Consider the following 138,279-nt stretch of genomic DNA (forward strand, 5'->3'; position numbering starts at 1 on the left):
CTGATTGTCCTGCCACACTATCTATCCTCCATTGTGACTGGAGCTGCCCATATCTCTGGCCACCCTGGGAGCAGGTGCTGCCACATTTAACCTCGTAGGCAGGACAGGCTCCTTTAGATTTTGCAGCCTGCCCTGCGTCGGTCCAGTCTGGGGTTTCTAAGAGGAATAAGGAGGAAGGAGCAGTGCTAGTGCAACGTCCGTGTGTGTTGTGTGTGCCGCTCTGTGCCCAGGCCACGGCGGATATGAGTTTGTTACAGCCCCGCCTAGAGTCTGGCTCTTTAGCTCATGCTGTAGCAACTCATGCGTTTTGCTGTGGAGGTCCCCAGTTCAATCCCTGCTGGGAACCAAGAGTGGCTGTTGTACACACATCGACACATCATCTCTAGAGACCTGGGTTCAAATTCAAACGGGGAAAAACCCCTCAGTAAAGTGAGTTGGGCAGCTTCCAGTCTAGTCTCAGTGACCATTTATCTGCAGCATAAAACCACTGTATAATCTGGCACCACTGAGCATGAGAGGCCAAGGACTGGGTGAGTCAGCACCCTGCTGTGGGAACCTAGAATTAGGACCGTTTCAGGTGCTGTAGGTCAAGGATGAGGAACATTGCAAGGGTTTCAGTGTGGGGCTCAGGGCTATCACAGCATGGGTGGTCTGTAGGTCCAGCTTTAATGTGTGGGCAAGAGTTCATCTGCCTGACTGTTTGGGAACAGAGCTCGGCTGCACTTCCCTCCCACACCATATTCACATTCAGCCATGGTGTTTGCTCTTTGTTGTTCTCCTGTTTCAAAAGTTTCACCCATCCAATCAGGGAGCAGAGACAACACCATGTGACTTAGGTGACCGCTCACCACAAGTTGTGAAGAGTCGGAAAGGATGGCTCGCAATTGACCCGCAGGCTGAAAGCTGTTAGCTCAAACTACTCGGTGCCCCAGGAACCAGGCTAACTGCATCTCTGATCCCTCCTGATCTCTCCAGGGGCACCCTCTCCAGACCTCTGGCCATCAGTCTCGAGCCAGAATCACCCAGCGTTGAAGTCCTCTGTGTAACAACCAGAGCAAGTGTGATAGGTCCTGCAAGTCTGTTCCCTCTGGGGCAATGACAGTGCTGATCAGTGGCCAAACAGCTTCCTCCAAGCAAACATTTATTTAGAACAGAAGTATTTGAGAGAAAACAGACCTTAAAACCAACAAAACAGGCTGTGTGCACAGCTAGCTCTTCCAAAGCGTTCCCATTCCCTGGCTTTGGGAGGGGCCCACTGCTTAGACTCCCTCCGCAAGTCCCCATACCCCTCTATTCCCTCCCTCCCTCTCTTTGTGTCAGCCTGTCTCTCTAGACAGCTTCTGACAGTGACTCCCTTCTCTCCCTGAGAAGGACTTTTAAACTCTGACGGGTTCTTTTGATCACGAGGCTCCTCTTAAGGAGGCTTGAGAGATGAGATGGGATCCTGGAAGCTAACCATTTGCCCCACTCTCTTTCAAGGATGTGCTGGGGTCTATTGTATTGCTTTCCAGTTTGCTCTTCCCACAGCCCCCTGTTGCGTTAGATCAATACAGTCATACAGGAAATCCACTCTATATGCATCCGTAGAAGTGGGCTGTAGCCCACGAAAGCTTATGCTCTAATAAATTTGTTAGTCTCTAAGGTGCCACAAGTACTCCTGTTCTTTTTGCGGATACAGACTAACACGGCTGCTACTCTGAAACAGGAAATCCTAGTAATCTGCCATAGTCCTACACTAACCTTACTGTAGGGGCCAGGCTATTCACAATAGTCAGACTCTTAATACACATCTGTATTAATGGGCTAATATGCAGCAGTCCCACAACTGCCCCACTCAGTGAAAGTGTCTGGATGAGGAATGATAAGGACTGGATCACAGATGAACAGCAAACAAGGGTGGGGAATTTGTGTTAAATAAATAATTGGGCATGCCGATCTGCAGCCTTTCCCTTCGGCAGGGGCTGTGTCCTGAGAGCCTTGTTCCCAGCGAGCTCGGCGGCATGGCTCTACTATGGCTCCAGGGTAGCGTGAACTGGGCCCATCTTCATGGTCCACTTGCCTGTCAAAGCGCTGACCTGAAAGGGAGCTGGCAGTGGCACCCAATCCATGGCACTGTAGTCCCTACACTTTCGCAGCCTGGAAGCCCCAGGGCCAGAGTGACTCAGCAGGTCAGAAACTAGCTGGGACTGTGAGGCTCAGATCCCCGGATTATCCAGCTATAACAAGAGGATCCCAGAACAGCCACGCTTTTGGAGGCAGGATATCCGGAATCTTTGCAAGCCCAGCTCTCTCGCTCTCTAACGAGGCAAACCTTTTCTGCACGTTGTGATCTTTGGCACAAGCCAACAATCCCCGATTTTTCCAGTGAACCCAATGGAGATCTTCTCCTGGCTTTACTTTGAAAGTGAATTTGTATGCTGGTGAGCTGGGAGCCCTGCAAACTGAATCCTCTAATTATAGCCCCAGACAGGCAGCTCCAGTGCAAACGTCACGTGCACGCTGCTCGGCTAACTAGCTTCCCTCACCAATGAGCCTCAACTCTGACTTCTAAGGGAATGGGGGGAGCTCATTCTCCATGGCTTGTTCCGTCTTTGGCCTCCCTGCTGAGGCTGCCGACAAGTCATCCAGCTGCCACAGTGTTTTCTGTGACGTGGGCCACCTCCACAATAGGAAATGGACTGAGCTCTATTTATCCACAGATCACCGGTCACCCTACTGTCTAGACCTGTGATCACCAGTCACCCTACTGTCTAGGCCTGTGATCACCAGCTCATTCCAGGCCACTGGGCCACCACCAGCCACCGCCATCTGGGCTTGATTTTAGCCAGTGATCTAGAAGTGATAGGTCCCCACAGCCTGCTAGCAGTCCCCTGAGCAACCCAGTCCCTTCCACTGACTTTTTATGAACTGCTGCCTGGGGTTTGTCTGGGGGAATGTACGTGTCTTCTGTTGGACAAATGGAGCTCTCTTGAATGTGCGAGCTGCAGGGGAGCGAGTGCTCAGCAGAATACGTAACGAATTAATACCATTATTTGGATTGTGGTAGCACCTAGCAGCCACAGTCCTAGACCAGCGCTAGGTGCTGTGCGAACGCAGAACAAAGAGACAGGCCCTGCCCTCAGGAGCGAACAAGCTACAGCGGGGGAGGCGGGTGGGGACAGATCCTCAACTGGTGGAAATGACCCGGCTCCAAACCCCTGGGCTGATTTACACCAGTGGAGGCTCTGGCTGCGTGTGTTAACCATTAGCAATGCAGCCCTTCCCCTGCTGTCTTGAGAGGGAAACGTGCTACTGCATCCAAGCAGCCCTGAGTCTGTTGCCCCAGCTGGGGTAGGATTACACAGCCGTGAGCAGAAGTGAAAGATGAGAAAGCGAAAAGGCTCAGTGTGTTTGAAGCCATTTCCCTCCGACGGCACTTGCACAGGTGTTGGGATCGACTGTCCGGCGCCTCTCACTTCTTCCCAAAGCATCCCGGAAAGGTAAGCCTTGTGCAGCCAAGGGCTAGGTGAGGGGTGGGGTGGGTGTGCTTGGGGTCACAGCCCTTCTCTTCTCTGTTTCCCCACTCCCTGTGTTGGGTGGAATCCTGTTAGTTGGAGCAGTCCGACCAGTTGCACCTGTTTTGACCTTTACATCTCCATACCCAGCGCCATCAAACAGTGAGCTTCCCACCCAGAAATGAGTGCAGAAGGCAGGATTGCCATTTTGCAAGTGCAGAACAAACACCGCTAGGCATTTTAAGTCATGTGGAGTCTGTCATTTCCACCAGCTGCTATGTTCTTTACCTGCAGCTCCAGGAGGGGTGAATGGCTTTTTTAGCTGGAGGGGGAATCCAAGAAATCTCTTCAAATCCAGGAGCCCTGACTCCGACTGGCTTTAGGAAGAGCAGTGTTTGATCCGGAGCTGGATGCTCACTGATTGCTCAGACCTGATTCCACTATATAAACAATCTCCAGGCTCCCATAGTCTTTGACTTCAGAGTCCCAGAGGTTCAGGGGGAGTTTGTTTTTCCCCAGGTTGGTTTGGAAGGGGAAAGCAGCTGCTAAGCAGTCGACGTTCAGTGTAGGGGTATATACGTTGGTGTGGGAAAATGTGCATGCATGTATCTGTACTCCGCATGTCTATGCCTAAGAGAAAAGAGGCATATCTGTTTGTGTAGCTCTGCGTGTGTTTGTGCAGTTGCGTGTGTGTGTGTGTGTGTGTGTGTGTGCATGCGCAGAGAGGGTTGCATGTGTCTATGAGTGCGTTTGCATGTGGGTTTATATGACTCGGTGTATCTGAGCCTGGGGGATGTGTGGGTGCAGGACAACGACTGGCTGTTGGGGTATACGTGTGACTCCCTGTGTCGGGGGTGACGTATGTTTGGATATCGGTGTGTTTGTGGGGCGACGTGTTTATGTGTGTGTACATGTGGCTTTGCGTATGCGGATGTATGGTTGTATCTACAAATGAACAAAACTAGGTTGTGTGTGTGTTTGTGTGGCTAGATCTGTATGGGTGCATATATGTATTTGTGGTTGTGTGTGTGTGTGGGGGGTGCTTGTGTAGCTGTGAGGTGGGGGGTTTTGTGTGGCTGGGTGTGGTTATTTCTCTACGCTGGGGTATTGAACAGCTCCATGTACACCAGGTCTATGTGACTTGGGAAATATTGTCTGTTTTTCTTTTGTTCCTGGGGGAAATCATTTCCCCCAAATCTCAGCCACTCTAGCTCTCTGTTACCTCTTAAAAAAACATCCCGAGTTCTCCTGGGTGCAGCAGCCCCATTTTGCACGACACTGGGAGAAGTGAAGGGAAAAAATGGCCCAAGATGAGTAACGATTTGTGGGCGGGTTTCTGGAGGTACTGAGCACCTGCAGCCCCTCTGGATTTCATTGGGCTTTGGGGGTGCTCAGACCCCCACCCCTCAGGTCATTGGTAAGTCAGCCTTCCTCCATGTCTGTAGCCACAAGGGTGTCTGTCTCTCTCCATTACTGGGGACACCCCGGGCTCCTCTTGCCCATTCCAGTGCACATCGTGAATATCTGCTGTAGTCAAGGGAGTTCGACTGGCGTAAATCCAGTGGGGGATCAGAATTAGGCTCTGTGTTACCTTCACAGTTGGGCTCTGGGATGTTATCGTGTCTGCTCAGATGCTCCTGGAAATTTACTCTTTAGGCTGTCATCCCCGCCCCCGCTGGCCACATGCGCTAAAAGCAAAGCCCTGTGTCAGCAGCCATCCGTGAGCCTGGAGCCTTCCCTGATGCCCGTCTGTGCTTTCCGATGGCGGGGTTGACTCAGGAAGGTCTGAGTCCAAGCCTGCTTTGCAAAGGCTGCGATAAGGACTCCAGGCACGAGCTGCCTCAACTGTTGGGTTGACATCAACAAATACTGGAGAAAAACGGCTCTGCGCCTCGTTGTTTGGCAGCTTTTGACCCCCCAGTGTCAGCAGGAATGTGATCACTGGAGACGCACAGGGCAGTTCAAGCCACACAACTCAGCTTACACCAGCCTGTCTGCATGGACACCTCACCCACAGAAAGCGTCTCTGATCCTGCAGAAATGTGTGGGCGCACAGATGCTTTCCCTTGCTCTCGCTGCATGCCCCGGCTGGCTCAGTACGTCCCACGGTGGTGCCATGCGCAGTGAGCTGACGCTGATCACAAGTGTGTGAAGCTTTTTAAAGCCAGGGTGCAGCTCCTGGATGAATGAAAATCAGTAACACTTTGCCCTTCTAGAGCACCTTCCTTCTGAGGACCTCAAAGTACTTTACAGACATGAATGAGTTCACCCTCCCGACGCCCTTCGAGGTAGGTAAGTAATTATGGCCTTCCATGGGACAGGTGGGGAAACTAAGGCACGGAGAGGGGACGGGAACTGGCACAAGCCCATGCAGTGAGTCAGTGGCAAGGCAGAGCTAAAGAAACCAGGAGCACTGACTCCAAGTGCCCCTGCTCTATCCACTAGATCCCATTGCCACAATAGCCTGCAGCATGTTGTTCAGCAGATTGTGTTTCCACCATGGCAGAGCAGGACCTTGTCGGCACAGGCATTAGTTGTAGATACCGTCTGAGCTTTTGGGGGAATTGGGCTGTCCAGTTCCCATTCATAATAATGACTGGGTTGGGTTTGTGGGTCAGTGTGAGAGAGATGGTGGGGTAAGGAGGCTGTATGACTCCATCTACACGTGCGAAGCTGTCACATTCCTTTTCCTTTCCTTTGGAATTGATGCCTTCCAGCCTGGCCTGGATACCCATCCCGAAGCCCTTGCATTTCGGGGGCCTTTGCAGAGCCCATTAATGAGTTGAGGTGGAAATTGTGCGGTGCTGAGGAGGGTGGTTCATATTGCAGGGAAAGGCGATACAGCGCATCTCAGGTATCACCTACGTCCAGATGCAAATAAATAATAGAGCTACCATGCAATTTGTATTGGCTGATGTTTGAATGAAACATACCCTCTGCTGCAGTAACTGAAACAAAACCCCAACAGGGTCAGGTGGAAGCGAGTGTGGTGGATTAACAACCTGACCTTTCACCCCTAGTTGCAGCAGAACACGGCTGGGTTTGCTCCTTCCTCATGCATAATCCTCAGCAAAATTGCCAGCTGGGTTCTGATTTCAGGGTCTGCATTGGGTGTACAAAGCTGAATCAACACAGCTTGAGGATGGAATATCAGGTTGCACCTGTGGTGCTGGCAGTGAGATTCTGTTTGGACGTGGAAACTACGCATCCACGATACGGAAGTCATTTGTGGTCTAGTGGTTAGACAAAGGGACTGGGAGTCTGGACACCTGGGCTCTGTTTCCTGTGCTGCTGCTGCCACTCCCTGAGGCTGTGTCTACACTGCATTGTAGTCCCGGGTCTGTGGGAGCTGGGATTGTGGCTCAGTGTATCCCAGCCCATGCTTGAGCGCATAGGCGCCGGCTTTCTCATTTCCACAGGGGTGCTTGACCTCCACTCCGCCCTAGGCCTCACCCCCACTCCACTCCATCCTCCATGGCCCCATCCCTGCCCCACCTCTGTCTACCTGCACGCCACCTCTTCCTGCCCTGTTCCGTCCCCTCTCCCAAGTGTGCCCTGCCCTTGCTCCGCCCTCTTACCTCCAGCGCCTCTTGCACACCTCTGAACAGCTGATCCGTAGCGGGCGGGAGGCGCTGGGAGGTAGGGGGAGAAGCTGATCGGCAGGGCCCACCTTTTTTTTCTGTGGGTGCTCCAGCCCCGGACCCCCCCACGGAGTCGGTGCCGATGCTTGAGCGTCCAAGCTGTATTGTAAACCTGGGTTTACAGTTTCTGGGCCTGGGTCTCACAGCTGTGCTAATTCATCCACACTGCACTATGCCGACCTTCTGACTTGGGTCTGCGGCTTGAGGTAAGTCTACGCTGCAAAATGACAGGACTTGGACCCACCCCCCTAGCAGGATCCTAGGACCTGGGTCCTGAGTGGTTGCTGACCCAAGTCAGACTGATTTGTGTGTGGACAGAAGAGGGGCTTGGGTGCAAACCTGAGTCAGAGCCCAGGCTTTGTGTGCACTACCCTGAGCGACTTTGGGTAAGTCACTTAAGCTGTCCATGCCTTGGTTTCCCATCTGTTAAATGGAGATAACTACTAGATTTAGATCCTATTAAATTTATATCCTGCTTGGAAATTGTGGCTTCTAAATCTAGTCTAATCGGAAACTTGAGAATCCATTTCCATTTGGCTTTGGTGGACCTCAAGCCTGGCACGTTCTATTCTCTTGGCCACCCTAGAAGCAGCAAGAAAAGAATAACTTGCAATCAAGATTCTTTATTGTTTGCATAGCTCAGGCTCCTGAGAGAGAGAGAGAGAGAGAGAGAGAGAGAAATGGGGTGAAATCCAGAAGTCAATGCGAGTTTTGCCATTGACCTCAATTGGGCCATGATTTCACCCTCAAATTTAATGTATTACTATGAATTGTATGGATGCTTGTCAAGCACCTTGAAACCCTCAGGTGAAAGGTGCTTCAGAAGTGCTAAGTGTTATTTGAGCGGGACTGGAACCAGAACCTTTGACCTGAAACGGGGGACCCCAGACCAGAACCGCTCCTGGCTTGGGGTGTGCAAGGCTAAATGCCCTGGGTTTTGGTGTGTATCTTATTGCCGAGGGAGAGTCCATGTGGCTCACTAAGACCTCAGTTTTGCAGAGCTGCCGTTGATGCCTCTGTATGTTCTAATCAGCTGTGTCAGACGGGTTTCCAGAAGAGGCGAACACGCCAAGAAGAAGTGACTGCCTGCTGCCATGCGCTGCTGCCTGAAACTGTTTCCCTGATTTGTTCTCACAGGCCAAGTCTGGTTCCTCGCCTAATGTAACGAAGGCTGCTCAGAGGCAGACTGTGTGCTGGGAGCTGAGCGAGGGATCAACGAAGAACATTGCTGCACTGCCCCAGCAGAACGAAGGCTTGAGGACAAGAACCCATCTTCATGGTCTCCTAAAAGCTGCTTTTGTTATAGAGACCCTTGGAAGGGTCGATAACCGGAGAACACAATGGCTCTGAACGGCCAGCAACCCTGGGCATGAGTGATGGAGAGCGTTGTGCCTGGAGAATGCCGTACCAGCCAGGCTGGGAAAGGCACAGGGCTTTGATTTCCGCCCCTTTGGGGAATCCCAGCACAGAGACGTCTCTGAAGTGGAACAACGCCACCAGCCTGTCTATTTCTGTGCAGCCCGGAGCATCAGACTTTGGCCTTGAAACCTCCAAGCTCCTGTGCCCCTGAGTGGCTGACCATGGGGTGTGCCGTGTGCTCCCCCTTGGTGGAGATCTGGGATGTGACAACCAAACAGTCTAGCACCAGCTGCCTGGAGCTCTCCGTCTTCCCCAAGGCCCAATCCCAGGATTACCTGCCCATCTCCGCCCTGCACTCGGTTTCTTCCTTCTCCGATGCCGAGGACGGCTGCGAAGAAGTCCCCGTGGCTAGCCTGACTCTGGACAATGGCTCTGACACAGAGTGAAGCTCTGAGAAATAGCTGTCTCTGAAGAGTCTCATGTAGGGGACCAATAGACGCAAGGGGCTTGCCAGTAAGCGGCAGTGGGACTGGCTTGCATGGACTGGGGCGGCATGCTCCAATCACAGGTCCCCCCCCGCAGAGCCAGTTGGCATACACTTCTTTCTGAGAGGGCCTGATTCTCCACTGCCTTGCACCGTGTGCTGTCATTTACGTCAGTGCAAGGTGAGGGTAAAACGCTACCAGGGCAATGAAAAGTCAGGCCCAAGTGGGGGCCTGATTCTAATCTCACACTGGTTTTACGCAGGTGTAACTCCATCGACTTCACTGGACGAATCCTGATTTGCACTGGGGTAAGTGAGAGCAGAATCAGGCCCTCGATTTCCACCAGGTCCTTGCTGTGTTTGGCGTAAAAGAATAGAAGAGTCTGGAGGCAAGTTAGAAAAATAGCAGCTGTTGTTATTGAAAGTGAAATTCAACTACAGGAGCGAGGCTGGTGCCTCCTCCCACTTGGAGAGGATGCGGCCGTTCGCTAGCAGGGCACTGAATGGAAACACACCCGAGCAATACAGTGCAAAAGAAAAAGCATTACATCATCAAGACAACCTCTCATTGGCTGATTCATGATTCTGATTTACCCTCCAACTTCTGAGAGCAGATTCACTTTTTCAGCAACCTCCCATACTCCAGTCTTCCCCTTCCATTTAAACTGAGCCCCGAGGCAACCCTGTGGCACCTTAGGCAGCTTTCCAAGTTCCTCTGAGTTGGATCAGTCCAGTTTCCAGATGCAGCTGTCCACTTTCTTTTCATTGTGACCACATCTGTGTAGGAAGAGGGCCAATGGCACCAGCACTGCTTCCCTGGAAACAAGTGATACGTATTCATTAGATAGGGGACAGAGTGAGAGATGTGGGTTTTTTCGTTCATGATGTTTTGAATACGACCTCCTCCGTTAGTCCAGTTGTTTCACTGTGTATGTAGATGAGCAGAGGGAATTAATCATAATGAATACTTTCTACTTCAACATTGCCTTTCTTTCATACAAGTATCTCAAAGTGCTTTACAAGCATCTGTTAATTACGCCTCACATCACCCTCTGCCAGCGAGGGGAGTATCGTTATCCCCATGGTGCAGATGGGTAAGAAGAGATACAGAGAGATGAAAGTGACTCACCAAGATCATGCAATGAAGAAACAGAGTCAAAGAGAACCCAGGCATTCTGACTTTCAGTCCCTTGATCTCACCATTATGCAACACTGCCTCTCTGGGCAGATGCAATTGTTCTGTCCCTCTTAAAGAGTAGAATGGGGTGGCACCCATCTCTCTTGAGCGCCCCTTCTGGTCAGGTGTGTCTGTAGTCTTTAAATAGTCCTAGCCATGGTATCGGGCCATACCCCCAGGGCTTCCTCCCTGGAGGCAATGGTTTCGCCCTCTCTGATCTGTTCTGGCACCAGCTGGGCCTCTTAGCAGTTTAGTTCCCCTTCCGGGGGTTTATCTCAGTTCAACTGCAGGCCCACTTCCCTAGTAGCGTTTGAGGGCGTGGGGGGATCTGGGCCCAGCCACTACTCTGGGTCCCAGCCCAGGGACCCTAAGAATAGCAGCCATATGCCACTGTGTCCCTTTAACGAAACCACCTTCAGTTTCCTGGGCCACTTCCCCGTGGCCCCAGCCTTCATCAAGCCTTCACCATTAGCTCAGGGCTCTTCTACATTCAGGCCCACCAGCCAGCCAGGGGCTCTTCCTCGCTCCCCCAGTCCTGAGTTGTCCATGGTTCTGCAGTTCCCTTTAGCCACCTAGGAGCACCATCTGCACTCCACTGGCTCCAGCAAGGAACTGACTTGTCTCTGGCTCTGCAGCTCCTTTTATATGGCCCTGATTGGCTACTTCTCCTGCAGCCACTCTAGGCTGTCTGGAGGACTCCTCTACTACTCCTTTCTTGGGGCGGGTGTTGCAGGACCCTGAGACCTCTAGCAAGGGGCCTCTGGGACTAGTCTACCCCGTCACAAAGAGATTGATGTGTGCAGAGTTCTGATCACCATTTATTTTTAAATGAACATTAGCGAGATGGGAATTTTGCAGCTGACAATTCTGAATGATTTAGAGGTGTAGGTGTTTACAGCTGCTCTAAAAAGAGGTTATGGGCTTGTACTCATAGCCATGGAGAAGACCTCATTCATGGGTAAGGAAAAGTTCCAAAGGAATAAAGAGAAGAAATGTTATGAGCCAGTGTGAACTATATTCAAATCTGTGGCAAAATGGCTGTGGAATTACGCTTGGGATGGGCTTCCCTTGATGAAACATAGTTTGAATTTCTTTATCTAGTGAGTAGTCTCCTGTGGAGTATTTAGACAGCTCAATGAAACATCACTGGAGACAGCTCAATGGAGACTTCTGCTCAATGTGCAGCTGCAGTCAAAAAACAAAGATATTAGGATGCATAAGGAACAGGATGGCGAACAATATGGAAAATATTATAATGCCTTTATATAACTCAGTGATCTGGAATAGCATGTGCAGTACTGATCACCCCATCTCAAAAAGGATAGTGCAGAAATAGAGGGGTTTCAGAGAAGGGTAATGAGAATGATCAATGGCCTGGAAAAACTCTTCTAGGGAGAGAGATTGAAAAGAAAAGAGCTGAATAAGAGGGGACATGATACAAGTATATTGAAGAATGTGGGGTCTGGAGAGGGTAGATGAGGAGCTTCTCTTCCCCTTGTAATACATGAACAAGGGGACATGCATTGAAATTAGAAGGTGGGAAAATCAAACCGATAAAAGGAAGTACTTTTTCACACCACGTGTAATTAGACTGTGGAACTCACTGTGACAGGAAGTCGTTGAGGCCAAGATCTTAACAAGATTCAAAAATGGTTTGGACACTTACATGGCTATCAAGAATATCCAGTGTTTTAATTCATAACAGGTTTTGTGGAAGGTACATCAAACCTCCTGCTTCAGGCTGTAGGCCAATCTCCGACTATTAGAGATCAAGATGAGATCTCGTATCCCACATCTGCTATTGTGGGGGTACTTACACCTTCCTCTGAAGCAGCTGGTCTTGGCCACTGTCAGAGACAGGATATGTGGCTAGATGGACACTGGGGGCTGAGCCAAATCTAGCAATTACTAGTTTCCTATTTAACGGATTACTCCGTAAAGCACTCTGAGATCCCTTGAGCATGAAAGGTGCTAGATAACAATGTTTGGCATTTCTTTCGTGCTTCCCACCTGAGCAGCTTAAAGTGTTTTACACACACTAAGCCTCACAACAGCCTATGTTACAGATGCGCATTATTATCCACATTTCAGAAATGGGGAAATGGAAGTACCGAGAAGCCAAGTTAATTCCATAAAGTCACCCAGTGGGTCGGTTGAAAAGTGGGTAATGGAACCCAAGAGTCCCAGCTCTGACCACTAGCCAACACTTCCTTTCCATTTATCTCTCCGTTCACGTCTTCTGACCAATGGGGCAGTATTTTCTTTTTAACTTTAGTTAACGTGGCTGCACTAACAGACGTGTGTCAGGCTGGACCAGAGGTACTCTGTTGTGTAAATGCTTGTGGTATGAATGCATTCCATCTCAGAGAAGTCGCATACCCCCAGTGCCTGGTACAAGCTCTGAAATTCTGTAATCACTCGGGAGTGAGAGATGTTTGGGCACAAGCCATGGACACAAGAGCATCTCCCGAGGAGCAGAACAGTAATCCTTGCACAGGTACCACATAGATTTCTAAGAGAAATAGCAAGGATTCTTTCTCCAGGCACATTCTCCTTGAGAAGAGACCTGGGGAGGGCTAGTCCAAGGGTTTACTACTTGCTGTAAGCATTAATGTGGGGTCTCTCCACTCAACATGGAAGCTCCCAAATCATTTTGGGCCAAATCCAGGTCCCATTCAAACCCTGGAGTTACACCAGGGGATACATTTGGCCAAGGGTTTTTGAAAATGTAGTGGTTCAATATTATTTATGCTCAGACAACGTGCATGGTGCTGCACAAGACACTGAGGCCAGGTTTGCACTACAAACGTACATCGGTACAATGACGTCGCTCAGGGGTGTGAAAAATCCACCGGCGCAGACAGCGGTCTGCCAATGGGAGAGCTTCTCCCGGCAACGTAGCTACTGCCTCTCACGGAAGTGGATTAATTATGCTGACGGGAGACGCTCTCCCACTGGCATGCTAGCGTCTTCACTAACGCGCTACAGCCGTGCAGCTGCAGTTTTCCAAGTGTAGACCTGCCCACAGACAGCCCCTGCCCTGAATAACTTAGCTTTCCGGAAGGGAAGGGAAAGCCTAGGAGGGAATAGAAGCCTTTTCATGCTCATTCTTTTCACTTAGGATATGTCTGCACTACAGCAGCTCTAGCAGTCCAGCTACGGTGCTGCAGGAGTGTTACCGAAACCCAACAGTGACCAAGGGGTTTTCCCATCAACGTAGCTCCAAGAGGGTAGCTGGGTTGATGGAAGAATCCTTCTGTTGACCTCACCACGTCTACACCAGGGGCTTGTTCAACCTAACTGTGGCCTTAGTGTAGACCAGGCCTAGCTCCTATTCTGCTGCCTTCGGGCCTGACTCTGATCTGGCTCATGCTACCTTGATGGCTGTGTAACCCCACTGGCTGCTGATTTACACCGGTGTAACTGAGCTTAGAATTAGGCCCTTTGTAACTATGTCTGTAGTTCTATCCTGGCACTGCAATTTACAATCTCTGCGCAGGAGGCAGAATTTCAGCAGCATCTCCTCTTGGGAGTTGAAGAGGTGGCACCGGTAAGCCCCAGCTTTTCAAAGAAGAAGGGTATTCATTTTCTTCTTTCCAGAATAAATAGCTTGAAGAGCAAGAGTTGTGGTAGCTATAACGAGAGCTTCCAGCAGGTGGCGCCACAAACAATGCAGCTAAAACAACCCCCATTTGCAGTGGAAGAAGAGAACAGAATCTGAAGCTGGCTCAGAGAGAAAGGTGAGGTGTAACTGTTGGTAGTGGGGATGAGGGGAGGGCACGGATTTTGAACTCCCTCCCCGCAAATAAATAAATAAATAAAACGATATAAACCGTGGCAGAAATCTGGAGGGGCACGTGACACCCTTGGCCTCGGAGTCAGGGCCTGTCTACACTTCAAAGGCTACAGCAGTGCATCTGCCGCGCTATAGTTGCGCCTCTGTAGCGCGTCAGTGTAGACGCTGCTTACGCTGACGGGAGGGGTTCTCCCTTTGGCGTAGATAGTCACCGCTCCAAGGGACGGTAGGTTTTCCTGTCTACACCGGGGGCTAGATGGTTCACACCCCTCAGATAGGCAGCTATGCCGCTGCAGACCAGCCCTTAGGGACCAAGCGCGAGGATTGAGGGCATTGAATGGGAGAGGGGAACTACTCTTATAATTAGAGCCAGGGACCAGACTTCCTCTTCCTCCAGCATGGAGCGAGTGACAACGGTCACCACAAAACCTTGCTACCAGCCAATGAAACCCTGGAATACCATCATGGCATGTTCCACTGCCGACCCATCTGAGAAGAAGCCACATGACCTATTTCCCCTTCCCCAGGGTGGGCAGAGAGGGCGAGGAAAGGGATAATGGGCTGGATCCAAAGCTGCTGAAGTTAGTGGGAAGACTCTAGTTGATTTCCTTTTGGATCAGGCTCCTTGTGTGGCTCTGGTCCCTAGCGGCTGATCTGACAGACAAAGAGAAGTGTTTCTGCCTGCTAGTGCTCCACAGCCAGTTACACAACAGGAGAGCACACCGGATCTGCCTGGGGAAGGACAGCCCAATGGTTAGGTCAATAGCCTAGGACTTGGGACACCTGAGTCTAATTCCCTGCTCTGCTACAAGTTTTCTGTGTGACCTTGGGCAAGTCACGTAGCCTCTCAGTGCCTCAGGTCCCCCACCTGTAACATGGGGGTAATAAGCGACAAAGAGTCCTGTGGCACCTTATAGACTAACAGAAGTATTGGAGCATAAGCTTTCGTGGGTGAATACCCACTTCACACTGCCCTATCTCACAAGGGTATTGTGAGGATAAATACAGTATAGATCATCACAGACTTTGAGATCTACTGCTAAGTGCTATAAAGAGCTAGGTATTCTTATAATCAACAACGTTATCAACTAAGTTCTCACTGCAGAATCTTCGGTATCAGCCATGAAGTGAGAAGCAGGAGATTTGTAGATTGTTATCGTGGCGGGGGGGTGGAGGGGATTAGTATAGCATTGTCTCAGAGTCACCAATCTATAAGGTACTTTCCCCTTGGGGACAGTTTCAGGTTGCATAAGCAGAGATGAAGAGGTTTGTTCTACCTGGTCAAAGATTAAAGATGCTTGTAAATTTCAGCAGTTTAGAAACATTGCTAGTTATATTTTTGGCTGAAAAGTCCAGTTTTCAAGGCAGCAATGTGAGATGCATTCTACGTTTGTTATAGAACTGATTTCCTGAGGTGATGTAGTTCTCTGGAACAGAACCAGATGGCAGTTGCCATATCTGAGCGAAAGTAGAGGAGGAGGCTGGCTTCCAGCAGTCCCCTGATTTCCCTCCCCGGCCCAGTGTGTAGCTCTCCCAGAATTACAGGTGTTGCTTTACTCTCAGATCCAGGTTTTAAAACCCAGCTGTGTCTACAGGAAATGCTAAAGCAAGGGGATAGATAAGACTAGACTAAACCCTGCGCTTCAGTCCCATCTTTTGCAGCTGTTCTGTGTCCCAGCACATTCATGTGATTTAGCCAAGAAATTCTTTCACCCTGAGCGAGAGGTTGTGGAGTGAGTTCATGTGAAGCTCATAACAAGAGAGATTGAAGCCCCTTCCATAGTCCCCATTTCCTCAAACTAGCAGTCTATCTGCAAGCCACACTGGAGGAGCAGAGACTTGAAAATGACATGGTTGTTTGTTTTGGCTTGTTAAAGCAGTTTTCTCCAAGTGAGGGGCATGCCACCCAGGGGGCACAAAGGACTAACTGGGGGGACATGGACAGACCTCTCCGTTGTTTTGAGGAGTCTTAGTTTTCATTTAAAAAGCCTCTAGCTTTTATGATTGCAAAGAAAAGCATGAAAACGTGACCCATGCATAACTGATGTCTGCCTGAGTTTGCAGAGAGCCTGACTGCTGACATGTGTGAACCGCACCATTCATTTCTGTAGGTGCTAACTCAGGCGCCAGTTATGATAGTTAACAACATTGATCATGAAAGTATCTCACTGTTCACCAAAACGTAAGAAAAAGACTGTATGGAGATCTATACCACCATTTCCCAGCAGAAGGGCCAGGGTGCAAACACCTAAAAAACATAGATTAAGATGAGGAGGCTGTTACTGCGTGGCTGGGTTGCAGGAGAGAGAGATGGGTTTTGTTTTCCTGGAGTGGGACTCTACTTTTCAAAAGTTGCGGAAATGCTGGTTTAAGGTGACCCTGGGTTATTAAAACTCAGCTGTCTTGCAAGCGCCTCCATGCTGCAGCTCTTAGATGTCTGATTGCAGGGCTGATCTTTGCAGCAGAGAGATTAACGCTCCACCGCGCCACTCGAATTCATACTTGCATACCTCCGTTCCCAGTCACTCCTCTCTTGTCAGCCTTGTCTACAAGGGGGGAAATTTCTGAGCATAGGTATAGCAAAGTAACTCCCCATGTGCACAATGTTCTGGAATGAAGGTGATTGTATTCCAGAATAATTCGTCCACTTCCAAAGCGCAGTCATTTATTTCGTTTTTATGTGAAACTGCCTTCCCCTCATCCTCTGGGTCATTCCAAGCCCATGAATTAATCGTGAACTCCTTCAGCGCATGCCTGGGATCGTTAGCGTTACTTCTGTAGCGTCCATCTGGCTGTGATGTAAGTGCCTTACGGGCAGGTAAATCAGACACAGCCCCATGTATTATCGTTATCTGTCCTGAGGCAGCCTTAGGAGCCCCCATCATGGACCCCATTTTGCTAGGCACTGTACACACCCCGAACAAAGAAACGGTCCCTGACCCCTTACAGTCTGCTCTGAGAAACCAGGCTTTACTCACTGAAGTAAATGGAGTTATTCCTGTGAGTAAGGGCTACTCGCGTGAGTAAGCATGGCAGGATCAGACCCGTCGTTACACCAGTGGAAATCCAAAGTCATTCCACGTAAGTCGCGGAGTTGCTCTGAAGTGATACCAGTGTTGCTGAGAGTGCGTTTGGCCCGTAGGCTGCAGCATACGTTACCCAGGTGGGAGGCAGGTGGAATAGGGGCATGCTGCAGCGGGAGTGTCCCTTTAATAGCAAGTTGTTTAAGCAAGTGTAGAGAATAAAAGGGAAGCTGGGAAGACGCCCCAGTCCCAAAGGCTCAGGTCCTCAAAAGGATTTAGGTTCTTAACCTCCATTGTTTTCAGGGGAGTTAGGAGCCTACATACCCTTTGAGGCTCTGGGCCAAAGAGCTCCCGGTCAATGCTCGATCCTGCAGAGAGCGTGATCCTGCAATGAGAGGCGCGGCTCTTTTCGGCTGTAAGTGCTTCGGGGCAGGGTCTGTCGTTTCTGAATGTTCGCACAGCGCCTAGTGCAACTGGGCCCCGACCTGCTTGGCCTCTGGGCTCTACTCCAATATAAGTGTGAAATACCGATAATGAGCCTAAGGCAGCCCTCTGCACCAGCACCAGCACAGAGCCGCATTGAAATCAACAGAGCTCCACGACTGTTGGACTGAGAGCAAATGAAGGCAAGAGACAATGTGAGAGAGCATCAAAAATGGGGTGGGAATAGGGGGTAACATTAGAGACAAAACATGCGCTTACTATAGCTTGTTATGTGTACTACCTGATGGCATTATATATATATATATATATATATACACATACACCTGCGTCTATATTTACCCCTATCTACACATGCATAAATAAACTCAGCGTGCTGTTTATTTCACTTGATTGAAATGTACGTGGATGATTTATGGGCATTGTCTGGGTTAATTGGCTCCTGGCGCCAAGGCACCTGTGGCCTCCCGGTGACCCTTTAATAATGCCAAGGAGGAAGAAATTAGCCACGCCCAGGGCGCCAAGGAGACGTGCTAGTTTGTCTGCTGGTGGGAACCTGATTCCAGGTATTGCAGCTGCTTTGTGCCACACGCCGGTTACTTTGTAAGGAAGGAAAGGGGCTGTGGGGGGAGCAGCAGAAATGGGAATACAGATTAGGAAGCTACTGTCCCTAAGAATCTCTGGTCAGATCCTTAGCTGGCGTGACTCCACAAAGTTTAACAGTGCTGCCTTGATTTACCAGCTGATGATCAGACCATCTGTGTCTAGGTTTGAAAATCCCAGGTGGGTGCTGGCTAGGAGATCCTAAGGGAATGTCTCCTGTTGCTCCCCTTCCTTTGCTTTGCTGGTGTGTTCCTCCCATCTGCCAACTGATTAGAAGTCAAGGTCGTTTAGCCCCCACTTCTCTGTAAATAGCAGAGGGGAAGTGGAGCTGATACCTAGGCTGACCTATTGCTCCTGGCCTGGATTGTTTCTCCACCTTGCGCAGGGCTAGCAGCAAAGGGAATTTTCCATCCCCTTGCTGCAGAGTTCCCGGAGAAAGAAAGTCTGGCATTTGCAGTCAGTGTAGCTGTGACATGGGGGTGGGGGCTGACAAGCTGCTGCTCCCCAACTGTGATAGTGGGGAATGATGAACCCTTCCAATGTCTGTGGCTCTGGGGCTTTGCTTCAGACATCCCCCGTTTCTGCCCACCCCCAATGGGTTGGTTGCTAAACACAGCACCACATGCTGCTGGGGCTCACTCTTCACCAGCCGCCCCTTGCTGGCTTGGGTCCCGCCTGCCCCCTTCTCTCCCAAACGAGATGGGTCAGAGCTCAATGGGCTGGGTGCTGAGCTCTGTTGAAAATCTGGCCGTAAGCAGCACAGTGGGAGGTGCTGGAAAATCTGGCTTTGAGCTCTTCTGAAAATCTACTCTGTGTGTGCAACCGGATCACTTGCCACCCTGGGATCTTCTAACTGGGGCCCATAAGCTAGTTGGGAAAAGCCCTGGTTTTCTTGCCTTCCAAATGCATCAAGTATCAGGTATTGCTTAAAAAAACCAAATCCCCCCATGGCATGGTTCCTTTGGCCCCTCCTAGAAATGACTAATCAGCCAGTAGGAGGTGATGCTGTTCTGATTGCCAGAGGAGCAGCTGCAGTTCCAATATGTAAGTAACGGACGTGAATTTCCCGCTCTCGGGCTTGATGGGCCTGTTGGTGGGTTTTATAGATCCGGGCCCTATGCTGTGAACGTGGGAGGGGACAGCAGATGGATGCACTGCACAGGACAGACACCCCCCAACAGCAGAGGCCGTGTTGGACGGGGGCAGGGAAGAGTCCGTGCTCCGCTGCGGCCTACAGAGCATAAAACTTGCGTGCGAGGCTGCAGCGTGGCCTGGAATGACAAATGGCTCAGACAGAAACGGCTTCCTCAGCTCTGTTCCCAGCCGGAAAACACTAAACAACTCATTGTTTTCAAGGTTACATTTGAGGAGCAGAACAAACATGGCCGCTTCCCCGCCTCAGTGAGACTGTGGGTCTAATAGCTCCTTGGGGATGGGAGGCTGAGAAGCAAGACATCCTGCCCTAATTCACTCTTCCCTTGTTCTCTTTAACAGGCTTGGTGATATCCTGGGGATGGGCTAGGGTCTTTGGGGCACTCTTCAGCTGTGGGAGGGAAGCTTGGATTAGCGACCCAAGCAGAGAAAAGAGTCTACCCAATTTTCTGCATCAATAAATCTCTGGTTTAAGACCAGACCTGGTTTAGCTACTTTAAATCAGTGGCTCTCAGCCTTTCCAGACTGCTGTACCCTTTCAGGGGTCTGATTTGTCTTGTGTGCCCCAAGTTACACCTCACTTAAAAACGACTTGCTTACAAAATCAGACCTAAAAATACAAAAGTGTCACCACCACACTATTACTGAAACATTGCTGACTTTCTCATTGTTACCATATAATTATAAAATCAATCAATTGGAATATAAATATTGTACTTACGATTCAGTAAGTACAGTATAAGTACAGTATAGAGCAGTATAAACCAGTCATGGTCTGTAGGAAACTGACTTCGCTAGTATTTTTTATGTAGTCTGTTGTAAAACTAAGCAAATATCTAGATGAGTTGATGTACCCACTGGAAGACCTCTGCGTACTCCCAGGGGTATGCGAACCCCTGGTTGAGAACCACTGCAGATCCATCAAGATGTGGTTTGATTCCTGCATACTGGCATGTTGGTTGCATGTTGCTCTGTCTCATTAAACCAGGGCAGTCATGCGTGTGTATTTGAAAAATGTGATGCTGTTTGGATTGGTCTGAGCCCTTTTCTTAGCCCTTTCCCACTCCCCCCTCTCCTGAGCCATCTTGCGGCCAAGTACTACGATAGACCACATCAGTACTTGCTACAGCAGGGGTGGGCAAACTTTTTGGCCCGAGGGCCACATCTGGATATGGAAATTGTATGGCAGGCCATGAATGCTCACAAAATTGGGGGTTGGGGTGCAGGAGGGGGTGCGGGCTCTGGGGTGGGACCAGAAATGAGGAGTTCAGGGTGTGGGAGGGGGCTCCGGACTGGGGCAGGAGGTTGGGGGGAGGGGGGGGGCTCCAGCTGGGGGTGCGGGCTCTGGGGTGGGATTGGGGATGAGGGGTTGGGGGTGCAGGAGGGTGCTCTGGGCTGGGACTGAGGGGCTCAGAGGGCAGGGGGGATCAGGGCTAGGGCAGGGGGTTGGGGTGCAGGAGGGGGTCACGGGTGCAGGCTCCAGGCGGCGCTTACCTCAAGCAGCTCCTGGAAGCAGCGGCATGTCCCCCTTCCAGCTCCTACGCGGAGGCACAGCCAGGCAGCACTGCGCGCTGCCCCGTCCACAGGTGCTGCCCCTGCAGCTCCCATTGGCCACAGTTCCTGGCCAATAGGAGTTACGGTGGCGGCACTTGAGGCGGGGGCAGCATATGGAGCCCCCTGCCTGCCCCTACACATAGGAGCTAGAGGGGGGGACATGCCACTGCTTTCGGGAGCCATGTGGAGTGGGGCAAAACGTCTGAAGGGCTGGATGTGGCCCCCGGGCCATAGTTTGCCCACCCTGTGCTACAGTGAGAAGACATAGCACCTGATCCTGCACCATGCACGTTAACAGGAGCTTTTTCATTGCCTCAAATAGGGGGAGGGCCGGACCCAAAATGTCAAGAAAACATTAAAGCTACAATGCTAGCCCAGGCCAGGTGTACGCTAGACGTGCTTTGCCAGGACAGCGACGCCAGTCTACCATACCGGCACACCGCTCTTATTGTGGACACAGCTTACCAGCAAAACCAGTATAGCTTATGGGAGACCCCCCCCACTTCCCTCCCCCGCCCGCCACGCCCTCCAAAAGCAAACAAGCTTGTGCCAGAGGTGAGACCTTGGAAATGTGGCGATTTAAAGAGACTATTATAGCAAGATGTGCCAGACGCCCAGGAATTGCCATGGAACCTTGTGTCTGTGTGAGTGAGGGACTGTATTCTAGCTGAGTTTCGCCCAGGCATTAATATCAAGGGGGGCTAATTACTGCAAATCCCCAGACAGGTAAATCACTCCAGAGAAGTAGCAGCCCCTGGGGGGAATTGTACAGACTGATCCGAGCAGATTCAAGAGGCCCAGGGAGACGCAGGAGTTTTTGTGGATAAAGGGTCAGCTTGAACTGGCTGAGTGACCCTCACTTAGACCCGAAGCACTGATCTGAAACTGGAAGCGAGAGGGAAAGGCCTGCTGGCAGGATTGGAAGGACTGGACCTGGAGGGCCCCTGTGGAAGAGGGCGACGCCAGATAAGCTAGCATGTGGGTAGACTGCTGTCCTGCTTTCTCAGTAGTGCTTTGGTGCTCTGGGAAGACTGGCTGGTCACTGGTGACCCTGCCATTGACCTTTGAGAGTGAGCGAGCCACGGGTGCTGGGCTAAGGTCTCTCCCGCTGCGTTAATCACAGTGAATCGTGGGGAGACTGGAAGCCTAAAGCCCCGATCTGCAGGGAGAGGGATGCAGGTTGCCTCCCACAGAGAACTAGGTGGGTTGAGACCTGACAGAACTCCCTTGAGCAGGTTCGGTTCCCTTCAGAACTGTAACAAAGCTATACCAGCAAAAGCACATTTTGGCTGGGATAACTGGGGCTACACTGGGGGCTTGTGCCAGCACAACTCTGTCGGTCGGGGATCAAACACCCCTGTTTGATGTAGCTATATTGTCAAAAATGCCCCAGTTGGAGCACTGAAGAAGGGCCAGGGCTTGCTATTATTACTATCCAGAGAGTCACCAATATGTTATGAAAATAATGTGAAATGGGTCCATTCTAGGGTTCAAAGTGTGTGTGTTTGGGAGGGAGGTGTCTGTCTTTGCTAACTGTGGATTTTTTGCATCTATAGATCTGAGGAATTAAAATATGGTTGAGCTCTTGCAATCCTGGATGTACCAAGCAAGAGGCGGTCTGTGGGTGTACAAGTTTATGTTTAGACTTGAATAAAACAGTGATCCATCCCCTTTTCTCACAGGGGACTGAGCTTGCTAGTGGCTGCAGCCTGCTTAAGGAAACACAAATCCTCTCCCACCTTTCTGGAAAATGATGGAAAATGAAGTGTTTGCATCGTTTACTTTCTACAGCACGATCTTGATTATAAAAATGTATGTTCTGGCCATCATTACAGGACAAGTGAGGCTCAGAAAGAAGGTACGTTCCAGCTTTTCTGCACTCCAGAACTGCCAGCGCTGCTTTGGGGTTTCTGTTAGCATTTCTGCAACTACAGAGTGTTGAGTTTGATCCTTTAAATAGTGGCTGACTGGTTTTATTGAGGCTTTGAAGCAAGTTGGAAACTATTTTATAGCTGCAGTAGATCAGCTTGGAGTGGTATGTGAATATTTTCCTCCCATCTGCAACATGTTTAGAGTAGGATTCAAAAAGATAAACAGTAATTTGCAAATCTGAAATGCCATGCAGGTGAGTTCCTTTTGGAAACAGCCTTTTCTCTAACTATCAGTTTGACAGTTGGTCTGTAAGAAACTAATTTTTAAAAAGTTGTTTAAGTGAATAGCAAAAAAACCAACCAACCAAACAAACAAACAAACAAAAAACAAACCTGTGGAGTCTGTTTGTGGCTTTTTAAAGGCTAAATTCCTACCTGTGTTTATTACAGGAGGACCTAACTTCTTAGGAGGTAAACAAGTCTAGAGGGAACTTGTTTTGGGGTTGGGAAGTAGAACAGAAATATTCTCCTAGTGAAGGCAGAAAAGCTAGCCTGACATGTCAACGGAAGTCAATCAAACATTAGCTCATGTTTTTTCTCCTCTTGCTAGGACATTCTGTCCTTTTTCCTTTAAAAAAAAAAAAAAGCCCAACTGAATGCCCTGCAACAAAGAGAAATCTGCTATAAAGCACTTCAAAAACATTAGTAAAAATTCTACTGGAAACTGGTCAAGAGAGGTTGTGTGTGTGTGGGGGGGGGGGGGGGTCTTGCACTGTCAATCCCAAATCATTCAACTTCCCTGCACTGTGCTACAGCACTGCTAAAATCCAAGGCTCTACAATGATTAAGGAACAGAGTCGGGTCCTTTCTGTGCTGCAAGACCAGACTGCCACTGCTGTCAATGGGTCCCAGCATAGCAATTCCTATAAGATATATGGGGACAGGGTATTTATCCAAATCTGAACTCTGTGATTAGTGAGTCGTGTAATTATCCTTTATGTACATATGACTCACTAAGTTCAAAAAGCACGTTAAAGCTACTTAACCAAATGCCAGTTCAGGAAATGGTATTATAGCTGTACTTCTAAAGGAAAAAAAAAAAACCCTTCTGATTTCATAGGACAAAGCATTCTTTGCCATTTCTGGCAATTGTTTGTTTTTTTGATCACTGCATTGCACTATTAAACAGCTGCCGTGTACCATCCCAGAGGCGGCTGCATTTCAGTGCTAGGTGAAGGGTCTCCCGTATTATATAACAGATCAATGGTGGTGAAATTGAGTTAAGCTTGCAGTGTGGCTTTGATCATAGGTGGCACACAAAGGGGGACACCAGCTAAAGGGGGGCACGTGACACCCCCCCACATGACTCCTCCATGTGACTCTCTCTGCCCTGTCCCCAGCCTGGGGGCCCTGAGCTCTCCCTGTCCCCTCCCCATTCCACGTTACCTGGAGGGGAGGGGGCTCTGTCCTCCCACTGCACTGGGTACCGATTTCAGTGGCTACCGATTTCTGAACCGCCGGGCTCTCCTGGGAACCAGAGCAGCGAAAGGAGCAGAACATGGGGTTGCTGGGTAGCCCCACGCCGGCAGCTCCTCCGGGGCAGCTGTACTGCCCCCAGCCCTGTCCTCCCGCGAGGCTGTACAGACCCAGACAGGAGACACAGCTGCGTGGAAGGGCTGGGGGCGGGGCCACCCCATGTTCTGCGGCGGTTCCCTGCTGAATGTGCCACCCCCAGGCATCTGGGGACCAGCATCTGATCATTCTTGTCTCTCCCAGGTGTCGCCTTTGGCTTTGATTACAACCCTGGTCGCTCAGACCTGTCTTGCTTTCCCATGCTTGGGCTCTGTTTGAAGGTGGTGTTAATATGATGGCACTAGAAATATGTGGGTTCCTTCTCACCCTCGCATACGGTTCAGCCTTTTGAGACAATCACTTCCTCCTCCCTGAACCGCCGAACAAATGCATGAAAAGGGTGAAATCCTGGTCCCCCTGGAGTCAGTTTTGCACTGTCTCCAACGAGGCCAGAATTTCACCCCAAGTCTGGAAAACCTCAGCCCCCGAAAGCTTCAGACTGTATTGTAAGCAAGTGGAAAAGGGGGCGAGACTGGAAACTCCGAGGAATAGCGGTCACTGCTGCTGTGTGCAATAAACACTAGGGCTGAGATTCTCCCAAGTCCCACTGACTTTTGAAGATCTGGGCCCCAGTACCCACTAAGATACTTTAACATTGCTCTGCTCAGCATTGCGGTGCCTAGGCAGCCGGAGGCCCGGTGGAATTCTCAGCCCCAAGCTAGGAGCCTCGGCTCCCCGGTCAATGCACGGGGAGCATTAGGCGCCTAATGCAACTCATCTAAGCTAGACAGGAGTGAAATGCCAAGGAGGGGGCTTAGATATCTTAAGAGCTGACCTGGTGCCCTTGGAAGGTCAGAGATAGGTGCCTCCATCTCCTGGAGCTAGGCTCCAAAGCCAAGTCAGCTACTCAGATAGTCCATGCCCTAGAAGCCAACACTGTGTGTGTGTTTCTCTCATGCTTTCCCTGTGCCCCCAGTTGTCTCGTTGTGGGGTGCTGTGCTCTCCCCCCTCCACACACACATACCTATTGGAGGCTTGTATCCAGCCCTCCTGCAATGGGGTCTGACAGGGATCGGGTCTTTGGGTAGAGCACGCCGATGGGTCCCATTGGCAGGATAGGCATTCTTGTGTTTTGGGCCCTGCGTGGCTTAGGCTTGAGCGAGGGCTCTGAGCAGCTTGCTAGCTGTGGGTCAGCATCAGGGCTTAGGCAGCATTTCAAATGCTGATTGGTTGAAACACAAGCACCACAGGGATCTTGGTACCTATGGGGCTGGGTGGCAGCTGAGGGCTGTTTTGAACATGTCAGTGGTGCCCAAAGAGGCAGATGAGGCCCCTAAATACCTTTGAGGAGCTGGGCCTGGGTCTCCATATCCCTAAGCAGCTTTGACAGTCTCAGCCAAAGAGCCGGATCCTGCAAACGCTTGTCAGAGCAACTTGCATGCTCCAGTGGCCTGAGTACGTGACTGAATTAATCACGTGCAGGGGAGTTGGCAGGACTGGGCCCCAAGACTGTGCGTAAAAGCTGCACACTTAATGAGGAACAGAAAGGGATCACCTCCTACACGCTATGTGCAGTCCAGAGGAGCTGGCCTTGCCATGGGAACATTAACTCCCCGTTTCCTGGCTCCCTTTTCAGTGAGCAACCTTCACATTGTGCAGGAAACTCGATTGCACTTAGCGTCCTAGCTCTGGAGCCCTGCAAATCCGTGGCGAGCTGCCGATCGGATGCGGATACAAATGTCGTATCTGCGCAGGGCTATACGCCTGATGCCCCCATGAGTCTTGGTGGGAAGCATCTCCTCACGCCTCTGAGACGGCAATTCTCTCTTCCAGGCTTTCGCCAATCCAGAGGACGCCCTGAGGAACGGAGGGCTGCAGTACTGTCGAGAGGACCCAGACGTGGAGCGATGCCGCAGGCAAGTGCTGTACTGTGAATTCGATTGGCCAGCACGTGGCTGGAATTCCTCTTGTGCGGCGAAACGCTCCTCAGCAGCTGCTCGGTGTCACGGGAAAGGCAAAGCGAAGGGCTCATTAATTCGGCAATTAGCTACATGGATTGATCAACAGGGGCCTGAAGCGGGATCCCATCAGCTCCTGGTGCTGGGGCTAGTTAAATATTAAATGGAGACACTGGCTCATGAAACACGGATGGATTCATGCCTGGGGTTCTAAAGCCATCAACCCCAGGGTCCCATTATAACTGGTTCCTTAGAGTCCAGATTTTCAGAGTGTCCCAGATGATTGTGGCCACGTCTTGAATTAATGCACTAAGGTTCCCCCAGCCCCCCCCACCCCCAGCTCTGCCAGACCCAAATCTCCACTAATCCCCGCACAGCTCTGACAATGGAATGCTCTGGACTCCCACACAATTCTGCCAGTGCACCTTGGTCACCGTTTCAGTCCTAGGTCTAAGAAGAGACAGTCGGTGATGTCACATTGCATGTTGGTTTTGCCTCTAATGGGAACGAATAAGGTTGAGACCCCGTGCCCCCAATCTGAGATCACGTGTGCTCCTGGCTAGATTTGAACCCAGCTCTCCAAAAGGTGCCAGGCTAGTGCATTCACCCACAGACGCTGTAGCTTCACGAGGAATTTTAAACCTGTATTAAGGAACTTGGTTTTACATGACAGTGAAACCATAGCTAAGGCTTAGTCTATGCTACAGAGTTAGGTTGCCATACGGGGGGAGGGATAGCTCAGTGGTTTGAGCATTGGCCTGCTAAACCCAGGGTTTTGAGTTCAATCCTTGAGGGGGCCACTTAGGGATCTGGGGCAAAATCAGTACTTGGTCCTGCTAGTGAAGGCAGGGGGCTGGACTCGATGACCTTTCAGGGTGTCTTCCAGTTCTCTGAGATAGGCAGCTTACAGCAACCTAACTCTGTAAGCTTCTACACTAAAATGTCACTCCCACCAATGTAATTTGCCTACTAGGCCGACTTAATAACGCCACCTCCGTGAGAGGCGTAGAGCTTAAGTCGATGTAGTTAGGTGGATGCAGTGTCAGTGTAGACTCTGCATTGCTTAGATCGACTGTGGCTGCCTTTCAGAAGCCATCCCACAATGCCCTGCACCTTAAATCGATACAAGCGCTCCCGGTGAGGACGTGCACCATGGACACAAGGAGCATAGTGTGGACGTTCAAATGTGATTTAATTGCTGTACGTCGACATAGCTTAGGTCGACTTAATTTTGTAGTGTAGACTTGCCCTAAGCGTGAGTGCGTGTGCGTGCGTGCGTGTGTGTGTGTGTGTGTGTGTGTGTGTCAGGGCCGGCTCCAGGCACCAGCGAAGGAAGCAGGTGCCTGGGGCGGCCAATACAAAGGGGCGGCACTCTGTCCATTATTGGGGCGGCACGTCCGGGTCTTCGGCGGCAATTCGGCGGCGGGTCCTTCACTCCCTCTCTTCCTCTTTGGCGGCACTTCGGCAGCAGCTCAATCTTTTTTTTTTTTTCCGCCGCTTGGGGCGGCAAAAAAGCTTGAGCCGGCCCTGGTGTGTGTGTGTGTTAGCCAGGTCACTGTAAAATGTTAATGCAGACAAGGTTCTGTAGTTATAATTGTGATGTGTCAAAGCAAGCTCCGCCATGGGGCATAGTGTTTGATTTCACCTCGCTACATTAAAAGGCTCAGTACAAACTGCCTGCACATTGCCTCCATGGGAATTTTCCATGAGATAACTGATGGGAACGCTAAAATCCCCTTTTTTTTTGGCAGTGAAGACGTAGCCCTAGTGAAGACAAGGCAGGAGTAATTTTAACCCTTGTTGGCTGGTCAAAGTAAACCCCAAGGAGAGCTTAGAGTCTACCTTGGGTTACAGAGACAACTGCTGTGTCTTAACTAACCCACGTTACAATGCTAGCGAACTCTTTTCCAAGTGAAGACAAAGCCTGACTTTCTCTCGAGCCCCAGCAGCTCGGCTCGGCTCGGGAGGAGGAGACGCCTGTGGTTAGGAGTTGTGCAAAGTGAGCCACAAAAGGATTGGAGAGAGCTCGACAGCGAGACCTGAGGGAAGACAAGCTGAGTCTGGAATCCCACAGCCTTATAAGGAGCCCCTGGTATTAAAGTTGGCCTAAAAGCTGCCTTTGTTTCTTCCCATTTCTCCTGCTGAAGTCTCTCTGGGAGGACACGATGTGCTGGCATAGCTAGTGCCTGAGAGTTTATTTTTGTTGAGCTGAGGGCTGGTTAGCGGCTGAGGCAGCTTGGACACTGTTAACCGTTCTTTCTCCGTGACTTCCAACGTGTCAGAGGAGAAACTGGTTGCATGACGCAGAAAGGGTGGCGACATGAGTTGGGTGTGGGGAGATTTATAGTTGTTTACTAATATACAGCTGGAACTGGAAAGGATTTATAGGCAAAGGATTTGGGGGCCTGCCTTTCAGGCCTGCTGCAGTAAAGTACAGAGCAGGAGGTGTGTGCTCTGGGGATGGGTTGCTTATGGAAGTGGGGAAATGCACTGTAATGGAGTGGCTTTGTGTGTGAGAATGGGTTGCCCCCTAGTGTCTGCCCACAGGGAGGATAAGAAACCTGCTACTCCTACCAGCTCAGGGAAACAGCTCACTGAGGAGTCTGTGATTTCAGTTTTGTGTGTGTGTGTGTAAGAGAGAGACTTGACCGAATAATTGTATGCATCCATGTGGAACAATGGGGCGGGACCCACACTTTTGACCTCACACGCACTGAACATGCAAGGCCATGCCACATGGAAGATGCCATTTTATACAGAAACGCACCGGGGGGCGGGTCAAGCCTCTGGGATGGAGCGACGCTGGTGTGGGTGGAGTATAGTAACTCCTCACTTAACGTTGTAGTTCTGTTCCCGAAAAATGCGACTTTAAGCGAAACGATGTTAAGTGAATCCAATTTCCCCATAAGAATTAAGTAAATAGCGGGGGGGTTAGGTTCCAGGGAATTTTTTTTTTTGCCAGACAAAAGACTACACACACACACAGTATAAGTTTTAAACAAACAATTTAATACTGTACACAGCAATGATGATTGTGAAGCTTGGTTGAGGTGGTAGAGTCAGAGGGTGGGATATTTCCCAGGGAATGCCTTACTGCTGAATGATGAACTAGCACTCGGCTGAGCCCTCAAGGGTTAACTCATTGTTGTTAATGTAGCCTCACACTCTACAAGGCAGCACGAATGGAGGGAGGGGAGACAGCATGGCAGACAGAGACACACACCCTGTGTGTGTGTGAGAGAGAGAGAGAGATTGCCTCTTTACGTATGCTGACCCCACTCAAAGTACATTGCCTTGTTAAGTTAATCAGCAAGCTGAGACGTAGCTGCTACCAGGGAGCTCCCTCCGTCCTGAGCCCTGTCGTGTGTCCCCCCTGCTCTATGGAGATGGGGTAAGAGGGGTGCAGGAGCAGAGGGAGGGGGACACCCTGACATTAGCCTCCCTCTACCCCCCCCCAGCAAGCAGGAGGCTCGGGGAGCAGCTCCAAGGCAGAGGGCAGGAGCAGCACATGGCAGTGGGGGGAGGGACTGCCGGAAATTGCTAGCCTGCTGGGTGGCTGCCGCACAGGGAATTTAGGGGAGCGGGGAGCTGATGGGGGGTTGCCAGTCCATCCTGGTTCCAAGCCCCCACCAGCTAGCTGCAACGGGCTGCTCTTCCTGCAAGCAGTGGACAAAGCAGGCGGCTGCCAAACGACGTTAGAAGGGAGCATTGCACAACTTTAAACGAGCATGTTCCCTAATTGAACAGCAACAAAACAACGTTAACCGGGACAACTTTAAGTGAGGAGTTACTATACCTGCACTTAAAAAATCAGGACTGCCCCCCGCCCCCTCATTTCTCATGGAGACCACCCAGCGTGCAACGTGGCCTGACTGGCCAGGCTACGGCGAGTTGCTCTGGATTTACGCTGGCGTAACCAAGAGAAGATGTTAGCCCACAGAGTTTAGCTACCAAGGCAGGCTCCAGGGGAATGTTACTGAGCAAAAGGCATGTAGGAAGCGAGAGCTTTTGACACACAGTCACCCAGGTGAGGGTAACTGGGGAGTAGGGTTGGGCCTGTTAGTCAGCAGATAAAAATCTTCATTAAAAATAAACAGACTCAGTGGCTGCCTTCCCACTCCTGGACAGCTCGGGGCAGGAAATGGCTTGATTGAGGTGTTGGCCACGGGCTGTGGTTGCCTTGTTTACATAAAATCTGCATTTACGGGTCTGGAGTGAGGATGGGGAAACAGGAAATGGTGACTGGGTTCCTTGGGACTTTTTGGCGCACGCTCCGTCTCCCTCGGAAATGGGGATGTGGTGATTGGAAGCAGCTGCAAGGCACTGAAGCCTGTCATCCAGCTCCCTCTTCCCAGCATCTCTGCGTCCAGGGCCTAGGGCGCGAAACTTCCACCTTGCGCTCCCCCCTCCCCCCAGTCCTGCAGCAGCTCCCCGCCCCCCCCTCCGCCCTGAGATGCCCCCCCCACGGCAGCTTCCCCCCCCCGCCCCGAGGAGCCCCCCCGTGGCAGCTCCCCCCCCGGGGAGCCGTGCGGCAGCTCCCCACCCCAGCTCACCTCTGCTCCGCCTCCTCCCCGAGCACGCCGCCCCCGCTCTAATTCTCCTCCCCTCCCAGGCTTGTGGCGCCAAACAGCTGATTGGCGCTGCAAGCCTGGGAGGCGGGAGAAGTGGAGCGGCCCAGGAATACTGTAAAAAAAAATTGGGGCACCACTTTTTGGCGCCCCCAAATCTTGGCGCCCTAGGCAACCGCCTAGTTTGCCTTAATGGTAGCACCGGCCCTGTCTGCGTCAGTGCAAATGCTCAAAGTACCGAGCTCTCGTTGTCCGTCTCACCCCACCCTTGCCGTGGAGACCTAGGCATGCCAAGTTAGCTAATAATATGGCCAGAGGGCAGCATGGTGCGGGTGAGTAGGGTGCACTCCTGCTAAGACTTGCCATGCTACGGAAAGGGCTAGCGTTGACTAGAGACTAGGATGAAACCTCTAAAATCCAGGCTTTCAAAGCCTTATTGCTTCAGGCTTATTGCTAGAGCTGGTCACAAAATTTCCAACAGAAGAGTTTTCTGTTAGGGAAAATACTAGGGCTGTTGATTAATGGCAGTTAACTCACGCGATGAACTAAAAAAAAAGTAATCGTGATTAATCGCCGTTTTAATCGCACTGTTAAACAATAGAATACCACTTGAAATTTGTTAAATATTTTGGATGTTTTTCTACATTTTCAAATATATTGATTTCAATTACAACACAGAATACAAAATATACAGTACTCACTTTGTTATTTTTATTTCAAATATTTGCACTGTAAAAATGATAAACAAAAGAAACAGTATTTTTCAATTCACCTCATACAAGTACTGTAGTGCAATCTCTTTATCATGAAAGCACAACTTACAAATGTAGGGTTTTTTGTTACATAACTGCAAATCAATGTAAAACTTTATAGCCTACAAGTCCACTCAGTCATACTTCTTTTTCAGCCAATCGCTACGAGAAACAAGTTTGTTTACATTTACAGGAGATAATGCTGCCTGCTTCTTATTTACAATGTCACCTGAAAGTGAGAACAGACATTCACACGGCACTTTTGTAGCCAGCGTTGCAAGATATTTACGTGCCAGATATGCTAAACATCCCTATGTCCCTTCATGCTTGAGCCACCATTCCAGAGGACATGCTTCCATGCTGATGACGCTCATAAAAAAAAAAGTGTTAATTAAATTTGTGACTGAATTCCTTGGGGGAGAATTGTATGTCTCCTGCTCTTTGTTTTACCCGCATTCTGCCATATATTTCATGTTATAACAGTCTCTGATGATGACCCAGCACATGTTCGTTTTAAGAACACTTTCACTGCAAATTTGACAAAAGGCAAAGAAGGTACCGATGTGAGATTTCTAATGACAGCTACAGCACTCGACCCAAGATTTAAGAATCTGAAGTGCCTTCCAAAATCTGATTGGGATGGGGTGTGGAGCATGCTTTCAGAAGTCTTATAAAAGCAACATTCCGATGCGGAAACTACACCACCAAACCTGAACCACCAAAAAATAAAATCAGTCTTCTGCTGTCAAGTATCAGAGGGTAGCCATGTTAGTCTGTATCCAAAAAAACAACAAGGAGTCTGGTGGCACCTTAAAGACTAACAGATTTATTTGGGCATGAACTTTCGTGGGTAAAAAACCCACTTCTTCAGATGCATGGAGACTTTTGAATCATTATGGAGCCCATGCATCTGAAGAAGTGGGTTTTTTACCCACAAAAGTTCATGCCCAAATAAATCTGTTAGTCTTTAAGGTGCCACCAGACTCCTTGTAGTCTTCTGCTGGTGGCATCTGACTTAGATGATGAAAATGAACATGCGTCGGGCCGCTCTGCTTTGGATCGTTATCGAGGAGAACCTGTCATCGGCATGGAGACACGTCCTCTGGAATGGTGGTTGAAGCATGAAGGGACATATGAATCTTTAGCGCATCTGACACGTAAGTATCTTGCCACCCCGGCTACAACAGTGCCATGCGAACGCCTGTTCTCACTTTCAGGTGACATTGTAAACAAGAAGCGGGCAGCATTATCTCCTGCAAATGTAAACAAACTTGTTTGTCTGAGAGATTGGTTGAACAAGAAGTAGGACTGAGTGGACTTGTAGGCTCTAAAGTTTTACATTGCTTTGTTTTTGAATGCAGTTATTTTTTCTACATAATTCTACATTTGTAAGTTCAACTTTCATGATAAAGAGATTGCACTACAGTACTTGTATTAAGTTAATTGAAAAATATTATTTATTTTATTTTTACAGTACAAATATTTATAATAAAAATAAATATAAAGTGAGCACTGTACACTTTGTATTCTCTGTTGTAATTGAAATCAATATATTTGAAAATGTGGAAAACATCCAAAAATATTTATATAAATAGCATTCTATTATTGTTTAACAGCACGATTAATCGCATGATTAATCGCGATTAATTTTTTTAATCACTTAGCCCTAGAAAATACTGATTTGACAGAATCGGAATGTTTGTGGGAATGTGTAGGTTTTTGTGATCATTTATCAATGTTTTATTTGACATTTGTTGTAGTATTATACATTGTGATGTAATGTCACCTCTGGTCTCAGAACATCATGAGTCTTCATATTCTACCGTGACATAATGATGTCAGAGTGTGATATACCAGGCTATGATGCAGTGTCATGTTGTGATGTCATCATACCATGTGGTGGTGATGCGTCATATGTCTCAAGACATGCTTTAGCCCATTACATTATGACACGATGTCCTATCTCATACAAACTGAAGCAACACACTTCAACTTTTTGTCCTGGTTTGAGATTAAATCATATTTAAAATCTGGGAATTATCCATGGGACGGAAACTCCAAATTCAACCAGCTGTGCTCATTTGTGTCGTGGTAGCACCTAGGAGTCCCAGTCATGGACCAGGGTCCCATTGTGCTAGGCACTGTACAAACACAGAACAAAAAGAGTCCCAGCCCCAAAGAGCCTGCAGTCTAAGCAAGGGCTGGTACATTGAGATACCAGTCATCTCTGGGGGATAAGGGGAAGGAGTTATTGCAATGGGACAGGGAAATGGGTTTATACTCTTCTTCTTCGATAGGAAAAAGGACCACTTTTTTTCTGACTACTTTTAACACTAGCAGTTTGGGTCTGGTCTACCCTCCCTTCCTGGAAGACTCTATGGGTAAGTAGAGACCCAGTAGGCTTATGACATCACAGGTACCAAGCCAATGAAACCTGACTGAGAGATGAAGGGTTTCGTTTTGGTCAAACTGTTCAAGGCTCGTCCCCATTGACTGCAGGTGTTTGGGGGTGGGGTTTAACGGGGAGATAACTACACGGGTTATCTCCCTAACAAGGCCAGCTGCAGGGCTTGCTGAGCTACGTAAGGTCAGTCCTATAGCCCCTGTCCACGTTGACCCCCGCCAGTACTTTAATCTGCAGTAAAACCACAGTGCCCACTCTCTGCTGTGTTTTTACACCAGGCTAGCTAATGCATGTTAGTTATTCTGTAGTAAGAACACCCCTCTTTTGTTAAAGAAGACAAACCCTAAAACTCTTTTAAACACTGATGTAACTCCTGTGCCCACCAGAGAGTTGAAAGGAAGGATGATGATCTCCTGATAGGGCTGAAAGAGCTCCCACCCCCATTGCTCTAGGTCCCCTAATGAGACCTCCAGCTAAAACAAGCAGGGGAAGCAGAAAAATAAAAGCAAATCCTCTCAGACCGATTGCAAAGAAACCAATAGCCTTTCCTTTTGCAGGTTGCCTGTCAAGGTATTTTGTAGAGACTGGCCCAAGCCTCATAACTCAGAGCTGCATATGAATTTCCAGCATTCCATTCCTAGTGACTGTTCGCATTAGGGTTTTTTCCCCCTGGGCCCAGTCCCTAACGGATATTGAGCCACTAGAGGATGACTAAGTGCATTGCCATCTCTATCACAGACCATTTAAAGGTGCATGGATAAAATGTAAGTGGCTTGTTGTATAAGCCTGGACTTGAGAAATAAACTGCACCTATTTCCTGTACCGTCTCCACTCCTTTTGCTGACCCCACTTATACAACCAGTTTCAGCTCAAACAAAAGCAGCATTAGGTTAGAATTGCCTGTCAAATGCAGTGGGATTTTGCAGGCTGGAAAGAGGAACCTACTGAATGACTAAATAAACAAGGACACAGAAAACAAGACTCCATGGGGAAAGCTGATCCTCCTTGGGGAGTGCCCCAATTCATTCAGCAGAAGCCAGAGTTGAAGTGGAGATTATTCTATGCATGGGTTTTGGGGGTGAGGGAAGGTCTCTGTGATCTAACACTCTAGGCCAGGGGTGGCCAACCTGTGGCTCCGGAGCCACATGCAGCTCTTCAGAAGTTAATATGCGGCTCCTTGTATAGGCTCCGACTCCGGGGCTGGAGCTACAGGCGCCAACTTTCCAATGTGCCGGGGGGTGCTCACTGCTCAACCCCTGGCTCTGCCACAGGCCCTACCCCCACTCCACCCGTTCCCACCCCCTCCCCTGAGCCTGCTGTGCCTGAGGAGCTGATTGGCGGGGCTGCCGGTGGGTGGGAGGCGGTGGGAGCGGGGTGGGGGAGCTGATGGGGGGCTGCTGACGTATTACTGTGGCTTTTTGGCAATATACATTGGTAAATTCTGCTCCTTCTCAGGCTCAGGTTGGCCACCCCTGCTCTAGGCTGAGAGCTGCAGTGTGAAGGAGGGTCGTTTCTAGTGGCTTTTGGGAGGAGGCCTGCACTGATCTTAATTTTTTGAGGCCCAATCCTATCAGGTATAGAGCACCCTCAGCTCCTTTCACTTCAGTAGGAGTTGAGGGCACTCAGCACCTTATAGGATGGGGGGCTCAAAGAGAGAATGTGGTGCAAAGATCCTGTCCAGCATTCCCTAAGTCCAATGGAAAGACTCCCATGGACTTCAACTGGGAGTGGGATTGATCCCTAACAGGTCATCATGAACTTGACCGTCATCTTAACGGTAACTATTTCATATATAATTTAGGATTGCTGGTAGCACTGCATATACTTAAGGTTGCCCAACACTTCCCGTTAGACTCTCTCCCAGCCAGAGGAGGGGGTAGATGGGCAGAGCCAGGGAAACTTGCGTCAAAAAATTAGTAAAAGCTTGGATGATCTTCAATTTCCTTTCGGCATCTCATGGGAAATTTGGAAAAATTTACACACGTCTGTGTGCTGACGTAGTGAGTAGGTTTCATCAGGATTTTGGTTTCCCCAGCTTCTAGGAAGCATTGCTTTGTTCTTGTTTCATAAACTCTTCCATTAGGGGCGGGGCAGGTAGAGGGAGTTTAGTGGGGAAAATGGGTCTTACCGTAGGCTCTAAACTCAGTCAGATGTCCTATCACAATGTTTCTGTATTTCCCCCCCTGTTTTTCATCACTAATAGCACTTGCCTTAAAAAGCTACTGGGCGAGAAAATGAGGTGCCGAACCCCCCACTGAAATTCAGCTGGAGTTGGGTACCAGGCCCCTTTGAAAATCCTGGCGCCTCTTCATTTCTTGGCTCACTTGTTTCTGCTGGCACCTTAGAGACTAACAAATTTATTTGAGCGTAAGCTTTCGTGGCCTACAGCCCACTTCATCGGATGCATGTAGTGGAAAATACAGTAGGAAGATATATAAATATACACAGAGAACATGAAACAATGGGTGTTACCATACACACTATAAGGAGAGTGATCTGTTAAGGTGAGGTATTATCAGCAGGAGAGAAAAAGAACTTTTTGTAGTGGTAATGAAAATGGCCCATTTCCAGCAATTGACAAGGAGATGTGAGGAACTGGGGGGGAGGGGGGGGGAGAATAAGCATGGGGAAATAGTTTTACTTTGTGTAATGGCCCATCCACTCCCAGTCTTTATTCAAGCCTAATTTAATGGTGTCCAAATTGCAAATTAATTCCAATTCAGCAGTCTCTCGTTGGAGTCTGTTTTTGAAGTTTTGTTGTTGTAATATTGCGACTTTTAGGTCTGTAATCGAGTGGCCAGGGAGGCTGAAGTGTTCTCCAACTGGTTTTTGAATGTTATAATTCTTGACGTCTGATTTGTGTCCATTTATTCTTTTGCGTAGAGACTGTCCGGTTTGGCCAATGTACATGGCAGAGGGGCATTGCTGGCACATGATGGCATATATCACATTGGTAGATGTGCAGGTGAACGAGCCCCTGATGGTGTGGCTGATGTGATTAGGTCCTATGATGGTATCCCCTGAATAGATATGTGGACAGAGTTGGCAACGGGCTTTGTTGCAAGGATAGGTTCCTGGGCTGGTGTTTTTGTTGTGTGGTGTGTGGTTGCTGGACCTACATGTGTGTATGGTAACACCCATTGTTTCATGTTCTCTGGGTATATATATATATCTTCCTACTGTATTTTCCACTACATGCATCCGATGAAGTGGGCTGTAGCCCACGAAAGCTTATGCTCAAATAAATGTGTTAGTCTCTAAGGTGCCACAAGTACTCCTGTTCTTTTTGCGGATACAGACTAACACGGCTGCTACTCTGAAACTTGTTTCTGCTGCTTATTCCTCACCAGTAGTCCGTGGCATTCCACCCAACAGCAACCCATCCATCCCGTTTTCTGTACGGATGGGCTGCAAAGGGAGAGTCCATCCAGTCCAGAAAGGCAGGGGCGTCAATATGGGCTGACTAGGGTATGGGGGTGGGGTGGGAAGAAGAATTGGGCAGCTCAGTGATTGGTGGGAGGGAATGGACTCCAAGGCAGCCCCATAAGCCTGAATTGTCCTATTCACATTTCCAGGGCCCATCGCAATGACATGGAGAACATTTTCCCCTTCCTCTTCCTTGGGGCCATCTACTCCCTGCTGGACCCCAATCCCACTGTGGCAAGGATCCACTTCCTGATCTTCTGCGTGGGGCGGATAGTTCACACCGTGGCATACCTCCTGCAGCTGAAAGCTCCCACACGCTCGGTGGCCTACAGCGTGGCACAGCTGCCCTGCTTCTCCATGGCGCTGCAGATTCTCTTCGCGGTCATCACACACTGGTAACGTTAAAGATAACCCGCCGCCACTGGTGCTGCAACGTGGATTAGAAAGACACGCCTTTGCTGCTTTCCCAAGAGAAGGACTCATTCTGCTGTGGCTTCAGTGTCGGCATCTCCCAGCTGGGTGGAGCTCAGGGCTCTGGGAAATCCCCTTTGGGTGTGTGCAAGGCCCTATTTCCAGGAGCAGGCTGCAGAGGTGGAAGGATGTGCTCCTCGCAGCTGGGTGCTCGTGCATTAAGCGCTCAGTAATGCCACCGCATTAGTACCACAGCAATAGCATTGTGGTGTCTTCCAGTCTTCTCGCTGGTGACCTGGGGGGAGGGAATGATGCCAAGTTAAGAACACAACTAAACCAGGAAGTGGTGAAGACTCTCTAAGCAGCCTGGCCCCATCACTCTAGGGAGAGAAAAGCGGGAGACCCTTGGTCCCCCTAACTCACTTTGATGGGAGTGTGTATGGTGAAGAGATAGGATGTCCCATCTCCTCTCTTCGGCAAGAATACCTGGTGATGTAGCGAAAAAGCTAAAGTAGGAACAAACTGAGTCTTTGTATAAAACAAACCCCTGCCCCCAAAACCTCATTTTTACTCTTTGATTAGAGAGACCTGACTCTCCTTTTGTTCGTTTGTTGTTGTTTTTTAACCTCCTACACAGGAAGGAAACAAGTTGGTGGTGCAGCATCTGATACTGCCGGGCACATCTCTGCTAGGAAACAGAACCCAAAGGGTTAAATCTTTCAGAGGGTGGCAGTAAAAACACAGAGGGAAACAGAACTAGTGCAGGTCCCCCTTCCAAACCCAAATTACATCATCAGTCCAAAGAGGCAGCTCTCCTCTGGGCCCCGGAGGTCAAGATTTCACTTGACTGTCAACTCCAGAGCAGACAGCTCCATTTGCTTTTGGAGTGAGAAGCGGGAGTTGGCTCCGGGCACATCAGGCCATCTCCAGACTCCCTCCTGGAAAGACCATTGAGCTCAGAAGAAGGTCGGGGCGCTCAGCACAGATCTGGGCCTTTTCCATTTCCTACAGGTACCTACAGGGGCGGCTCTATGTTTTTTGCCGCCCCAAGCACGGCAGTCAGGCGGCCTTCGGCAGCGCGCCTGCAGGCGGTCCGCGGTCACGCGGCTTCGGCGGCATTTCTGCAGGTGATCTGCCGGTCCCGCGGCTTCGACGTATCCGCTGCCGTATTGACGCCGAAACTGCGGGACCACCGGACCTCCCGCAGGCACGCCGCTGAAGGCTGCCTGACTGCCGCCCTCACAGTGACCGGCAGGCCGCCCCCCGCGGCTTGCCGCCCCAGGCAGGGGCTTCCTGCGCAGGTGCCTGGAGCCACCCCTGGGTACCTAGATGTTCTGTCATTTCTACATAGCTTCATATGAGATGTAGGGCTGAATGGAAGACCACAAACCTATGTATGTTACACTGTTCCCCTCTTGTGCTTCCTTGGAGTTATGAAGTATATATTCATAGTAAAATGAATACTATGTATTCCTCTTCTCTACCATTCCTTATGCCTCTGTGTATACATCTGTGAGCCAGGCAGAATACCACCTCATGCCTCTGTTCGGAGGCAAAGTCCTTTGACGTGCTTGGATAAAAAGGGCTATTAAAGCATGTAACACATGGAGGCAGAAGCAGCGCTTTTCTGGGTGATCTCTTGGCCCCTCCTAACTTCTCCCTGGTACAAGGTTGCCTTCTTAAAGGAGCTCTCTTCCCACCATGCCTTGCTGGAGCTGGCCCTTTAAATTTGGCAGAGCCACGGAGCTGCAGCCCTAAAGCAGCCATGTTTGGTGAGTGGCTGCATCTCCTGCCTTCCTTCCTAGCAGGTGAGTCTCTCTCCTGTTCAGTTTTCTCTTGCTCATGAGGATGGGCCATTCTCGCCAAGTGCATGATGATGTTACCCTAGGAAATAATGTTAGTCCTCTTCCCGCTCACCTCCCATGACAAACAAGGAGTTAATTACATGGCCAGGAAGGGCAAATTGGAGCAGGAGCTGGAACCCTGGTAGGCCAGAGAGGTTCAGGTAGGGGATGATTGCTCTCCCTTGCTGCATTGGGAGCTTGGGGTGGGGGTGGCAACAGACCTCCCTGGTTCAGTCTGAATTTTGTGGTTAGGAGTTTTCCCTCCTTGTAAGTGAAGATGAGCTAAAGTATTTATTCCACCCCCTTTTTTTTAGAAAGAGGGGGAGCTGGTGAGGTTCTAAATCATCCTGGGTTTTGCCCTATCTCAGGGCCCATTTATCTGACTCCTGTTCTCTTCAACCCTGCCTCTGCCTTCAAAGTGTGTGTGTGTGTGTGTGTGTGTGAGGGGAAGAGCTGGATAAAATGGGACCTTGACCTGACCCATTGTTGCTTTTTTTTGGGGGGGGGGGTAGTGCTAGAATCTATTTTTGCGGGGAGGGGTAGGTGGAGCACAGAAAAATCCAGTTTGCAGAGCTGCTAGCTCTCGACTTTCACTGAGAGTCTTGTGATGTTTGTCCCTCATAAAGTCCTCTTTCCTGGAATCATGATCACATGACTCCAGGAATCTTGGCTTTCTTTAAAAAACAAACAGTTCATTTCCTGGCCTGAGGGTTACAGAGAGAAACTTGGAAAATTGAACTGTAAAAACTGGGCTCGGGGGGAGGGGGCGGCACAAGGCAAATAAATAAATAAATAAAAAACCAACAGGTTTGTATTTATTATTTTTAAATATCATGGGTTTGGGGGGTGCTGACTCCTGCTTCTTTTTTTAAAGACTTGGGGTTGGCAGTGCTGAGTTTGGGTTTATCTGGACCTGTCCCAAGACAGTACCTGTTTGTCTGAAGCACTCCACCAACAGGCAGAGCTCTTGTTTTCCTCCTGGCTGCCCTCGCTTGTGGCCGATCATGGCACTGCCCATGTCCTCTACCCCAGCTAGATGCAAACAGCATCCTAAGGAGCCCCCCAGATTGGCCCAGTGCAAAGGGATTGTGTATATTTGTACTCTCCCTTCCATGGCTTAGGCATGACTCTTCCACAGTAGGCTTTAATAAGGGGGTTAGGGCGGGGCTGGAGCAGGGAAGATGGACTGAGCTGTGGTCCCTTCACAAGGCCATACCTAAGATACACCCCCTTGGCCTAAAGCCAAACTACCTTTAGGAATGAACTGTGGAAGTGGGGCTATAGTTAAAAACATAGGTGTGCACCATGCCCCTGTGAAGGGAACAAGTATAAACTCCTGCCACCTCACACCTGGATCGACCAGGGGAAGTCGGGGCGTAGGTTGCCGGACTGGCTAGCGTCCAAGGTATAGGAAACACGGCGTGGGAGCTGTAACAATTTAACAGCTGTAAAGGAGAGAGAGATCTAGGTCCCTCTTCATGCGCTGAAGGAAACGGCATACAGGTGGGGCAAGATGAAGGTGTAGGACTCTCATGAGCAGCTCTGCTGCTTCCTCCACTAGAGCCGACTTCTCAAACAAACCCCAGGGAAGGAAGGGGAGGGGGTAACAAATGACACGGGGGAAAGTTCATAAGGAATTAAATTCTATTACAAGCTAAAGCAAAGAAAATAGTTCTCCCCACTCCCTGACCCCTTCAAGGTCAAGTACTCTTTGTATATACACACACACACACACACACACGGCATAGCATTATTATTACTGATAGATGGGTCTTACTCTGTCAGTAAATGTAAGGAGATCATGGAAATCTGACCTCAAATAAGGAGTGACACACAGAGAAACATGGTCCGTTCACACCTGCCTGTTTGCTGTACATTCCAGGTCTGAGATTGGTGAGTGTAAAAGGGGAGCTGTGCTATGGGGCGAAAAGGGTTTGTTTCCTCCGAGGCGTTTTTCGTGTAGTGTAGTGATCGTTCCATTGCCTAGATGAATGTGGAAATGCCAACGTGGGGGTGGAGCAGGTTAGAGCCCTGCAGCGGGACAGGGATCCCGTGGGTATCACAGAACCTGCTGTCATAACAGCGGGAGCGGGTGGGTTTGGGTGGGCAAAAAAACCAGAGTGCGGTAATTTGTAGGAAGACACGATATCTTTTTAAATAAAGGTTTTAGTACTTCTATTTAAGCGAGGCACAGAAAGGGATTTGGCATCTATTATAACAAGAGTTAAAGTATTTTTCTACATGGTTTAAGCAAGATTTGTTTTATTTCTTTAGTGGTAAAAATTGTGTATGAATTCCATTAATATATATAATATATTAACTGACCGTTTGGGGTTTTTTTAGTAGCCTGGGTGAATCTTTCTCTCTTGTGGGATTTGCTGGGTCTCAGGTTTTTGCGGTTGGGAACGGGATAAAAATGCAAGAAACAAGGCAGGAGTGGGTATTGCGGAGAGGGATGAGAGTGGGGTTAAAAAAATAGTCCCTCTAGAACAGGTACCAGGTGTGGAAGAAAATCCAGCCCGGCAATGTAACCAAAATATGGCCATTGATACATGAAACTGTAACCTGGTGGTAGGGAGACTGTTCCAGGAGGGATCAATGGGAATTCAGTGTCTTCTCTTCCTTCTCACAAAGACCCTGCAGAATCTATGTCAACTCTCACCCATTAGTGACAGCTTACTCTGTGTGATGTTACAGCACCCCCCTGTGGTGTCAGCCAGACGCGCACACACCCCCATGCAATGTCCAAATCGTAGTAATTTATGTCTGTAGGAGTTTTTCGCAGACTGAATAATAAAAATAACATACACTTGGCTCTATTTCTTTATCGGAACTAAACAGAATAGAAACGCAAATAAGGTGCTTTGCATGTTCTTGTCTTTTTGTTGTTGTTGCATTTTCTTTTTAGACTTGCTAGCTAGTAAGTCTGCTTCTGTGGAAAGTGATATTTGTATGTTTGATAAAGTCACTGTTCACAGCAGAAGACTTGTTAGCTAGCTGGGAGACTGTGAAAAGTGATATTAACAAACATACACATATCACTTTTCACAACAGACTTACTCAGCCCTGGCAAGCCTAGGGACAAGTTAAGCTTTGGATGGGGAGGTGGGTAGGGAGACAGTGGGGGCCCAGGGTCATGGGCTGGATGGGTGAGGGGCCAGAGGAGGCAGCGGGAGCCAGGGGTAATAAGGGGGGTGGTGAGCCAGGGTTGAAGCTGGAAACCTAAGCTCCACTTCCCCCAAGAAGATGGGAACTCATACTGGCTGGCTCCAGAGGAGGGGGAGGGCCCAACCCCTGCTGGTGGACCCGGGGGAGGGATTGCTGCTTTGCCACCCTCCCCTCCCCGATCAGCACCCAGGAGGCTGTGGCTGCAAGAAAAGCCCCTGATGGCCGCATGCAGCCACGCTGGCCACATTTGAGAAACACTGAGCTAGACTATCAGCCCTGCTGTTCCGTGCTGATTTGGAAACTGGGATGTGTTGATTCCCTCTGAGAAAATGTTGATGAAAACAAAACTTTGGTTTCAGCCAAATTTTCAGTGGAAGATTTCTGCTTGTCAGCAGGTCAAACTGAAAATCCCCCCCTGTGACGTTATCTGATTAAAATATGACCATATAGATCATTGTTGCAACCACTGTTATATATTTGCAGCAAATATTGTACTAAGGTTGTCGAGTAAGATGTCTATGAAAAGGTTATGATTAGCTGGTTATGATTATGCTATCTGTATGCCTGTATCATTTTTGTATTTAAAGTTATAAGTATTGACTCTATACCTGGATTTCAAATGTTGGCTCCTGGGGTAATGCCTACTAAGTAATCAGCCAGATATGCCTTGTAAGATATCTGCAAAATGTTATAATTTGCCAGATATCATCTTGTTTATATGTTTGTATCGCCTTTGTATTATGGGTTATAGATATGTATGTATGTATTTCAAACTTGTGCTATGCTTCTGGGTGACACCCCAGACACTGCCTACCCTGCTTGATGGCCCATTAAGGACCATCAGCTGTACAACTGACCTATTGAGAGAAGGCAGATACACCTTATGACTCAGCAAGGCAGGCAGGGACATGCCCATGGAGAGAACTCTAACGCTTCCAAGCCATGTGCTGGGCAGCTTGTGTTTGAAACAAAGGAAGCACAGGCCGCATGGCAAGAGACTATAAAAGGCAGCTGCATCTTCTCAATCCTGCTTCTTACCTCTGGAGTAACTTTGCTACAAACTGAAGCTCTGAACAATGGACTGAATGACCCATCCAAGCTGTGGATGTACTCCAGAGACTTGACTTAAGCCGGCAATTTATTCCATCACTGCTACAAGCCTGAACCAAGAACTTTGCCATTACTGTATGTAGTGGATTCCTTTAACCAATTTTAACTCTCACCTTTCTTTCTTTCTTTCTTTCTTTCTTTCTTTCTTTCTTTCTTTCTTTCTTTCTTTCTTTCTTTCTTTCTTTCTTTCTATAAATAAACCTTTCAATTTTAGTTAATAAGAATTGGCTGTAGCGTGTATTTGGGTAAGATCTGAAACATTCGCTAACCTGGGAGACGATGTGTCCGATCCTTTGGGATTGGTAGAACCTTTTCTTTTATATGATGAAATAAGATTTACAGAAATTTTCATCATGTTTGACGTGGGTACCTGGGTGGAGGCCTGAGGCTGGATCACTTTAAGGGAACTGTGTTGTTTGGACTTCTGAGTAACCGGTACGGTAATAAAGAAGCTGTTTTATGCTGGCCTGGTGAATCTAGGTATTGGAATATCCACCAGCTTTATGGGGATTGTCTGCCTCATTCTTTGCAGTTCACCCTAATTGAGTGACCACAGCTGGCTCCCCACGAGGACCCCCAAAATTCAGTTTTTGGTCAGAAACAAACAAGGACTGAATAGGGAGGGAGGGAGGAATAGCTCAGTGGGTTGAGCATTGGCCTGCTAAACCCAGGGTTGTGAGTTCAATCCTTGAGGGGGCCACTTAGGGATCTGGGGCAAAATCAGTACTTGGTCCTGCTAGTGAAGGCAAAGGGCTGGACTCAATGACCTTTCAGGGTCCCTTCTAGTAATTCTCACAAAACTAAGTGATTGGGCAACAAAAGGGCAAATGAAATTTAATGTGGATAAATGTAAAGTAATGCACATTGGAAAAAATAACCCAAACTATACATACAATATGATGGGGGCTAATTTAGCTACAACAAGTCAGGAAAAAGATCTTGGTGTCATTGTGGATAGTTCTCTGAAGATGTCCACGCAGTCTGCAGAGGTGGTCAAAAAAGCAAACAGGATGTTAGGAATCATTAAAAAGGGGATAGCGAATATATTATTGCCCTTATATAAATCGATGGTACGCCCACATCTTGAATACTGCGTACAGATGTGGTCTCCTTATCTCAAAAAAGATATACTGGCACTAGAAAAGGTTCAGAAAAGGGCAACTAAAATGATTAGGGGTTTGGAACGGGTCCCATATGAGGAGAGATTAAAGAGGCTAGGACTTTTCAGCTTGGAAAAGAGGAGACTAAGGGGGGATATGATAGAGGTATATAAAATCATGAGTGATGTGGAGAAAGTAGATAAGGAAAAGTTATTTACTTATTCCCATAATACAAGAACTAGGGGTCACCAAATGAAATTAATAGGCAGCAGGTTTAAAACAAATACAAGGAAGTTCTTCTTTACGCAGCGCACAGTCAACTTGTGGAACTCCTTGCCTGAGGAGGTTGTGAAGGCTAGGGATTATAACAGCGTTTAAAAGAGAACTGGATAAATTCATGGTGGTTAAGTCCATTAATGGCTATTAGCCAGGATGGGTAAGGAATGGTGTCCCTAGCCTCTGTTTGTCAGAGGATGGAGATGGATGGCAGGAGAGAGATCATTTGATCATTGCCTGTTAGGTCCACTCCCTCTGGGGCACCTGGCATTGGCCACTGTCGGTAGACAGGATACTGGGCTAGATGGACCTTTGGTCTGACCCGGTACGGCCGTTCTTATGTTCTTATGTAAAAAAAAGCCTTTAAATTTTCACCTGAAAAAATTCAGTTTTCTAATGAAAGTAAACAATGTCCATGGAAAGCAGACGCTTTCTGGGGAAAGTTTTGTTTAATCAAAACAAAACAAAAATTCTGTCAGAAAAAAAGTATTTCAATAGAAAATGTTTGGCCAGCCCTGGGGGGTGATGTGTTACCATTGGTTTACTCTCCGACTAAAATTCCACTGCTCGAGAACTAACCATGTAGCATCTAGCAGACAAAGGCATTCTCAGACCCAATGCCTGAAAGCTGAAACTAGAAACATTTGAACTGGAAATAAAGTGCACATTTTTCACAGTGAAAGTAGCGACCCGCTGGAACAGTCTGCCCTGGATTCTCCATCTCTCCACGTCAAGACTGGATGTCTTTCTAAACGATGCTCTCGTCCGGCCACAAGTTATTGGACCCGATGCAGGAGGTACTGGGCAAAATTCTATGCCTTGTGTTAGGCAGGTCAGGTCCTTCTGGCCTTAAATGTAGGGCTTAGTAACTAAGTGGTTCTGTGATACTTATTTAAAAAAACTTGACAAGGCAGCTGGTGTTCTGAGACTGCTGCCTATCATGCTGACCGATAATTGTCTAATTGTTTCTTTGAGCCTCCCTCTCACTCCTCCCTCCCCCTCATCTGTTTCTACCTGTTTGTCTCTTGTCTTATGTTTAGATTGCAAGCTCTTTGGGCAGGAATTGTCTTGTTTGTGCTCTTAGAAAGTTTCCCAGAAATGAATCAACACAGACTCTTAGCATAAATAGCCGGTGAGTTAATTGAAGGTTGGATCTGATTGCGACATGGCCACTCAGGTTGTCCTGCAGCTGCTGTATCTGTACATACGTGGCTAACAGGTAACGGAAATTGGCGCAGATGGTGTCTAGCAGGGTCCGGCAGGCTCTGCGTCCTCCAGGCCAAGAGGGGTGAAGTGCTGTGGCTGATTCTGCAAACGAGCCACCCTCTAGCATCCTTGGGGAAGAGCCAAACTGGGCATGGGGCAGGGACTGCTTTGGACAACACACCTCACGTCTGAGCTCATGGACATGTCGCCAAGCAATGGTGCAACCCACAAGTCAGGGGACGTCGGACAGAGTTTTATAATTCAGGCTACAGTATAACCTGGGTTATTAGGAATCTGGATGGAATGTGGGCAGTAGGAGTACCTCGCTTCCCCCATCAGATTCCACCCCACACCGTGTGTGTGTGTGTGTGTGTGTTCTCTATTCCCCCTGCCCTGCCAACTAGGTTATAACTTACCCTTGGAAGGTGCAAATGCCCTGATCTTTGGCTCTCCTCTTTTAAAGTTTTCCTCAGTGCACAGGCTGCCCCAGAATGGACTTGAGAAGAGGTTGATATGACTCAGACTTAATGCTCCTTTGCAGCCATTACTGAATCTTCACCTCAGCAGAGCAGCAGCAACGGCCTTCCTGTAGCTACCTGAGGACGTTGGATGGATACTGTGACCCAAACACGTGTCACTCGTGAAGCTGTGCGACGCGCTGACTCTGTTCATTCCGAGAGCGAATGTTTATTTCCCGAGCAGCTACAGCCGAACCACTCGACTCCGCCAACATTCCCCAAGGCTGAGCACGGATGGTCACGGTGAGATGAGACTCCAGGAGCCGCCCATTAAATATCCACCATCTATTCAAAACCTCTCTCCCAATCCCTGACTGAGCTAGGATTTGAACTGGTGATTTAGCAGTAAAGAGAAAAAACAGCTCTGTAGCCTGTTTCTGACTCCCTGAGACATGCGGTTGCTGTAGGAGCTTTATGGCCAGGTGTGAAATGCATGAGGTGTGAGAGAGATTTTTAAACCCGTTTCCTCCTCATGGATAGAGATGGTCCCAGTCCAGCCCCGCTGCATCCAAACTGCCCCCAGCTCTGGGATATTCAAAATCTGGCCCTGAGTATCATGGGTTGAGTCCTTCTCTGCTGCTGGGCATAGCTGAAAAAATGGGAAAGGGGGAGTGACGTGAAAGCAAGTGTCAGGGGCCTGCAGACCGGAGCAGCCCTGTGTGTTAGAACCATGTGAACAGGGTGCGGTTGTGACCTCCCGAACGGGAGCTCCTGCGGCAGGGCTGTGGTGAGGGGCTGCTGCCCTCGCAAGGGGAGAGGAGTCATAACCGTGTGGGGGATAGTTATGGGTGTTCCCCCCTTCACAGAGTATTACGGCAGCCATGGCTTTGCCTGCAGTGAACCAATCCTATTACCTCTGACAAGACTCAGGCCCTTCAACCAACAACCAGCACTTCCTGCCCCATGAAATGTAATGAAATCACTAGGCTCTGGCACAGCCCTGCAATGAACTGCCAGGCCGGGCCCTTCGATTCTGTGCTCCTGGCTGTAAGTGTCCATCTCCTCTGGACATTGGCTGTGCCGGGCCTTGAAAACCTCCTGGCTTGAAGAATTCCACTAAACTAATTTGCAGGACGGTTGTGGCGCCTTTCACGCCCACTCGACTGTAGCTGAGACCGTGGTGGGTTAGTGGAGGCCACAGGCAGCTCCCAGTCTCTGCAATATGCATCTGTTCCTTTGGAACATGGCTGAGCGACGCCTGGTTATTACAGGGTGGCTACCAGACATTCAGAGTATGTCTACACTGCAGCTGGGAGGCGGAGCAAGCCTTCCAGCTGGCGTCTGCAGCCTTGGGGGGGAAATGTCACGCAAGTGCACTAAAAATAGCCGTGTAGACGTTGCTTTCCCGCTGTGGCTCGGGCTGCGATGCCTACGCGGCTGTTTTGAGCATGCTGGTACAAGGCCCGCCAGCCAGAGTCTGTGGGTGTCAACGGGGAGGTTTGGTCCTCAATGCAGCGTAGACATCTCCTCAGTGCTGTGGCACAGGGCTCCAAACTGACACACTCCATAAGGGATTGGAGGCCAGGCTGAGAGGGGATACAAAGGGCCAATCCCCAACCTGAATCACACATCACTGACCTTAACCTTGCACCCCGGGGAAAAGACCCAGGGGCAGCGCTAGCATGGAATTAACCAAGCCCCCGTGGAAGGGGAACCATTCCCTACTAGGAATCCAACGCCTCTAGCGGTTAGAGCAGGGCTTGCGAGATCTGCAGCCTTGCTGCATCAGACTTGCTGTTCTGAGCCTCTGTTTCCCCACTTCTTAGCTGGAGATACAACCCACCCCGCTTTTGTAAAACACGGAGAGATTCTCAACCGGCAGGAACTATGGGAGCATTCGACAATAATGGTGCAATAGTCAAATACACCCTTGGTGGGGCTTGAACAGATGAGCGCTGGCTCAATAGGAAGAAGGTGATGCTAAATGGCCCTATTCGTGTTCTTCATCTCATCACTCTTCGTGGCCTGAGAAGTCCAAAGTGCCCTGCCCCGCCATCTTCCAGCACAGTGCAGCCTCCAATCCTGCTGTGGGCCGGGCATTGTCCCAGAATCGGCTGTGACAGAGGAGGGAAAGGCTGAATCCTCATTCATGCATCTAGACGCTGAACTACTCAGTAAAATATTTATTTCTCAGTTATTTCACGAGTTGTTTTTACAAAAATTACTCCCCTCCCCAAAAAGAACCCCCCTAAAAACCAAACCCTAAACCCAAACCCTACACAGACATGCAAAAAAAAAAAAAACCCACCCAAACAACCCCCCCCTCCACCATAGATCCTGTTACAAGTAATTGAAATGTACAAATAAAAAGGAAGCGAGCAAGCTTAGATTACAACAATCCCTAGTTCCTGATATCACTCCACTGGGGCAATTTGTGTCTTGTCTCGGTAATGCTTTAACATCAGCTGACAATTTTGGAGGAGGCTGCCAAGATAGCTGTAAAATTAAGAGCAAATGTTTTCTAATTGAGGTTGCGCAAAGAAATATTTATCCTCTCCCCCCCCCCTTTTTTTTTACGTTTAGAGAAACCGCATCTGCAAACTATTAAACTGGTTTATTTTCATTAATGCTCTCAAAAAGGGAGTGACATTTATATCTCTGCGGTTTCGTCTTATACAACAGGAAAGAGCCCCACGTTTTCCATGGGAATAAAAGCTCCAAGATTTTCCCTCTTCCCACCCCCAAGCAAAGTTTCTCATGATGGGAGTTCTATCTTCAGTCAAGCCATGGCTGCACGGCTTGGCTTTGACAGGCTACCTCCATCGTGCGCTGCTTCTGTCATCGGTGCTTGGAGATCTTTATTTTGCACCAAACAAACACTGGGGTTGGAAATGTGGAATTCGCTGTTCCGTGGCTTTTCTCACTGGGGGAAATAGGACGTTTCAGTCCTGCGTGGTTATCCTGGGCTGTTTGGTGCCGTGCTAGTGACACCCGGTGTTAAACTGAAACCGGTGCAGTCAGAGCTTTACTCAAGCCCGTGATCTCTTTTCCCTGCCTCATGCGCTTCTGCCTGCGCCCCAGCTCCTTCCCGGGGAAAGGTTTTCTACACTTGCACTCTTGGTTCATGCTAATGGGCCTCAGCCCTGCTCTGGTGACACTCGCCACCAGTTTTGCAGGAAGTGTCACAACTGTTCTCTATGTGCTTGAAAGGACCTCTCGCCGAGTGTTTGAAACTGTGCTCTGGTTAGATGGTCTTCAAGATGTGGCATTAAACAGGATGCTGGCAGGTGCTTGCTGGTCAAGAGGCTCCCCATAAGATGCGGCCCCCTACAGTCACAGCAATGCGTGTGTGGGGGGGGGGTAATTGGGGGGGTACCTGATCTGACAAGTATATTTGGTCTCATGGAGACAGATTTTTCCTAAGAGATCAGGACCAGATTGTCTATGCCCATCACCCACAGCAGGGGCCATACTTTCAAAGCATTCAGGGCCCAAAATGCTGGCCGGTTTGGAAAATCTGGAATTACTTTTTAAAAGAGGGTGGTTCAGGGGTTGGGGTCCTACCCTGAAGACTTAGGGGACCAAGATTCACTTCACTGCTGGGCCACAGATTTCCTGTGTGACCAGCTTGTCTAGGCACAAAAAAGCTACTGCTTTAACTATACTGGTACACCCGATGCCACTCCCCCTCCCATATCTCTGCACCTCTGCTCCCATCATTTCAATGGAGATGCTAGCACAGGGGTGTCGGGAGGGTAAATGCATTAGAGATTGTGAAGTGCTCAGGTACCACAGCACGTGAATTGGTGGAATTTAAGTACAGAATCACCAGCGTGAGGGTGGGGGCTGGAGCGGCCTAGGCAAAGCATCAGAGCTGTGATTCACATGCATAGCGAGCAGGGCTGTGAACATCTTGGGCACGGTCACTGTTCCACGGGGGTGGATGCTATTGTCTGCTCACTCTGACAATGATCTCGGCCTTGGTTGTGCTGGTTTCTTTAAGAAGTTTGCGTCCCCATGTCCGGTTAAGGTAAACACACACAAGGTGTCGCCACCTTGATTTTGGAAACATCTTCCATCTGTTGGGAAGCAGCTGGGAAGGTAAGTCTGGCAGGATCCTCCCCACTGGACCGCCCAGGCCAGGTCTGGCCCTGCTGGTGCCGCCCAGAAGGCCTGGGTCTTCCCAGACCTTGATAACAGCAGCTAAGGGTCACTCAGTGGCTGGAGCATCACTTCGCTCTACTGGGTGGAAAGTTAGAACAGCTCAGTAGGAGCTGCTCCTATCATGGCTACAGCAGATACAAACCCTGCCGCTGCCCAGCTTGTGGGGACTCTTCCTTAGCTCAGGCACTAGAGACTTGTGTCTTTTGAAGCGCATGGTCCCGTGCATGATTCCTCCTGCCAGCTAATGTATCAGGCTGCAGCCAAAGCCCCATGAAAGAAAAGGCTGCTCCCAAGGGAAGCAGTAAGTGGGGGAGAAATTAGGTTATCGTTATGGACGAGCTATGCCATCCCATCAGAAACTCCACATGTGCCTTTGTCCTGGAGCCCGTTCAGCATCTGTGACTACTGCGAGGGAAGGTGGTTGTGCCTTTTAATGCCAAATTGTGGGATATGAGCTCTTTCCACCTCCGTAGTACTGGCTACAGCAAAACTACTGGGCTTCCCATAGAGTAGGGTGACCAGACAGCAAGTGTAAAAAAATCAGGACGGAGGGTGGGGTGTAATAGGTGCCTATATAAGAAAAAGCCCCCAAAATCGGGACTGTTCCTATAAAATCGGGACATCTGGTCACCCTACCATAGAGCGTTTTCTGTAGGAGAGCGTCTCAGTAGTAGCCGCCTTTGTTCTTAAACATACCAGTACAGTCATTCATTCCTTACTAAATTCCCAGCAAGACACAGGCCTTAAAGAGCGGGGCACTGAATGGGCTGGGGGATTGGTACTGGGCAATGATGCCTTTTACTTCTAAGACACTAGTTCAAATCCAGGGCAAGTCAGTTGGGACCCAAAGCTGTTTTCAGCGGATGCCTGCTTGGTGGCCTATGTGAAATGAATAAGCGGTTTCCAGTGGGTATTTTGTCCACATCATAAAACCAGCACCACGCAGTAGAGAGGTCGGGGCTTGAATGGAGCCTGGAAACTGAGCTCCCTTCTCCTCCCTGGCCTGGAGCCCCATGAGAGCAGGGTTGAGGCTGAGTGGTGTAGCAGTACCAAGGGAAACCTGCACTGCCCATGTTATACCTGTGCGTACATAAGGGAAGCTGTCTCCAGAGCTGTCTGTCCAGCCCCCTACTCTAGCCCCATTAATTAAAGCCCCATCCTAAAAAGCTCAGAGCAGGCCCTGGCTGAGCAAGACCTCTGAGGCCTCCAGCTGAGGTTCTGCTGGTTCACATCTTACATTGTATCTGAAAGCCCTGCTTTTGATTTTCAGCTGTTCGGCAGGGAAGAGATTGCTAAGAGGTGGGGTGATGGGGAAAGCAGCCACTTGCTGCGGAAGGCGTTTAATTTACGAGCCCAGGCCATCAACCACATCCAGGTCCACAAGAGAGGCAGTGTTTCCGAAGGAGGCAGCCTGCCTGGCCATTTGCATAGAGCTTGGACAACGATGCACTCAGCTAAAGTCCACAGACTTTTTTTCCCCCCAGGACAGTTCAATGACCCGAGCCCCTTCAGACTGGCTTGTGAATTCATTGACTTAACCACAAAGTGCAGAGCAAACATCAACTTTTGGAAAGCTGCAAAGTCCCATCAGCTAGCTGGAGTGAGTTCTCCTGAGCACTCAAACCATCATCTTCGCCTTTGACTAATGGTTTAAAAAAAAAGAGTCGGTAGCATATATCTTACATTGGCATGGGCAGCTGGCTACTCCTAAATGTACAAAGCACAATGCAGGGTTAGGGTAATGAATATATACAGCAGGGGTGGGCAGTCCCGCTTGCAAAAGTCTTTCTCTCTCAAGCATTGCAGTCTGGTGACACAAAAATATATGAGCAAATTTGTCAGCCTTGGAAATGCTGTCGTATAAGGTGAATCGGCTACAAACGCAACGGCTGAACAGTCAAGTTTGAGTGACAACCAAAGGAAAAGGGACTATATAATTGACTTAATACAATGTAGTGATCCTCCCAACAAAGGCCAGCGACCCCAGCGTAGGAGGATACTCAGTCGCTCTTTGGTTGTCCAGCTGAGATATCCAAATTGGTCAAATCCTGTAGTCCAAGATTCTTCCCTGTTCGGAAGCATATTCATGTTAACTTGGCAAGTCTGTTCATCCTTGAAATGTGTGTGTGTGTGTGTGTGTATGTATATTTTATTATAGAGTGTGTGGGGAAAGCAACTTTCTTACCAAGTTCACGCCGTCTGTGGCTACAATTACACACCACTTTCCAAAGGGGATTGTGACTTGCTGTGCTTTCAAAAGGGACCAGGAGAAGAAGGGGGTGCTGGTGATGCACTCGGCATTGGCTGAGAGTCACAAGGGTTTGGGTTTAGACTGGGACAGGCGCGGCAAGCTGGCCTCTCATGATCGGGAAGATGCTCTCCCGCCTAGGGCAGGCACATTGGTAGTTTGTCCCGGTTCTGGGGATGTGCAGTCAGTTCACAGTGGGCACATGGCTCTGATGCAGGCTGAACTCTTTGGCTTTGAGGCGTAAGCTGGCGATACTGTTTGCCATGTTCACCCCCTGGGCGGGCGTCGCGGTGCCGCTTGAGCTGTAGGATGGCACGGTGCTGCAGCGGTGGGAGGAGGGGAGAGGGGCGAGGGAAAGGAAAATAGTTATGAGACTCAGGCACAGCCCAGGGAAAGCCTTAGCCGCCGACGCTGCAATGGTTAAGTGGACTAGCACCTCTCTATTTGATTCATTTGATTTTAAGTTGTCAGGCAGTTGGCTCCTTTCACCAGCTTCTCGGAAACAATCGGCTGATGCCAATAGTAAACTTCCCCCACAAACCATAGCAGGGTCTGGATGGCTTTATGCTGCTCAGTGAAGGCAGACAGTTTGTGCAAATCAATTTTAAATGAGATTTAAGTCCCTGCCTCTAGCTTTTAAACTGAATACATTTGAGATGGGCCCAGGGCAAAAGCCTGGATCTAGACCTGGGGTGGGCAAACTTTTTGGCCCAAGGGCCACATCGGGGTATGGAAATTGTATGGCAGGCCATGAATGCTCACGAAATTGGGGGTTGGGGTGCGGGAGGGGGTGAAGGCTCTGGCTGGGGGTGCAGGCTCTGGGGTGGGGCCGGAAATGAGGAGTTCAGGGTGCAGGAGGGTGCTTTGGACTCGGACCGAGGGGTTCAGAGGGTGGGACGGGGATCAGGACTGGGGCAGGGGGGTTGGGTGCGGGAGGGGGACAGGGGTGCAGGCTCTGGGGACACTTACCTCAAGCAGCTCCCGGAAGCAGCGGCATGTCCCCCGTCCGGCTCCTACGTGGAGGTGCAAGCAGGTGGCTCTGTGCTGCCCCATCTGCAGGCGCCGCCCCTGCACTCCCATTGGCTGCGGTTGCCGGCCAACGGGAGCTGCGGGGGTGGTGCTTGGGGCACGGGCACCGTGCGGAGCCCCTCGCTGCCCCTTCACATAGGACCCGGAGCGGGGACATGCTGCTGCTTCCGGAAGCTACGTGGAGCCAGGGCACGCACAGAGCGGGGCAAGTCCTGGACCCCGCTCCTCGGCTGGAGCGCCGGAGTGGGGCAAGCTCCAGACCCTGCTCCCCGGCAGAAGCTCGAGGGCCAGATTAAAACATCTGAAGGGCCCGATGTGGCCCTCCTGGCCATAGTTTGCCCACCCCTGGGCTAGACCCCTTCCCTACCCACTCTGAACATTATAGGGGAAGTTCGCTCCAGACTGTGCGCTTGAGCTCTAGGGTTGGCAATGGATTGAGTCAAAAGCCCAGAGAGGAATATGTCCTGAAGTCCAGATCTGGATCTGAGCTTTGCAGCGCAGGGAAAACCCACTATCTGAGCACTCAATGACACGAGGAGAATGATGAGGGCTGAAGCATGAAACAGGCGTTAGATACAGAAGCAAATCAGACGGGGATTATGCTGGAGCAAACGTCTGTCTCCATACCAATATTCTGCCCTTGTGGCTCTTAGATACTGAAACGCTAGGTCCTTTTTGCAAAGCTCTTCCTTCAAGGCTTTCAAAGCACTTAGGGAAAGGTATTAATTACTGCAAGTATCCCAAGCTGACTTCATGCAGATCACCCGCGGGTCTAGGAGAGAACCCAAGACTGGGATGGCTGATGTTCCCCCCGCCCATTACAATTTCTCGGTTCCACGGTCTGTACAGAAGAGTCAAGTTTTCAGAGCTGGACACTCCCAGTACAGTTTTTATGACTCTCTCTGGTTACAGGGTTCAACAAATGGGTGTGAATTGGCAATCCCTTTCTTCCCCGGAATGGCTTTGCCAAAGGAAATTCTATTTAAAAGTGAAAAGAAGCTTTTTCCTAGTTGAACCAAAGCCTGTGCAGTGTATTAGGGGTAGAAGAGCCCCTTGACCTGAAACCAAGGTGGTGGGAGAGTCTATCTTGCACCAACTCCTTGCTGGTAATTATTTATTCATTAGAATTTCTTCCCTCTTCCCCTCCCTCTCTGGCTCTTTATTTTGACGTCTCTCCCAAGCAGAACGTGAGTTTGCATTTCCAAGTGGGTTCTGGATTAGATAAAACAGGCCAAATTCATCCCTGGTGCAATTGCTGGAGTTACCCCAGAAAGGAATTTGACCCTGTTGAGTTTGCCTGTCCCTAGTTTAGAGGATTCCTAAACCACTGAAAAAACCCTCTCTTGCAAAGCTTTCTGGGCTGTGCTTTTACCCCCCGGGGGGGGGGGTCATTAGTGCTCAGGCTGCTAAAAAGCTCTGTTGGTTCTCGTGACCCATGGGGAGCACCATGTGCCTCCGACACTTAGAATATTAACTATCCTCACTCAAGTTTCACGCTTATAAATATTTAAACTCAACATTAGAAGACAAGGTGGGTGAGGTAATCTCTGTTATTGGACCAACTTCTGTGGATGAGAGAGATGAGCTTGGAGCCACACACAGCTCTTCTTCAGGTCTGGGAAAGGCACTCCGAGTGCCACAGCTAAATCCAAGGTGGAACACATAGTTTAGCATAAGTAGTTAGCACGTGTTCCAAGGGACCATTCAAGGGGAAGTCACCCCTGTAGTCACAGGACAAAAAGGGGGTTAGTGGGTTACAGATTGTTGTAATAAACCATAAATCCAGTGTCTTTATTAAGACCATGATTTTTAGCGTCATGCAAAATTATGAATTTCAGCTCCCAGCATAGGCGCTGACTCCGTGGGTGCTCCAGGGCTGGAGCACCCACGGGGGAAAATTAGTGGGTGCTCTGCACCCACCGGCAGTCAAGCTCCCCTCACTCCCCGTCCCACCTCCTCATCCTCCTCCCCTGAGCGCGCTGCGTCCCCGCTCCCCCGCCTACCTCCCAGTGCTTCCTGCCTGGCCGCTGCCAAACAGCTGTTTGGCAGCGTTAGCATGCTCCGGGATGGGGGGGAGGAGCGGGAACGTGGCACGCTCAGGGGAAGAGGTGGGGCCGGGGCAGGGATTTGGAGAAGGAGTTGGAATATTGGCAGGGAGGGGGTGGAGTTGAGGTAGGGACTTTGGGGAAGGGGTTGGAATGGGGGTGGGGAAGAGGCAGGGCCTCATGGAAGGGATGGAGTGGGAGCGGGGCTGGGGACAGAAGGGGGCGTCGAGCACCCACGGGAAAGAAGGGAAGTCGGTGCCGATGGCTCCCAGACTTGTCTTTTGAAAGTGTTGTGCAGTTTCCTTTGTGGATGAGTCTGACCCATGGGTCGTACACACGCCTATCACAACATGTGGTGTCGTGTACCTCATCCAGGACACTAAATGACCTAACAACAACTATGTGAGTGAAACCCATAGGCGCTGACTCCGTGGGTGCTCCAGGGCTGGAGCACCCACAGGGAAAAGATGGTGGGTGCTGAACACCCACCGGCAGCTCCCCTACTACTCCCCCCCCAGCGCCTCCTGCCCACTGATGAGCCCCACCGATAGGCACCTCCCCCTCCCGCCCCATGCCGCCTGCCCGCCGCGATCAGCTGTTTCGCGGCATGCAGGAGGCTCTGGGGGGGAGGGGAAGGAGCGAGGATGTGGCGTGCTCGGGGGAGGCGTGGAAGGGGGCAGGAAGAGGCGGGGTGGGGTTGGGGACTTGGGGGGAAGGGGAGTGGCAGCAGGGCAGGGGGTAGAGCTGGGAGTCAAGCACTCCCTGGCACACTGAAAAGTTGGCGCCTGTGGTGAAACCAGACAACCGCTAACCCCCCGTTTTCGTCCTATGACTACAGTGGTGTTGACAGGCCACTTCACCTTGAATGGGTGCTTAGTTTAGCATAAGGAGTTAGCACATATTCCATTATTCAACCTTGGATTGAGCTGTGGCACTCGGAGTGCCTGTCCCAGACCTGAGGAAGAGCTCTGTGTAAGCTTGAAAGCTTGTCTCTCTCACCAACAGAAGCTGGTCCAGTAACAGATATTACCTCCCCCACCTTGTCTCCTAATAACCTGGGACAGACACAGCTCCCACAACGCTGCATTCAGCTCAGCACAGCCATTGCCTCCATCCCATATGCTGGCTGTGTTTGTTCTAGCGGCAGGCCGACATCTTGGCCCAACGGGCCTGCAGTTTGTTCAATTCTAACTTCTCCTTCCTACTCGGGGCCTTAGGGCCCATCCCAACTCCCGCTAAAGCCAATGGAAAGACTCCCTGTGGCCTTTGTGCCTTCTCCATTTCCCCTGCTTGTTTAATTCTCTCCCTTGGAGGGGGAGCAGTTTTCTAATCAGCCTCGCAACCACCCGGCCTTCGCAGTCTTTTCCGCCCACTAGGGACAGGCCTGGTAGGGTGACCTTGGCTGGCTCTCCAGCACCTCCCGAAAGGCAGCCGCGGTAACTCAGTTTGGGAATAGATGGTAAAGATACTGGTGAGGCTGCCTGGACTTACCTGTATGGGGATGTGGTGGTCCAGGAGAGATACTCTGGGCTCAAGGCAGTCGGCCTGGGGGCCATGGGCTGTTCAATGGCTGCGTCTTGGCTATAGGATTTGAGGAGCGATGCGGACCTGTTGGCCAGCATCGCCCGCTCGTTGCGACGGAACTTGGCCCTTCGGTTCTGGAACCACACCTAGCGGGAGGAGACGCAGCACCGGTCACCTGAGCTGCACTTAACCCGGGGCCCAGACAAGGCAGGCGGGAGGGAGCGGGGGAGCTGCCCCACGCTCCCCTAATGCATAGTGCAGCGGGCTGATTGCACTGAGCAGGGGGCCGAGTTCATGCTGGCAGATCTCAGGCTGGCAGCCTGGCGGTGACACCTCTGCTCTGCCTGCCATGGCACCGTGGGGCAGGATGAGCTGTGATGCTCCTGGAGGGTGCACTGCCCTGGTCCTTCTGAACTCTATGAAGGCCTGAGTTCTAGCTGGCCAAGGGAGGGGGGAAGCCAGCATCCTTGCCTAGAGCCAGGAGGCAGAGGCCTAGTTCCTCCCCACCCCTTTGCTCACCTGGACTCTGGCCTCACTGAGGTTGACCCGCCGCGCTAGCTCCTCTCGCACAAAAGCATCGGGGTAATGCGTCCTCTCGAAGACTCGCTCCAGCGCCTGGAGTTGGCTGCTGTTGAATGTGGTGCGGTTCCTCCTCTGCTTCTTCTTCCGCTTGGCAGCCCCACGGTTCGGACTCAGACTCTCACCTAAGGGAAGCACAAAGGAGACAGTCCCAGGGGGCTGGGTACAAGTGACACGTCCATGGGGCCAGCCCACCTCTCCCCTGCTGGTTAGACAGACACACCCAGGCACTGGTGAGGGGGATGTGGCAGGCAGGGCGCAGCAGGGCTCTGCCCTGTGTCTCTATTCAAAGGGTGAACAAGGCCGGTGATTTCATTGCTGGGCCTGGGAGATGACCTTGCTAAGTGCAGATGTCTGTAATCCAGCAGAGGAACTCAGCCTGCCCTTCACTGCAAGCCCTAGAGCCAAGCATGGCAGAATTCAACTCCTTTATAATGTTGATGGATAACAGCAATGTTTATTTGAAAGCATTTTTTCCTATTGTTGCCAGTTTATATGTTCACAGTGATGCAAAATTCTGGGGGAGAGGTCAGACGACGGGGAGAGTCAGGCAATAATTGTTTGACAGCAGACGTTGCAAGTCAAAAAGCTAAAGCTTTATAACCATTAAAATACAAATTGTCAACATCCCGTGTCAAAATATACAACGTAAATACCCTGAAATCAAACTGGAATAAGCAGCATTTTTCTTCCTTTGTCTGTCTGTACATTTCGATGATCATTGGTGGAAATATTTTTTCTTCAGTTTGCGTGTGTACGGTGAAATCGCTGTTTACCAACATTTACCGATAAAAATCTAACCTTCCATGCCTACCTCCAGGGGACGTAGCGTGGTCCACTGAACTGTCCATGGGAAGGGGAAGCAGTTCTTCAGTTCCAGTCCTAGCTCTGCCACTGACTGTGTCTCATGGCACATGTCTCATCCCTTCTCTGTGCCTTAGTTTCTCTCAGGGATAATACTTACCTCCGGGGGGATGAATGGGGAAAGGGTTTAACTAGTGAATATATGCCAAGTGCTATGTAAGTACGAAGCTTAAAATTCCCAAAAGTGGCCACTGATTTCAGATGCATCAGATGCTTGAGGCCTGATTTTCAGAGGCGACGAGTGCTAGCAAGTCCTGTTGAAGTCAATGGGAGCTCAGCACCGTAGCAAATCAGGCCCCAGGATGTCTCAAGTTGGGCACCCAAAAATGGAAGCACCCAAAATCCGTGGCCACTTTTGCAAATGGGGGTCTTAGTCTCTAACGCCAGCCGTCAGCGGTGCAGGAACTAGTGGTGCTGCGGAGGCAGCCGCACTCCCTGGCTTGAAGCACTAATAGCAATGACATATTAGACCGTTTTGTCCAATGGCTTTCAGCGCACTCGCTATAAAAATGGTTCCAGCTCCCCTGCCAGCAGTTCCTGAAGTAGCAGCAGCTACATCTGTCTGCGACATGGGGAGGAACAGGAGGGTAATTAGAAGGACGTGATTTTTAAGGTGAGCTATCTCATGGCCAGCCAGTGCTAGAAACAAATGTTACCAAGCCTCTGAGATTTCTGCTCACACCCAGCATTTGTTTCCATTTTTGTGACTCGTGAAATTTTGAACCTTAAGCCTGCCACTGGTCCGTCTGTTTGCCTTTTTGGCCCAGATCCAGGCCTGAGTATGGCGCATCTTGGGCCTTCATCCGGGGTAACTTTCATTCTTGCTTTGTCGCCAGCATCACATGAGATAGGGCAGGCTGATGGAGACGGGTTCTGGAGGACACAGTCAGAGGCCCAGTGGGGAAAGTATGTTGTTGTTTTTAATTCTTTAGTGGAGTATTGTTCAGTTATTCTTTCCATTAGCAAAGCATCTGGATTCAATTTGTACCTAATGGCGGGAAAATTTTTGAATGGTTTGAAATGTTCATCGTTTTATGACATCCCATGGATTTACAGCCGCGGCGTTGGATTTCTCTGCTTTATGTCAAAGTTAGAGCCTATGAGGTGAGAAATTGTTGCCTCTCGCTAAAAGGCTTCTAATGCAGCTTTGCAAAATTGTCATGAGATGATATCAGCCCAGGCACCAAATCTCCTGAAAGGGCTATAAACCCTCATGCCACCTTCTAACTACTGAGGGCTAGATGGAAACTGCTGTGCCTTGCTCCATTGCTACCGCAGGGTTTCGTGCACCTTTCTCTGAAACATCTGGTGCTGGCCATTGTCAGTAACAAGATACTGGAGTAGATGCACCATGAATCTGATCCAATGTGGCAACGTGATCCAGTGTGATCTGATTCCTACTTGTACCATGCTGATGAAAAACTAAAGATAATTTAGACGCCCATCAACCCCCTCCCCCCCAAAAAAACCCTAATCTCAGGTGAGTGGGGCAGTAGACATGTGCATGGCTGTTGTTCTAACCCTTTGTGGTTCTCCAGCATCTCAAAGCACATTACAAAGGTAGGCATTACCCCTGTGTTACAGAGGGGCGAAGTGAAGCACACAAAGGTGAAGTGAGTTGACCAAGGTCACACAGTGACTAGAACCTGAGGGTCTGTCTACACTGGAGAAAAAGACATGCGGCAGTGAGTCTGAGCCTGGCTCAACGTTTGGGGCTCTGAGACCCTCCCTGCCTTGCCAGGTTTCAGAGTCCAGTCTCCAGTCCAAGCCCAAACGTCTACGCTGCTATTTTTAGCCCCACAAGCCCAAGCCAGTTGCCCCGGGCTCTGAGACTCGCGGCCGTGGCTTGGTTTGGGGTTGTTGTTTTTCTGTGTAGACGTGTCCTAAGACTCCTGAGCCCTTGTCCTAATTACTGGTCTGTGCTGTCTGCTTTATCGGTTAAGGAAACCGAGAGTAGGCATCTGTGCTGCTAAAAGAAAGGTGGACCCTTTCTTTTCTATACTTTGTATGTGAGAGTCTCTCTCCGTAGCCTGGAGCACTGGGGATCGTTCAATATGGTTGGATAGAGACTTTGGGGACATTCCCATTTTAATAATGAATAAACTGAGCCTAGTCTACTTCAGCCATGCTCTGCCTGTGGCTATCAAGCAGGGGAGGACGTAGCCTCCCAATTCAATGAGTGCCTGCTCCTCAGCCTGCCGAGGGGGCACCGACCACCCGCAGCAGCTCCTCCGTCCCAGCATCGCAACCCTAATCCTGGCCGGGCGTGGAGGGGAGGCCCCAGGGGCGGGCATGGAGAATGAGCTCATCCAACACTCATTCAGCGGTTGTGACTCCTGTCCCACGGGGCTGGGCCCAGCTGCCCACTCCGGGCATTGTGACTTGGTGCACAGGGTCACAGCGCCGCCACTCAGGTTTGGCCGGGCTGCCTCTGGAGGGACGGCCAGGCCCAAACCTGAGACAGGAATCCCTGTGCAAGTGCACCATTGCACACTGGTTAATCTGGGCCCGATTTCGATGGGTGCAGTTGCAGCCATGGACCTCCACTGAAGCCACCACTGCTATCAGGTCCAGGGTTCCCAATTTTGGTTGGCCGTATTCCTGGAGGTTTCATCACATGACATAATCTTTAATTAAAGATGAATCTTTAATCCCTGGAGACTATCCTGGAGGGTTGGCAACCCTAATATAGGTCATAATTCCAGAGGCAGCTCTCCCTGGCTTGAGTCAGAAATCCTGACAACCATGCAGCGGTTACCCCGGGGAAGTGGCAATTGAAATCTCTGAGAATGAGGGGTTAGGTTTGTGGCTGGTGCTGACAATGGCCTAGTGTAAGATGAGTGTTTGGTGCTTTCTTTACAATGCACATTGAGGCCTGAGACCCCTGGACGCCGTCCATCATTAGAAACCATTACACATTACGGGCAGTGAGAATGCTCTGCCCCTTGTAGGAATGGCCTCTAACAATCCACAGATCAGGCTCAAAACCCAGCACGCGCCCTACTCCCCGACCTGTTATTAGTGCAGCTCCTCAACAAGCGTGACTTAATAGATCTGGCGTTGTGTCAGGGTACACTCATCCCTCTGCCTCAGCCAAACAAGTAGGTGTCCAGGAGATAGAGGAAGGGAGCTGTCCATTGAGACCACCCTCCCCATGACTGGATGGTGAGATGGGAACTCCCTTGATGAGCTGTAGAAAGAGAGGTGACCTCAGCTACCATGGGCCCTAGGTGTAGTTGTCTGAATAGAGCCGGGGAGCTCCTTATGTGCTGCCACTTTCTGATCATTTAGTTACACATCTTTGCATTCCAGGTAAGTTTCATCCTTTCTTTGCCCCTGTAAACCCCTCTGAGGACAGAGGGACCCTGGGGCTGGTAGAAGCTGAGCACGGCTGCATTTGGGAAGCTCCAGGATTGGGGCAGGGGAGAATGTTATGAAAGGTGACACGTGTTTGGTTCAATCTGAAATAAACGCAAGTTGAGTCCAAAAGCCGAGAGAGAAAGACGCTCTTTGCCCCGCCCAGGAGACCACAGTCTAGGCTTCACTGAGCTTTGCATCACAAATAAAATTCCGAGAATTCCCTCCAGCCCTTGGTTCTATCGAGAGCCTCAAATTCGCTGCCAATCTCTATTTTACAGTTGCCCCTTTTAGTTTAACTCCTTTTTTGGTTTTGTTTTCCTTCAGCAAGCTAATGAACCTCTGAATTAAAAAAAATACGGCAGGTCACTGCTGTCCAGCTTCCTCGCAGAACCTGGGATTGACATGGGCCGGCATGCAAGAACCATCCCTGATGGAAAAGCCCTACAGAATTTAATAGGGAGCAATAAGCTCCCTATAGGATTTATAGGGTTTAATGGACAAATTATAGAAAGAGGATCTCATTCTCTATTAAATGGTATAGGTTTTTATAGTGATTTCTATAGAACCCAGCTGGGCTGATCCCTATTTAAATCTGTCTGTAGGACTTTTTCATGAGCAATAGCTTCCAGGTTGCTCTGCTGAAAGAATGAGGGAGCAGAACCTCATAGATTTAACTCTTAAAATGGCATGCGGAGAATGTGCTCTCAACCGCACCCACTCTGTCTGTCCTCTTTTCCTCCTAGCAAAGCAGGACTCCTGATCTGTCTCCCACTGAAATCAACACAAAACCTCACATGGAATTCAATGGAAATGGGGTCAGGCGCTACCACAGACCCACTGTGTAAAATTATTTCCATGTGGGATTTGCATCAGAGATGGGCCCAAGCTGCAAGATTCCAATATGGATTACACCCCTCTTCCATGTTTGGAATGGGGCGGACCATTTTGTGTCTGGGCTTTTAAAGAGCTGTAAAGTCTGGGGGCACACGGATCCAGTTTTTATGTTCAGGCCCCTCCGCTAGTTTAAATGTGTCCCTTATACCATGTAGAAGTGAGATCTTCTCCTGAGCCACAAAACCATGCAGCACATTCCAGGCAAACTCTTAAAAGCTATTGTTAGCTGGTGAAAGCCTTTCCTCACCTAATCAAACCTTCCCTTGAAAGATTGCTGCCTCCCAGTACAGCTCAAAGGGTATCATTGTTCCTGAACTCTACATAGGTCCTTCTGCTTCCAGATGAATTCTCCATTATGTGATGTTTTTTCCCTCCTCTTTAAAAAAAATCCCATCCGTTGATTGTACATGAGGCCGTGCTTGATCCAAATGTACCTGTCTGATTGCTCTAATTAGCCCAGAGACAGGGTTCTCCTGCTCCATAATGAAGCAACATCTTTTCTCAATTAGCTCATGCTTTGGAGCCCTGCCCATACTCCAGAAATGTAGGACCAGATAAATGCCACTCTAATTGCTGATGGCATGTGTCTGACAGGTTTATGGTGTGCAAGGTTGCGAGCGATCACCCATTCTATAAAAAGATAGAGCTGAAATCAACATTAAAAAATGAATGTCATTAAACGTTCCATTTTTGTGCTTTCACGGGGTGGGGTAGGAGGATAAACCTAATAGATCCTATTTCCATCTGCACTCACAAATCCTACATGAAATCCACAGCTAACTCTGGCCATCCACCCATTACTTTTTCGTGCCAAAGGCCGCTGTGCCATAAGATAACCCTATTCGCTTCTGAGCGTTAGACGCACAGGAGGAAAAGTTACTTAACTGGCTTCTCTGTGATTTTCACCAAGGAATTAGAACATCCTGACGCTCTTCCAAGAATAAGACTTATTAATTATGGAAAGGCAGGAATAGCTCCACACTGGATTTCTTTCCCTCCTGAAGGACTTTGCAGGCCTTGTTTTGGGGCGCAAGGGGGGTTGAAATGATGGAGCGAATTTGCAAGTTTGCGTTTGTCATTTTTTGGTTACTGTCTGGCTCGCTTGGAAATACTGACTGGGTTGATTGTCCAACTTAGAGGTCAGAGGGGACATATGAACATTCCCTCTTCCTGTGGCCGCTTTTTGTATGGTGTATTTATTTTCTGCTGATTACAATTTCCTCTAAGGGGAAAAAATAAAGAGGGGAGGGAGGGATAATATTACCGAATAATGAAAGATGACATTGCAAGGATAAAAAGGGAAAACGAGACTGCTCAGTAACCCTGAGATGAAAAACACATTCCCCAGGGGACATCGGCGTTAAATGGAATATACAAGACATGGAATTAAGCTGTCGTTTTGTAACAAGTGTGTGTGTGTGTGTGTATGTGTCAGCCATTGCACAAACTAGAACCTTGTTGTCTGTTTCACACTAAAACTAGCCCACTCATCGCTGGGGTATGTTAACGATAAAGGCTGGAATTTCCAAAAGCGCCCAATGGACATTGGCTTTCAGTAGAACTTGTATTCCTGAGTCACTTAGCGGCTTTTGAAAATCTCATCCAAATAGTAAATTATTCCAAAGGACTTAGGGGGAGGGATAGCTCAGTGGTTTGAGCATTGGCCTGCTAAACCCAGGGTTGTGAGTTCAATCCTTGAGGGGGCCACTTAGGGATCTGGGGCAAAATCAGTACTTGGTCCTGCTAGTGAAGGCAGGGGGCTGGACTCGATGACCTTTCAAGGTCCCTTCCAGTTCTAGGAGATAGGATATCTCCATTAATTTATTTATTTATTTTTTATTTTCAAGCTTGTTAGAGAAAATGGGATAAAATGTTCAAAGTCACCTACGTGATTTAGGAGCCTAAGTCACATTTTTCAAAAAGGGACTTAGACACTTAGGAGCCGAAGTTTCATTGGAAAGTCAATGGGACTTAGCTTCCCAAGGTGCCTCAGTCAGGCTTACAAGTCTCTTAGGGTACAGCTATGCTGCAAGTGAAGGTGTGACTGTAGCATGGCAGACATACCACTAATGTTAATCTAGCTAGCACAGGTAACAGTAGCAGCGCAGGCATGGTGAAACAGGCTTCAGTATGCATTAGCAACCAGTGTGTGTCCCCATGCTCCCTGACAGGCTTGTGGTCTGGGTGCTAGATGGTGCAGAAGCCCGTGCCGCCATGTCTCCACGGCTCTTGTTACCCATACTAGCTAGATTAAAGCTAGAACGGCTGCGCCTATTCACGGCACAATATGCTGTGTAGACATCAGGTGCGTCTGAACATTTTCCTTTGGGGCTTAACCTTCTAAAGCTCCTTTGAAAATCACAGCCTTTCTGGTCCTCTTCTTAAATTAATCTTGATCATCCCATTTGATAGCCTCACTTTTCTCCTTTGCCTCTTCTTCCTTTGTCCTTGTCCTGGCCGTTCTTTACTTAACACTGCTATTCTACCAGGCAACCCCGTAACGCATGTAAGACAGTCCGATCCTTGTCCCGCTGACGTCTATGCACATTTTATCATTTAGCTTCAGTGAGAGCAGGTTCGGACCTGTGGCTTGTAGGAAAACTGCTTTGTCAAAATACAGGCCTGATCCTGCGTTCCTTACCCAGGTAACATGCCTGTTCGGAGTCACTGAGACTGCAGGATCAGGCCCAAAGGCGGTATTCCCATGTTCATTTTCTAAGCAGCTCAAGGTAGCTCTGCTGAGTTTGCACTTCTCATCTGTGCTCCTAGCAGTTTTCTTTAATAATTATTTGCTGAGTTGAGACTAGAAAACCAGGTATTATAGCAAATCTGGGTCATGGTTAAATATATATGTAGTGAGGGATTTTAACCCTTGAACTCCTCCTAGGCTATTAGTAGTAAAAAGTTGTACTATGTGCCATTAGAAAGGGAATTTTCCCTACATTTCCACCAAGGTTTCAGAGTTGATTTATGACCATTGTTCACGAGGGATTCATGAGCTCAATGCAGCCGTGATACAGGCAATCTGAATGTATTATTATTATTTATTTTGATTTGCATTAAAACGACATCCATTTACATGTTGGAACTCAATGAGTGGAATGTCTCAATTTCTAAATGTGCCTTATCTACATGGAATGTCCCTGTGCCATGGGAGAGGAATGCCAGTATTGGGGGAGAGGTGGCAATTCCCTTTCATTCAGGCAAGTGTACTATTCCTGTAGGCCTCACTAGGGTTGCCAACTTGGTAATATTTAAGAACCGGACCCTCCAGCAGGAGTGCCGGAACCTCCCCTGCCCTGCCCCCATCCACTCCTCTTAGCTCGCTGCTTTTCCCCCCCCGCCCAGGTCAGGAGGGACTCACCTGCTTTGCTGGGGCTGGGAGCTGCAGCCGCCCGACGCAGGTAGGAGGTGGCCCCGGCTGAGTAGGGACTGGCACGGGTGATGACCCAGCAGCTCCCCCACCCACAGTAACCAGACTTTAGGTGTCCAGTCAGTAGAGCTGACCGGACACTGTCAGGTCCCCTTTTCGACCGGACTTTTCGGTTGAAAACCAGGCACCTGGCCAGTGGCCACCGTCACATTGTGTGGAAAGGGGAGATTTTTGTAATGGAATTTACGACCCTCGGTGCTTTTTCTGCACCTTCCAAGTGCAAACTGCCTCCCCTAGTTCTTGCTTTGAGATGAATCTAAGCGGGAATGGCCTCATTTCTCAGGGGCTGAGCTACCTTAAGTCAACAGGGGCTGGATATCTGAAAACTAGTCATCGGGGTTTATTTAAGGCCTAATCCTGCCACTCAGGCAAGGCCCTGAATGCAGGGGTTCTGATCACCGTATGCTGCTAAGCTCAGCTCCACGGCAGCTCCTGGTGCCCTACTGCTTAGGGAAAGTTTTGGGAACCCCTGCCGGGGTGGGGTGCTGCAATTGTCAGCCGCAGTGCTACAGTAGCGCCTGTAGAATGGTTCTGCAGCTGTGGGCTAGGGATAGAAATGAGCCTGGGGGATAAAATAAGGCCGAGTGGGGGGGAGCCCAGCTCACAGCAGGAGTGCACCCCTCGTCCCCTGGCTTTGGGGAGCAGTGAAAGAGACACTGGCTGTCCTCCTTAATATAGGAAAAGCTGACTTTTAAACCAGGGACTATCATAGAATCATAGAATATCAGGGTTAGAAGAGACCTCAGGAGGTCATCTAGTCCAGCCCCCTGCTCAAAGCAGGACCAACCCCAACTAAATCATCCCAGCCAGGGCTTTGTCAAGCTGGGCCTTAAAAACCTCTATGGATGGAGATTCCCTCCCTAGGTAACCCATTCCAGTGCTTTATCACCCTCCTAGTGAAATAGTGTTTCCTAATATCCAGGGCCGGCACAACCCATTAGGCGACCTAGGCGGTCGCCTAGGGCACTAACATTTGGGGGGCGGTGACCGCAGCAGCCGGATCTTCGGCCGCCCCGGTCGTCGTCGGTATTTTGGGGGCAGGACCTTCCGCCGCCTCTGTCGGGGGGCGGTATTTCGGGGGCGGGACCTTCCGCCGCCTAGGGCGGCAAAAAAGCTGGCGGCGCTCCTGCTAATATCCAACCTAGACCTCCCCCACTGCAACTTGAGACCATTGCTTCTTGTTCTGTCATCTGCCATCACTGAGAACAGCCTAGTTCCATCCTCTTTGGAACCCCCCTTCAGGTAGTTGAAGGCTGCTATCAAATCCCCCCTCACTCTTCTCTTCTGCAGACTCCCTCTGTTCCTAGTTCAATCTCAGTTCCGCTCGGTGTGCGGGCGCTGGGTGGTGGGTGCTGGTGGTCTGTGACATACAGGAGATCAGACTTAGATGGTCGGGTGGTCCCTTCTGGCCACATGCTCTCTGATTGCTTTAACCACACGCCCCCTTCCTCGCTACGTGCAGCCCATTCCCTGTAAAGCAACTTCGACCCTTAAACCATTATGATTTGGTGGTGAATACATAACACTCCTCCTCGTGCATCTCTGGCCTGGTTGGAGGGGGGGAGGGATTTCAGACCCACATCTCTAAAAGCTAAAGTTACATCTCGCCCTATTGCGTTGCAATGTAAAAACCCAGAGCGGAGCAGTTTTCTGCCATTAAATTATTTCACACATTCCATTTATTTGTGGACAGTTTGCCAAAGACCTTTTTAAGCTTTATTTTTTTCACCCAGCCAAATGATCAAATCTCTTTTACAGTCACTTCCCCTCCCCTCTTCCTCCCACTTCGCTCCCTCCCATCCCAGCCTTCCCCCCCACCCCCCCTGATTCCGTATAATTTAAGGGTTTAAATAGCCTGGAGGGAATTAACTGTAAATTCTTCCTAAAACAAATAAATTCAGCCCTCTAAGTTTGTGCCTTTTTCAAACTGTTGAGAGACGTTTTGGGTTTGTTTTGTTTGAAATAATGATCACGGCATATATGACCCCAAGGCTGCGGCCAGCTCTAACCAAATAAATAGCTTTTATTAATTAACGTTTATCCTTAACAAATAAAACCCCAATTTGATCTCAGCCGGCTGAATTAGCAAAAATAAACAACTGGTTCTCCGGGCACTTGATGTGGATTTAACAAATTAACACTGGGCCTTAATCAGGGAAGCCGCAGGGCAGCGGAGGGCTTTTACAGCCAAGAAATCCGTTGGAAAAACAATGTCTTTCATTTCTCCCATGGTCTTGCTCAGTACACATGTGGACTGCCATTATATACTCTAGGGAAACCAAAAGAACTACAGCAATGACGTCCACATAGATTTCATGTGCAATTGTTTAACTTGTTCCTTAAATCATGAAATCTATTTTAAATGTTTCCCTTTGGATTAATCTGTGGAGTAAATGATACAGGGGCTGCAGAGTTATTTTTCTGTGTCCTTTTCCCCCCCCCTTGAACAATAATAATTGTCTTTCTTGCCAGCACTTTTCATCTGAGGAACTCAAAGCACTTTACAGATGTTAATTCATCATAATTCCTCCCCAGGAGGGAGGAAAAGGGGAGAACTGACCACAAAGAGGTACGGTCATTTGTTGCAAGTCGCCTTTCAAATCAGCTGGGAACAGAATCTGGAGTTCTGATGCCAAGTCACCAGCTCTAACCACTAGGCAACTCCACATTTCCTAAATAGTATCATCCCCATTTTAGATTGTGGCTCAAGAAAGTATTCCTATTCAGGACAGCACTTAAGCACTTGTGTAACTTGAAACCTGCTCTGTTTAAAACCAAACACATGCTATGGTGCTCTCTTGAATGGGGACGGACTTAACTCATGTGCTTTCTTGAATTGGGTCTTATGGGGGGGGCAGGAAAGTGAAGCAGAGAGAGACTTTTTGAAGGTTCCAGCATGAGTCATCTGGGAATAGGACCCAGGCATCCAGGTGCTTAGTCCCCTGGTCTAACCACTAGACTGCACTGAATTTCCCATTTGACAGTCATGGAAATGGTAGGAACCAAATACTCTACAAAAACATTTAATCTCTAAAAATTATGTCATAAAGGCTATTATGCTTGAGAGGTAATTGGAAGCCCTGACTTTTGAAAGTGTTTGCTTGCCCCTGCGATGTTGTTTTCAATGATTCCTTTTATTGAATTTGGCCTGCGTTGCACAATACAAATACAAGATTGCAAAAGTATAGGCAGGCTGACACCCGAGTGCAGCGTCTGTGGCCTGTGCCGGTGTCTGTGCTTTGAACTGTCTGCTCGTTTGGAAAGCCGACTGCATTTGTATAACCAAGCTGGCTATTTGGGCTGGGACCTGCTTTCCATCTTATAGACCAAAAAATACAACTGAAGAACTATCTCCCCCCCCGCGGCCCATGAATGCGCAACTGTCTGCCACAGAAGGATTTGGTGAGGGGTGGGAAGCAATTAAGATGCATCCGTTTGCTGACACTGGGCCTGATCCTGCAAGGTGCTGAGTGCCTCCCATAAGGTTCTGTGCACCCTCCACTCCTATTGACTTCGCTCAGCACCTTGCAGGATGAGGTCCAAACCTGCTCCATTCAGGTCAAAGCAATACTCTGGTTAACTTCAATCAGAGCAGGAGCAGGCCAAGGGAGTGAGATTTTTTAAATTATTTGTATGGCAGGAGCACCCAGAGGCCACAGCTGAGATCAGGGCCCCATTGTGCCAGGGACTGTACATACAGTGAGAGACAGCCCTTGCCCCCAGAGCTTTCAATCTAGAAAGACCAGGCAAGTGCAGATACTCAGCATCACACAGCTGGTCAGAGGGGGACTAGAACACATATCTCCTGGGGCCTAGTCCAGTGCTTTATCCACTAGGTCACACTGCCTTCCCGAAGAGAGAGAATAGAATGATCTTTTCTATGGAACCCAGCTGCCACTTTTTGGTTTGGCTCAAGGCGTGAAGTCACTTCTTGACCCCGGAATTGAAGATGCTTTCTCGGCGTGAAATGAACCAACCCAAGCAGTGTTCCCTGAGGTCCACTGAGTATTCTGCTGGTGCAAGGGGATGCAACAAGTTTTCAGTCAAGGCCACGGGCCTTGATCCAAAGCCCACTCAAGTCAATGGGAATCATTCCACTGACTTGAATGGCTTTGGGTCAGCACTAGAGCCGGTGCACCACGGAGCTTGCAAGCTGCCCTGGGCAATTAGGACTTGATTTTTGTGCCCACTGATGCCAATGCAAAGTTCCTATTCCCGTCAGTGGTGCAGGATTGCGCCCCTAATTGGCAACTCCAAAGATGGGTAGACACATATTTAATAAGTTATAGTGCGTTTCCTCAGCAATACTAACCTCCTCCGGGTAATCGTCTGCCCGCCCAGAAAAGGAAGGGAATGGTTCAATCTGGACCCATTGGGCAATGAGCCAAACACTCTGATGGCTGAGAAAGAAGAGCTCAGGTGGGCTATCCCCAAAAGCAAGAACCCGCCACTGACACTGTCTTGAGTCCTCATTAAGGCCCAGAACTAAAGATTACCAGCAACTCAGCTGTTGCAAAGAAGAGAACCACCTCGAATGTAGCCAGGTGCAATATAGGGTGATGCCAACCCCTTGAGCTGCGCCATTTGGCCGGCATCCGTGGGCCAAGCTTAGCTTTTGTGGCTGTGCCAGGGATGTGCGTGCAGTTCTCTATCGAGCCTGCCTCTCACCGTTAAGTCCCCGGGGACATTCACGAAAGTAAGATGTGGCTCTCCCAGGCCTATTGCCACGAACTCTCTTTTAATGAATCATCCCACGTTCTCCAGGAGCCATCTGCCACGGAGAGGGATGTTCTCTGCTTCTGTGTCTCAGACCACACTGAAAGCAGGTGTAACTGCAGTTCGGGCACACGTGCCCTTGCTTGCCCTGATCGAGCGAATGCGCTAAAAATAGCAGCGTAGCCACAGCTGTGTGGGTGGCGGGGTGGGCTAGTTGCCCCAAGTATGTCCCGAGGGTTTCAGACTGGGCAGCTAGCCCGTCCCACGGCCCATGCAGCCGTGGCTACACTAAGCGATCGCAGCTAGGATGGGTATGTCTACCCCAGCTCCAGTGTAGACGTACCCTGTTAGTAAGCTCTCTTCTGGGCATGTAGAAGAAGTGGAGAGAAAGCTAAAGCCTCAGCCGATGGAGTCGTCATGCAAGCGCAGGATTTGCACCTCCCACCTTCCTTCTGCAGAGATCTGGCTTCCCGAGGCAGGGCAGGAAAAAAATGTTTAGCTAGCGAATGAACGCTTATCCAGGCCTCTTCTCCACCCCGCCTGCCAAAAGCCAACCCCCAATCAGCCCCGTCCCTCGTGGGCTACTCTGTCTCCAGAAATGCGTTTGAGGATTAAGGGGAGCACTTTCATAGCCGCGATTACTGTGCTGGTTGCATAAATCATACGTGGAATATTCTGGCTGCGTGCATCCTGCCAGGATCAAGTGTGCACAGCACGGTGCGGCACTGCCAAGCCACAAACACTGGCTCTGGAGCTCCAGGGCTGGCTGCAACGGGTCACATGGGATGGGGCGGGGGGGAATAATCACCCCAATAGGTGTACAGTTGGTGCTGTCGGTCAACATCTACTAGGGAGAAGCTTTGGCCATCAACAGTGGCATCGGGTTGAAGGCATGTGGCGCTGTTAAGAAACGGAGCAAAACCACCCGACAGGAGGAAATATGCAAGAAGCCCCAAGACTTGGCTCCCAGATCAATAACCAGCCCGCTTGCCGCTCTGGCTTTTTCCACTCGGTGGTGAGTTTTCGAACAAAGAGCAACGTGCGAGCTCATTGTGGAAGGGCCCAGGCTCAGGATGGAGCCAAGCGAAGTGCGTGTGGAAGGGGGAGAGGCTGAAGAATTGCTGAATCCTACGGAAACTTCCCCAGCGCAAGTGGAGTCCATGAAAAATTTGGGGGAGGGGGAGCAGATCTCCGCTACCGTAGCAACGTTACAGCGTCAGCCGAATCTTTCCGAGGATGTTTCACCTCATTAATTGTGAAAAAACTGAAACACTGACACGTTTTTACAGGCTGCCAGTTTTGCTGGGGGAAAGTGTCTGTTTAAAAAGAGCAGCGAAAGCCGGGACCCAAAAGGAGGCCAAACCTGTCCCGTAAGCCTGAGGGTCTTTCCCTTCCAGTCACTGACAGGCAGCAGCAGAGTAGTTTATGATTATGAAGCTGCAGCCTGCACCGGTCAGAAACCACCCAGCCCAGCCCTTCGCTGCCACAGACCTTGCTGTGGTGTGTGGGAAGTGTGCAAGTGGGTTAGGAGGCAGGGTCTCTATCCAGAGCTGCTTCTGCAGTGGTGATGTCCAAAAGCCTACGTAGATATTTGGGTGTTATGTGTATCCCCTCCAAATCAATGGGCTTCAAAGGAACCCCCAGAATTGTGCCCCCAAAAGATGCACATGCAGATCCTTATGTGTGCACATGGTGCACGATTGCCCATTTTGGGTGTGTAAAACATTCACACCGAGGGGTTTGGTTCAGGCCCATCGCGCTGGTCGGGCAGATCAGATGTTGATATGGGTGCCAGGGGCAGGAGCACTCTGGAAGGGAAGGACCATATCTCCTGCGATTTGTGACACCATCCTGTGAATCCTGGCCACAAAGATGTCTGCACTAGATGGCTCTAATAGACCTAAGTGGGAAAGCAGCAGCATTTTACTTCTGTAGATAGGATTCCACACTAGATGATAGGTAACAGGGTAATGTATTTGAAGGGCATGAACACCAAAGAGGACTGAGGGCTAGAGGTGTCCAGTTTAGGATGAAATTAAGGCAGGACAATGTATGAGGAGAAGCGTCCTGCCAATGAGCTGTGTATGATCCCAGGGCAGCGGCGGAAGCTCCGTTGTCTGGAACGTTATGATTTCGAGAACAATCCAGCATTAGCCAGGAGAAGGGACTGGCTGGACTCTTCCCAGCTCTCATTTTATTCTGCAAACTTGCTTGAAAACCTGCTAGGAGAGGGACTTACCCAAAGCAGAGTGCCCCTGATTTCACCTGGCTCACAACTGGATGATGGGCTCTGGAGTCTAGGGACCAAATCTTGCTGTAAGTAACACAGTGTAAATTCAGAGCAATTCCACTGACTTAAATGGACCTAATTTGGATTTATACCAGTGTAACTAAAAGACTCTGAACCTGCCACCCTTACTCACATGAATTGGGAATAAGCCCATTTACTTCAGTAGGGCTGCTTGAGTGAATAAAGGCAGATGGGTTGGGGCCTATGACCAGAAATAATTTAGACTGTAAACGCTTTGGAGAAAGGACTGTCATTTTGTTATGGGTATGTACAGCGCCTAGCACAGCAGAGCCCTGTGCCATGACTGGGCTCCTAGGCATGATCGCAATCCAAATCATAAAGAACAATAGCTGGTGTCAATCAGCACAGCGCTCCCAAAGTCACTTATCGACACACACTGAGGATCTAGCCCCTGACTGTTAAGTTACATTACTACTGATATTCTTTTTAACATTAACTCTAGGCAAGACCTACAAAATCGCAGTGGTTTGAGCTGTCTCCACAGCAGCACTTGGACTACAAAAGACACTTGCCCCAGAGCTGTGCTGATCTAAATGAGGCCAGGGCACAAACAAAGGCGTTTGGGCAGGGCAAGGCGCTTAAGTCAGCGGAAGTAGTTGAGTCTCCCTCCCACGTTTACCCAATGGGGAAGGCGAGTTAACAGGGAATAAAGTGTTCTTGTTCAAGTGTCTAGGAGGGTCTGCTCAATGAGGGAGAGGATAATCAATAAATACAAAGGACTGGGCGCGTAGCTGCGGAGTTAGCATGCTGAAAAGCCAAAGGGACTCTTCTCTCTACTGCCTGGAGCTGCCCTGGGGTTGGAGAGCTAGAGAGGAGGCAATGAGATGTGGGGAAGATCAAAAGTGTTTAAGAGACTTAGGAGCCCACAGCTGACTTTGTGGGGAGGGCTAGCTCAGTGGTTTGAGCATTGGCCTGCTAAACCCAGGGTTGTGAGTTCAATCCTTGAGGAGGTCATCTAGGGCAAAATCAGTACTTAGTCCTGCTAGTGAAGGCAGGGGGCTGGACTCAATGACCTTTCAGGGTCCCTTCCAGCTCTATGAGAGAGGTATATATTATTTTGACTTTCATGAGGAGTTGGATGCCTAAATATCTTTGAAGCTCTGCACCTTAGACATTTTAAAAAATGTTACCCAGTATGCTTTGAGCTGGGGAGAGAATGCCCTGCCTTGTCCAGGGGCAAACCCCACAGGAGAACAGGATGTAGAGTCAACAGGGTTCCCCCAGCTTTCGGGGGCAGGGGCCGTCTCAGTGTTTGTATGGTACCTAGCCCAATGGGCTCCTGGTCTATGACTGGTGCCCCTAGGCATTACTGCAATGTAAATAACCAATAATGAATAGTAAGGGAGAATGATCCTCAACTTGAGCAGCTGCCAGGGCCTCAGTGGGTGGGGAAAGGTTCAAAGAAGGAGGAATATTGAAATAAGGTTTGATCGCTCCTCCCGCCTGGCCTGGGGGCATGTGGGCCTAGGGTTTTGGTTTGGGCCCCTCTTCAATGAGGTGGACGTGGTATTCAGGAGGGGAAGGAACTGGAAGACAGCTATGGAGGAAAAAGTCCTCCCACAAGACCGGTATCACACAGGGCAAAATTCTCCCACACTGTCCTGAGCAGGCCGACTCTCAGTGGTGACATGATAATTCCATCTTCTCAGCCCATCCAGTCCTTGCTGAAACTGCCAATCAACAAGCCAGTTCGGAGAGAGAGAGCGTGTGTGTGTGAGTGTGTGTGTGTGTGTGTGCACACTGCAGCCACTTGCCCACTGGGATCTCGGCTGAGACAAGCACATTTCACACAAGCCACTGAAGAGTCATCACCTAGCAACGGCCTGTCACTGCCGCTCAGGACAGGATTTGAACAGAGGCCCTAGAAGCAACCTGTTATTTTGCCTAAATGAAACATTGAATGTGACTCAACCATAATGTTAACGAGTTCTGGACTCTGAAAAGACCTTTGGGAAAGGCTGAGGCCTTGTCCACCTGGGAACGTGCCGTCCATCCTAAGATACTGCTGTAGCTGCACCAGCACAGAACCCCTAGTGGGCACAAAGCTACGGTTTGTACCAGCAGAGTGGGAGAAAGCGGCACTGGTGCAAATTGTAGCTTAAAGCAGGTTTAACTGCAATTAGAGCAACTCCCCATTGTAAAGCAGGCTTTTGTTACGGCATTTATAACAACAGGCAAGAACACACAAACCGTGATCTGTGACAATGACTGTTGCATAAAGATTTCTAGCTTTTGGACTGTCTGCCCATAGTTAAAGTTAAAGCTCTCTTAGCCAGTGATCTGCAAACTAAAACTCCCTCCTGCGGCCAACACTATGCGGGTCACTACAACCCCAAGGAGAGCTTTCATAAGCTGCCAAGGGAATCATGTGCATTCGAAAGAGTCTGTAATTACACACTTGCACAATAGACTGTGATGGCTCTAAAGCAGCCTCTTGGGTCTATTGTGTCGAAGCTCCTACAGTTTTAAGGCAGATGGAGCTACAGCGGAAATTAAACCACAAAAGAAATGACGTTAAAGTTGCACCGAGGATCTGGCTTTAACCCACACAAGAAGGGAGAGTCAAAATTCAAGCTGTCCTTAGCTCACCCGGGGGGGGGGGGGGGGCGAGATTTCTTTCTTCTCGACAGCTTCGTGAATGAATTGTGTGACATGGGAGAGAGGGAAGGAGGGATGTGGATGGGTGAGAGACAGACCTTCACTCTATCTCTCCTGGTTGAATGTGCTTCATTCGGGGAACCTTAATGGCACTGTAATGCTGGGGGGTTATTTGTGTGCTTTTATGATGCTCTTTATAGGGGAGGAGTGATGGTCTTGCGGTTAAGGCACTAGCCTAGGACGTGGGAGAGCTGTGTGCCGTTCTTGGCTTTGCTATGCATTGTGTGTGTGACTTTGGCAAGTCACTTAAGCTTGCAGTGCCTCAGCTCCACATCTGTAAAACAGGAGAGTGGGGGGGGGGATGCTTGTTTATTTAGACTATAAACTAATCAAGGCAACGACACAAGCCTTGGTTGGGGCTCTAGACACTACTGAAGTAGAAATATATAATAAATAATCATGTATGCAGTGGCGTTATGCCAGCAGCGCTTAGCAATTTTAATGTGCTCTTCATCTTCAAAGCATTTCCCAACTGTTAACTACTTAAACTGGGAGGTATCATCCCCATTTCACAAAGGGGAAACCTGGGAGGCTCACCGAGGTTAATGCGCTATAAGGCCTTTCAGCGCTAGGTCACCTGTTCAAATCCGGGTGCAGGCTGATAGCAATCCTCCATTAATGGCCTGGTGAGCTCTGTCTCGCATCTCACTAACTCACGACTGCAGCGGACGTTATTTGGCAGCCTCCGGAGAGAAGCCAAGGGCTGAATGGCCCATGGAGATCAAATGCCTCTGACACGCAGAGTGAATCCCTCTAAGGCAGGCTGATATGAGCAAGCCATGCCTGGCTGCTGTTTGCTCTGCGAATAAACAGAGGGCCTCAGACTGCTGGCTAATTCCACCAGAGACTCCTTTGCAGAGCAGAGGGCTTTTTCTAGGGTTCTCTGCTCTGTGGTCACTTCTGAGTCCATCATTTTGTACCTAGGCCCTTCACTCCTGTCCCTGTATTTTCATTTGTTGTCCTCTGTCTTTAGTTCATTCCTGGGCTTGTGGCCCCCTCCCTCATCTGAGGGAGGCAGACCGTTCATTCTGATGAGCCCCAGAATTCACAAGTATGTAGGGACAAAATTAGAAACGCCAAGGCACAAAAGAAGATTAAGCTAGGTAGAGACATAAAGGGTAGCAAGAAAACTTTCTACAAATACATTAGAAGCAAGAGGAAGACCAAGGACAGGGTAGGCCCATTACTCAAAGGGCGGCGGCGGCGGGGGGGGGGGGACAATAACAGAAAATGTAGAAATGGCAGTAGTGTTAAATGACTTTTTTGTTTCAGTTTTCACCAAAAAGGTTAGCAGCGATTGGACGTCTAACACAGTGAATGCCAGTGAAAATGAGGTAGGATCAGAGGCTAAAAGAGAGAAAGAACAAGTTAAAGATTATTTAGACAAGTTAGATGCCTTCAAGTCACCAGGGCCTGATGAAATACATCAAAGAGCTGACTGAGGAGCCATTACCAATTATCTTCGAAAAGTCATGGAAGATGGGAGAGATTCTAGAGGACTGGAAAAGGGCAAATATAGTGCCTATCTATAAAAAGGGAAATAAGGACAACCTGGGGAATTACAGACCAATCAGCTTAACTTCAGTTCCCAGAAAGATCATGGAGCAAATAATTAAGCAATCAATTTGCAAACACCTAGAAGATAATGAGGTGATAAATAACAGTCAGCATGGATTTGTCAAGAACGAATCCTGTCAAACCAACCTAATAGCTTTCTTTGTCAGGGTAACAAGCCTTGTGGATGAGGGGAAACGGTAGACGTGGTATATCTTGACTTTAGTAAGGCTTTTGATACTGTCTTGCATGACCTTCTCATAAACAAACTAAAGAAATACAATCTAGATGGAGGCTACTATAAGGTGGGTGCATAACTGGTTGGAAAACCGTTCCCAGAGAGTCATTATCAGTGGTTCACAGTCAAGCTGGAAGGGCATATTGAGTGGGGTCCCGCAGGGATCAGTTCTGGGTCCGGTTCTGTTCAATATCTTCATCTTTAGACAGCGGCATAGAGAGTGCACTTATAAGGTTTGCGGACAATACCAAGCTGGGAAGGGGTGTAAGTGCTTTGGAGGATAGGATTAAAATTCAAAATGATCTGGAGAAATGGTCTGAAGAAAATAGGATGAAATTCAATAAGGACAAAGGCAAAGTGCTCCACTTAGGAAGGAACAATCAGTTGCACACATGCAAAATGGGAAATGACTGCCTTGGAAGGAGTACTGCAGAAAGGGATCTGGTGGTCATAGTGGATTACAAGCTAAATGTGAGTCAACAGTGTAACACTATTGCAAAAAAAGCAAACATCATTCTGGGATGTATTAGCAGGAGTGTTGGAAGCAAGACATGAGAAGTAATTCTTCCACTCTGCTCTGTGCTGACTAGGCCTCAACAGGAGTATTGTGTCCAGTTCTGGGCGCCACATTTCAGGAAAGATGTGGACAAATTGGAGAAAGTCCAGAGAAGAGCAACAAAAACGATTAAAGATCTAGAAACCACAACCTACAAGGGAAGATTGAAAAAACTGGGTTTGTTTAGTCTGGAGAAGAGAAGACTAAGGGGGGGACATGATAACAGTTTTCAAGTATATCAAAGGTCATTACAAGGGGCAGGAGAAAAATTATTCTCCTTAACCTCTGAGGATAGGGCAAGAAGCAATGGCCTACACTGCAGCAAAGGCGGTTTAGGTTGAACATTAGGAAAAACTTCCTAACTGTCAGGGTGGTTAAGCACTGGAATAAATTGCCCAGGAAGATTGTGGAATCTCCACCATCAGAAATTTGTTAGATCAGGTTAGACAATCACCTGTCAGGGATGGTCTAGATAATACTTAGGCCTGCCATGAGTGCAGTGGCCTGGACTAGGTGACCTCTCGAGGTCTCTTCCAGTCCTATGATTCTATGACTTGCCCATGGTCAAGGAGGAAATCAGTGATAGAGCTTGAAAGAAAATCCAGCTCTCCGGACCCCTCCTATGTTCCCACTAGACCGTTGTGCCCCTTTTAGCTCTTCTTGCTAAAGAAGGAAGATTAATTTAAAAAAAAAACAGCTACTGCCTGTTGCTGACCAAACTGGAACAAGTCCTCCGAAAGGAGCCTCCGTTTCTGTAGGACGGTGCTGGCCACTGTCACCTTGACCAAGGCACTGAGGGACAGTGTGAAAGGACGGATCAGCCCAAGTACAAAACGGTGGGTGGATGTGGTCGGGAACTTCAGTTTAGTTGTCCAGAGTAATTGCCAGCCCCTGCTGCAAAGCACGCTGGACCACCAAAAGGGCCTCCACCCATCCCTTCTAAAATGAACACTCACAGGGTGCAGAGCAACTTGCTGACGGGTTTCTCCTTAGTCTCCAGGCCAGGAGACAATCTCACGGTGGAAGGGAACCGACTCTTGGTCTCTCCTGCATCCTGTCAGCTCGGTGCGTTACTTACAGGGATGCCTTGCTGTTACAACTGGGCCCCTGGAAACAGGCCCACACTGACCCACCTGGGACTAATTTAGTCTCCTTGTCTTGCTAACACGTTTTATGCGGTACGTTATGTCTTGCTTCTTAAGTTTTAAAATTAGTAAGGGGAAAAAATAGCTGAGCGAGAGAATGACAACGCCGGTGATAGTTAACAGATGTGGGAATGGCTTCTGCTGTGAGTAAGTATGATCGATTCCGACTCTTAATAAAGGAGGCCTGGTTGCAGCTCTGTCTCAGAGCCTATGCTATCACCGCCGCCCTGTGCGTGTGTGTACATAATCATGGTACGTTGTACTTCCCCTGCAGCTACTATTCAAGGATCTCAAGACATTTTACAGCTCAACCTCACAGCCTCTCTGCATTCTATTAGCCCCGCAGCTCTGCGGGGTGGGCGTTGTGTTATTGTCCCCACTTCACAGGTGGAGAGATCAAGGGACAGAGAAGTGACTTGCCTAATAACACAAGGAGCAAAGTGGGAATAGGACCCAGTCGGTCTGCTTTCACTCTTGACAACATTCCCACCCGTACAGAATCCAGGTGCATGTAGGATCACAGCCAAAGTCTGCCCTTGTCATCCTATCGTTGGCATGGGTGCTTCAGAGCTCGGCCACTGTAGCTTGGCCTGTGACCTTACGGGTCTCCCTCCAAAACTGCAGAGGCACTAACATCCTTCTCGTGATCCCCTGACATGAGGGGTGACCTGTGGTGTGTGGGGAGTGAACGGAGGCGTTAATTACTGTTAATAAGGGTCTCCCCGCTGAATCACTGAAAATGGAAGCCTTTGCTGTTTTGCGGACATGCTCCACTGAAATCTCTCGGTTATTTTACTGGGAAGCTCTTTTCTGTAAGTGGCTAAGAAATGTACTTACTGGAGAAACTGAGACACTGGTCAATGGCAACATTTATAAACTCAGGTGTCTACATTTATGCTCCCCTCTCCCCCAATCCATATTGAGGCCCTTAACTAAGTAGTCTGACTTTTAAAGGGGCCAAGCACCCATAGCCCCCATCCCATCCCATCCCATCCCATCCCAGAAGTCAATTAAATGTAGGTAACTGAAGGCCCAGGTGCTTGATTTTGGTGCCTAACTCGCATTGATTTCAATGCTTGAGGAGCCTAAATCCCTTTGTAGATCTTGGCCAACACCTCCAAACCGCCATGAGCTCCATGAAGGCCGAATTCTGCACCCGCTGGCTGCAATGGAGCACCACATGGGTGCCAGGATCTGCTCACACTTAGGTCATTGCAGGACTGAGACCTAAATCTAGGTGCCTAATGCCAAGTGCCCTGGTTTGAACGTGTTGACCTATGTGTCATACAATTCAATGGCAGAGCTGGGACTAGAATCCAGCTCTCTTGAGTCCCAGTCTGCTGCTCTATCCACTAGGCCACACTGCCATCGGCTATAGTATGTTTTAATGTTACTTTTTGTATTTAACTTCTTCTTGTTTCAAATTTGAATAGACAAGCAGTACCCCAGAACACATTGCTATTGACAGGATAGAGATCGGGGGTCCCTCACCCCAGTAGGATGTCAATAGTTGGCAGAGATTTTGCATACCAAAAATAAATCCAGTATGCGTTGCATAGTAAGACTATTATGCAAAGCCCTGGCTTCCATCCAGGGGCCCTTGGCACAGTGCTCCCACCCCTCCCAAAAGCATGGTCTCTTGAAATTTAATAGGCATTATAGGGAGACGCTCACAGCAAACCAGTCCAGAAGGGCATCTGGCACTGAAATCCAACACTGCCCCTCCAGGTTAAAGCAGAGACCTAATTGCATTAGGGAGACTGCCAAGTACAAACTGCCATCCAGGTACTAACATATACTCCCCTCTATTAGGATAGTTCCCTGTAGTCCCTTACTGCCACTGCAGTATGCATAGCCTGAGCCTCACTGCCTGGCACCGTGACCCTGCTTTTCTGGTTAAAGGCCAAGATCTTCAGGGATTTTTGGTGTGCAACCTGAGACGCCTTAAAGGCCCCTGATGTTCAGAACATCCTGAGCACCCACCCTCTGTGACTCAGGCCCCTTTTGGGTGTCTCAACTCAAGCCCCCCCCAAAGTGGAGGCGCCTGAACTCACTTTTGAAAATCTTGGCTGGTGACGTAGAGAAGATCACAGGGGAAGGGCCAGCGCCTGGGAGTCTCCGGCCCGCACAGTCTGTGAGGACAACTCGGCGGGCGCAAACATGCATTCTGGAAACCCTCGCTCTGCGCACGGAGTCGCTGTCCTTCAATCTGGTTTTCATTTGAGGTCGGTGGCCTCTTGCCAAATTTATTGTAAAACATTCATTTTAATAAGTGGCTCGTATCTCTTCAAAACCCAGCCCCTTTAACTGTTTCTAGGTTAAACCAAAGCCTTGTTTAGCTTACGATAAGGAATCCAGAAAAGGAAGACAGTGGTTACGGGGGAAACAGCACTTTAGTGGGCAGGTGTTTGGAAAACAGACCTCCAGTGCTTGCTGCAAACTGAGAGAGCATCGGATTATATCAAATGGGGGCAGGGAAAGGAAACAGGAACCGTATTATTTTTCAGACCCACCCCAAACGTCAGGGGTTCACGGGGGTTTATATCACCGTTCCCCCTGAAGCCACAGGCCCCCTCAATGCAGGGGAAATCCTGGCCCCATTCAAGTCAATGGGAGTTTTGCCATTGAGGTCAATAGGAGTAGAATTTCTCCCAGGATATTTATAAATCTACGATGGAGAGAGATTGGATTCACAGATTCCAAGGCCAGGAGGGACCCTTGTGATAATCTAGTCTGACCTCCTGCGTAATTCAGTCCACAGGACTTCCCCCCAATAATTCCTGTGTGAACTAGAGCAGTTTTTAGAAAAAACATCCACTCTTCATTTTAAAACGGCCAGTAATGGAAACTCCACCACCAGAGGTGTTGCCTAGAGGTATGAGCAGAGGACTGGGCGCCAGGAATTGACACAGACTCCCTCTGCAACCACTGGCCACTCTCTCAGGCACCGAGCAGGTCCAGCTGACATGCCGGTGAGAATGGCTGGTCTACATCAATTGCACTGGTGCTAGCATAGTGGTGAGATTTCCCAGAGAGTGCCAACGTAGACACAGCCATGGGGCAAGGTCAGGGATGGACATAAGATGCTGGGGGGAGGGCCGGGGACAAGAGTGAATGTGCCTCTGCCCTTCTCAACCACTCCTACCTCACCAGGACACGTGATGTGCCCCAGGCTGTGTGGCTGCTGGGAGAAGATGAAACAGAAACTGTGTGGCTGGCTTCAGTCTGTCTGGCTCATGTGGGCAGAGGCAGCTGGCCATGTGAGTGACTCCGGCCCACTCGTCACACTGCCTGAGGCAGCAGGTGAGCAAAAACCTGAGCAGCAAGAGATGCTGTGACATTGCGGTGGTGGTGGACAGGGAAGCCCTTAGGAAGCCCAACCGACTGCCGTGCAGTCCAAGCAACTCATGGGCACACAAAATGCAGGCAGAGGACTAGATGGTCCCAACATTGCAATGGGCTCTGGTGTTTCTGACCTCCTCGCCCCTGAGTCAGCGTAACCCACCCCTGGAACTGGAAACACAGCGAGTGGCTCTCAGAATAGATTCTGAAGTAGCAAGAGTCGGCTGGCTCTCCCTTCCGAAGTTCAGAGCAGAGCATTAGCCTTGCACGGCCCCTGATTTACCTTCGGGAAGGTGAGACAAGGCAAGAATGACCTATGAGAACAGCGGGAAGGGGCCTAGGATTGAGCCAGCTCATGTGTCTTATCCATACGATCGAAGGACAGAGTTAGTGCTCCGCCTTGGGGACTATGCACCATGAGACTGGCTTTCCCTCTAAGGCGTCGTCTGTTCTAGCCTATGTTCCTGGGACTCCTAAGAGGAGTGATTGTACGGCCATTGTGGCTCCCAGAGGGTGCGCTTGTGTGTCTGTGCTTAGTTACAGCCTATCCACCACTTGCAGAGATGCTTAGGAGTCACTTGTGGTTTCCCAGGACAACAGAGAGTGAACACGGTGCTCCAGGAAAGAGAAGGGCTGGGAACGCTGGTTAAAGCCACAGTGTAGGCAAATTTCCACTAGGCACGACTCTACCAAAGCCCCTGAGACCTGACCTGCAATGTCCTCTGCGATTCCAGACCCGCTCCTCCTCACACCTCTGCCAATTCACCTTGACTTCAAAAGGCCAGAAGGGACCATGAGATCATCTTATCTGAGAACCAGATTCACCAAAGGTGGGATTCAAACCCAGATGTGCAGAGCACATTGGATTAGCAGGACATTGCTTCTCCGTCACCCCATCTCATTATTCACTACTTTGCTACCTGCAGCACCTTCTGCTCAGCCAGGCCTGGGAGACTGCCATGTGTGCAGATGAGACCAAAGATCCACTGGAGACTCCCAACTATATTTTATTTATGTTTGGTGACCTAGTTCACCTTTGAACCTGGCTTTCCAGAGAGAAAGGCATTAAGGAATGTGATAATTCTCTCTCCCACTGTACTACCAAGGTCCCAAAGCCTTGAATGTTTTATTCCCAGAATCAGTGTTCAATTTATATTTTGTTAATTTAAATAAATAGCTTTTTGCTGTACATGCTTACCAGAAACATTCCTCCTTTATATACACGTGGTATAACAGAAATCCCTGGGTCCCAAGAAAAAGTCATGCAGACAGGACATGCAGCCAGTATTCCATATCAGTTTATATAACCTACACAAATGGAAGAGGGTTTTTTAATATCAAACTGGGATAATTGTTACGATTTCTCTTTCTTCTTCTTCTTCTTTTTTTCCTCCAAAGGGAAAAATGTAAGAGGCCAAAGTACCAAACCTTGCAAGGGAAAAACCACTGACAAAGTAAACACAAGGTGACCTCCTTCCTCTGATGTGCCCCATATGAAAACATTTATCGGAGTATCAATTTTCGTTCGTGTCCATTCAGACTGTCAGAGTGCAACTGAGAGGGAGCCAAAGCTCTTTGCATGTAGCCCCACAGGAAAAGGGTTGGGGGCTGGGCCTTACCTGAAATAGGCAAAGCATTTTAAAACATTTTTCACCCTTGGGACAAGTTGTCTAATGAGGGTTGAATTTAATCAACAACGTGGTTTTGATTCCCTAGGCTAGCTTTGATAACTGTGGTAGATAACTGTAGTTACATTTGCGTTCTCTCCCTTGCCATCTCCTCCCTGTGCAATTGACATAAGCACATTTTGCAGGAGCAGAGGGTGCTTGGAGCCAAATTTTCAATGGTATTTAGGAGCTTAAAGATGCAGATCGGCGCCCATCTGCGTCTTACAGGAGGAGCCTTCAGCACTGTGCAGGATTGGGCCCTGAGGGTTGTAACTTCGTAAACCTGTCGAATGCAGGATTATGGGCCTGAGTGTGCAGAAGCTTTGTTTATGTGTATAGCCCCATTGACTTGAACTGGATTGTGTTTGTCAGGGCTATTTGTGTGAGTCAGGATTGGCGGGAATAGGCCCCAGATCTGTAAATGAGCTGCTTTTTCCAAAAACAAATAAATAAATAAAATGACAATGGCAAAAAGCTTGTCAAAAAATGTTCACTAAATGGACCACATTTAGTGGTTATTTGCTTCATTAAAAGGACATTGTCCGGTAGTTTAATTTCAACATTTGTTTTACGTTTTATAAGTCCCCTAAAACTCATATAAATGGTTCAGTGTCTTTCCATTTAAATGGATAGTTTTTTTTAATTAAAAAATTTTCCTGCAGTATTTACAATCCCAAAATTTGGACATGAGCTAACCCATAAAGAACCAGAAACAAAATAACTAGAAACCAAGGTGAAATTGACTATGTGAATGAAGTGCAGAAAATGCAAACAAAGAACATAAATGGCAACAAATATATTGTTAGCTGCATTGTTCCCAAAATCGGAGAGAGACAATGTTATCTAATGCCTGTATTTTTAATAATCTGAGGTGTCATTAATAAGGCTTGTAAGGAAAGTTGGTGTTCTTAATATGGTCTTAATCGCCTATTTAAAATCAATGCTCAAGTCATTTTAAACTACTTTATAACACATGATGCCTACATGTTGCTTATTGACATTTAATGGACTAAAATCTATTAGGGCCCAGCTATAAATACACAACTCCACAGTTATGACCCCAAGGCTATTTCTTATTTTTTTAAGGTGAGTTGTAGGTGTATTTCGGAGCTGCTCGGGAGAGTACTGTGTATTTTTAAACAGAAGGAACTATAACAAGAGAATTGGAAGATGCATTCCTCCACCTTTTGCAGATTTAATACCCATGAAAACACCTTAAAAGCTTACAGTTGATTTGTTGAGCAATCTGGTTGCTAAATAAACGGGAAAATAAAAGCAAAATAAAAGCAACCCAAGGCAGCTCCTTCTCTCTACCTAGATGGAGAGGCAATCATGCATTCCAAGACCCTCCCAAGTGTTTTTTTTTTAAGAACTGTACAAAGATCTTTCGCTTGCAAAGAACTAAGTAGCAAAGCAGTTAAGGATCAGACTACTTCCTAGTGAACCTAGTGTGTTATAAACGATCTACCTTTACTCCCGTGGTCCCTGATTTTTTAAAAATTATTGCAAGTAATTAAAACAGCCCCTCTGCCTCTCTCTGGAGCAGCTCCTTACATGTTAAACCATGTCGTCACTTGCAACTAAAGCTCTGGTGGTTTATTTTGTTCCTTTTCTTTCTTTGGGAGGGGAAAAAAACGGTATTAAGGGGACTGAGAGCCAGGTATTGAACATAGTCTGCTGAGTTCCGCAAACAGGCTGATCACAACTGCAGTTGTTTGCACCACAAATAAAAGGGTGGGGGTAAGGGAGGGACACTTCCGGAGCAGGTCTGCGGGACCAGGTGTTCCAGCTCGGGCAAGGAAAACAGGGCTCGTGGCGGTTCTGCCCGCCAGGGCGATGAGGCGGGAGTGGGGTGAGGGACTAAATTCGCCCGGCTTATTTATCACTAGTCGGGCCAAGCCGCTTGCCTCGTGCAGCGTCCCAAGCAGGTGGGTTGGTTTTGTTCTCCGGGGAGCTGCTCTCCGCACAGCGGGGTGCCTCGCCCTTGTTTTGCAGGGTGCGCGTGGAAAACGCGCGCGGCTCTGTGTGCACGGGGTAGCCGTGCAGCCTGAGTCCCGCGCGCAGCAAACCCCACGCGGCACGCCTTGGTCCCAGGGCACCTCCCGCCCCCGTCTGCACCAGGTCACGGCGTTGCTCGCCGCGGGGCTGGCAGGAGGAGTCTCGGAGCCTGGGCGGGCGGACGCTGTGTGGCAGAGGGGGGCAGTGACCTGAGCAATGCCCGGCAGGGCTCGGGTTAGGGAAGGCGGCGCAGCGCCTGCAGCAGGACCCCCTCTTGCAACGCCGTGCACGGCGCGGCAGACCGGAGAGGAGCAGCCTGGCCCCCTGGCAGGGCTGCGCGCGCAGTGCTTTGATACCCCACTACCCAGACCGGCTGGTGCAGCCTGGCTCGCTAGGGCCATGCAATGGCTCGCCTCTCGCATGCGCCCCCCTCCCCGTGCCCCCGGCAGCTCCCCGTTTGCCAGGAGGGTTGCGCGTCCTCTGGCTGCAGCCCCGCGCCATGTGCTCGCCGGAGCAATCCCCTGGCTCCCCTGCCATGTGCGCGCCAGTTTCCTTGCGTGTGAGGGCTGCAGCCTCTCGGATTCAGTGGCTGGAAGGGATGGCGCCTCTCCACATCTGGTTCAATGTGAGCGCCTGGCGCCTGGCTTAGCCACAGACTTCACTCCGAGACACACAGCCTTTAATAGACTCCTGCAATTCTTCCTGATCTGTCCCTGCAGCCGCAGCTCAAAAGCTGCTTTATGAGCTGCGCTCCGAAGGGGAGGGCGGGTTGGGCTTTCTGCGGGACCGGCACCAGCCTCTGCTCTCTCGGGGGGCTGGCAAAAGGCGTTATCGCCCAGGCCCCGCCGTCTCCAGGGAAATGCGAGCCCCACCCTGCGCACCAGAAGGGACGAGATCTATCGCCCATGCCCAGGTCTGGGGATTGACTTCAGGGCAGGCTCCCCACGCCCCCCAGGGATCAGCAGCCCTTGGCAACGTGGGTTTTTGCTCCAGCGGCTCAGACCCGCGTCCACACTCAAGACACTTCCCCAGAGCAGGGCGCCTCCAACAACTGATTAATGTCCTGCTGAATTAACATCCGCAGAGAGCAGCTGCCTTTGGCTGGCACACCCCGGCCTATGTAGTACTCACTGCCCCAAATTCAGCTGTTGTGTTAAACTCCCCCCCCCCCTCTCTGCACAGCGGTACTGTAGTGTCTTAACTGGGGGGCTGCAAACTGTCAGTCTCTGCTCCCACACCATAGTGATTACTTCTGTGTTAAATGCCTGCCAGGCACTGGGAGGCGAGGGGAGAGAGGGTGGGGGTGTATAAGGCCCTAGACAGTATAAATACCTAGATAGATTGATTTGTGGCTTGCCCACCCCTTGCCTTTATTGTAGCTGCAGGTTCCCCATTTAATAACTGGGCTAATCCATTGCATCTCACAAGGCCCTGGCTTTGAGCTTCCCAGAAACATGGTAGCTCTTGAAAAAGCCATTCAGAGCCTGCCTTTGCAACTCTCTCTCCTCTGGAGTGAGAGGGGTGTGAATCAAAGAGGTCCCTGCCTCCTCCTCCTTGCCTTGGCCTTTCTCTGAGGAATGGGCAAGACTGTGAAATTCAGCTCATTTAATGTTTGGGAGTGTTCAGTTGGGGCTTAGCCCATTGCAAAGCTAAAAGGGCCAGCTGCAAAATCTGGATTTGAACTCCACAAAGTTTGGAGAGAAAAGCGTCTGCGGGAGCCGAATCCAGGGGTTTGGGCTGGGTGCTTCTTTCAATTCTATAAAGTTCAGCCACCAGGTGAACGTAAGGCCCAGAATCCCAACTTCTCTAGTGGGCCACAGGAGTACCTGTAGTAATTTACTAAAGTTTGAAGATCAAAATCTGCAAGACTGTTTCTCTAAAGAAGTCCCAGACTATTAACAATAATATAAAGTAAGACTTCAAAGGTGCAAATATGCTTGTAAGAGAGCAATATATTTAATATTTATATATTCACTTCCTTCAGCGACTTGCCCAGTACGGCGTTCAGGATTTGGTGTTTGATGGTACCTAGATGAGTATCAGGGACGTGTTTCGTGAATGTCTGTGATACTACAAGGGAAACAAGGAATCCCGAGTTAATATTTTAGCAGGTAAGTGAAAGCAGAACTGATTTTTCCCCCTCCCCCAAAGTTTAAAATACATTTATTTTCTATAAATGTATTCTTTCGTGAAGGTAATGTGTAGAGCGTTAGTGCCAATAAAAACATCATGAACATTATATCTAGGGTCCTAGTAGTTAGGGATGGAAAAGATGTATTGGATTCTCAAGTCCACTACTACAAGGACTGGAGATGAAAAAAGGGACATGCCAGTCATATTACACTTGTAACAAGTAAGGAAAAAGGGGCTTCTGGGAAAGGACATTTCCCCTTGTTGTTCACTTACAAGACTAACATAAAATCTGAAGAGCTGCTGAAGCTGTTGAAGTGCCCCTGAAAGATACCACTTTTCACTTTGCTGCATGGTAGTAAGTGTGTGGTGTACCTTGGATTATGTAAACAATTAGACATTTATGCCACTCCAAAGCTCCACAGAACTTATTTCCATGTGTCTCATCCTTTTCTTACACCCAAGTATCTTCCAATGCTCTAGGAATATATTTCCCCCTATTTTTTCCTCTTAAAGAAATCAAGCTCATAGAAGTCACAACACTCCTCTTATAGGCTAGGACTTAAGGCCTCACTCTCTGGGTCTGAATGCTGGATATAAACCTCAGGTCTCTACTTAAGATAGTGCCCCTGGAAGTTCTTATGAGCTAAGTGACTTTATACTTGTTATAGTGGTTAAGCGTTGACTGGAGTAAGGAAACTTGCAAAGAACTAGTCATAACACCCAAAAGAGGAGAAGAGGGATGAAGAACTAAGAGGTAGAGTTCACCTTATGGCTCCTCCTGCACATTAAAAGCCACTGTATAATCAGACTTCTTATCTAGCAGAGCCTTATTTTGCATAATAAATTACAGCCAGCCAACACAAGTCCCCTACCAGACAACGTCAGATGCACTGAACTGGGGATTCTGTTACTAATATGGTTTCTTCAAACGTTTAGGACCAAGATTTTTAAAAGTAACTAGTGATTTTTGGGGCCCCAATTTACGACATGTTAAAATGTCCTGGTTTTTAAAGGGCGGGTGCTTGGCTCCTTTTGATGATCAGGACCCTTTAAGGTGTCCAATTTGTCCCTCCAAACTCAATAATCACTTTTGGAAAACTAGGGCTACACTTCCTCTAAACCAAAGCTTTCGACTTCTCGTTCTAGGAATAATGCTATAAATTGTCCTACTGAGACCAACTGATTTTCATACAAAGTAAGTCTCTAGCATAAACCGCTTCTTGTCCATTTCCTCTGGAACCCCTTCCATTCTACTCTTTAAAAAAATCTCTTGTTATAACTAAGGCTACTGATAATTTATCCCCTTGTCTTGGCTTTGTAATTTATCTCCATTTCCCCCACACCTCCTTTCCATACTGCAGCCAGGAACAATATCAGTCTCCAAAACAGAAACTTGGGTCTAAAGAGCAGCAAAACCACAATCACTAGGCTGCAGAATGGACCAGATTAGCCAGAGGGAAACTTGAAAGGAAGCAAACATTAGTTCATTGGTGTTCGGAGCTAAGATGTCTATATAGGGGAGGGAGTAAGAGGAAGTGCGTTCTCTTTCCCCCTGCCCATTCAACATAACTGATCACCTCTCTGTAAAAAGCAACAGAGGGTCCTGTGGCACCTTTAAGACTAACAGAAGTATTGGGAGCATAAGCTTTCGTGGGTAAGAACCTCACTTCTTCAGATGCAAGAAGTGAGGTTCTTACCCACGAAAGCTTATGCTCCCAATACTTCTGTTAGTCTTAAAGGTGCCACAGGACCCTCTGTTGCTTTTTACAGATTCAGACTAACACGGCTACCCCTCTGATACTTGACACCTCTCTGTAGAATGCACAGCCTATCCTATTGCCCATCCCAAAGACAAACCGTTCACCATTTGCTCCTCTTCCACTGCAGACTTTAAGTATTTGGGATGCCTTTAGCCTCTATTTCTGTCCTGCCCTAAATGATGCAGTTCCATGCCTTATTTCTCCTTCCTGGTTAACTTGTTCCATCTGTGGGCTGCATTATTGGAGTTTATGCTGCAGGCTGTTAAACTCCACAGGGGAGGGGGAGTGCTGGCCCTTGTAAGTCCAAACATTGCCTGTGTAAACCAGTCTGGGGGCTTAACCACAGGAAGTTAACTAAACCCAGTTCCACTTCAAACCTAGCCCTTTCAACTCAATTATTTACAGCTTTCAAGGCTGGTGAAGGACTACTACAGTACACCAAGTTTAAGGATGCATTGTAGTGTGTAGATGGTATAAAGGCATAAAATATTGGCTGGAGTTCAGAACTATAATGGGAAAACATTGCCTGGGGAGGGTTTTAATCACTGCCCTTTGGAAACCATTATGTCAATGCAGTTGGCAATAGTATTTCGTGCTTCAATACAATGGGCCAGATTCTGATTAAGTGTGACCCAGGAATAAAGCCCCTGAAGTCAGTGTTGTTACTCTGGGTTTGCACTGGTGTAACTGCCCTTGCTCTGCTAATGTATCTCAGTCCTGACACGCAGCTATTCTATTCTTAAGAGATTGTCAACCATGTAAAATTATGGAGATCTGGGGATGTCAAATCTGAACCACTGAGTACTAGATTCAGATCATCCGATTCCATTTACTTGTGACCTCAACTCCCAGTCTAGTCAGTCTCCAGGAGATAAATGTTAGGATTTAATCAGCTGCCAATTAAATCCTCTAATATTTGTTGTTAAAACTTTGAAGGACCTGGCTTCAGTTTCATTTGCCAGACATTCGTCTTAGCAGGCAATGCCAGCTCTTCATAGCTAGTAGCAATTTATGTAAAGCTATTAACTAAAGCTTGTTTATATATAATAATTATTATTTATAGAGTGCTTATCTACCAAAGTCTAAATGCTTGACAAAAAATAGAGTAAAGGATTACAAAATAAATACAAATAGAATCGATTTACAGCTATATGATCAATTAATATATAATGTACAATTCATATTTATGTGCATGTATTTATCCACACCTGTGGAATATGCACACTCTACAGGTATACATGCAGGTGGGGGACACTCCCCAAGATCAAATTACATGTACATTGTCTACACAGAAATGTGTGTGAATATGCCTAGCTCCAAATACACACACGGAGGTCTGTGATACTCCAGTACAGAAGCTATAAAAGGAGTCTTTCTACTAAGCGCTCTGTGAAAAGGCAAAGGTATTGAATAAAAGTTGTACATGGTCCAGACTTTCCTTCTGAAGTTTAGGGCTAGGATTAGGTGGTGAAATCCATTTGATCATATTTTTAGGGCACTAACTGAGGGCTGGAGGACCCTTCCCTTACACACAGCCCCCTCCAGACCGCTTTAGCATTGATGGAATAACACAACTCGTGTCAATATCACTCCGGGCGGGGAAGATTTCGAACCATGATTCAATCATTTCAACAACTGGCGTTCTAGAGGCACACGCCGCGTCTCCCTGAAAACGCTGAGTCGGTGCAATGCGCCCCTCTGGGCTGCCGAGGGTTTAAATTTCACATTTTCCCCGTGAATCAGACCCGATCTCCACACGAACAGCGCCAGGGAAGATCGACATGATCCGATCCACCGAGCCGCTCGCATTTCCTTCGGGGTCCCGTTTTAGCGAGACACCGCGAGGTTTAGGGGGGGAGGGAGCGGTGATTGACCCAACCCTCACCCCCCGAAAAGTGATTTAAAATTAAAATATAAGTGGCGAGTCGCTCTGTAGGAATCCTGTCCCCTTGGCTCGGCCTGTCACTCCGGTCTCAGTCCCGTTCACACTGCGGTGGGATGGAGAAGGGAAGGGGGGAGAAAACGCATCTGTGGGGGCGATGGAAACGTGCCGCTAATTATCACTAATGAAGGGCGGGCTGCCTGGCCCTTAAGGGCGGGGCTGGCTGGGGGAGCCTTTGCATCACTAGGGCCCTGGGGCCGCTGGCGGGGGAGCCGCTGAGCGCTGCCGGGGCCAGCCGGGTACCCCAGAGCCCTGGTCCCGGGGATGCTGCAAAGCCCGGGGGGGAAGGACAGAGCCGAGACGCGGCTCGGCCCGCAGGATGAAGCGGCCCCGGGGCTGTTGAGGAGCCCGGACCACTGACCTATGTTCACCTGCCCGGCGAGAACCGGCGGTAGGAGATCAGCGGTGTCTGCCCAGGAGACGCCTTCCTGGGCGCTTTTCTCCTCCGCTCTTGGGTCCCGGGAGATCGGCGGGGATGGGGGGGAGGGTCTTTCCTCCCCGGGGCTGCCTCGACCCCTCCCGCCAACACACGTGCAGCCCTTCCAAGTCGGCCCATCCCTTGCCCCCGATCCCCCTCGCTCCCAGCTGAGGGGTTGGCAAAATCATTCCTGCGCTGGGGGCCGTGGGAGCTCAAGCCCAGGCTGTGTGCGGTGCCACCTACAGAAAGCAAAGGGGGGGGGATGATGCTTCATGAGGAAAAAAATATTTATCTGCGGGGCAAACGCCACGAAATCTGAGCAGTAGAAGGACAAAGCTGAACTCGCTGGGGTCTCTTTAGAGCAGAGGGGCCATTTACTATATGCCCTGAAAGTTGCAAGAAATAACCTGGTAATAGAGACCGAGATTTGCTAAGAGAACTTTTTTTTCACTATAGCAAGAATGAATTTGTCTCTAGGAAGAGTTTGGAGGGCGGGGGGGGGGGGTAGGGGTGAGAGAGAGAAATCAGTCTCCACAAAAATGTCCAATTAAAACAGCTTCCTGCCTGATGGACTGGATGGGGGGAACCAACCCGTTTGGTCCTGTTTTCTTTTTGACACTAACCCCTCCCACCCACCCCCCTTCACGAGCTTGGGTTTTCCAGCAAATTTTCGTTTGGCTCATTTAAACAAACAAAAAACCTTGGATCTGTTTTTAGCGTAAAATAAATAGAACCGATTACTGTAGGAAAATGATCATTTAACGTACCCCCACCATCCCCCCACCGCTCTTGATTTAAGCCCTTTGGAATAGCCCGCCCTCAAAACATTAATGGGGAGCTTATTTCGAAAGCATCAAGGATGCTGATTCTAGCGCCCAGTCCTATTCGTGGGCCCCTTCGCTGATGAACCAGGCCATGCACTGCAAAACACCTGACCCCATTCCTCTTTCCAACATGATTACATTAAGGGGCACAACAAGAACAGAGCTGCGTGTGTCTGTTCCTGCCCAGCGATTAGAGTGGGTGCCACACAGCTCATATGTCTGAGAATCAAACTCTCTAAATACCACTAGGGCAGCAAACTCCCTTTCAGCTCCACATACATATAAGATACACAGGTCCAGCTAGATTTTAGTTACAAGCCACATCTGCATTAATAAGGCTGAACAGTAGGGTGGGTTATATTTATTTATTTGTTATTGGAGCCAGATCTGCTTAGGTTGAAAACATTTTGGTTCTGGAATTCTATAGAGTGGGAATTTATTAAGACTCAAGTGAAAAGAAATGATTCCCTTTATGTTGTGTCTTGTATTATTGTGTGTGTGTGTGTGTGTGTGTGTGTGTGTTTTGTTAAACATCTCCCTTCCCAATCATTGTCCCTGGTAAAAACCAAACATTTCCATCAGCCTGGGTATTTGTGTGTTTCTAGATACACAAACGCTGTCCCACCTCTGCTGCATACTGGTGAGGGTGAAAGCTGAGACATTGACACACAAATATACAGCTGAGGTTGTGAGTTTTGTATATAAGTTTATATTTAGCCTGTCTGCAAAATAACAGCAACAACCAATCTGGCTCCCAAAGCAGCCGCGTAGATGTGAGACCTTGAATGACGCAAATAAGAGAAAATATGGTGGGAGAGAAGCAGGAATTTCTATCCGCCATGCAGTAGAGAAAAAAAACGTGGAAACATTTTTTCTCGTTTATTTTTCCCAGAACAAAACTTGCTCTCTTCCCTCCAGAACCTTGGAAATTAGGAAGCCAATGAGCCAGAGGAATTAATATTTCTTGCTTCCTTCTCCTCCTTCCATTTGTCTGTTTATAAAGCACTTTCTCTTTTCTCTATGGCAGTGCAATTGACAACTAAAATACGATCAATGCGTGATCATAGCTTTAATCCGCTGGAAATCTGTTTTCTATCAGCCCCCTCTGTGTGTTTTACAGTCACATTACAGCAAGAGAGAAAGAGAGAGATCCGGTCCCATATTGACCCCAGCTTCAGACCTTCTGAATATGGCCTAATGCAAAGAGTATTGACATCAGTGGAAATCTTTCCATTGACTTCAGTAGGCTTTGGATCGGGACCCAGTTGAGCAAAGTTTGCAGCACACTCTCCTACCAAGAAACCCCCTGATCGTGCCTTATGGTTTTGTTCTTATAGGCCGGGCTCTGTTTTCCCTGGCTCCTGGGTTCAGTGCCATTTCCCCTCTCCTCCGCTTGCAGGAGGTTTGCAGAGAATCAAAGGTCTGGTTTTCAGGCAGCGGAGGATCTGCATGGTTTCTACAGCCAGAGGAAGGAAGAGGAGTATTCTCCCAGTGTTGCAAAATGAATATGTCCAGGGGAGGGGAAGGCAAGGAACCTCCCCTGGACAACGGGATGCTGTAAATGTCAATTGTGTGACTAGGAGAGAGCCCACCAAATGCGTAGGGAGGAAGGTAGAACTGCCCCACTTAGCACTGGGCTTTTTAAAAACAGTTTTCTGACTTTATCCACCTCCTCTAGCAACATCCCATGTCTAGCTTGTGGCCGCGGGCCATTTCATAACGTTTTGTACGATCATTGCACCATCATCCAAGGGGCTCAGTGTGGGATAGTAGAGGCTGAGATTAAGGGCCCAATCCAAAGGCCACTGAAGCCAGTGGGAGTTTTCCCAGGGACTTCGATAACTTTTAGATCAGGCCACAACAGGCCTAGTCTACACACAGAATTGCACCAGTTTAACTAAAGCCCTGATTTAAAATTCAATTAAACCAGTGCAACTTTGCTGATGGGACACTCTTAAATGGATTTAAACCTGGTTTATATTGGTTTAGCTTGCACCAGGAAATTTCCAGGCACAAAGTAAACCAATGTACCCCGTTTTAAGCTGATCTAAGTGTGTCCACACAGAGGGTTGCACCAGTTTAATTAAATACTTTTAAAACCGATTTAAGTTAAAGGGATGCAACTTTGCATAGAGAAATCCTAAGCGAATTGCCCCAGTTAGTGAGAAAAGAACCTTCCCTCTCCAGGCTCCCAGCCCTCTATTCTAACCAGTAGACCACACTGTCTCATCCAGTGGTTTATGTCACTGCTGTTTTAGAACATCCTGGACTCCTTGGAACTGTGAACTGGGTCCCTGCAGGGCTGGCTCAGCTAAATTAAGTATGCAGCAAACTGCGTCGGGGTCTTTTGGATGAGACATAGAACATGTAGGACTTGTCTGCTCTGCTTGTCTTAATATTTGCTCAAGGAGAGCTCCATCTCTCTGCGGAGGTGTTATGCGCGATGGGTACCCATGCAAGGCAGCTCCCCCTCCCTTTGAGTTTAAAATGGCTAGCATTTAATGACACATTGCTTTTCATTGTTGCATAATGTGGATCGGGCCCATTTGGTATATAAAGAAAGAATGCTATGAATTCAGTGGAGTTGCATTGGTCTGTAAGCAAGGGCAGAAATGGCCTCCTCTGGCTCCGGGAACATATGCTGGAAAGGTTGTTGTACATCTTCACGCTGCTGTTTACAATATTGATTTGGGGCTCTCTGCTCCCCCAGTGAGGCACAGCGTGGATGGGAGGATAGAGAGTACACTAGGGATGTGGCTGTATCATGCTTGTGGGGGGAAGTTACACTTCCTGGGGTGATGCCCACCCAAGTCTCATGGTTCTATGCAGCTGAACCTTGGGGTGGGAATAATGCAGTGTGGAACGCTCTGGGGGGAGGGAGAGGAGGCTTTCCCTATAATCTTTTGACTCGGATGGAGTTGGATTTTTACCCGCTGCTGAAAATTAGCTCACAGACACCACGACTTGTCAGTTTCCCTGATCCATTTTCAGATGTCACCAGCCTTCACTAAGTACAAACAAATGGGGAAAGGTTTTGGGAGGGAGGAGGTACCAAGAGGCAAAAGACAAGCTTGATTAATTGGTAGATCTTAGTAAATACTGATCGATTGATGTTTGCCCAATGCCTTGAAAACCTGATAGAAGTGCTGCTGTTGTTAAAGGAAGTTATGCGGCATGCCATCTGTATAAAGCAGCGTTTCTCAAACTGGGGTCACCGCTTGTGTAGGGAAAGCCCCTGGCAGGCTGGGCTGGTTTGTTTACCTGCCCCGTCCGCAGGTCCGGCCGATCACGGCTCCCACTGGCTGTGGTTCACCGGCGTGCGCCGCTTCCAGCAGCTCCCATTGGCCTGGAGCAGCGAACCGCAGCCAGTGGGAGCCGCGATCAGCCGGACCTGCGGATGGGGCAGGTAAACAAACCGGCCCGGCCTGCCAGGGGCTTTCCCTACACAAGCGGCGACCCCAGTTTGAGAAACACTGGTATAAAAGAATGTGAATTAATGGGTAAAAAGGGTTGAGAGTTACCAGAAATAACTTGCAATCATACAGCAATGCATCTCAATGGCTAAAGAGGCATCCAGGAGCCACCTCTATCCAGTGAGGATAGCATTGTCTTACAGTGCCCTACCTCTGTGCCAGCAAGAGGCAAGTGAGATTGAACACAATCCTAAACCTATTTTCCAACACGGATTTTGGCTCTGCACTTGTTTTTCCCACTACTCCATGAAGTTTGCATCCAACTGCTTTGCACATGGCTTCGGTGCCATGTTCTCAGTGCTTATTATTCATGTATTTTTTGCCAGCGGATTTTGGCTCCTTCAAGGCTTATCCCTATGAAGGGGTATCATATGGCCCTCAGTATGCTTATGGACCCTTAACGCATGTTTTAACCACCAGCGCTGGCTACAGCGACCTTACAAGGACTGAAACAAACTAGACTGATCTAACACATGCTCCTGGTTCACATTTCTCAACCGACGTTGGAGAAGATTCCCTTCTAATGCCTCATACCATTTCTGGCATTTGTTTCTCTTCCCTCCGTGCGAAACAAAAGGGGGTCAGATCTAAAAATATTAGAATGATCCTTGAAAGGTTTGTCTGAAGCTTGACAGTTATAACGGCTCCAGAAGGAATCGGTTCAGACATGAGATCCTGTGCCAAGGGGTCTCCGACGGATGCCATGTTTGGGAGAGAAAAGGGGAGATAGATAACACAAACTCCAACATCTGTGATCTGAAACATCTTGTTATATGACACTGGATCAGATGTTCAACCACAAAAAAACGATTAATGACATTGCAAATGCCCTCAATTGTCTGAAACCTCAATTATCCACCCGTCTAGCTATTCTCCGTCAGGTCATTTGGGGAACTGAGATTGCATTACGTATATAATATATGTGGTTCAAGCCAATGCAATTTCTTGGAGGTTGCTCCGTCATTAATTCCCCCTTTAAAGTCCCTGAGTATTGGGCAGAACATGTAGGAGCATCATGCCCTGTTTTTAGAGTCCTAAGTGTTGCAACTGGGTGATGTTCATCTTGCCTATGCTGGGTTAATTTTTTGCACTAGTCTAGTTGCATGGGACTTTTGGAGTTTGACCCTAAGTCCAAGAATTTCCCTGGATTTCACTATGTATCCCACCACGTACAACGAGAAAAATCCCAGAAAGCACACAGCTCAGTAGCGAAGCAAAGGACCATGTTAGTGAGTACCAAGGCCCTGTTGTGTGTCCGCAATCTACAGACCGAAACAGGACACCGTTGTCCGTGTGAACACTATTACTCTGGCTTATGTACTGCACACCGGTTAGTGCGTAGTAAACACCCTGTATAGACAAGGTGCACGGCGGCACACGCTGGCTGTGCATGCACTACCGTGGCGGATGCTGTCCCGGGCACCAGCATGGCTTTTCTCCGCTTAAGGTGTAAGACCCATTGGTGCAGCACATCTACACTAGATCAATGTAGTTACAGGGGTGCAACGAAATCAAGGGTAGGCAAAGCTTTAGTATAAGCTTTAACCTATTCTGTTCTGTCTAGGATCTTACACCATACCCATCATCAGGGCCAATTCTAGGCTCCCATTATTGGGCGGAGGGGCAAGTGGGCATTTTGGGGCTCCTGGATGATGCTGTTTAAAAACAACCAACCTTCCAGGAGTCCAGGGGCTGGTTAGACCCCTGGAAAAGCTCAGATTTTAAGATTTTGAAAAAGTAAAATTCAGCGGCTGTCAGCCTTTTGTCTTTGTCACTTCCACTGCTTAGCACTGGATAACTTTGTACATATGTTGGGCTTTCTGACTGTAATTTGCAGCCCTTTGCAGATTATTGGGGGGGCGGCAGGGGGCAAATGTTCCCTTTACCGCCTTGCTTCCGGGTAGCACCGGGCCTGCTCATCATAGTGTTTGAGTGCCTGAACTCGCTTAAAACTCATTTCCTTTGACTGTGTTCCGTGCACTTGAGAGCATACGCAGGTCTGAGGTGACGTTTATATGCACAAAGAAGAAGAGCAGGTAACTTGTGGGAAGGCCCATTCCGGCTTTTGAAGACGAGGATGTTGTTTTTCTCCCGGCACCTGGGAGATCATGTATGGTGTGTGTTTATTCTGGAGTATGACATGAACTGTGCTGCAGAGCTCCTGATGTTAGGAGGGCTCTTGCTAACTTGTACAAATAAAACAGTTTTGTTGAGGTTGGAGCTGAGATCCACAGCAAGTGCTCCCCATGCAGACAGAATGTGAGGGTCCCCTGCTTATTTTTCTAAGCTAATTTCACAAGAGTGTATTTTACGATGTTTAAAAATAACTTTTAGAACCTTTGAAGCATGCTTCTTCCATAAGGCTCTGAACCTCTAGTTCCCCCACCAAGATACATGCTTCCAAAATATAAAATCACAGAACTAACCAACCCCATAATATACATCACTACTCACTTGCCGTCCTTCTCTGCATCTCATTCCCCATCCATGCCCATTGGTTTAAACTGGAAGGCCTGGATCCTGAAAAATATTTAGGCGCCTAACGTCCAGCAATTTCAATGGAAGTCAGGCGCTGAAGTACCTTTGTAGATCCATCGGGGCCTAAGTTCTTTAACGCAACGACCTTGTCCTGCAAGGAGCTCCACGTGCGTACACAGAGCTGTGTTACGCTTGCCCACTGTGCGGTTTCTTACACTTTCCCTCTTCGCATCTTGCTGGCTACTGCTGGAGACTGGATAGTTGACTAGGTAGACCCTATAAGTCTGAAGAAGCCTGGCTCCCTGAGAGCACTATATAGGTTACAATACAGCAGTCTGCCCATTTTCACACTGTTATTGTGCTGATAATTATAATGCATATCGCTGATATAGTCTCTCCTTGGGGGGAAAACTACAGCCTGTAGATTAACTTGGTCTCTTCCATCTCCAGCTTTTGGGGCTAAGTCAAGAGTATGGACCGGCACCAGAACCTCTCAAATATTGGCCTCTCCCCACAATAATCTTCCTCCTACCCCGACACACACACACACACACACACACACACACACACACACACACACACACACACACACACACACACACTCTGTTGGCAGCATGTGCTGCTGATGCCATTCAAGTTGGAGTCACGTGAGAGGCACCTTTGGCCCAGGGTGTGTCTCTTCCTATCTGGGACCTGTGTCAGCAGCAGTCAGCTGTGTGCATTGCCACTGATTGCTCATGGCTGCACTGCTGCAACGGGCCCTCTGCAACTGAGGATTCCCTTGGATTCTGCCTTTAATCCTTCCCTGCCAGCTACAGCGATCTGGATGCTATATACACAGTCTCTGTGCCATGAGGCTGGAAGATTTAAGGTGCCTGATGAATCGTATTCTTTTCCCAGTGTCAGCACAAAAAGCTGTAATAACTGGCTAATGAAGTACAAGTGTTGCAACCAGATGGGGATTTTAACTCTCTCCAGGAGGTGCACTGGCAAACCCCATTGGCTCGATGGGGAATGGACTCCTAACCTTGCTCAAACTGCTTTTTGTGGTTGGAAAAACTCACACTGTGGCAGGGCAGTAGAGGCAGCTTTTGCAGATTTTTCCAGCGGCGCCACTCGCCCCCAGATTCTCACACCGTTGGGTTTGAGCTGTCACAGCTCAGCATGGCTATCAGTTTGCATTTCCTCACAAATCGCACGCACTAAATCAAAACTAAACTTTCATTCATGTCTGTTTTTTAGTGGCAGCAGTGCTGTTAAAAGGACCTGGACTGACAGCCTTAGACTGCAGATAATGATTATGAATTATTTATATTATGGACATACTCAAGATCTGGGCCTCCCTGTGCTAGGTGCTGTACAAGCACATGGTAGGAGACGATCCACGCCCTGGAGAGTTTACAGTTGAAATAGACAAGACTGAGGGCAGGAGTATGGGAGCATTATTATCCCCATTGGGCAGCTGCAGTAGAAAGGGCCGTCTAGGAGATAGGGTACACAACTGGCCCTCAAGAGACCTCTGTTCAATCCCTGCCTCTCTGTGACCTTGGGGAAGTCACTTAGGCCCAGATCCTCAAAGATATTTAGATTCCTAACATCCACTGATTTCAATAGGAGTTAGGCACCTAAATGCCTTTGGTGATCTGGGCCTTTGTTTCTCTGGGCCTCAGTTCCCCATCTGTACAATGGGGGTAGCAGTTCCTTAGCTCAGGGGGGTGTTGTGAGGTGCTCCGAGCGGAGGGCTGCAGGAATACAAACACAGATTGGCCGAGGCACTTTCTAGTGACTGGAGTCACTTGCCAAGGGTCATGGCGTCTGTGGCAAAGCCAGGAGCTGAACCCAGGTCTCCTGAGTCCCAGTCCAGACACTTAATCATGGGGCCAGCCTTCCTCTCTACAGCATTCACAGCCTGAGGACAGATTTCCCCACCCCGTCTTCCTATCTTAAGCCTGACCTAGAGGAATCCTCCCTAGGACTGAGATAGGAGCTCAGGTTCCCTGCCCTATTTATTCCTGGGCCTCTCTGCAGAGATCACCCGCAAGGGCAACAAAGGTCGATACAGTTTTAATTGCTAATGTGCATGTGTCTAATGCACTCACACTGTACATCTAGGTGCCAGGTTTGTTAGTAAGGCCAGCACCGCTTCTGTCTGGAATATGCAGCCTCTACCCCCTGAGCTCGTTCTGCTCCGCTTTCCTAACTGTAGGATGTCCCCTTTATTCAACCCCGGGGGCCAAATACTGCCCTGGTCTAGAGAGAGGTTGCCCGAGTGTAAATGAGGGCAAGAGCTGTCCTTGTATTTGCAGGGATCAAATAGAAACCGTGAGTAATGTTTACATGGAAGCATTGGAATGGTTACTATTGCCCTTAGATTTGCATCACTTTGGTTTATGGACCAACCAACGACTACACTCCGGGACTGTCTTGTAACTCCTGGCCAGGCTATCCCCAGGGTAGACCTGTAATTATTTTGTTGCTCTAAACACAAAACCTCCTCTCCCGGGATCTAAATATTGTAAGTGACACAACAATTAATCTCGGAACTGAATTCCTTGTTAACTTCAAATATGGTAAAAAACCCTCCTCCATCCCTGGGTATTTAGACTGCCTTTGCCGTGTAATTACGTAGCAGCTGCATGGATGCAGCATGTGCCATGGAAAATAAAGGGACTGCTGAACAGATAGGCTTGGACTTAAGTGTGGTAGCGAAGGATGGTGTCCAGTGGTAGAGAGCCCAGGGCTAGACCTCTGCCAAAGGGACGCCTGGATTGGAACTATGCTTTGTGATTCCTCCTGTGACTGAGACAATTGAAACAGGGGAAGCATTTCGATAGCACTATGCATCTGGGCAGCTCAAAGGACTGTACAGATGTTGATTAAGCTTCACATCAGCCCTACATAGTAAGTGCCACAGGCGTGAGTAGCTTCATTTCACCCATGGGGAAACAGAGGCACGTCTAGGTTAAGTGAACTGACCCAAGCTGACACAGGTTCCAAGCTACAGCCCATTGGGTGTCTTTCCATTGCCTTATGTGGATTGGGCCCCTAGTGAATAGTCAGTTGTTGAGCTGGGAATTCAGCCCAGGAATCCTGCCTCCCGCTTCCCTACTCTAACTGTAAGACCAAACTTCCTTCCCCCTGCATCTTAGCAGATTTTTAGCCCGTTGTGGAAGGGAAAGTCAGCCACTTCTCCCCTCATTGGAAGGGCTTGCTCGTTAAATCATGAGAAATCAATTAGATTTAATTCTGAGCATTATGAAATCTGTGATCAAAAGGAAATTGGAAAGGGTGCGGGAGAGGGTTTCTCCGCTGCCTGCTGGCCCAGCCAGGCCACTACAACTAGGAAATTCATTTTATTAGGCCCCATTGCCTGGCTGGAGAGTCATCAAGAGCCCATTGAGACTGGACATTGAGGGCGAGATTTTTTCAATGCTGCCGATGGGATTTAGACACCAAGGGTGTCATCCTGGTCCCACTGGAGTCAATGGTGGTTTTGCCATTCATTTCAATGGAGCCAGGATTTCACCTCCAGTTTCCAATCCCTTATTCCCTCAGTAGCTTTGTGAATCTTGCCCCAAAGGTCCATTGTCTGGCTGTGCCCACTGTTCCCCTAGCCGCTACGCAGGATTTCAGGTCAGTACGTGCATATGTACAGACCCAACTCCACTGCTCACCAGGCCCGCTCACAATCCCCATCTCTGCACTGCTGAGTAGCAGACTGCCCTCGAGAGGAGTGCAAAGGGGACTGACTGGCACATAGATCCAAACTTTGGTTGGTGGGAGAGGGATTAGCAGCAGGCTCCATCCTCTCCTCCACCCTGTGGCCTGCAGGAGTGGCAGCAGAGTGACTCCATGCCAGCTGTTGAGCTTGGAGATGGGGATTCCACCCCTTAGCCATGATACATGCATCGCCAGGTGCACATCTTTTACTTGGGCTGTGTGCTCTGTGCAAGGATTTGGCCCTACATGGGAGCTCACACCATATATTGTTTTGGGAGTGACTGTGATTCCTTTGGCGGGTGGCTGGGTCATCCTGGGGTGAGATTAGGGATTTATCACCCGATAGGTTTTGGGTTGGCCCATTCAGAGGAAACCTGGATTGTCTGATCCCACAGTAGGAGAATTCAGTGGCAGGTGGAACTGCTGGGCTTGTGGTTCTTTGCCTTTGGTTGACACCAGCAAGTTTGTACATGATTGGGATAGAGAACTGCACTCTCGAAATCAGGTTGGGGAGAATGAATCATGACACCTTCCCACTTTGCCTTGTCCTGTGCAAGAGGTGAACTGAGAGGAGAAGGGGTCGACAGGAGAGAGAGAAACTGAATTAGCCGAATCAAGATAGAAACTAGAAATGACCCTGGGAAAGATAAATACAAAACTTCAATCTTGCCCGATCCAACTTCCTTTTCATCAGAACTTCCAAGGCAGGTTCTGAAGGGACAGACCTTGATGGAGGGAGGGAGCTAATCCATCATCCATGTGTCCACCAAAATACCATTCCATCATCTGACAAAGATTATAAAACTAGCCACAGACACAGACTGTCAGGTTATACACGTGTCCTCTCTGCCTCTATAGAAACTTAAAATGTAGCCCTCTGTGGTTAGTCAATAGTCATACTAATAATTCATTTAAAAACTCATGTAGCAGCCCATGGAGAGCCGTGGGAAACTGCAGGCCTAGAAAGATCTGACAAAAAACCATTGAATCCCCAAACTCAGAATGCAACTCACCATCTGGCATTGTAACCCCCTCATTAAAGGGGCACTGTCAAGATAAAAACCAACCCTATTTATATATTTTAGAACTGCTTGAAACGTTCTGCATTTTTCCCCATTGAAAATGGCCTCTTTTTTTTTCAAAACCAGAAAGCTTAGTGAAAAATATTTTCAGTGAATCCCCCCCCAATGTTTTTAATTCTCCCCCACCGTTTTTTTTCAGTGGCAAAATGGGAAAAGAAGAGAAAAAGGGGGCAAGGAAAAGAAAGGGGAGGCTGACCCCCAAAAAACTAGGAAATGATCTGAACCAAAATTTTTGTGACAAATTTCAAATAAATAAAAAATTGTTTCTTTTCAAAACCCACAAAGTGAACATTATTTTGAAATTTTCTCTTTACCATTTTTGACCAATTCTAACTTATTTCCTCTTATCTGTGCTGTTTGGAGCACCTTCATCTCACTACATCTGAAAGAGTTTTAAAAACCCAATGTGTACGGCTAGTCAAAAACTTTCCACTGTAAACCTTTTATGATGAAAAATTGAATTTTTGACTAAAATAATTTTTTTCATGAAAAGCGTCTACTTTCTGTGGGGAAAAAATTCAACTTTTTGTCAATAAACCAAAAACCTGAAGGATTTTCAGTTTTTTGATTAAAAATATAATTTTTCCATGGGATCCTCCTCCCCCACCAATTTTCTGACCATCTCTATCACTGTATTTTGCCTCCTTTTTGCTGTTTACTATTTGCGCTTTGCTTGAGACTGGTTGCTTTCACTTCCTGTTTGCCATCAGTTTCACTTCTTGGTTCTCCTGTTGGGGCAGGGGAAAGGCCTGCAATGCCCTTGACCCAGAAAACTCCAAGGAATAAAGTGTGTTGTTTCTTCTCCTACTTTCCTTTTTAATTTCAGGCAGAGGACATGATTTCTGCTCCACCACTTATCTCCGTAATCTTCCCTTTGTCTATGCTCTCTTTCCCTGCCCCCCACCTTCTCTCTTTGGTTTAAGATTATTTATTTTCCTGCACCAGGAGATGGGCTTGTTTGGAGAAAGGCATTCAATATGGAAGATGTGGTGCATTTGAAACCTGTGTTGGAATTGTAGGTTGTCACTTTAATTTGTAATGGGGTTGCTATTCCTACTTGCAGGCTAGGGGGCTCTGTAGGAAAGCAAGAGATCCCAATTAGTCTAGAGACAGCTAGCCTACAGTAAGGTGGGGTGAATTGTGTCACTCTCTTTTAGGGAGCAGCCTGCTTTGTCTCTCTCTGTTTTGGGTTCTTGTGTGTTAACAAGGTGAATTCTAAGAAATAATGTTGTTATGTTACAACCTCCCAGCAAGAGTATTTCTGTTTTTATTTAACTTTGTGTGTGTGTGTGTGTCTTGAATGTAACAGAGGACGTTTTCCTTTAAAGGCTAAGTCCTGCCCAGAAGCAGGGTTGTGTCAATGAGGGGGTCTAATCCGTCTCTTAGCTCTAGAAGAGGGAAGAATCATAGGGACCTATGATTCTTTAGACTGGTTAAAGACCCCATATACTGTGTCTACATATAGGTACGTGAAATACTATTGCTCTTATTGTCCTGGTTGTTGTTTATATTCACACTAATTTACATTTAAAAAGATCACTCTAGCATCACTGGTCCCAGCTGCCATCTTGTATGCGTCTCTGTTCCTTTCTTCATTTACAGCTGCTTTACATACAACAAGAGCAAACTTTCCCATTCTGATGGCTAACTCTTATCATTTGGGGCAGGAGCCAGAACCTAGCACAATGGGGTCCTGCTCCAGGACTACTGCTCCAAAGCACTACAGTAATATAGATAATAATAATGACAAACTTAGTAAACGAAGAAGGACCTGGCTTGAAATCAATCCATTCTGGTGTCCAAGACTATGAGGGGGATGAAATATTCTTAGTAAACCACTGGGCTCTCCCATGAACTGAGTGTTGCACATGGACTAGTCCTATCTGAGAAGGCTTTCTCTAGCCATGCTGTATGAATCGTCTCTTTTTTTCCTGGGAGCTGGGACCTTTGAAAATCCTGCAAAGGGCAAGTGTTTCTCCTGGGTGACCATATTTAACTTTGGTGCAGCAAGCCCTTGCAATGGAACAACTCAACTTACAGAAATTTATCTAGGAACCCTGACGAAACAGATCATTCCTAGAGGTTTGTAGCTTTAGCCAGTGAGAAACAAACCAACCAAACCAACTCCGAGGTTCGCAATTTCCCCCCATCCCCAAGAAACACCAAAAGTAACTGCACTGTTTGAAAAGGCATCAGTCAAGGCCTGCTGGCTAAAATTATCCTTCTGCTTTATCATCTTGAGAACATTAAAGGCTGTTGTTAACAGATGTTTTGCGTTAGACGTTATTTGTTAGTCTAATGAAAGGAGGTGAACAAGCTTTCAAGACCTCAAAAGTTCTGCGTAAGGTTTTATATGAGAGATTATTGCATTGCTCTGGTAGAGAAAAGAGATGCTTGCCAATTCACTTGGCATTTCTTCCTTTGATTTTGTTGTATTCAATCATTTTGCATTGTAATTTTTGATCTAGTTAAATGTCCCATTTAATAAGTACTGCACAATGTGTATTCATGTGCACAGCCGAACATCAACAAATAGATGGATACTTTTGGTAGTAGTTGGAGACTGAACTGGCTAGCCGTACCTGTGTTCTAGCAAGTAAGAAAGCAAATTACCCATAAAGCAAATGCTACATGTGAAGAGGGGAGTGGTGATGGCCATGGGGATGAGAAGCAAGAGATGGTGATGGCTGTTTGCCAAGAGCCACTTGGAGGAGAAGACATTGTCACTACATGGATGTCTGTTGTGGTGGTGGCTTTGGGATGCCATTGCTGGAGAATGAAGGGGGTGTGTGGCCAAGGATGAAGATGAATTTGCTGTGCTAGCTGTGGGAGGTGTAGTCCCAATATTCCAAGAACAAGGAAGAGGGGCAATGCCTGCATAGGGCTTTCTGCTGGCCAAGGGAATAACCCTTTGTGTCTCTCTGCAAGGATCTCAAAGTGCTGTTAATCCTCACAGCAGCAGATAAGGTAGGGAATATCTCTTTATGGATGGGAGGAAAACAGGGACCCAGAGAGGGGAAGCTACTTGCCCAAAATCACAAAGGGGATGGGTAGTAGAGTGAGGAAGAGAACCCAGGGTACCGGAAGTCACCATAGCCATTCTGTGCGTTGGGCCTCCCTGATTCCTCACAGCTGTGGCCTTTCTGTATGTATAAGGGGGTGGGGGGAAAGAGTTGTCATGGAGACATGATGCAGTTCTTCGTTCAATGTGTTCGTGTTCAGGACACATGGCGAGAATGGCGTTCCCACCATTGGGACCCACTGAATGATTCCATTCCAGAGACCTCACGTCCTGGAGGGGCCACAAGGGTGTTGGACTCTGGACCTCAGGTCCTTCATGGAAATGCTCAGGGAGATTATTTCATTTTACTTTTAATGTTAATAAACTTGTTGCAACAGTCTGTGACGTCAGCCATCAAAACTGCATCTAGCAGAAGGAGCGATGGCCATAAAAAGAAATGAGACATCATGTCGAGTGCCTGTTTCAGTTTAGGATGACAATAAAAGATAAGGTTATCATGCGAACCCGCTTCTGTCATCACACTGTCTCCTCTCCATAAGGGAAAGCATCCCAGATGTGCAGTGAGGGTGAGACTGGTTGCAAAGGGAGGACATGCTAGTAGGTTCACCTGGTCTGTATTTGGATTCTGAGTTCAGACATGGCTGAAGAAGCCAATCCTCAGTTTAAAGGGAGCTCTGTGGAGTATTGGCTCAATGGGAGGTGGCCTTGACGCTTACATGGTTGGACAATTTCCCCCTCCCCCCTCTTTATATTCAGCTTCTGATTAGTGAGTTTTAGCTCCCAATTTTTCCATCACCCAATTACCTAGATATTCAGGTATGGCTGGTGGGAATCAGAAACACTTCACTTCCATGGTGCCTTTCCTCAGAGAAGCTCAAACGCCTTCCTGAGATGCGTAAATATCATTTATCCCCATTTTACTGATAGAGACACTGAGGTAGGGAAGAGGTGACGTTATTTGCCAAAGGTCACACAGTGAATCAGTGGAAGAACCAGCAATAGAAACCAGGAGGCCTGATCCCAGACCTGTGGTCCAACCATTAGAAGACATTAGGGCCCAATCCTGCAGACACTTACGGGGCATGATGCATACTCCTGCATGGAGACTCGTTGAGTCCAAGAGGACTACTTGTGCTAATAAGGACTATGCCTGGCAGTAAGCGTTTGCAGGATCAGACCCCAGTTAGCAGTTTGGACATGTGGTGCTAAAGTACGTGCAATGGGAATTAGTTAGGAAACACACTTTATGACAATAATATCAGTTCAGGAAACTAAGGGCCAAATTCTGCTCTTCGTAAAACAGGTGTAAACCTGAAGTAACTCCGCTGACGTCGATGGCGTTGCTCCAGATTGACACCAGTGTTGCAGAGATCAGAATTAGTACCTCTGGATCAAATGTTGCCATCTCTCAGATCTACATGGCTGCCGTTCCATACAGCACAGGGGAGGGCTAGGGAGAGAGGAATCCTTGCTCTGCAGATCTCAGCCAGCATGTACTTCTCTCCCAACACAGAGACCCACATTGGTGGATGAGGTTTATGAGCGGATTGAGGAAATTGGCATTCCCCCTACATGTGGTTTGCGGCCCACACATCATTAGCCCCAGATGTGGAGCTAGCTGCTACTCTTCATGGCCCTGAATCAACAAGGCACTTAAGCACGTGCTTAAGTTTAAGCATGTGAGTAGTTTAATTCAAGTCAGTCAGTCTATTCACACGCTTAAAGTTAGGCAGCTGCTTAAGAACCTTGCTGAATCAGGGCCTATGTTAATAGGTTTTGGTTAATTTGGTGGGGTGGGGTATGACGCTTACATGTTTTAATTACCATTTGCATAGCACTGTCAGGGCACTATTGGTATTTATTTGGGCAGTGGTAGCAGGCAGGAGCCCCAGCATGGCTCAGGACCCCACTGTGCTAGATGCTGTACGTACAAACAGAACAAAATGCTGGTCTCTTCCCCAAGCCACTTGTGCTTAACTGGGAAGGTTTAATGTCTGGCATTTGAGAAAGAATTTTAGGCTAGCAAATGCTACAAATACAATCTACCAAATATTAGAAAACCAAAATGTACAACCCCTCCTACCTCACCTGCCTGTTTTTTTAAGGCAATATTCCTTTTGAAGTTCTGCTTTGGTTTGGAAGAGACGCTGAAATTCTGCTTGTGCTTAGATGTTTCCTGTCATTCCCAACGCTAAGGTGGAAATGCCTTGTAAGTAAATAGGAAGGTCAATATTACAAGTAACTCGTGTGTTAACATGGAAATCAATAGCAGCAGACCCCTTAACTACAGGGGAAAGGTCAGGACCCTAAAATAGCAGTTGTATACGTGATAAAATTGTGGGCCCATTGAATCCATTGCACAAACAAGGAATGCGGAACTGGACCCCGTGATCCTGTATCCCTTATGTCAACACTGGATGAAATCCTGGCCCTGTTGAAGTCAACAGAAGTTTTGCCACTGACTTCAATAAGGCCAAGATTTCACCCACTGACTTTGGTTAGACAGTGCATGGAAGTCAGGACTACAGCCTGGAGCCATTCAGTGAAAAGACCTGGGTGCTGTTTCATGCAAATCTCTGCTCCGGGCACAACAGCAATCCACAAAGCAAACAAAACGTTAGCTTGAACAGGAAATGGGATACAAAATAATGCAGAAAATATTCCAATGCCATTGCATAAATCAATGGCGCAGCCTCATCTGGAATACTGTGTTCTGTTCTGGCCACCCCATCTCAAAAAGGACATAGCAGAAAGAGAAGGGTGATGAAAAGGACCAGAGCCCCGGAGGGGTTTCCAACTGACAAGAGATCGAAAAGAGTGAGGCTGTTTAGGGGGGAATGAAGAAGAGGAGACCTGAGGGAAGTATGCAGAGTAATGACAGGTACAGAGAAGATAATTCGATGTTCCTATTCACCCGCTTGTGACTTACATGAGCAAGGGACAGATGAAGAAACTGAAATGCAACACATTCAAAACCGATACCAAGTAATGTATTTTTACCTGGTTAGCCTGCAGAACTTACTGCCACAAGATATCATTGGGACTGAGAACGCAGAAGGATTATAAAAAGGATTAGACTTTTACACGGATAATGAGACCAGTCCAAGCTACCCTAGGCAGGGCATGAACCAACCAGTAACTGACAGGGATAAGAGTTAGGAAGAAACTTCCCTTATGGGCAGTTTATCCCAGAACTGTCCCCATCAGGGTTTATTGCCCCTTCCTCTGAAGTATCTTGTACTGGCCACTGTGGGGAACAGGATACTGAGTAGATGGGCCACTGGTCTGATCTGATCTGGCCGTTCCTATGCTCCCTGTGTTTATACAGCTCCCTCTGTTTTTCCTACGCTCCTTGTATTTCCACATCTCCATTGAAAGGACCTATGGGGTGCCAGTTATGCACGAGAGGGGTCTATTGTAGCTTCATTTTCCCCAGTACTTATGGGGGCAACAGTTTTGGTCTCTTCGCTTTCCCCTTTATTCATCCCCTTCTCCGCAACACCCCACTTTGGGCGACCTACGAATGTTAACAACATATCGAGGCTGCAGAACAAGATTCTGGCAAGCAGACCGCTGCCGCGGCTTGCAGCACCTGAGCCCCATAACCACCATCAGGCCGCTATCAAAGGCAGGTGGCATCGCTCTCATAGCAACCTCTGGCCCCAAGTACGGAACCAGGGATGTATGATCTAGTGCTAACAGCAGGCTTGGAAGCCAGCGTTATCCTGGGTTTGAATCCGGCCTGGGCCACTGCCTGCCTTCATCTATCAGCCCACCTGTAAAATTGGGGAGGAGAGCAGGACTTTGGTGAATGCCAGATTCCAACACCCCCTCCCCCCAATGAACTGTAAGCTGTGAAAAACAACAGCAACCAGCCCTCTGATTAATAAGTGCTACGTATGCTCTTAGCCCCAGCCCATCAGAAAGCCAGCTGCAGCTAAACCGGGCCTGCGTTAACCAGCCAGGACTTTCCAAGATTAAGAGAGCATGCCTGAGATTTTCAAAGGAGCCGGCCATTCTTCATCTTCCCTTTCCACCGGTTCAACAGTTTCATTCCCCACCCTGTGTGGTCGATAAATCCTTCTGCTTTCCTCCTGTGCGGACACTCGCGCGAGGTGGATTGGTGGGAGTACGCTCTATCTCGGATTGGTTTTTCTAGCTTTCTCTTTGCAAAGCGCTTCTACCTTCTACACTACCCACACGTTCCTTATGCTGCTCTTGGCTCCCCTGGAGATAAGATGGGACAGACTGGAGGGGTAAAATCCATGGTTAACCCTTTACATTCCTGCTCTGGCAAGTGTCTGGGGCGTGTAGAACTGCACTGAATGAACATCCTATCACGCACATTAATGGGGAACGTCTGCGCATATCAGTGGAGAGAGTTTTCCCGTTATAAGCTTTACTTAGATGTTAGTGAGCCCTTAAAGGGCTTAGGGATCCCTTAGGTTGAATGGTGAGGTCCTGGTCAGAAGAAACAAAGGCAGTTGTCTGACAGCTGGAAAAATTACTTTTGTTTCTGTCCTGCAGTGGCCGGTTGATTAAAAAGGCTTTTCTGACTCTCTGGTCCTCTTTAGTTTTCTGATATGAGCACACAGGAAATGTAACATTACATGGGTTCATTAGCAACAGAGTTTCCAAGCAAGTAACAAAAAAGGGGCAACATTAAACTTGGAAATCCAGCTCACTCCCCCATGGCACTAATTGATTACAGATGCCCCTCAGCTCAGGGGGGAACTAGTCCGTCTTACCCGCATCCCCCTAAGCTGTCTCCCCAAATGAAGCCCCCCGAGATACCCTGATTTATTTCTGTATATCTCTTTGCAATTTCCCATTATCTCCCCCACCACACACACACAACCACGTTATACACCAGGCAAACAGGACAGTGCGGTGGAAGTTGGGGTGGGAACTAATCACTGGCGTCTCACAGGATCCGAATAAAACCTTCTGTGGTGCTCTCAATCTGCGAGAGCCTGCGACTGATTTATAGCTGCTGAAATCAAACCCTCCCTGTCTGTTTCTTGTAATCATATCGGGAGAAGAATTACACATTTTACATTCAAGGGGGAAATTTATTTGCTTTTTAAAAAAATTTGTCTTATGCTCGTTAAGAAACAAAAACTTGGGATTTAGATTTTTTTTTTTTTGAACATGCAGGGGGAAAAATTGGAAAGGATAAAATAATTCTACATGGCAGGGAAGTTTAATTATTCCCTTTTCGATGTAGGTTTATTTCAGTGGCAGTGGTTATCTGTTAGTAGCTCCTTCTCTATCCAGTGGGGAGAAAATTTCAGCACTGACATTATTTATTTGCTGTAATTTACCGTGGATTAAAAATGAAGCATCCAAACCCTTCGCTGGTGTCCATCTGCATAGCTCCACTGAGGCCAAATTACCCCAGCTGAGGATGTGGCCCAAACTTCTAATTTCTGCACGTGCTTGATTTATTTTAATACTCCTAATTCATACCTCAAAGTTTGACTTAGGGGGACCAAGACACGGCTTTTTTTGTGGCAGCCTCTTTGCAATGTTGTCTTCTGTTTGTAAATCATTTTTTTTTAAGGGTCATCTCCTAAGATCTTTCCTCTGTTCTCACTCCGGCAAGCTCCCGCTCCCGTAAAACTTCAGTTTCCCTAAGTAAGATGTGAGCAAAACTGGAGTAAGGACTCTAGGAACTGGTTCCTTGGCAATAAAGGAACAATCTGGGCCAAATAACAAACTGGTGTAATTCAGCATAGCTCAATGGAGCTACTTCGATTTATGCTAGCTGAGGACGTATGAATCTGCAGTTTCATGAAAGGGACAGAAAGTTTGTTAAGTGCAGGACTTCAGCTCAGTCCCTGGTAACCACTCCTCTGCTAATTTTTTATTTGTTGCTATTATTTTATATTTATTTGGAACGATGGAGGCACATTTTTATCTCTTTCTCCTGTAAAGCCCCCGAGCATCACAAAGGGCCGGGTGTGTTTCTAAAGGATCTGCTCTAGGAATTATTTTGGGGAAGTTCTCCAGCCTGCGTTTTACGGCAGGTCAGGCTAGATAATCACAAGGGTTCCTTCTGGCCTGGGAAGCTGTGGATCTATTAGCTTCACAAAGGTGTCTGGATGCTTTAGGAGCGGGCTCCCTGTTTAAAAGGCTGTGGGCCCAGGGAATATTTTAAAGAAGTCGTCTAGGAATCGGATCACAGGGGCCTGACTGTGGCGGCCATCGAACAAGTCTATTGCTCTCGGCTTTCCCAGGCTTCTCATGTGCAACACGGACCCAGAATGAACTCCATGGCAGGACGAAAACCAGCAAAGGAGGCCGCTGGAAGTGAGGAGGTATTCATTCCTTTAACATATACATAACTTTTCCTCCTATCGAAAGGCTTAATCCTGCAGCCCTTTCGCACACGAGCGAGTAGAGCTGTCCCTGGGACTTCAGCGGGACAACTTGCATGCGTCAGGTCGTCTCGCCCAAGTAAGGGCTGCAGGATCAGGCCCTCGTTTTCGCGCAGGACCATGAGGAACTGATGGGGTCTGAAATAAAATGAGCGGCTTTGCAATCAGTCCCAGTTCAGAGGCATGCCTGGGAGTGGTCTCGTATTGCAGCCTACCTCTGACCTTTCAGGTATGTTATACTACAGAGGGGACACTGGTTACACCAGCAGGCCTCTGATGGACAGAAGTGCAGGGTAGAGTTAGGTGGAGGTGCTCGGCGTCTCTCCATCTGCTGTATGGGATGGCTCACTACAGTGACAGTTTTAACTTGCAGCTCCCCTGGTGCTGGTCTGGGACCAACACTTTCCAGTAATTCCCTTCCCTACGTGCAGCGACTTTGAAAAGGGGTTGAAGGGCCCTCTGTTTTCTCTAGCAATCAGTTACATCAGCCTTGAGACTTGATGCTTGCCGGTGCCGTACTTCCTAGAGGAACCCTCCAGAGCAATGTGCTGACGGCAATAGAGTTGCTGTGAACATGTTTATAAATCAAAAAAGCTGATCCAAAAAAAAAAAAGTAAGAGGAAGTAATAATAGTTTTAAAAAATAAACCCGGTGCGCTCTGCTCGACTCAGACGCACTGCTGCTGAGCTCAGTGTGCCATGGTGGAAAGGTTTAATTAATGAGCTGTAGAGAACGTCGTTATCTGATAAGCCCGAGTTCTCCCAGTCTTGAGCTGTGGAATGAGGAATCTCAGTTTTTCCAGGTAATTTTTTGTTGTTGTTGTTGTTGTTGTTGCTGCAAATTTGCCTAAGTGATTTAGGAGCCTCTTAAAAGTCACCGTGATGCCTAAGTCTCAGTGAAAAATCAATGGGACTTAAGGCTCCTAAGTTTTTAGGTGCTTGTGAAAATGTTGCCGTCTGTCTCAGCGGTAGAAATGGATAGTGTCATTTAAACGAGCCTGCCTGATTGGTGGGCCTAGACAGCTATTAATCCTTACAAAACTGGCATTTTCCAGCCTTCCAGTCAAATACCTATTTAGGGATGTGTGTTACCATACAGCAATGTATCGAACATGTGCAAGCCAGCAGGATCCTCAGAAACTCACTTTTGTAAGGAGCTAAAAGTGCTCAGCTCACAAGAGTCACCTTTGAATCTGTGGCAAAGTTTGTTTGTGTACATATTTTCCCCAGCTAGGGTGACCAGATGTCCCGATTTTATAGGGACAGTCCCGATTTTTGGGTCTTTTTCTTATATAGGCTCCTATTACCCCCCACCCTCTGTCCCGATTTTCACATGTGCTATCTGGTCACCCTATCCCCAGCATCCCTTTTCCTTTTGCTCTGCAATCCATTGAGGGCACTATATGTTATCATCAGATGGGTAGCGTTTAAGATTATGATAATGAAGGGATCACTGCAGCAAGCCCTTACTCACATGAGTAGTTCCACTGTCGTCCACTCCCATAAGGACTGTTTCCAAAAGGGTTTTTCGGGATTTAGCCCTAATTCTCAACCCATGTCTCTTGGGCATTGTTTAGAGTGGGGGAATACTGACGTAGAGGACTGTAATGTTCTACCCATTTTGGATATAAACACCACATGGATGGGTTCCACTTGTTGTGATTTAGCAATTTGCTTCTTTTAAAATTGTGTTTATTTCCCCTACATCATTTTTTTCTCATGTATCAAATATTGATGAAACCCAGTGTCATTTGGCAGGAGAAATGGGATTATTATTTGATCAATATTTTTTTCCTGCAAAGTAATCTTGCAGGAAGTGATTTGATAGTATTTCCCCGCCCCCCCCCCTTGTTCTGCAGAGGTTCGCTATAACCAGAATTGCATTCTGTATACTGCATTGCTTAGAAACTTTGCGATTGCGACTTTGTTTTGCTGGAAAGCAGATGACGTTTCTTTGTGTAAGGAGCTTCCCACAGTATTTTAATCTCTACTCATCAGAAAAAATGTGCTTTGAAAAAGTTTTGTAATGTGTGTTCCAAAGTCAAGTTACTTGGTTTGCTTTCCCATAATCATTTTTATTTTCTTTCTGTCCATTGTATTTGCTTTCCTTTGGCATCTATCTATCTATCTATCTATCTATCTATCTATCTATCTATCTATCATACTTCTAAGGCACCTATTATGTTGGTATCTTAAACACAATACAAAATCAAGAAGTATCAGAGTCTATATTCAAAAGTTGTGTGTCCATTCTCTGTGATTTGTGAATTTAAGTGCTGGGTTTTCTGTTGCAGATGGTGTGTGTGTATAGGCTCCTTTTGAAGGAGAGTGTCTTTCCTCCTCTCTGATTCAGTAACAATAACAGATAAGACCAGCCACAAAAATAAGAGAGACAGAAAGAAACCTGAGTGGTTTTGGTCTTTCCTTTTTCAGAGAGATCAGTGCAGAACTGTAGCCGGTTTGCTTTCCAGCGTCTCCCTCAATACTTGCTAGAAATCAGTAGGAAGAACTTTAAAAAAAAATTACTAATATTTTTTTCTAGGGGGGGCAAAAAAAACCAATATCCTGCGAACCCCCAAGAATCTTTCCAGTGTTTTTGCATTGACTGGCGAACGTATTAGTCATTTTATAGATGCAATAGCTAGCCCAACTTCCTGGCAAGAATGATGCTGTGAAAAAGAGACCGTACATGGAGACTCTAATGATAAGGAATGGGATTAAGCGGCTTCTGTGTTGCATTCAGATAGATGCTAGTCACTCGACAAGACGCCGCTACCAGACTGAAAACAAGAAAAATGCTCGTTCTGCCTTCGTTTTAGTGCATCGGCTCTTTGGAGTGTGCTTCTTACGGGTGTTTACAAGTGCTCTGCTCCACTTCTTCAAGGGGTCTCTTTTCATTTTCTTTATGAGTTTAGAAGGAGCTGGGATGCCTACGTCTCAGTTTGCCTTCGGCGGAGAGGAAAAAGTGGCTATTGAAGCTCAGATTAAAAACCTAAGCCAAATTATTTTCCTTACTTAAAAAAAAAAGAGGGGCGGGGAGTAATTTTTGATCCATAAATTAGGATGGGTAGAGACCTATTGTGAATTTTCCAAAGAGAGATCAAATAATGGATCTTTTTTGGTTACCCAAGTTATTGGACAGCTAGGAACCAAACTTGAGTGTTTATGGCTTTAAAAAATACTTCTGGCTCTTTGAAGTTTGCTTTGTTTGGTTTGAACCCGTGATATTCTTGCAGCAGACTCAGCAAAATATCAATATACTATTCTATCTTCATGACTTTAGACGCTTGCTTGCAAACCTCACCCAGCGCTCCGTTAATTTTAAACCAGAGGCCAGATTCTGCCCCTCTGACTTACATTGAGCAGTACCTTGCTGTGCGAGTGGTCCAATAGATCTCATTGCTATGACTTGCAGAGCAAGGGACTGCTTAATCTGAGTGAAGAGGGGCAAAATCTAACCCTTTAAAAATCAAAGACGTGCTTGTTTAATTTTATTTTTTAAATAAAGATGGGCACTCGCTCTAGAGAGAATTGTTCGGTATTATCTGTTCTGGAAAATAAAATAATGGTCCAGATTTTCAAGAGTGACTAGTGATTTTTGGATATCCAGCTCAAGACACCTAAAAGCAGCCTGACTGTCAGAAACGCTGAGCCCTCGCTCTCTGAAAGTTGGGCGACATTCAGATGCCTTGAGTTAGGGACCCCAAAACGGAGGGACCCAAAATTCCTAGTTACTTTTGAACATCTTGGTCAGGGGAGTATTTGGCCTGTAGCATTTCCTGCCTGAGTGGAATGAGTTTATTTCAATCGGATAGTCCCTTTGCTGCTTTAGTGCATTTAAAGTCACAGTATTCAGAACACAAGGTCGGTCCACGGGCCTGTTAATGGAACTCCCAAATAGAACCAGCAAATCACACTGCCCAAACCCTGTGCATCAACAGAGCTCTCCCTGAATATTGATGATGCTCTTCCGCTGCCCCTCACTCACTCCCAGGCACTTTTCTGTCTCCCATCCTCTTCTCCCAGCCCTCAGACCTGGGGCTCCAACCAGCCACCAGCCCAGTCTCACATGTCTATGCCCACTGGAGCCAGACTCGATCTGGCCTTTATTTGGTGCTGGTGGCCCACCAACAATTCTCTTTCTGTCACAGTTTGTAAAGGGCAACCAGTGTCCCTGTCCCATCTGCAATCAGTATAGAGATGCTAGCCGCCCATTGAGGTGTGTGTGTGTGTGTGTGGGGGGGGGGGGGGGTCCCATTCTTATCCCCACCTGCAGCACAAATGTCTTGGCTGAGTCCAATCATGTAAGTTTCAAAATTAGCAGGAGAAATAAGTTAAAACGGGGGCTGGGGGCCTTTGTCCCGTCCCAGCTGATACTCAGGGTCTGACCCTATGAAATCAGGTGCTCAGAAGCTTGGTTTGGTTACTGTTGATACCCTGGATTTGTGCCCTCCACCCAGGGCTTAATTTGTAATGAAAGAGGTGCCGGGGCTCAAGCAATATTTTGACATTCATAACTGATGCGGCAAGCCCAGCGGTGCCGGGGCTAGGAACTGCCAGGCCCAGCGGTGCTGGGGCTATGAACCGCCAGGCCCAGCGGTGCCAGGGCTAGGACCCGCCAAGCTCAGCGATGCTGGGGCTATGAACCGCCAGGCTCAGCGGTGCTGGGGCTAGGAACCGCCAAGCTCAGCGATGCCGGGGCTATGAACCGCCAGGCCCAGCAGTGCTGGGGCTAGGAACCGCCAAGCTCAGCAGTGCCGGGGCTAGGAACTGCCAGGCCCGGGGGTGCCGGGGCTAGGAACTGCCAAGCCCAGCGGTGCCGGGGCTAGGAACTGCCAGGCCCGGGGGTGCCGGGGCTAGGAACCGCCAAGCCCAGCGGTGCCGGGGCTAGGAACCGCCAAGCCCAGCGGTGCCGGGGCTAGGAACCGCCAAGCCCAGCGGTGCCGGGGCTAGGAACCGCCAAGCCCGGGGGTGCCGGGGCTAGGAACTGCCAGGCTCAGCGGTGCCGGGGCTAGGAACCGCCAGGCCCGGGGGTGCCGGGGCTAGGAACTGCCAGGCTCAGCGGTGCCGGGGCTAGGAACCGCCAGGCCCGGGGGTGCCGGGGCTAGGAACTGCCAGGCCGGGGGTGCCCCTGGCACTAAGTAGCACTGCCCCCTCCCTTCTCACCCATGCTCAGCTGTGTCCCATCCCAGCGGCTGCTCGCCTTGTGCCTCTCAGGGATGCTCGGATTCTGCCCTCCCCGCATTACATTGGTCTCACACCCCCCCCCCCCGGCTATTTCTGGGGGCTCCGCTCCCTGCCCCAGCAGTGACCCTGCCCCCCGGGCACCCAGCCCCCCCGGCCGGAGCTACTCACTGTCCTGGGGGGCCGCCTCGCTGCCGCTGCTGCCGCCGGACGGCTCCTGCAGCCCCTTCGCGCCGTCCCTCGCCTCCGGGCCGGGCTCCTTGCCCCCGTTCATGCCGGCCGCCACTTCCTCCAGGTCCAGGAGGTGGCTGACACTGAAGTTTTTCCTGCCCTGCGGGTTGTCAGGCGGCTCCAGGATCCGCCCGGGGCTGGGGCCGAACTGCTTGTCCATGCCGAAGGCTGCCGCGCTGTCCATGCCTCGCTCCGGCGCCCCCGGTGCCCCCCAGCCCGCCCCACGCCCCCGTGCCCCGAGCGGCCAGGCAGCCACCCTGCCCCAGCCAGCCAGTCCCTCGGTCTCCCTCTCCCGTCCCGAGCGCGGTTCCGCCTTGTGCTGACGTCTGGGGGAGAGGGAAAAAAAAACCACCCAAAACTTTCCTCTCCCCTTCGCTCTGGAGTGGTGCAGACAAACGTGTCCACACAACGCCCCTTCTTTGACACTGACGCGAACAGCCCCCACTGCCCTCCCCCCACTTTTCTGCCCCCTCTTTTCTGCTGCCGAGATTTTTAAAAAGAGAGAGAAGCCACTTCGCTTTCCCTCTTACCCCGCACGCATTTTTTTCTCTCTCCTGTGCCTGAGAAAGTTAAGTGCTTCTATCAACAAGTGTAAGGGAATGTTTTCAGCAGAGATTCGATAGGGAAGGGCTTTTTCACATGTACAGATTCCACTGGAGAAAGATCTGACCCATGGTTTGGCATAAGGGACCTCATAAAATCAAGCTCACACGCACATCAATGTAACCCCCCTCTTCCATATATACAACATACACCCCCCCCCTCCTCAAAATCTCTGGATAGCCTCCCCCCCCCCCCACTGCCTCCCTCAGATCAAGGTCACTTCTCTTGGGAAAAACCCAGCTCTCCTGCCTTAACGAGATAATTATGCCCTGCACCACAGTTAAAAACTCATAGGCTGCTTCCCTAGGGATTGCTAAGGAGCCTTCCTAATGAAAAGCAGCCACTGAGAGAGGAAAAATGAGTTTTTCCTCTTTAAAAATAAAAAAAAAAAAAGGAGCAAACTTTGAAAAGTGAGGCAGGGGCTTGTTATTAGTGTCTGGTGAGGGGCTGCAGTCAGGACAATGAGAGAAGAGATTCATTATTTTTTTCTTCCTTTTGATGTATCTGTGCCTATCGCGATTCTTCCTCAGTGCCGCGGGTGAGTTTGTTTTCGAAGGCACATGTGTGTACAGCTATGTGACCTGTATTGGCGGTCCAAACTCCTAGCTCATAAAAATCTATTCCTGAACTCTTACCATGTCCTACAATATCTCAGCTAGGGCTCACTGAGTGAATCGCGTTAAAATTTGTAGCAAGTTTTACTTGTGCATTCTGTTTTTCGGTAACAGACATGCCTATTTTAAAACAATAGGACTCCAGCCTTGTTCATTAGAATTAAATGTTGCCAATTCTGATCTTCTTAGCCCTGGTGTGAACTGGGAATAACATCACTGAAGTCAGCAGAGAGACTCCAGATTTAGATGGGTGTACCTGAAATCAGAGCATGGATCCCTCTGAATTGGAGTGAGGCGATTTGGGCTGATAAAGAAGCCAATCCAAACTGTTTTCTTTTTTCAAAATATGCTGTTGCATGACTTTAGAGATGGGCTGTCAACCTGAGAGTCTCTGACCAAAGGACAGGTAAATCATGGGAAGAAGCACGACAGGTTTCCCATCATGCTCTGTCACCAATCAGCTCCTTGACTGAGCTGCGGGGTCCATGTCTATGGATGAGAGTTGAGTGTGGTCTCCTGGGCTTGTATAATCTGACTCCCCCAAAGAATTTAGCTCATTTAATAGTGACCTAATCGTCATCTCCACGTGCTAGTGTCACAAAGAGTAAATTATGTCTTCAAATGGGTAATGAGCAGGAGTGGATGGAGTCTGAAGAAGTAAAGACCTTGCTGTCATATAAATGTCTGTAAAGTACTAAAGAATAAATGGAGAGCAAGACAGGATGCAGAAACGAGAAACAGGCCCAGGCTAAACCCTTGAATCAGACCTCCTTTGATTCTTAGATGGTTTGGAATCTAATCTCTTGGTCTGAGCCCCTTGGTTCCGGGTTTTATCCAAACCCAGGAAGGGCCTGTTTTGTCGTTCTGATGCTGGTGAAATCTCATGAGAACAGCTGGTGAGATAGCATCACCACCAAATCCGAATTTAAAAGCCTTATGCTGACTTGACCTCGTCCCTGAATCAGAGCCTAAATCAAATCTAAATTTGGACAATGCTGGCCCATCCTTGGTATAAACAGAATGCTTGTACGGCTTACAACATTTTTCAGTTTTCCTAGAGGAGTCAGCAGCTGGAGCCAGGAATGCTGTCCTTATGAAGAGTCACTCGGGTCAGATTTGGATTCAAACTTCCTCAAGGTTTGCAGATATTGGAGCTGAGCTTTTGGTTTGGACCCATTTCTGTCCTTAGCCTTGTGTGTTGTGTGGGAAAGGATTGTGTTTCTGGTAGTACCAGAGAAACAGGGATGGATGGCTTCCGGATGGAATGGATAGCATCCCTTCCATGTCAGGTTTGAATTAATCCAAAATCTCAATGTGAAACCATCACATTTGGCCTGGTTTCCACCAGGAACCATAAAGAAGGCCTGAAACTGGGCCCAGAGTGGCTCGTCAGCAAACTCTCCAGTAATACTTACCATTTATGCAGCAGTTTACATTTTTGAAGTACTTTAGTAAGATTCATGAATTAATACTTCCCAACAGAGCAGGTCAGATAAGAAAACAAACGTGGTGGCTTTTTTTTCAAATGTTTCTGCTTTTTTTTTTTAGTTACGGAAGTTTGAAATTCATTCTATTTTGACCAGCTCTATAGCTGGCTAAAAATGGAGGGGAGGAAATTTCATTAAAATGTTCCCCTGCCTATTTTGTATTGATTGAATTTTCAAAATGTTGTTAAAATGTCAAGCAGCTCTGCACACAAAACCAACCCTCTTGGGAGGTAGGTGAGGCTTATCACCCCCATTTTAAAGAGGGGGGAACTGAGGCTCAGAGTAAAAGACCTGCTGCTCTAGTCATTGTCCTTAGTACACGAAGGGTTAAGTCCCAAGGGTTGCCAAAAGTTACCCTGAGAGTCATTGGCATAGTCAAGGTAGGAACCTTCGAACACCCAGCTCCAAACGCAGTTCACTAAGCCATGCTGTCATTTGGCAAATGTGAACCAAGTTTTGCTTGGTTTCAGGTTTTGCTACCAGAGGTTTGCCCAGCTGTGTTATTCCCTCTTGTCAATTTCTGACTTGGGTGAACTCTTCCCGGGAACCATCAAGACAGAGATTACTGGGATTAATCCTGAAGCACACCAGACTCGATTTTTCTCACGATAGTCGATCAAGCAACGGCCTGGCAGATATTTTGGCAGCTGTGGCTAGAAATGTATCTTTAAAAGAAGATTGGGTTTGCCCAAGAATCTGCTCTCCGCGTCCATTATTATACACCAGGGAGGTCATAAACGCTGTCAGACCGGTATGACTCAGTTATGTCTTGCAGTTACTGTAACTTACAATGAAGTTCTATAAGTATCAGGCCAAGTTGTGAACACTGAAGGATTAACAGGGCTGCCCAGCGCTGCCCCTCTCTGTTTGGTGGATGGAGATCTACCTCCCACAGCTGGACAGTGGGTAGCACTGCTGGGCACCTCTCACAACACACTATTTTAGGGCATCAGAGGCAACACAGCGGGACTGGTGGAAAGCTAGTAGCTTAATACTGGCAACTAGGGTTCAAGTGCTGGCTGCCAAGGGCTGGTATCTGCTGGTTAGGGATTGCGCGTTTGTGGCTAGAGGATAGGTCCTGAAGGCTAGGGACTGGCCTCTGACCTTCCCACAAGCCTTCTAATTGCTCAAACCCAGAGGCCTTCTTTTAGCTGGGTAACATCTTGCTGTGATTATGTTGTGGAGCGCTGGAGATCTGCAAGGGCTATTCATTTTCGGGCCATGGGGGAGGGGGAGGCTGAATGGTTTAGCCTTGTCTCACTCCTACCCTATTTAATCGGGGTTATAATTATCATCAGCATCATTGTTATTATTTAGACCCTATTCTTGAACCCAGGCCAGCCTGTTTCTTTCAGAGGAGAGTTTTGCTCAGTTCAGGGTGTTAAATAATGAAATGGAGGGATTAATCGGCAGTGAAACCCCCTTGGGCTCGCACTTCCTCAGCCCCTGTGATTGCTGATATTTTTTTGGGTGAAATACGACCTTTTTTATGATCAAAGGGGATCAGAGTTCCAAAGGAAAGAAAAAAAGGCAGAGAGTTTTCTTTTTCCCAATCCTAGCGGTCTGGTAAAGTTTCTTTAGACATGCAAAGATTTACACACCTTTCTGCAGGGTGCCTTAAATTACCCTCCAACTCTTTACACATTTCCAGGAGCAGAGCAAGAACAGTAAGTCATTGAGAAATTAACTGGCCTTTCAATAATATCCCCTGTCGGTCTTTCAGAAGGGGAATGTCTAATGACTTTTTTGAAGTAGAGGTCAGGGTTTGCTTTTTTTAAATAAAACAATCTGTATTAATGCAATTTCCTTTTCAGCTGTAGTATTTGATTTTTTTTAAAGCATCATTTTCACCCCCTCCAGCCATATGATGCATCTAGAGTTAGAGACATTTATTTAAAAACACCTATCTCCTCGCTTTGCTGGCTCCTCCGGATGGGATCCTAATGTTTTTTTAAATTTTCATTTGTTTTAAATTATCAAACCCAGATCTCAGCGGGGCCCCAATTCAGCAATCCATCCCTCATCCTTGTTCAGCGACGCATTTAAGCACATGCTCAACGGGACTTTAGCGCATGCTTAAAGTTAAGCATGTGTGTTTTGCTGAATAGCTTAAAGCATGTGATTAAAAGCTTTGCTGAGTTGTGATGTAAATGTGGCATATTTCCATTGAAGTCAATGGAGCAATGCCAATTTACCCCTGCTCCGGATCTGGCCCATTGTGTGGTCAATGTTTGTGAAGTCTGCAGTTTGAAACCCTTTGGATGGACTTTTTGTTGCCATGTCCTGTTTCCTTCAGTTTTTTTTTTTCTAAACCTTTTTGTGTGTGTGTGTGTGTGTGTGTGTGTTTTTTGTGGTAATCTCATTGAATGTCCTTAGGTTTTCTTTCAGATTATTTCTTACATTTATGTAGCGCCTTCCAACACAAAGGATCCTAATATGTTTTACAAACACAATCCTCTTCCTCATCCCTGAAATACAGCTGCCTCTGGGGTGGAACGCTGCAGCAGTTCAACAGCAACGCTACACAACACTTTAGGTTTGGAAGGTAGCATGTACTTACTGGGTTGGTGCTTCTCTAGCACACTCGCATACTACAGTGATGAGAATGGCATAAGCATCTCGATAGAACTAACACCAGCTGAGATGTGGCCCATATTTCCTGTCTGAAACTGCAGAGGAGGTTTACAGTGCATAGGCAGAATGCAATTACCTGGGTTCACAGGGGTATTCAGTGGAAGTGGCAGTGTTTTACTAGTGTAGTGTTTACCTTGCATCAGTACTGGACTACTCTGTCCATAATACCCCATTAGAGTTTCTCCACCTTTTGCATCTGCATCTTCCTTGAAACCTTCCTGCACTCTCTAACAGCTCTCATGCAAATCCTAGCACTCTTCTCCCTGAGCAGCAAACCTGTCTTTGCAGTCAGTCTTTCCGCTGTGATCATTCCTAGCCATGTACACTTTTGACCTTTCTGTTTCATTTGCTGGGCTCTCTCTCCCTTTACGCTCATAGAGGAGATGATCCAAGAGGTCAAACCAATAAATTTTCCTTATTTACCCTACAAGTTAGGAAGCCATTTACAACACGTGTGTCTCCTGCCTCGCAACTGCTTTCAAAACATCAGGCACTGAAACTGTAACTCCGGAGAGGGAATCTCAGCTAGAATTTTATCTAGTTTCACCTCTTGCAACAAAAGCAGAATATTGCTATTCTCCATGTGTGTCATTAAGGACCTGATCCAGCAAAACACTTAGACACGTGCTTAACTTTAAGCACAGGAGTGGTCCAGTTGCAGCCAAGGGACCTCATGTGTTAAAATGCTTTGCTGGATTAGAGCCAAAGTCTTACCTTCCCCTTGGTTTTTATTCAGGCATAGCTCCCATTGGCTTCAAACAAGGATTATTTGCCTGAATAAGGATTACAGTCTTCAGGCTCTAGAATATCTGTCTGTGCTTTTGGACTCCTACCCGCGATACCTGAGCACCTACCAGAATTGTCATCTCCACAATGTGGAAGAGCTACATATGGTCTAGCTGAGTGTAGAAGGCACCTGAGATCACAGCAGAGGCGCTGCTGGTGGCGTGTATCCCAGCGGGTTGCAGGTTCACTGCAGCGCAGGGTCCAGAACGTCACAGAGCCTTTGGGTGTCGGTGGTATTGTTTGGGTTTTGTTGGTGTTTCCACCTCCTCCGCAGCAGTGTTCTCAGCTCATGGGAGCTGTGAGGAAATCAGAAGGAAATGGAATGGGGGAAGCTGACAGAAACCTGCAGTTGCTAACCACCCTCTCTGCCCCCTCTATGGCTGTGCGGAGGAGAGTGGTATTCAGGTGAACTGTGTGAAGTAAACAAGCAGCTGGCCTGGTAGGAAATCCAGGAAACCTGCCAGATTGGCCGTCTACAGATCACAAGCTTTCTCCTGACATCCTCCGCACCCAGACTGATCCAGCAGGAAAGGAGTTTTTTCACTGGGCAACTAGATGGATACGAATGCGATCGCAAGGCTGTATATGTTGGCGTTGGTCCTGCTTTGAGCAGGGGGTTGGACTAGATGACCTCCTGAGGTCTCTTCCAACCCTAATCTTCTATGATTCTATGATGTGTGGTTTGCAGGTTTAAATACACAAACTGAGCACCAAATCCATGGAGCTCCCAGGCGTGACATAAACAAATGGCCAGATTCAAGCCGGCACAGAAGCTCGAGGGCAAAGCAACTACACAAACCTGCTGACCTTTGCCCCCCCGTGGCTTAGACATTGCCTTTGGAACTCCAGTGTGGACTAATGTAGCCATGTATCTGTACACATATGGTGTGTGTGTGTGTGTGTGTGTGTTCCTAACTCCTGTCAGCAATGAGCCCCTTTCCAAATATACTGCCCTAGGGCTCTGACGCGTCATAGTCGAGTGCATGGGACGGCATATGGCACAGGGCATGACGAGGAAACCAATAGAGTTAGGCTCCCCTGTGATGTTAGATACAGTAAACACCAGAGGTGAAATCCTGCCCCATTGACGTCAATGGGAGTTTGCCAGGCCAGGTTTTCAATCAAGTTCTTGACCGCTGGCCAGAATGTCTTGTCTCACTCGCCTGCGTGCCAGCTTCAAAGCCCCCTACTTTGGAGTCCCTGTGCCCAATGCTCCTGGGGATTACTTCCCTTGATGCTCTCCCTCTACCCGCAGGACAGTTCCTCCTTCCAGCTTGACTCCCAGTCCCTGCTGTGCTCCGGGTGGCACCATCAATAGGAGGGCCATTGGTCCGAGCCCTTATGGCCATCACGTGCCTGCAACAGGGGCCCAATTGCAAACCTGGGAAGCCCAGATGGTTGCCTCAAGCTTTGGGTTTGGGTGGAGGGTGCGGAACAGGAGCCTAAGGAAATGTCTCTAAGCCAGGGGTCCTCAACCCTATAGAACATAAGAATGGACATATTGGGTCAGACCAAAGGTCCATCTAGCCCAGTATCCTGTCTTCTGACAGTGGCCAATGCCAGGTGCCCCAGAAGGAATGAACAGAACAGGGAATCAACAAGTGATCCATCCCCTGTCGCCCATTCCCAGCTTCTGGCAAATAGAGGCTAGGGACACCATCCCTGCCCATCCTGGCTAATAGCCATCGATGGACCTACCCTCCATGAACATATCTAGTTCTTTTTGGGTGGAGGGCCTTTATGGACATCTGGGCTGGAGTCTGAGGTTCAACAGTAACAATCTCATCTCCTGCCTGGTCAACAGGTGACCAACAGGGGGATATTCTCGCCTGCCAGTGGCCACGCTTTATACTGCAGAGATAATAATTCCCTCCCTTCACTAAAAATGCCCATTTTCATATGGCTGACCCCTTTTGCAGCCTGATTCTGCTGACTAAACATGTTTAGGCATAGTGAGCTCTCAATAGCTGGATGTCAAAGGGGGAGGCTAGGTTTTTGGGCGGGCGGCTTTTCCTCAACGCTGTTTCTGAAGTGTCTGAACTTATCTTCCTCTTGCATAGATTGGTGTAAATCAGGAGTAACTCCACTGAAGTCAACAGACCGATAGTGGTACGGGCCTTCTGCGGGCTGGTTGGGTTGTTTTCCCCATTAGCAGTGGAGCAAGGACTGCAGGTCGATAGGAGAGCGAATGCTGGAGGGTTGCAGAGAGCTGAGAAGAAATCTAAAGTGTGTGTGTGTGTGTGTGTGTGTGTGTGTGTGTGTGGCGGGGGGGTGGGGATTATACTATATGAGAGAGAGAGAGAGGCTTAGCTGTGGGGCTGAGTGGAGTGCAGTGCAAATCTATTGGGAAAGGAAATCTATTGTGAGGGAGGCAGGACATAGAGGGTTGGCAAAGGAGGTGGTTCTATCTCTCTCTATCTGCCTAATTATTAATGGTATTTCTTTATTCATGGATCCATTCCTATTTCTCCTGCCATCTCCTTAATTTCCAGAAGGTGCAATTCACTGGGAATTTAGATCCTCTCCCTGTATCTTTTAGGTTACCCAACACACCCACACGCACAGCTTGATTTAGCTACTTGTCCACATTGTGACAAAGTGCCCTGTTCCATGCTCTTGTTAAAGATTTTCTCCCAGATTTCTTATTCCCTCTATTTCTCTCTCTCTCTCTCTCTCTCTCTCTCTCTCTTTCTTTCTGTGCCAGGAATTCTGGTCCCAGATGAACCAATGCTCCGTGGCTCTGCTATTTCCCGTTTCCCCCCCACCCTTCAGCAGCGAGATGGGAAAAGACTGAACTAAAAAGAAAAAAAAAGAAAGAAAAAATCAAAGCTGCACATATTGGATCCAGATGTGCTCCCTTGTATACAGCCCTCTCCAGCAATTTAATTAAATTCCCCCAGACAGCCAGGAGGGTTTCTTAATGATCAAATTTCCCTGGCTCTCCTCCTAAAATGCCCTCTCTCTCTCTCTCCCTTGCTCTGTCTCCCTGATGGATAGCCAACTGCATTCTTCCTGCAATCAGCCCAGCCAAAGAGATCTGGAAAGGGGGCAGCTCCCACCTCTGTTATTCTAGCAGGGCACAGAATGCTTGTGGCTGGCGGTGGCCAGTGAAGCTTTTATTCACAAGGCAATCGCTGCTTGTTTCCCGTAAAAATGCACTTCTTCCAGCTCTGGAAGCTGGAGTCACTTCCCCCCCGGGAAGGCTTGGCTTGCAGGATTTGGAGCTGGATACCTAGAGTGGGAGAGGTTTGAAGAGGGATGTTATACACATGGATACTTTGGCCCCCTTCTCCTCATTGGGACGAGGGACAATAAAGAGGCATTCACCTATGCTTTGGGAGTCATAAATATTCATGAATAAGGCGGGGCTTGACCCATTGGGTCCCTCTGGCCATTACGCCGCCTGAGGCTGTTTTTGATCTGCCGTTGGCACCAAGCCTGGACCCCCTAAACTAATTTCTGACCAGCCGGGGCTATTCCGCGGTGGGGGAGGGCCTGCCTGGCCGGCTCTGCAGACTGCTATTGCTCTGCACCGTGCCCATGGCATGTCACGTCTCAGGGCTATAAATGGCCACGATGGGGCAAAGGCCTGAGACCTTTAAATAGGGTTAGTGAGAAACTCTACTAGGCTGACAGGACCATTTCTGCAGCCGGCTCTGCTTGTCTTATGGCCAGCAATGGACCTTCGATGGGAGAAAAAAAAGATTTAGATAAGTTCCTGGAGGATAGGTCCATCAATGGCTATTAGCCAGGGATGCAACCCCATGCCCTAGGGTGACCAGACAGCAAATGTGAAAAATCGGGACGGGGGTGGGGGGTAATAGGAGCCTATATAAGAAAAAGACCCAAAAATCAGGACTGTCCCTAAAAAATCGGGACATCTGGTCACCCTACCTGGGTGTCCTTAGCCTCTGATTGCCAGAAGCTGGGATTGGAGGACAGGAGATGGATCATTTGATAATTGCCCTGTTCTGTTCATTCCCTCTGAAGCATCTGTCGGAAGACAGGACACTGGGCTAGATAGACCATTGGTCTGACCCAGTCTGGCCATTCTAATGGTCTTATGAGAAAGGGCTGATAACCCTGTTCATTGGGTACCACCCCTCCCCGAGAAAGGTGGTGGAGCTTGTGAGAGCCAGGCCTGAATGTTGATGCTAATACCTCATGCTTATCTAGCACTGCCTTTCACCTGAGTAATGGAGATATCCCATCTCCTAGAGCTGGAAGGGACCTTGAAAGGTCATCGAGTCCAGCCCCCTGCCTTCACTAGCAGGACCAAGTACTGATTTTGCCCCAGATCCCTAAGTGGCCCTCTCAAGGATTGAACTCACAACCCTGGGTTTAGCAGGCCAATGCTCAAACCACTGAGCTATCCCTCCCCCAATTGAGTACTCTCAATTGACAGATGGGGAAACAGTGCCCTAAGAGGGGTTCTGTGACTTGCACATGATGGCACAGCAAGTCAGTGGCAGACCTGGAAATAGACCCCCCCTGGAGTCCTGAAACCCAAAACCCAGCCGCACTGCTCTAACCAGTAGCCCACACTGCAGAGGCGGGCAGCAAGTGCTTGCTCCTGCTCCCATTAATGGCAATGGCAAAATGGCCATTGACTTCGATGGGCTGGCTCAAACCCCAAGGGGTGGATGCTTCCCCAGGTGGCATGGGGATAGAACCAGTCTCTCTGATCAGAAATGCAGTAGGAGGAACTATCCTCAGTGTCACAACATAACTCATTAACACATACACTCTCTGAGCTGTTTCTAAGCCCCTTAATAGATGAAGAGGAAACATTTGGTAAACCCGTACAAACAGTTAATGTGTTTGGGAGCGCGAGGGATTTTTTTTCTGTTTTCCTTGCATGGGGCTATAAGACATGTTCATTTCCCCCGTCCAGAGTGATGCATGTAGGAAACCTCAGTGCCTGGTGATGACACACAACGACCCCCCTCCCCCGCCCCCAATGCACTAATGTCTGCAAAGTGCTGGGAGCTCCCCTTCTGAGGAGCGAACTAGTGTCACTATGCAGCAACAAACCCAAGAGCCTCAGGCGCTGCTGCTTGCCAGCCCCAGCAGAGATGGAAGCCCCTGATAGCCCACTGCCACAACTGAATAGTTACACTCAGGGACCAGCCCCCTGGGGCATGGAGGGGATGGGGTATCCTGTGGTGTCTTTAAACCATGATGTGAGGCCTGCCGTAACTCAGCCAGAGATTAAGGCAGAGGTGGGCAAACTATGGCCCGCAGGCCACATCCGGCCTGCGGGATCGTCCTGCCTGGCCCTTGAGCTCCCGGCTGGGGAGGCTAGCCCCCGGCCCCTCCCCCACTGTTCCCCTCCCCCATAGCCTCAGCTCGCCGTGCCACCAGCGCTCTAGGCAGCGGGGCTGCGAGCTCCTGCCGGGCAGCGCGGTGGCGTGGCTGGCTCCAGCCGGGCCGCGTGGCTACCAGTCCTACTGCTCTGAGCGGCATAGTAAGGGGGTGGGGGGTTGGATAAGGGGCAGGGGGTCCCGGGGACAGTCAGGGGACAGGGAGCGGTTGGATGGGGTAGAGGTTCGGTGGGGTGGTCAGGGGACGGGGAACAGGGAGGGTTGGATAGGCGTGGGAATCCCAGTGGACCTGTCAGGGGGCGGGGGTGTGGATGGGGTCGGGGCAGTCAGGGGACAATGAGCAGGAGGGGTTGGATAGGGGGTGGGGTCCCGGGGGGGGGGCGGTCAGGGGCGGGGGGTCCTGGGAGGGGGCAGTCAGGGGACAAGGAGAAGGGGGGGTTGGATGGGTCAGGGTTCTGAGGGGGGCAGTCAGGGGGCGAGAAGTGGGAGGGGGGCAGATAGGGGGTGGGGACCAGGCTGTTTGGGGAGGCACAGCCTTCCCTTCCCGGCCCTCCATACAGTTTCGGAACCCCAATGTGGCCCTCAGGCCAAAAAGTTCGCCCACCCCTGGGGCTAGGGGGTCTATGTCAGGAGTGGGTCAGTGGCTGTGGCCTGCGATGTGCAGAAAATCAGAGTAGATGAGCACGATCATCCCTTCTGCCCTTAGAGTCTATGAGGCAAAGCCCATTGTAGGCAACAGGAGACTTTCCTGAGCCAGAACCCACTGAAGCCAATGCTTTGGGGCAGGCCCTTTGTTGGCCCACAGGTTCCGTGCCAGACTCAGGCCCCAGACGCCAGTGCTCTGGGGAGGAAAGGAACAATTGTGAGCTGGGTGGGGAGTGAACTGGGGCAGATGGTTCTTTATGGACCTCACCACAGCCTTCCTGTATGCCCTTGGGCAAGTCACTTAGCAGCTCAGTTCCCCATCTGTAACATGGGGCTAATAGCCCTGCCCTGCCTCACAGGGCACTGTGAAGCTAAAGCTGTTATAGCTTGTGGGGTGCTCAGATACTACAGCAAGGCGGACTTGCTAAGTACCATAGATAACTCACTCTGAAGGCTTTATGCCCTGCAGCACCAGGGTTTGGGGACAGGAGCACTCAATGGGCGGGAGATGTAAGGCTCTGCATAGTGGTAGCTTCCATTTCTTCCTCGCCTTCAGAGGTTTGTGTGCTGTGCCCTGATGGGGGACAACGGATCAGCGACATTGTACAAAAGTGCCCCTGCACACCTATGCACACCTGGCCCTTGTGGGCTCTTGGATGGCAGCACAGCTATGAACTGCATTCCTGGGAACCGCTGTGTCCTGCTGAGGAACCTGGTGGAGTTAAAGTGCCTCCCCACAGCTGCACCTCTGCTCCAGTTTAAAACTGCTGGGGAGGGTGGGAGGATTGGATCGCATAGGACTGGCAGTGGGCTATGTCCCGTTCATCGCCAGTCAAATCTGCTTCTGTTTGTACAGCGCCTAGCACATTGGCGGTGGGGGGGGTGTGCTCATCCACAACTGGGGGTCCTAGGCACTAGGCTACTAAAACTAACTCACTGACTATGCTGGGCTGCAGGAACTGAGTTCAGAACATCCGTCTAGGCCCCGGGGAAGCTGTCTGCCTTCTAGTAACTCTCACCACAGTTGGCATTTACACCCCTCCCCCGATTTCGGGGGGGGGGGGTCAGCAGGGAAGCCAAGAATTGACTGTGGCGTCTGGTCTCCCTTCTCAACACTGGAGGGGGACAGGCAATGCCAGGGCTGGGCTGAGGCGCACAGCAGGGGGCAGCGTGAGGGAACTTGTCATAACCCATAGTAGGTGAATTGGAGTCTGAGCCACAGAAGGTAAGAGTCTACTACTGCTGTGAGCTAACAGCATTAACCCATGGGTTAAAAGGGTAGCGGCGCATGGTTTTAGCCGTGGTGGTTACAAGTTCAAACCCCACTGGTAGCTCAAGCGAGGGGCTGTTATACTTGGGCTGTGGGGGAGGGGCTCTCGGGTAAGTGCTATAACCCCCACCCTTTTGCTCTGCCTCCTACAGGAGATGGAAAGGGGGGAGGGAAGAAGGAGGGAGCATTTCATGACTACATGTCAGAAAAATGCCAGATTATTTGGGCTGCATGCCTTCTCTGCCCCCCCCCCCCCCCCCCCGGGCAGGACGCAACTGTGTGTTGAAATTTGGATTCATTCCATTAAAAAAAAAAAAAAACCCATCACCAGCCCTGCTTCCCTTATTGTTAACCTTCCAAAGAGCCAAATGCCTGGAAATGCCAATAGCATCATTAAAAGAAAATCAAAATCCCGGGATAACACCACCCTCCCCCTCCAGCCCACCCAGCAATGTTCAAACCGCGTCAGCCCTGGGAGAGGGGCAGGGGAGATGTTGGCTGTAGGCTCACTGGCTTCATTTGGCTGGAGAGCTTGGGCTCAGGAAGTCATCTCCTGGGGCTGCAACGCAAGACGGGAGCAGGCTAGGGCCTGCTGCAGATGGAGGAGAAAGCGAACATCAGCCTTGCAAGCACACACAGCAGATGAGCTCTTCCCTGCAGAAAATACTGTTAATCTGGGCCAGGCACGTAAGCAAGGTAACAGACCTGGTGCTGGGCCCTGCAGGTGTGAGTGGGCACTGGAGGGGGAGGGGTTTTTTGGGAGTATTTCAGTGAGGCCACACTGGGATTTCAGTGCCCTGGGACGACGCTATTTTTGAATTTCTGTAGCATCTTGACACTCCTTTGGGATGAAAGTGTTTTGCAGATTGTGCAGCTGATTCTCAGATGCCCTGCACTTTTTGTAGCCATTTACACCAGTGCAGAATGGATGGATATAAAGATCCTAGGCTATTGGGTTAGGCCAGCTGGACTCTTTACTAGGCTCTGAGTACCCTGATGGGCTGCATCTCCCAGTGGCTCCAACATGTATTTCTCTGCCTCGATTCTGCTCCTGCAGGAGATGTCAGCTCCCGGGCAGTGAGGAAAAGTCCGGGGGGAGGGTGGGGGAGGACTCTGAACAAATCCTTCTTTCAGCATCTCAGTATATGGGGAAATTAAAGTAGCAAAAGAAAGAAAGCAAGTGAGACGAGATGATCACAATGGAGGCGTCAGGCCTTGGTATCTGTGGACCAAAGAAAGGATGGAGGAAAACCAACATGAAAGCAGACCAGAGAAGGGAACGTAGCTGGAAGCTGTGTCTGAAGAACTCCTTTGGAAATAGAGCTGTAACCGATCAGCTCTGCCAACATATTTCCCCCCTGTTTGCATCTCCAACTTCCAGGCGCTAGGCCTCAGGTCTGACAGGTCTAGCTGTCTAAGAGCCTGGAGAGTTTTCCCAGGAAAAGTCTGATGAAAGATTGAGTGAGTTTCACACCCGTTCCAGGGCAGGACTACTGGACCCTTCCCCAAATTACAAACTGCTGATTAATTGGTGACCGAGAGGAGGCCAGCCTGTGGCTTACTGGCTTGGCCTCACAGCCTTCTGAACGCAGGGTTCTGACCGACCCATCAAGGTGGGGCAGTTGTCAGGGTTCCTTTTCTCCCTATGGGGCTAGCAAACACCCAGCGGCAATGCCCACAGCACTTTCCAACCAAGGCTTGAGTAAACGTTTCAAAGTGCTGTCATGCTTGTGGGGCGCGAGCGGAAAGGCAGACACTAGGAAAGGCTGGGACGTGCTGGTTGCATGTGAGTGGCACCTTGCTGGCATTCCCTTTGCCTTTGGTTTTGCACGGCCAACAAGGAGACCATGGCAAACATCTAACAGGTGTAGAAGGAGCTGGGAAAGTCTCAGCTTCTCAGCTGACTTGGGGGTCTTTGCTAAAACTTAAAGGCCTGAGGCTCCTCTCACTTGCACGCGTTTAGCCTTGGGGTAAATCCCTGGATTTTTGTGGCTTTGTGCCTTGTCTGCATGAGAGGACGATCAGGTTCTTAGCGCTCGCAAGCCCAGGCTTCGCGCCTCTAAGCAATGACTGTGTCTTGGAGCCTACAGTGCTTACACAATACAGTGAAGGGCACTGGAGAAGACCCGTGGTAGAGAATTTGTTCCTGCCGTAGAGTGTAGGAACTGCTGTGCCCTACCCCAGGATTGTCTTCACGGACTCTCCAGGCACCCCTGCTCCTCTCCACCTCTTGGCCTCCCTCCTGCCGCTCCCCGCAGAGATGGCTTCAGCACTCGGCGCGCTGTCTCCTCAGAGCTGCGCTGCTTGAGGCCACAAACTCGCTCTTCATCCCCTACTGAGACACACTCCTGAGCACCCCCCTCCACAGCCACGTAGCGAGCTAGGAATCAGACACGGCTGTTTCCAGCTGCAGGTCAGATTCCCGGCCCTGAGGAATCGCAGGGCCCTGGGTGACTCCAACCCATCACGAGTGTGGCCATAGCTTGGAAAACACAAAGGACCCCCCTCACTACTACTCCAGCCCCCCACTGTGATCATGGCCCTAAGAAACACAGGCACCCCCCCAGAGTTATACAGCCCTGGGAAAGCCAGCCTGCAAACCAAACTGCACCATGCATCAAGAGCCCAGCAGGATGATACAACGTCCAGGGCGAAAGACCATGGGGTGGGCGGGTGAGGGAGGAGAGGAATACTCATAAAGCAGGCCAAAGCTATGAGAAACGGGGTATTAGCTAGAGACTGATGGAGCCGGGTAGCAAACGAGGCATTTTTTATTAACAGAAAGGTTAAAAGACAGATTAATTTGTAAAGACAGGAGCCTGACATTTGAACCTGCGGGGGTATCAAACTTCTTTGAGTGGCAGTTATCAAAGGTAAGTCCCACTGGCTCAGTTTCAAAATTGGGACAGCACCACTGCAGCGAGGAAGAAGGGCCCTGGTCGTGGTGACTAGTCATTGGCCTTGCCACTGTTAAAAAATCTTTTGTTTCAGCAGTGGCTGGCATGACGGGCTCAGGCCCTACAATGATGCAGACCCTGGAAGGACCTAGATTATCCCTCTGACTAAAGCGATGTGACTAATGGACTCTTCGGTTTGCTGGCCACTTGGGGGGGGGGGGGGGGGTGAGGGGGGAATGGTTTTGTATTGAATGGAAAACAACTTTTAAAATTTTTGGGGGGTGAATTAAAAAGTCAAAAAAAATTGTTTCAGTTAAAACAAAATATTTCAGGTTGAGTTTTGAGCATCATAAAACATTTTATTTTTTTTAAATGTAAAATTAAAGGAAATTTTGAAACAAAAAGTCATTTTCAATTGGAAAATCTAAAGGTTTTGATCGTTGGAATGTTGGGGGGGGGGCTATTAGGGTTGTTTGTTTGTTTGTTTGTTTTTGACCAAAACAGTTCAGTGGAAATGACACAAATTTGCAAAATACTCCGGTGTCACTGAAGCTGCACTATTTGGGGAGGGGGGGAAGTGCCCAGCTCTACCTCTGAATTTTTTCTCTGTTTCTGCCCTAGGGCTGCATGTGACATGCCACATATATTGTACTTCTTCTGACACTGCTACAAGGCAGAGGGTGACAGGATTAACATGGGCAAAGGGCTAGACTGGGGAAAAAGCAGATCCGTAACTTTGGTTTCAGTGTCCCCAGAGCAGAGTGCACAATGCTCTATATTGAGATGTGGCAGAAGCCAGTTGGGTATAATTTCAATCAATCATATTGATGTTTATTTTAAGCATTTTTGTCTCTGTTTAGCTATTTAAATTTTCACACCTGCATGAAATTATGGGGATCAGACAATGACAGTAATTATTGAATGACAGTAAACGTGCTGCGATTCAAAAAGTTAAAGCATTATACGCACAAATTGTGAACATCACAGCAAAATGGACAAAGTGACAAAAAATCCTTAAATCAAATGCTAAGAAGTTGTCAAGCAGCTATTTTCTTACTTTGCCTACCTGTGAAGTTTGATTATTGATGGACATATTTTTTGGTTGGTTTGTGTGCGGCTGGTGAAATCAAAGGTTACTGATTAAAAGCTAACCCTTCTTAGCGTACCCTTACCTCACAAGAGACTGCATCAGTCTTCAAGGACTGAATGGGAAGCTGCAGCTTCTGTGAGGGCCACTTGGTGAGCGCTACAAGGGACATGATGTAATTACCAGCGCTTTCCCCTACTTACAAGTGGGGCAAGCAAGGCTGAGAGCCTAAGAGTGAAATTCTGGCCCCATTGAAATCAATGGCAAAATGCTCATTGACATCAGTGGGGCCAGAATTTCACCCAATAAGATTTGTGCTGTGACAGATGGAGCCAGTGTCAAAGACGGGATTAGAATGCTGGACTGCTGGGCTCAGCCTCTTTTGCTTAGACCAGGTCTCTCTCCATGTAAAATAAAAGGGGTTTTGCAAAACCTGATATCAGCAGAAATGGAAAAAAAATCACTGAAAACAATTTTTTAAATGAGACTAATCTTTTGGGTTTTATAAATCCAAGTGGTGCTATTGTCCTAGCCCTGGAGAACCCAAAAGAGCTATTGACCGTAACCAAAAAAGAAAATGACCTGCCTATTTTCACTGTCCAACTGAGTGAGTTGTAAGAACTAAATAAGCAGTAACTTAGTTTGGTTTATGGTTGTTGCAGTTGCAATAACTTAAGTAGTTTTATCATCTTATTAATCTAGGTATCGTGGGTATTTCTAAGGCAGCTATCACCAAGGTTTCTAAGTGCCACATAGCTTATGTGAAGTATGTGTTTATTTAAAATGTTTGCGCTCCAGGAGCACCTCACGAAAAATAACTCTTGTTTCATGACTTGCCCAAGGAGACAAGCAGGCATACAATCAAACCCTTGTGTTTTTCAGAGGCCTCTGAATCCGAAACCTTCCTGCACCATCAGATGGTGCTTAGGGCACGAAAAGGTGCTACCATCCCTGTCTAGCTTGGGTTGCTGTTGGCATGTCCTCTATGTTGTTAAGTCCCATAAATTACAGCTTATGGGGGGTCACTGGGCCACATAAGCCTTCCCACCGTGTCAAGGTGAAGGCCCCAGGGAAGGTTTCAGAAGCCTGGACGAGCAATATGATATAGGACAC

General features: G+C 48.7%; 2 protein-coding genes across 2 annotated transcripts; one reads left to right on the forward strand and one right to left on the reverse strand.

The window, feature by feature from the left end:
* Positions 1 to 22,474: 22,474 nt before the first annotated feature.
* On the forward strand, positions 22,475 to 37,674 carry PTGES (prostaglandin E synthase). The gene is made up of 3 exons (XM_065419015.1): positions 22,475 to 22,582; positions 26,001 to 26,083; positions 37,425 to 37,674. Exons 1-3 carry the CDS (start codon positions 22,475 to 22,477, stop codon positions 37,672 to 37,674), a joined length of 441 nt encoding a protein of 146 aa, XP_065275087.1.
* Positions 37,675 to 53,444: 15,770 nt separating this feature from the next.
* PRRX2 (paired related homeobox 2) lies at positions 53,445 to 120,003 on the reverse strand. Its single transcript, XM_065418914.1, has 4 exons — positions 119,760 to 120,003; positions 58,378 to 58,562; positions 57,826 to 58,004; positions 53,445 to 53,580 (listed from the first exon to the last, which is right to left on the reverse strand). The coding sequence occupies exons 1-4, from the start codon at positions 120,001 to 120,003 to the stop codon at positions 53,445 to 53,447; spliced, it is 744 nt and encodes a 247-aa protein (XP_065274986.1).
* Between the last annotated feature and the right edge of the window lie 18,276 nt (positions 120,004 to 138,279).

This window comes from Emys orbicularis, chromosome 18, assembly GCF_028017835.1.
Source record: "Emys orbicularis isolate rEmyOrb1 chromosome 18, rEmyOrb1.hap1, whole genome shotgun sequence".
Lineage (NCBI taxonomy): Eukaryota > Metazoa > Chordata > Testudines > Emydidae > Emys > Emys orbicularis.

Excerpts from the sequence above, each read along its gene's own strand:
- PTGES (XM_065419015.1), top strand. The coding sequence starts at position 22,475 with ATGATGGAAAATGAAGTGTTTGCATCGTTTACTTTCTACAGCACGATC. Across the intron at positions 22,583-26,000 it reads AAGTGAGGCTCAGAAAGAAG|GCTTTCGCCAATCCAGAGGA; the intron begins GTACGTTCCAGC and ends TCTCTCTTCCAG. Across the intron at positions 26,084-37,424 it reads GACGTGGAGCGATGCCGCAG|GGCCCATCGCAATGACATGG; the intron begins GCAAGTGCTGTA and ends TCACATTTCCAG.
- PRRX2 (XM_065418914.1), bottom strand. The coding sequence starts at position 120,003 with ATGGACAGCGCGGCAGCCTTCGGCATGGACAAGCAGTTCGGCCCCAGC. Across the intron at positions 58,563-119,759 it reads CGAGGCGGCCCCCCAGGACA|GTGAGAGTCTGAGTCCGAAC; the intron begins GTGAGTAGCTCC and ends TGCTTCCCTTAG. Across the intron at positions 58,005-58,377 it reads TCAGTGAGGCCAGAGTCCAG|GTGTGGTTCCAGAACCGAAG; the intron begins GTGAGCAAAGGG and ends TCCTCCCGCTAG.